This window comes from Urtica dioica, chromosome 8 (genome assembly GCF_054948205.1).
Source record: "Urtica dioica subsp. dioica isolate 48M chromosome 8, U.dioica_male_clone48M_v1_H2, whole genome shotgun sequence".
Classification (NCBI taxonomy): Eukaryota; Viridiplantae; Streptophyta; class Magnoliopsida; order Rosales; family Urticaceae; genus Urtica; species Urtica dioica.
Window position 1 is genome coordinate 29,477,539 of NC_142763.1, and position 144,179 is coordinate 29,621,717.

General features: G+C 36.2%; 6 protein-coding genes, 1 long non-coding RNA gene and 1 pseudogene across 10 annotated transcripts; 4 read left to right on the forward strand and 4 right to left on the reverse strand.

Annotated features, from left to right (window-relative positions):
* Nucleotides 1–6,965: 6,965 nt before the first annotated feature.
* On the reverse strand, nucleotides 6,966–11,677 carry LOC149389021 (8-amino-7-oxononanoate synthase-like). Of its 3 annotated transcripts, XM_089624580.1 has the most exons (12): nucleotides 11,449–11,677; nucleotides 11,198–11,310; nucleotides 11,106–11,117; nucleotides 10,956–11,063; nucleotides 10,619–10,860; nucleotides 9,791–9,832; nucleotides 8,905–8,992; nucleotides 8,642–8,775; nucleotides 8,402–8,490; nucleotides 7,689–7,839; nucleotides 7,467–7,535; nucleotides 6,966–7,362 (listed from the first exon to the last, which is right to left on the reverse strand). In XM_089624580.1, the coding sequence occupies exons 1-12, from the start codon at nucleotides 11,675–11,677 to the stop codon at nucleotides 7,230–7,232; spliced, it is 1,410 nt and encodes a 469-aa protein (XP_089480706.1). In that variant the 3' UTR covers nucleotides 6,966–7,229. The 3 variants fall into 3 exon arrangements, with proteins under 3 accessions (XP_089480706.1, XP_089480705.1, XP_089480704.1); XM_089624579.1 differs by lacking the exon at nucleotides 11,106–11,117 and having other exon boundaries at nucleotides 11,198–11,304; XM_089624578.1 differs by lacking the exon at nucleotides 11,106–11,117.
* A 10,238-nt stretch (nucleotides 11,678–21,915) lies between these two features.
* LOC149389022 (uncharacterized) lies at nucleotides 21,916–24,726 on the reverse strand (annotated as a pseudogene). Its single transcript, XR_016300654.1, has 5 exons — nucleotides 24,543–24,726; nucleotides 23,900–23,928; nucleotides 23,184–23,701; nucleotides 22,634–22,729; nucleotides 21,916–22,504 (listed from the first exon to the last, which is right to left on the reverse strand). The product of XR_016300654.1 is annotated as an uncharacterized LOC149389022 (transcript).
* Nucleotides 24,727–47,569: 22,843 nt separating this feature from the next.
* Nucleotides 47,570–50,206, forward strand: GH9B13 (glycosyl hydrolase 9B13). Its single transcript, XM_089621889.1, has 7 exons — nucleotides 47,570–47,963; nucleotides 48,075–48,482; nucleotides 48,563–48,655; nucleotides 48,732–48,893; nucleotides 48,979–49,090; nucleotides 49,201–49,364; nucleotides 49,456–50,206. Exons 1-7 carry the CDS (start codon nucleotides 47,706–47,708, stop codon nucleotides 49,786–49,788), a joined length of 1,530 nt encoding a protein of 509 aa, XP_089478015.1. The 5' UTR covers nucleotides 47,570–47,705; the 3' UTR covers nucleotides 49,789–50,206.
* A 1,164-nt stretch (nucleotides 50,207–51,370) lies between these two features.
* On the reverse strand, nucleotides 51,371–57,270 carry SUS3 (sucrose synthase 3). Its single transcript, XM_089623141.1, has 15 exons — nucleotides 56,988–57,270; nucleotides 56,745–56,877; nucleotides 56,376–56,530; nucleotides 56,086–56,278; nucleotides 55,863–55,981; nucleotides 55,549–55,765; nucleotides 55,328–55,423; nucleotides 55,043–55,216; nucleotides 54,793–54,909; nucleotides 54,520–54,686; nucleotides 54,115–54,339; nucleotides 53,601–53,922; nucleotides 52,806–53,050; nucleotides 51,823–51,961; nucleotides 51,371–51,742 (listed from the first exon to the last, which is right to left on the reverse strand). Exons 1-15 carry the CDS (start codon nucleotides 57,083–57,085, stop codon nucleotides 51,701–51,703), a joined length of 2,442 nt encoding a protein of 813 aa, XP_089479267.1. The 5' UTR covers nucleotides 57,086–57,270; the 3' UTR covers nucleotides 51,371–51,700.
* Nucleotides 57,271–61,453: 4,183 nt separating this feature from the next.
* On the reverse strand, nucleotides 61,454–64,101 carry LOC149389025 (uncharacterized). Its single transcript, XM_089622545.1, has 4 exons — nucleotides 64,030–64,101; nucleotides 62,281–62,439; nucleotides 62,034–62,182; nucleotides 61,454–61,625 (listed from the first exon to the last, which is right to left on the reverse strand). The coding sequence occupies exons 1-4, from the start codon at nucleotides 64,099–64,101 to the stop codon at nucleotides 61,484–61,486; spliced, it is 522 nt and encodes a 173-aa protein (XP_089478671.1). The 3' UTR covers nucleotides 61,454–61,483.
* A 9,118-nt stretch (nucleotides 64,102–73,219) lies between these two features.
* LOC149389026 (uncharacterized) lies at nucleotides 73,220–74,161 on the forward strand. Its single transcript, XR_016300597.1, has 3 exons — nucleotides 73,220–73,450; nucleotides 73,551–73,775; nucleotides 74,075–74,161. It is a non-coding gene; the product is annotated as an uncharacterized LOC149389026 (long non-coding RNA).
* Nucleotides 74,162–83,556: 9,395 nt separating this feature from the next.
* On the forward strand, nucleotides 83,557–86,149 carry LOC149389027 (exopolygalacturonase-like). Its single transcript, XM_089622546.1, has 4 exons — nucleotides 83,557–83,874; nucleotides 84,229–84,518; nucleotides 85,299–85,512; nucleotides 85,874–86,149. The coding sequence occupies exons 1-4, from the start codon at nucleotides 83,563–83,565 to the stop codon at nucleotides 86,147–86,149; spliced, it is 1,092 nt and encodes a 363-aa protein (XP_089478672.1). The 5' UTR covers nucleotides 83,557–83,562.
* Nucleotides 86,150–128,880: 42,731 nt separating this feature from the next.
* Nucleotides 128,881–134,679, forward strand: LOC149389028 (terpene synthase 10-like). Its single transcript, XM_089622115.1, has 7 exons — nucleotides 128,881–129,189; nucleotides 130,133–130,397; nucleotides 131,308–131,704; nucleotides 132,133–132,351; nucleotides 132,434–132,572; nucleotides 132,651–132,899; nucleotides 134,086–134,679. Exons 1-7 carry the CDS (start codon nucleotides 128,929–128,931, stop codon nucleotides 134,401–134,403), a joined length of 1,848 nt encoding a protein of 615 aa, XP_089478241.1. The 5' UTR covers nucleotides 128,881–128,928; the 3' UTR covers nucleotides 134,404–134,679.
* Nucleotides 134,680–144,179: the final 9,500 nt, after the last annotated feature.

A 144,179-nucleotide genomic window follows, 5' to 3' on the forward strand; every position in this document is an offset into this window, starting at 1 on the left:
AAAAGTATGAATATGCCCAGAGAAATGTGGGGAAAGGTTGTACGGCACGCGGTGTACATACTTAACCGTGTGTTAACCAAATCACTCGCCAACACCACCCCGTTCGAGGCATGGAGCGGAAAGAAGCCACGCTTGGAACACTTGATAGTGTTCGATTGTGTAGGGAATATGAAGGTGCTAAGCATGCAAACCAAGAAGCTCGACGATCGCAGTAAAGATGTGGTGTATCTCAGGGCGGAGGAAGGATGTAAAGCTCACCGTCTCTACAACTACCATGAAGGTAAAATATTCATGAAGCTCACCATCCTAAACCCATAAGAGGTGGCACGATGGACTCGAATGGTATGGCGAGTGCTGTGACGAATGTGCCACAACACGTAGCAATTCCATCAACACCAACGTCATGGCAGGCAGCCGTTGCGTCCTCGTCACCAACCCAATCGGCCATACCAAGGAGTATCTCGCTCGCGACCGATGAGAGTTCAAGGAAATATCGTCCCCTCATTGACATATATGCCGAGACAGAAGAAGTGCAATGTCCAAATGAGCTGTACCCACTTACAGCATATGAGCCAACATCATTCCATGAGGCGGGCAAAGAGAAATAGTGGCAGGCAACAATGGAACATGAGCTTGTTACGATTGAGAAGAACAAGACTTGGGTGCTCACCGGTCTGCCGCGTGGCCACAAATCCATCGGGTTGAAGTGGGTCTACAAACTGAAAAAGGGATCCAGAAGGGAGAGTGATCAAGCACAAAGCTAGACTCATCACGAAGGGCTATGTGCAGTAGCAGGGCATCAATTACGAAGAAGTATTTGCACCCATAACGAGACTTGAAATGGTCAGGTTGCTCTTATCTCTCGCAGCTCATCGCGGTTGGCTTGTCACCATCTCGACGTCAAGTCGGCTTTTCTGAACGGCGATCTCGAAGAAGAGGTGTATGTCACACAACCGGAGGGCTTCGCCATAAAGAATCAGGAGAGAAAAGTGTACAAGTTATATAAGGCATTATACGGGCTGCGCCGAGAGCTTGGAATATTCGATTAGATAAAAGTCTGGTGAGTCTCGGGTTTGAGAAGTGCCCTTATGAACATGCAGTGTACAAGAGGTCCAGCGGGTCGAGAAATTATTGGTCGGTGTCTATGTCGACGATATGATCGTGACTGGCACAAGTAAAAATGAGGTGAACGACTTCAAGCAGCAGATGATGAAAAAGTTTGAAATGAGCGACCTCGGACTTCTCTCCTACTACCTTGGAGTTGAGGTAGAGCAAAAAGAAGGCACAATCACCTTGAAGCAAGCATCGTATGCCTAAAGAATTTTGCTACAGTTTGGAATGGAAGGTGGCAATCCCACTAAGTTTCCAATGGATTCGAAGCTTAAACTTGGAAAAGATGGAGATGGCGAGCCTGTAGATGCAACAGAGTATAGGAAAATAATTGGCAGCCTGAGGTACTTAACTCACACCCGATCTGATTTTCCGTTCTCAGTGGGCATGGCTAGCAGGTACATGGAGAAACCGATGAGCTCGCATTTCCAAACTGTCAAACAAATCCTAAGGTATGTGAAAAGGATCTCCTAAGGTACGTGAAAAGATCTATAGAGTTTGGCCTTCACAACACCGGAGGGAGAGAAGAGATCTTAACCGGGTACAACGATAGTAACCTAGCTGAAGATGTGGACAACATAAGAAGTACAAGTGGGTTAGCTTTCTACTTTGCTGGAAATCTGATCACATGGTCGTCGCAGAGAAAAGCATGGCACTCTCCTCCTGCGAAGTTGAGTTTATGGCAGCAACTTGCCAAGCAATATGGCTCAGAGGTCTGTTGAGCGATATCACGAGCAGCGAGCCGAAGCAACTCGTTCTCTACGTCGACAAAAAATCAGCCATAGTGTTCCGCGGGAGAAGCAAGCATATCGACTTTGTGAGTGTGTGGAGAAGAATCAGATTGTCATTAAACACGTCCGCACTAAAGAACAGAGAGCTGATATTCTAATCAAGGCATTAGCAAGAGTAAAGTTCAGTGAAATGCGTGCACTGTTAGGCGTCAAAGAGCTCAATAATAATCAAGTCTAGATTAGGGGGAATTTGTTGCATTTAATCAAGATTTTGAATGTTGCTTTGTTTACTTATTGTGTTTTGACCGATTATTATTATGTTGTGGGTAGTCAAATAACGTGGGAGTGTTAATAGGATCGTGGACTTGGTGATCAGTAGATGAGTAATTATAGGATCTGAACTTGTTACGTTTTGTTATAAAAGGCACACCAAGTGTTTGTGTTATTGTCGAACTGAATGAAAAAAAAGGAAACCTTCCCAGACTTGTTCTTTATTCAGTATATCTTCGTTCCTTTCTTCTTCTCTATTCCTGTTTTGGTGTTTTGATTCAGGGATTAAAACCAACAGAAGCTATTAAACGAAAAAGGTAGGAGATCAGGTTCTCGACTTCTTTCATTGAGATATGTCTCATCTATCTCCTTGCTTTTTGAGAACTTCGACTGATTTCTTTTGTATAACGACGGTAATGATGCCTTCAAGCTAGTTATTGGTTTTTGTGCTCATGAATTCATTTGAACTCATGAACCACTGTTAAATGATCTTATTTCATAAAATAAAAAAGTCGCTCGAGACTTCTTTATTGGTAATCATCATGCTACATGTGAAAGAATGAATACGCATGCAAACAAAAATATATAATCAATAGTTTAAAGAACGATAATCACTATAGATGTTAATGAAAACTTACTCGTTTTTTTTTATTTCCCACGTTGATGACTAAATCGGATGTAAATTTTTTCTTCGACTCCGAAACACTATCCTGAATTTTGAATTTCAGGGTACGCGAACTACTTCTTGTTTCCGAATCTCAATTATGAATTTTCGGATATAATGTCTCCTTATTTTGAAACTCTGATTTATGAATCTTCGGATATCAACACTAAGTCTCCCTAGGCATTTTCCAAATTAGTTGAGACCAAAGTGTGGGGCTGGCTGTATCTATGTTTTAATTGAACCAACGAGAGATTTTTTGAAACAAAAAAAACACAAATTTTTGGAGAGAGGGAGATAGAGAATGATTTCTGCTACACCAGTAGTGTTGGTCGAATTTTATCTCTTACCAATGTCTCTATTTATAGTTTTTCTAGGTCACTAGGAGTGGGGAAAATCTCAACCACTTTATTTTGTTTTATTATGATTCCTATAATCAAATAGAATATCGTAACTTCTATATTCCATTATTTGAAATAAAATATAAACTAGCCATATTTAAATTAGTTGGTTAATATATAATTATATTTATTATCTACCTAATCAAAATTTCAAACTCCACATTCTTGGTCTTGAACGCCCATCAGAGACCCAATGAGCTTGATGGAAAAAATTTATGTGTTCTCGCAAGCGTACTTAAATTTAAGTGATTTATTTGTTACTTAACAATTAATTACTTTTTTGTTAAAACTCATTTTATGAATTTGAAACATGTTGTGATCTTGTTGTGAGAATGTGATTATAGCTAATCTCATATTATTACATAGTATCCCAATTCATTTTGTCAGAGTCAACTCAGGGACTATGTACCTAATAACCAAAGCTAAAATAAACATAAATAATAGGCGGACAATCAATTTCCTTTATCTTTTCTTTTATTAAAGCCTATGGATATTCCACTAAAATCTTGAAATCACACTCTGGTGTTATTATAATTATATTTACTCGATATATATCGAGTGTTAGGTATCAATCATTCAGGTTCAACTATAATAAGTATATTAGTATTATACTCTTCAAGCTACATATTAGCCCCCGTACCACTCACTCCCTAGCAAAAAATTATTTCGTCAATCTTATTACGAAAGTGTGCACAATCAATCGGTTGTGGATTAAAGTATTAGGTGAGTGAACATTAATTATCTTTCGAGAACGTTGGTTTCCGTATTTGTATATCCCTTTTCCTTGCCGATCATATCCTAGAGTACTCTCGATGCATAAGTATTTAAACCTCGTTGTAGCTATGAACAAATGAATCAAAGAGTCAGTGTATATGACTTCAAAGTCTAGAAGCACCTCATGATTTAGACCATTCCCCACTTTCACCATCATTTTGTGATCCTAACGTGTTTTTCGTTACGATTACTTAAGCGACATCTAGTTAAAGTCTGTCTAGACTGTGTACACACAACATGCACATAATGTTTCTAAAAGCTGGCGTCACTTGTAAAAGTTATTTTGTAGTAGTGACTCCCAAAACATAAGTACTTAAGCCTTAGTCAACAATGCAATAAGTGTAAAAAAAATATGACTTAAAAGCAAGGTTCGACTTCCTGGGGGAACCGGCGAACCGGAGAGGACCGGGAGGATACACACATACACCATTTTTCTTCCTAAAACTCGGTCGAAACCCGATCGAACCGGACCGGATTTCTTCGGACTGGTTTCCGGATTATAAAAGAGTAATTTGCAACATTTTTTTTGGGAAAACCCCTCTTCCCCGTCTTCATTTTGACGAGGCGCTCAGATTTCTTTTCTTCGAGACCAGAGTTGCTCAATTTCCGCTCTATTTTCCCGGTTTCCTTTCCCCGTGGTCGTGCTACCCGGTGGATTTCATTCGTCACAAGCAAATTTTGTCAGAATTCTGAGGTAACCACAAACGGAAATCTCGGATTTAAGGGTTTTTTTCCATATTTTTTGTGTTTTAATCCATGAATATGATGATGAATTGATGGTTATGATGATGAATATGTTGATTTTAGACGAGTATGATGATGAATATGTTGATTTTAGATTATTATGATGATGAATTGATGATTATGATGATGCATATGTTGATTTAAAATGAATTTGATGATGAATTGATGATTATGATTATGAATATGTCGATTTGAGATGAAGATGAAGATGATGATGAATTGATGATTATGATTATGAATATGTCGATTTGAGATGAAGATGAAGATGATGATGAATTGATGATTATGATTATGAATATGTTGATGAATTGATGATTATGATTATGAATATGTCGATTTGAGATGAAGATGAAGATGATGATGAATTGATGATTATGATTATGAATATGTTGATGAATTGATGATTATGATGATGAATTGATGATCATGATGATGAAGTATGGCGTCTGACCCGGAACGGAAGTATTGTGAGCCCGTCGAATGATGACCGAATGCAAGCAAATGCAAATTTTGCGGGTACATCATAGGCGGTGGTGGAATCACTCGTGTGAAAAACCACTTGGCAAACATGGACAAGACAAATAGTGTTAAGATGTGCGACAATGTTCCTCATGAAGTACATGAGGAAATGAGAGAGTTACTCTACGTACGCTCTCAAAAGAAGAAGCAACATGAGAGTTTGGGTGAGTCAATGCGAGCCGACCTCCGAAAAAGTCTAGGGGGCTCTGACGAAGAAATAGACGAAGGTCCCGGTGGATCTTCGGGGTTCTCTGATCCAATAATATCACACCCCGGGGTCAAGAGGTTACCCAAAGCCGTCGACCGATTCTTCATTCACGAGTGACGAGACACTCAAGACACTCCACCTATAATTAATTACTAATTAGTGTGTTTTATATTTTGTCGTACGTATTATAATCAATGTTTGACTTTCCGCAAAAACCGACCGGAAACTTTGAACGTTATGGTACTTTATGTTGAATTTTATCTTGGTTTGAACTTTGCGTTTAATCTTGGTTGGACTCTTAAAGTATGATGAACTATGAAAAATATGTTTAGTTTTGCAAAATATGAAAAGTATGTTTATTTTTGCAAAATATTTATCTGAATACCCCTCGGTTTTCTACATTTTTTGCCGGTTTCCTGCCGATACCGATTTCTTTTTTTTCTGAATACATTTCGGTTTCCCCGCTGGTAAACGATTTACTCTCAAAATTGAAGTTCGGGTCGGTAACGGTAACGGTAAGACAAACTTTGCTTAAAAATCCAAGAGTACATCAAGATTAATATCAAATCTCAAATGACTACCATATATAGTGACTTCGATATGTGTGTCATGTGGTTCATAACAGAGCACATCCTATTAAAGTCTTTCCAAGTTGTGAGCAGACTATCTGCACATAATGTTTTCACTTAATGAACCTACACCTTATGTTCCATAGATGTGATATTGAATCTAACTACTCATAAATATATATTAATTACCGACTAAGTCTAAGCGTTCTACTCAGACTAAATGTCTAAATGTTTCATACTCATATATAAAGATCTAATAAGAATGTTATTATAATATCCTTTGAAATAAGACTTGTAATAATTTAAAATTAAGAATGTAAACTTGTTTTTATTAATTAATTAGCAATAGAAAGATAATTATAATGATTTGAAGGTGAAATGGGACACTATCTTATTTCCCATATTGGTTCTGGTGGTGTGCCGTTTCCCTATGAACCATCTTCATCTGGAATTTCTAGCCATGAGCTAGCGAGCTTGCCACGCACCAAATTTTCTCCCTACATTTATAGTATGCTTACCTACACCCATCTAGCCAACTTCAATTTTGACCTATATATATTTGTGGATCTCCTTTATATGGACAAGTTTTGCTACACCCTATTGGAGACTTCTCTTGCTCAGCCACATAGTTGAGAACCTTCTAGTTTCGACCCGACAAAGTACTCATTCGAAGCGTCGCTGGTGAGATTTTAATAGACGTGGATCGGGGAAACTAGAGAATGCTTTTTTGGGTTATTAGAAGGTAAGTAAATTATTACAAAATTAGAGTTAATAAAATATCTAGTATGATTTTAATGAATGTAGGTCAATTTGGCTAATTGCCTAACCTATCGTTACAAATTAGTATGTGTTCAAAATGTGCAATTTGTCATTGAGAATAGATATGAATGGAAACTTTTAGAAGGATAAAGATGGCCGATATCAAAAGTTTAAGGAGCTAAAAAAAACGAGAGAGAACAAAATGCAACTACTGACAAATTCGGGGCCAGAACCCGAAATCGTTTGAAAAAAGAAATTAACAATCAAACCAAACGTACAATAAATTTTCCATTGAGGTAAATGGAAATCGGAATTCACTCGTACAAGTTTCAGTCCGTTGCATATTAAAACATAAATTCAAATAACAAATCGGAGATGCTAGCAAAAAAAAAAAAAATGGAGAAAGTATCCATCAGAGCGGTTGACTGTGTTGACTTGAAATCAATGCAATGCAACCGGACAATTCCCTTAAATAAAGAGAATCTACAACCGCGAATTGAATCCGTTTGATCCATTGACTTTCTTAAAGTCATTAAAATCAATGCAACCGGACAATGCAGCCACGAGCTTTTCCATATCTTTCCGCGTGTGCGCGGCACTTAAACTCACTCTTAGTCTGCGAATGATATATAGCTAAATAAATAAATAAACAACGGCAACACTGATAGCCCTTATTTAATATATTCATTTATGTATTACACAGTACTTGAATAAATTAACCTGCATAAGTGTGCTGGAACCACTGGTGGTTTCATTGCAACGACATGGAAGCCACATTTCAGCAAATGCCTGATTGATGGCAAAATCAACAAGGAATATATATATATATATATATATATATATATATATATATATATATATGCATGGCCATTATTATCAAACGAAGTAATTGATTTTTATTTTTATATTTATGATAACAAGGAATAATATAAGAGTACTCACTTGCTAGCTTCGACAGCCTTTTCTGGGGTACCAATAACAAGAGATATGATGTGGCTTGAGACGGGAATTCCGGTGAGATCGCGAAAGTCTCGAATGCGGTCCCAAACCGCTCTCCTCCGCCACGTCTCCTTTCTTCCCACACTCACAGCCGCTGATCAAAGTGTTGGCATCATCAGTTTGTAGATTCTTAAGGTCATATATATTAGATTAATGATGATGTGTGGGAGGTAAAATTTTCCGCTTTTCAAATCAGTGCTCTACTATCTTATTTACACACTGCCGTCAGTTAAGAACTGGTTTTAGCGCAAACAAAAAACTCCATTAAACAAAAAATTCTTTAATTATTTGTTTATATTCAGTGTATAATTAAGGCAACCAAAATAAATCTATATACCTAGTGTATTATTGTTTCTTCGCCCTACAAAAAGTAGATTCCATAACCAATAGGGTTCTGTAGGGAACTAGTCACAAACAAATTTAAAATTTTGATAAATAAAAATATTTTTTTTTTATTTTGCAAAATAACTATTAACATAAATTAACGATATACAAGTATCCAAAATATAACATAAATTAACTTTGTGACGTGAATTATATTTTATCATCCCTTTCCTTTTATGTGCATAAATATATATATATATATATAACCTCAGGAAAATACAAATAGATATTATTATATGATCAGTCAAGTAAGATCATTATATTATTATTACCGCGCGCTGCTGCAGCAATAGGCACCGGTATGGCAGTTGAGAATATAAAATTGCGACCTTTTGCTTGGATCAGTTGCTTCCACGTTTTGCTGTTAATAAATAGTGACAACAAACAATAATAATGTGCTTTAACAAAAGATCTACTCATAGAAAAGCGTAGAAGATTAAATATATATATATATATATATATATATATTAATATATATATATATATATATATATACACACAAAGAAATATGCCTGCATGTAATGAATCCGCCAATGCAACCAGCAGCCTTGCTGAGAGTGGCAGTAGTAATATCGACATCATTCTCACAATTGAATTTCTCACTCACTCCTCCTCCATTTTTTCCGTACACAAATGTTCCATGAGCCTGCACGTACGTAGGTACGTACGGTCGAATATTAATCGACGAGATAATATAAAAAAATTAATGCGCGTGAAAATTCCTCAAAATACTATACTCTCCCTAATCTTAAAAAGAGCTTAAAAGAGGACTTACATCATCGAGTACTAACAAAAAGCCATGCTTTTTCCGAAGCTTGACAAGCTCACTCATAGGGGCAAAGTCTCCATCCATACTGAACAAGCTGTAACAACATTATCAAAAGGTTCTCTTAGACGTGTCTTTGTGGTGCGGGATCATTTTCTATATAGCTTAAGGCTTTTGAGATATATATATATATATATATATATATATATATATATATATATATATGTGTGTGTGTGTGTGTGTGTGTGTGTGTGTGGAAGTTTGTATGTTTTTTTTTATCGTATCTCAAAAACAAATATCAGATCACTGTTAGAAAAAGTGATGTTCCAAATATTGTGGCGCTTGTTTGAAAGATGGTCCTCAATTTTGTTTAATTTTTAATGGAAATTGTATAAAAGCTCTCTATAAAACACTGATTCTTAAAAATAAAAATAAAAAATAAAAAACACTAGGATATTAAAAAATGGCAGTACTCAATCAAGCGCTTAATAATCTTAAAATAGAAAGCGGTCACTACAAGAATTGATTTTATTTATTATTATCTGATATTATTCATTTAAAGTAAAGTTTTTTTAAGTTATTGACACGTTAAATGAAATATATAAATATATATTTGTAAATGTAACACAGCAATTTTCTCATAAAAAAATGTAATACAACAGCCACAATTCAAAACAGCCAGAATAAAACAAAATTACAAATATTCGCTCGTATCCTGCCTTTCTATTCGTTCATATTATATTTTTAGTTTGTAACTATTGCAATGCTGCCTTAAAAAAAAAAAAAAAAAAAAAAACAAAAAAACAAAAAAAAACTATTGCAATGCACACGTGATAAAAATACTAGGAAGAAAACATAACTTAAATAATCATTAAATATAGGATACATGACTTACCTATCTGTCACAACAACTTTTTTGCTCAGCGTGCAACTTGATCTGAAATAGAAACATATATACAAGTCACAATCACGTGGAATGATCGATTCTCCCAAGTCATTACAAGTGTAATGTATCCCTTAACAGTTTCAAACTATCCAAGCGCTATCTCTAAATTCATAAACATTTTATTTTTAGTGATTAGAACATAAGATAATAAAATATTAATTTGAGTTTTGGTATGCAGCTTGTGGATGAACTTTTCATTAATAGTCCTTTATCCAAAGTTTTAATAGAAATGACACGTTTGATCATAATAAATATATGCTAATATACTCATTTAGCGTGAACTTTTTTTAGCCAAACTTTTTTGTTTTTCACACATTTGTTTTTTCGTGACAAGCCAAACAGATATGCACAATATAGTTTCAATAAAAATGTTTCAACTTTCAAGTGAATGTTTACCTCAGAATTCAGGCGCGGTATTAATGACTAAAGAAAAGAGAGAATGGCTGTAATGTTTGAAAATTTAATACTTTTGAGGCAAGTTTGTGTTAAAACAACTATAATATACAACACAAGCACGTCATAATTTCATCTAAGCTTAACTGCACTCTCTCACAAATTAAAATTTGAATTTATAATTTCTTATTCTACCGTACATAGTAATTATTATTCGTAGTTTTTTTTTTCTTTCTTTCTCTGAATGTATTTTTTCGACAAACAAAAGAAAGAACGAAAAACGTAGATCTTTCATGATCTCTCTCACACACACACAAACACACACATGTGCCATGACATCTAGTAAAAAAAAAACTTATGAGAAGATAGAAATTAAAACCGTACAATAGTGCATCGAGGTGAGACATGTCGGAATGTCGATATACGAAAACCTGCACGCCACGTTGCCGCTGAGCGAGACTAATTCCATCGACTATCGAGGCATGGTTTAGTGCATCGGAGAAAATTGCAATTCTCTCATTTTCCGACGGTTTGGTACCAGAAGCAGCAAGGAGAGATGCTATGTTTCCCAGTGTCACCATCACCGCCGTGTTCGCCGCAAAGCCCGACGGACAAACAAGGCATGCCTTGCAACACATAAACCATATATGTTTGTAATATCATGCACAGGAATATATATATATATATATATATATATATATATATATATATATATATATACCTCAGTCTTCCTAAAGTCTGCCAAGCATGACTCGAGAAGGCTGTGGTGATTGGTATATGCCGCAACAATTGCTGAACCTTTGGGACCCATTCCATGTTCCACCATTGCCTATGTCCATCAATCAATCATACTCAAATCTAAATTAAAGACTCTATTTTGAAGCTCGAAACCCTAGTATTAATTTTACCATTGCTAATAATCAATACAAATCGAATATATATGTGTATGTGTATGTATGTTACCGTTGCAGCTATGTTTTTTACTGAAGGATGGGAGCTCAGTCCCAGGTAGTCATTTCCTGAGAATAATATCAGATTTCTGAATTCCCTAGGGTTTTTGTCCTCATCCCCTAAATCTCACATCAACGCGTTCAGATTTATCAACACAGAGTGGAGAAGAACAATAGTAAAAAAAAAAATTCATAAAAGCAGCAGATGATGTATTATTTATTATCATTAATGATAATTAACTGTTTTATGCCCTAGTTACCCACCCGGATAGCTAGAGATGCCCATCAGCCAATTGTTGAAAGTGAGGTCGGATATCTTGACCTCGACGGTGGAACGGTCCCATGGATGAATCTCTTCGAACACCTGTGGTTCATCGTTGTCAGACAAGTCATGTAGCGGATTATCGAGCCAAATTGGTCTCAGAGGATTGAGGAGATTCGATGACTCGAGCTTAGAATAAGCCTCCTGGGCCCACTTGTCCCACAAGCTCATAGTTATGTTGTACTTGGATGAGATAAGTATTGACACTGTTTATTGATTTCAAAAACTAGCAAGGGCTTTGATTTGGTGCTGAATATAGTAGGGCTAGCTTGGGTTTCTTTATATAAACACATGCACGTATAATTGTCTTTCTACAATTATACAACTTGTATTAGTATATTCATTAAAAACATGTAGTTAACTTATTCATTTTTATTGGTATATTCATTAAGAAAACGTAGTTGCTGTATTATTTAACGTATTCATTTGAATTCAGGTGAGTTTTTGGATATCTTATCCATAACTAGTTGTTGATTTATGATCAGCTGTGATTAGATTATTGCAACTTGCAACACAGGTGACAAGAGATCATAAATTTGCATACTAATAATGTAGGTAATCGATCGTACTTAACAAAAAATTTATAGTATTTCTTCTAATATAATAGTATATATACATATATAATCTGTTTAACTCGTGCCTACTTTTTAAATTAATTCGAATTATTCAAATATCAAAGAAATAGTTTAGCTCGTGCCTACTTTTTCATAATGTGCGTTTTGGAGGAGTTTGAGCTACTTTCTTAATTTTTAGAAATTTTGACTAAAATTTTAACGAAGAGGATTTAAATAAAGTGTATGTCTAATTCCTCCATAAGTAAATATAAAATATTGAATCAATGATTTTTTACGCTCAATATAAAATTTTGGTGTAACTACCGATAAAGTAACTACTACAGACCAAATATGGAGTGTTGTTGCTAACCATTCGAGATGGTAAGACAATGTTTCAACAACTTTTTGTCGTGTTGTTGTTAACCATTCGAGATGGTAAGACAATGTTTCAACTACTTTTTGTCGTGTTGTTTCTAATCTGATATATATGTCTAATAGCAACATCATTAAATTTGTGTCCGTTCAAAAAAAATGTTTATATAATTTGGTACATATATCTTATCATTCAAGCTTCATTAATAAATAATTAATAAAAAAAAATTATGCACATAATTTCTTATAAATTAAAACTATAAACATATTTAAAACTGAATATTAAGCATCACCAAACAAAATCTATTTTTTTTAAAAAAATTCAATGAAGTACAAATATAAGAATTTATTATTATAATAAATCATGATATAACGGTTTCAACCGCGACATTTATAGCGGCTGAAGCCTAAAAAATCGCGACTAAATCAATTTTAGTCCAAACAAGAGTCGTGTGGCTGAAGCTCTGTCGCTATATCTTAAATTGTCGCGACCAGGCACGAAGTCAGGTGTAACTCAAGGGGAGCTATAGTCCCCCCTAAAAAAAATTGCACTTTTTATCCATTTTTCATTTTATTTTTACAATTTTTTACCATTAAAATTTATAAATTAACCCTTCTTGATTTTTTTTTTTACAAATTAGCTTTCCTTAAAGTGAAATACTGGCTTTGTCCCTGGTCGCGACTATATAATAGTCGCGAAATATCATAGTGATATTAGCGCCGCCCGCCATTTAGAGGGAGATTTTCCTTATATCTCTTTTTTCAATCTGGATATATATATATATATATATATATATATATATATAATATGATAAAATGCTAATAATATATTATTATAAGTTCACTAATAATATAAAGCATACAAATAAAATGAATATTATAAGTTCATATTATAACTCTACTGAAAGTGAGTTCTGTTCCCTGATCAGTCGGAGGTCATCTTTCTGCTCTTTGTTGATGTGGGTGAAACTCCCGGAATTCCCCTGCGGGTGAAGTCACGTGAATTTGTTGGTCAGTTGTTTGAAGTCATTCCTATCTGGATTGGCCTTTTGTTGGTTTGGATGAAGTACATAAATATTAAATGTGAATTATAAATTATGATAATTTCCGCATTAATAATTGCAGTTAATAATTCATCAAAAAAATAAATAAATAAATAATTACTTTTAATAATGCCCTCGGTAGTGTATAATTATTGCCGCAGTAGTACTCAAACATGACATCATTTCTGTTAGAGCCTCATTTTTACAAGATAAAATGACACTCCGAGAGCAAAAACGACAAGGCAGGCCCATACTTAAACCTCAAGTTCACAAGCGAAGTCTTTTGGTCAAACCTCGAGTCAACCTTGACTCTTTGACGCCAACTCATTTTGGGCACAAAACAAACCCTAACGCCAACTTATTGTGGCACAAAACAAGTCTTGCGCCAACTAATTTTGGCCACAAAGCAGGCTTCGCCTTCAACCTGTTTTGACCATCATATAAGCCTTGCCGCTAACTTAATGGTGGCACCAACTTTGCGATGACGACAACCTAATAGCGTCGCCAACCTAATGGTGTCGCCAACTTGATGATGACGCCAATCTACTCATGGCACCAACCTGATGGTGTCGTCAACTTGATAACGCCATCAACCTGATGACGTCGCCAAGCTGATGGTGCCGCCAACCTTTCACACAGTCAACCTGATGGTGGCACCAACTTGAGGTGACGCCAACTTGATGACGTTAACCTGATGGTGACGCAAACCTGAGGTGATGCCAACCTGATGGAGCTAACATGATGACGTCGCCAACCTAATGGCGCTGCCAACCCAAAATGCCGCCCACTCCATGTTGCTTCCAACCACAAAAATTCACCTAGAGGTAGTTATCGCCAACTCCTCTAACCATGATGCCGCCAACCTGATGGCGTTGCCAACCCAAAATGCCGCCCATTCCATGTTGCCGCCAAGCCCAAAAATCCACCTAGAGGTAGTTGTCGCCAACTCCTCTAACCATGATGCCGCCAACCTGTCAAAGGCTCTTTGCCGCCAACCTGCCAAGGGCTTTTTGCAGCCAACCTGCCCAAAGCTTCTTACCGCCAACCTGCCCAAAACTCGCTGCCCTCAACCCCACTTGCCACAAGGCAAAACTCGCCTCCAACCTCTATTTCTTTCAACTTATAACCAAGAAAAGTCTCAAGCCTCTATAAATACTCCTCTCAACTATCTCTCAATGTAAGTTTCTCTTGACTTGAAAAATCTCTGCCTCTTTATCACTAGAGAAATATTTCCTCTCTCTGCCCTCTAGAGACGAGATGAAACCTCCCACCTCTACTAATGTTGAGCGTCGGAACGAGTGTCGGGGGAACACGAAGAACACGACGAACACAAAGAAAGCGAAGAACATGAATGCCGACTATTGGCGAAGTGACGAGGAGCCGAAAATAACTTTCCGGTGAGCCAAGGACAATGAGAATAGAAGAACTTCACCACACTTAACCTACGTGCAGTCAAAGGGTCCAACCCTAGATCGAACCACGAACGGTTCTGAATGCTAATCCAAAAACGCGATTAATATTTTGGCGCTAGAAAGAGGGGATCTCGAGAACAACCACGAGCTCTTGACCAGCAAACTCACGTCCTCATCCGTAGACCACAATATTCACCAATAACAAATAACTAGCCACCTAGCCATCTTCGAGGGAGGCGCCCCTCCAGCGGAAGCGCAACATTCAACACTTGGGCCCAAGCCCGCGAAGCCCAAGAGAATGACGCCCCTCGAGAGGAGGCTTTCCCCATACCCGTTCAAGGCGACCGAGATGCACGAATGAAGCAAATCGAGATGAGTATCTTCCTTCTCGTCGGCGTTGTCGCGAGACTCAGAGGACAAGGCGCCGTCGTCAATGACGTCTTCGACAAGCAAGGCGCACCGGAGTACATCCCATTGGGACTAGAGATTGAAGACTCGGAGGAAGGCCCCGACGACAACTCCAAAGACGAAGCACCCGAGCCCCTTCAAGAAGAGAGTGATGACGTCCCCGATCCGAGCATTCGAGACATCGGCCACAACCACCTCGAAGGGGCACGAGGAGTTTGTGAGCATTACCGACATCGTGATGCTCACCGAACGATTTCTGAGCCAAGGCCACGAAACCACCCGGTCGCCTCGTGAATTTCTTGCTCTTTTTTTTTTAGGATAGAACGGATCGGTCGTGTCTGTCCGCCTTTGATCGCCGAGGCCACGAAGATGACATGACGGATAACGGAGACACTCGAAGGTTTGCGCCACCGAGACGCGTCCATGACCCGAGACCCGCGACCCGCAACCCGTCATGGCGAGGATCGAATGCAACAACTCAACCCACGATGGGAGATTCCACGGGATTCCTACCCCCTAGAACCAGTAAACCCCTGAGTGGGAGCTGACCCGACTCTACCTCACATCGTGCTTCTCGACCAAGGGTTGAAATCTCGCGCGAGATGGAGGTATCTCGCGCGAGATCTCGTTTCTCGCAGGGACGCGAGAGCGAGATGTTTATCTCTCGCGAATTGTATAAATCTCGCAATATCTCGCTCAAATCTCGCACTTCTCGCGAGTAAAAAAATTTGAACTGTTTTTTGGGCCCGTCACAGGCCCAAATGACAATAAATGTAGCCAAATTTATGAAGTAAGAATGCCCAACACACTCAAGCTATATATAGCTGTTTCATTATTAAAATGTACATTTTACTTCCGATGTGGGATTCTTTTACAATGTGATAGACTGCCACCTTGCACACATATGCGTTGTCACACACAAGTTACTTGCTTTGTTTTTTCTTTGACTTGTCAAACACTGAGTAAAAAACAAACTGAGTAAAAAAACAAAAACAATACAAACATGGGTTGCAATGTGCCACACAATTCCTCGTAGACATATATGTGTTGCTATTTTTTTTTTTTTTTGCTAAAATATGTGTTGCTATTTCTAATACACGTTTTTTAACAAGAGAATATACTTGCTTTTTTTTTTCTTTGTCAAACACATAGTCACATACTATCTAAATATAATAATATGAGTAAAAAAAATACATTATGTACAAAAAAATATATGTTTTTCCTTATACAATTAAACTTTAAAAACATATATATATATATATATATATATTTATCTGGCATATTTTTTTTCCTACAATTGTCATTTAATTTTTTTTATCAATTATTAAGAAAATAAAAAAAGGCAAATGTATGTTTTATTTTATGTAATTAATTTAGTTTTGGATTTGTATTATAATAGTACATAGTGTAAATGGAAACACTTTTATTTACTTGTAATTTCGTGACTGAATTGTGTTTTATGCGTTCGATACTCTAAGATTTTAAATTTATATTTAAGAAATATGTCTATGTATAAAAATTCTATGTTAAAATTTTCTTTGTATACATGAAAATTGAAAAGTATTTTTTTAAAATTTATTTATTGTTCAAATACCCCGCGGAATACCCTTTTTTTTGCGGTATACCCCGCGAAATGCGATTTACCACGCGGTACGAGATACCCCGAACGTTCATCAAATACCGCGGAATACCACGGTACGGGACGAGATACCCCCAAAATTCGAAGTGCGGTACGACCGCGAGATGCGAGATTTCAATCCTTGTTCTCGACCAAAACGTCTAATGAAAGAGGACACACGACAAGACTTGCCCCGGGGACCCCCACTGACAACACAAACGTGATGACACTCTTCCAACAGCTGGGGGACGAAGTGCGAGGCATAAGAGCAGCCCAAACATTGACGCCAGACGTCCGCAACAAGATGGAAGACGTTGCATCTCCATTCACTGCGAATATCCTCACAGAGGATTTCACGTGCGACTTCATTTTGCCAACGCATCCCCGCTTACGATGGGAAAGCCGACCCACTTTGTCACATCCAACAGTACCAGATGTGGATGAGAGTGGAGAGACACTCACCGGTGATCATATGTCAAGCGCTTTGCCTCACTCTGAGTGGCCCTATCTACTAATGGTTCCTCAAGCTAAGTACAGGGACCATTCGATCCTTCGAGGAGTTACAACAGAAATTTCTTGCCCGCTTCAGCGGTTCTAGAGAGAGAAAGCTGGGAAAGAGTCACCTCTGGACAATACGGCAAAGGGAAAGCGAACCTCTGCGCGAATACTTGTCGCGTTTCACTGAGGAATCTAATAGAGTTGACAAGTTTGAAGACGGTGACGCCATCTCGGCCATTCTCGATGGACTTTTACTCGGTGACTTCCTCAACTCCTTGATCAAGAAAGAGCCAAAGACAATGATCGAGCTCACGGCCCGGGCTGGGAAATACATCACTCTGGAAGACTTTGTCCAGGTCCGAAGGACAAGCGACAATGAAAATCGTCCAAGGGAGGACGACGAGGCCGACGATTGAAAAAGAAAAAAAGCGCGTGCCGAAGCCTCTGGACGATCTCATGCCGACTCGAAGCGTCTGTTGGTGGAAAAGTTTCAAGACCACTCGAACTTCATCCCACTGAATCACAAATGGAGAATCAAATAGTTTCGAGGCATAATATTCCGAGATCCATATCGCGCCGCTCCGCAGAATAAAAAATGGAGAACCAAATAGTCCTAGTACATCGACTACAAAGCTCTCGGGAAAATAAAATAAAAATTCTCGCACGACAAGTCGCACAAGAAAATGCGGGGTTAATGTTAGGGCGTCGTTTTCATAAGGTAGAAATGAAACCCCGAGAGCAAAAATGACAAGGCAAGGCTATATGTAAATCCCAAGTTCACAAGCAAAGTCTTTTGGTCAAACCTCAAGCCAACCTTCACTCTTGGCGCCAACTCATTTTGGGCACAAAACAAGCTTTGGCGCCAACTTATTGTGGCATAAAACAAGCTTTAGCGCAAACTCATTTTGGTCACAAAACAAGCTTCGCTTTCAACCTATTTTGGCCATCATATAAGCCTTGCCGCTAACTTGATGATGCTGCCAACTTGATGATGACGCCAACCTGATAGCGTCGCCAACTTGATGGTGCCGCTAACTTGATGATGACGCCAACCTGATAGCGTCACCAACTTGATGGCGTCGCCAGTATGATGATGTCACCAACCTGATGATGAAGCCAACCTCCTGATGGGTCCAACCTGATGACATCGTCAACCTGATGGTGCCACTAACCTGATGACGTCACCTACCTAATGGTGCCCCTAACCTGATGGCCCGTCAACCTGATGGTGCCACTAACCCGATGACGTCGACAACCTGATGATGCCACTAACCTGATGACGTACCAACATGACATCATTTTTGTTAGGACGTCATTTTCACAATGTAGAAATGACACTCCAAGAGCAAAAACGACAAGACAAGCTCATACGTAAATCTCAAGTTCACAAGCAAAGTCTTCTGGTCAAACCTCGAGTCAACCTTGATGATGCCGCCAACTTGGTAATGACGCCAACTTGTTGATGTTGCCAACTTGTTGATGTTGCCAACTTGATGATGACGCCAACCTGATGGTGCCGCCAACCTGATGATGACGCCAACCTGATGGTGCCGTCAACCTGATGGTGGCACTAACCTAATGACGTCACCAAGCTGATGGTGTCGCCAACCTACCACGCAATCAACATGATGGTGGCACCAACTTGAGGTGACACCAACCTGATGACGTTAACCTGATGATGCCGCAAACCTGATGGTGGCACCAACCTGAGGTGACCCCAACCTGACGGCGCTAACTTGATGACGCCGTCAACCTGATGGCGCTGCCAACCCAAAATGCCGGCCAACCCATGTTGCCGTCAAGCCCAAAAATCCACCTAGAGGTAGTTTTCGCCAACTCCTCTAACCATGATGCCGCCAACCTGCCCAATGCTCCTTGCCGCCAACCTACCAAGGGCTTTTTGCCGCCAACCCCACTTGCCACAAGGCAAAATTCGCCTCCAAGGTCTATTTCCTTCAACTCATAACCAAGACAAGTCTAAAGCCTCTATAAATACCTCTTTCAACTCTCTCTCAAGGTAAGTTCCTCTTGACTTGAAAAACCTCTGCCTCTCTATTACTAAAGAAATATTTCTTCTCTCTACCCTTTAGAGACGAGATGAGACCTCTCACCTCTACTAATGTTGAGCGTCGGAGTGCGCGTCGGGAGAAAACCCTTCGCGCTCCCTATTTCATGTTTATTGATTCTCAGGTTGAAGAACACGACGAACACGAAGAACAAGAATGCTGATTATTGGCGAAGTGACGAGGAGCCGAAAGCAATTTTCCGGTGAGACAAAGACGACGAGAATAGAAGAACTTCACCACACCTAACCTACATGCGGTCATAGGGTTCGATCCTAAATCGAACCACGGACAGTTCTGAATGCTAATCTAAGCGATTAACAATTTCTTCTAACGTCATGCATGGAAAAGGGGATGCTCTTGGACATCGAAAATTTTAAATAATGGGAACTACTTTAATTAGTTTACAATTTGTGTTTTAATGGGAAAACTGATTGCATTAAAAAAAGATATCTTCCAAAATGGCGGTTGCAACAGTAAGAGGAACCTCAAAAATCAAGTAAGTGATGAACTACAATTTAAGGCAAATGAGCACCACATTTAAGTTTCTAATTCGTTTTAAGAAAATATAGTGCAGCTCCCATTCACGAGGGGCCTAAAATAATTGGGAGGTTAGCCATGACGTGCTGTTTGCCATAAGAAAATATTGTTGTTGCTAAGTACAACTACTTGGACATAGCCAAAAAAAAATATTCGTATAAAAAAAGAAAAATGGTAAACTTGTCTTTTTAGTTTAGTTTATCCAACATTTTACCATATACAATTTTTTTCGCTCTATTAAATAATTAATGTTATATCAAACAGTGTTTATCTCCAACTTAAAACTCTATTTTCAACACCAAAAAATTTATTATTTATATATCTATTATTTTAATAATTTTAACAACATACTATATGTCACATTTTAATCCACATATACGTAGTTTGTATTTTTTTATAACCAATCATATTTTTTTTATTTCTTATTCATTTTACATTAGTTTAAAATAATTTTGTAGACTCTCAACTAAATGTACTCACATAACATATATTTTTAAGATTATGCATGACAATGTATATATCATTTATTTATATAATTATGTCATGTAATTAATATTAAAATTTATTTTTAATGGTGATTTATTTTTTAATTAATTTTTTGTTATTATTATCTATCATATTAAAGTTTATTTTTATACCACATAATCTAATTAAAATAATTTAAAATGAGTATGATATTTATTTTTATAATAAAACAAGATAATTATCGTTAGAATGTATGTATGGATTGTAGTAATTTTAAGATTGTTTTGATATTAATGAAAGTAATTTAATGTTATTATATTTTTACTCTATTATAGAGCTGGTGCAGGCGTACCTGGCTCAGCCTCGAACAGGTCCGGTACGCCTCGTACGGTATTATTATTATTATTATTATTGTTGTTGTTGTTGTTGTTGTTGTTGTTGTTTTACCTGGAACATAATACCAAGAAAAGCCCAAGACTTGAATAGGTGACAAGGAACAGCAATGGACAACTGAAAAGGAATATAATTCGTATATAAAATCACATGTCAGAATTTGGAAACCAAATTTGCGTTAAGAAATTGAATAATTCTCACCAATTTTGGTATATTGATATAGTTTACAGAGAATTATAGCTTTTGCATAAATCTAACAGTACGCTTGGAATGAAGACCTAGAAAGAAACGGTCATCATAACATAGAACACAGTGAAAAGGGAAGCATATTCTGATTTTTTTTAATCTTTTTGAAGAAGAAATAGACGTATCTTCGTTGGATAATATTTTTTATTTTTATTTTTATTTTTATTTTTTTCTTAGTCAATTTTTTATTTTAACTCTGAATTTGCAAAGTAATGTTCGAAGAGAAGTTGGATTAATCACTCTTGTTCACTTACTCGCTCTGTTTCTGATTTTAACCATTGCTGAGAGGTTATTTTTTTACATTATTTAATTAAGAGTATTGCAGGCTTTTCACATTCATTTAGTAATAGATTTATCAAAATTTGCTTTTTGATCAATTTTTGGTAAGTGCCAACCAAATGGTAATATTAATATCAATATCAAGTTTCACTATTCAATTTCTCTATAATAGAATGAGAGTTAGAGTTGGAGTAGAGACAATCCAACTCTATTTTATTTAATCGGTGTAATATAAAGTGAATTGGAGATGGTCGTAGTAGTATTTGATATAAACTATAAAATGATTGTATTAATACAAATATATCTCATATAACTATTTTTGTAAACTTTATAATGAAATACTCGAGACTAAATCACAGAATTTTGTTATTGTCATTAAGCCTAAAAAAAGTCATAAGATTTTGTAAAATAAATAGTTAACTTTTCCACGATTGATGGGAGGAATTTTTTCCAAAGATAGATATATAGAGATAGAGACGTGCTAGGAGATAACAATTGAATTCATGAAATTTCCCGACTTAATGCCACAAGATGCATATTCATATACATAAGGAATATCGTAGTTTTTTCTAACATTTTTAGGCACCATAAAAAAAGTTTTGAAAAAAGCAATGAAAATCACATTCTTTGCATATGCACTTGACTGACTTGAGAGCTGTTGAGAATAATTTTTCTGAAATTCACTCACCGCAAAAGCGCCTGTGTGAGCATCTCCAATTACATCTCCTGTGCGCGGCGCTCAAAGTAACTCGTAGCATAAATTGAATGGAAACAAAAAACAAACAAACATCAAAGACAACTTTAAATCCTTTTGCTAATGTTCCCACAAAAATCTACACGAGTTCGGCATCTGATAGCAGTCACATGAAATCCCAGCTCAACAAATGTCTGTATCGATAATATGAACAACCAAAGTAGTTGAGATTCCATTTCCAAAACTGAACTTCACTGTTCTAGAGAGAAAGAGAGGAAAGCTTCGGGAGCCTTGTCTTCCTTTTCCAAGATTATGGGCTCGTGATGGGAATTCCAGTGAGAGCACAGAAGTCCTTGACCCGGTCCCACTGAAGCGGTTGAATATATGAAAGAGCGTCCTCTCGACTATATTAGCTGCTTGAAAGTCAGTCACAAGAAGTCCGTCAAAACTAGATTTGCATAAAGTTGCTATCTTTTGAGTGTTAACAATGATGTTCATACAAAAATATCCAAACAGAATGTCGAAGATGATCGAGTCTTTACCTGCAGGCTACGTATCTACCGTGGCAACCCGCAGCTTTGCAGAGCACCGTCGCATATATAACCGCCGTTTTTTTCACAAACTAATGTTTCATAAGCCTGCATCGAAAAAGCACCGGAAATTATTGACATGACTAAGTATATTAAAGGAAAGAAGTGTTAAACGTGAAGAAAAAAATTCTTTATAAGATGAGAAACTCACGTGCTAGTGATTTTACATTTGTAATTATGTTGTCAAGTTTTTTAGGTGTTTTCATTCTAAAGAAAAAAGAAAGAAACTCACGTGCCTTTTTTTCATTCTACTCTGGTACTATCATTACTCTATTTTATTAAACCACAAAACATTTTACTAAAGAAAATTCCTAGATGAGATTCATAAAACGGAATATAGCAAGAAAATCGGGAACTGACATCATTCGTCATCATCAAGAAACCATATTTCTTCCGAAGCATGGCAAGCTCAACAAGGCTAAACAAGCAGCACCAATCAAGCTTGTGTTCTTACATGTGTGCATTACGAATCAAAAACATGATAAACGACATCATGATTTACCTATTAGTTACCACGATTTTCTTTTCAGTCAGACTGCAATTCGATCTGTGAACGAAAAGTCACCATTACTGAAAAAGTGGGCAAAAAATGACCATTGAAAAAAAAAATTCAAAGAACACGCAACAACATATTTATATATTTTTGGGAACTAATTGCAAGAAAATTATAAGATCTACAACAGAGCATCAAGGTGAGTTGACTATCAACGATCGAGGCGTAATTTAGCGTGTCAAAAAAAAAAATGGCCACTTTTTGTGTTCCAAAGGTTTTGGCATGGAAGCCAAAAGTGAGCGTTACCGCGGTCATATCAGCCACGAGCCATGTAGGCTAAACAAAACAAATCCTGGCCCCAAAAGAAGTTTCTATAAAGTACTAAATTTATACAAACCAGTTATTTTTTTATGAGTATGAAGTGTGAACCTCTTTCCTCTTTAGTTCTACTTAGGATGACTCTAGTAGCCTATGGTAATAGGTATACCCATAGATTAAAGCCGAGCTTCTCGGTCCCTTTCCGTGTTACTTAATTATAATAAGGTGAGAGCTCGTGAAACATATTATTACAAGCAACGCTGTAAAATCTGATGGCTTAGTTGGGACTCTTGAAAACAGTATTTATTCCGGCCTCCAAGCTTACCCTCGATGAAGTCATGATCAAATATTCAAATACCGCTATCAATCAAATCTCGGTTGTCTGATTATACTGAGATACTGGTTACCGATGGAGATTTTATAGATATTTGAAGTACTGATTAGAAATTTACAGAGAGAAAGTTATACACATCAAAGGTTTCTTAAAGCGAAAGTACCAAAGGCCTTTCGGTACAATTGTCTGTCTTCGCTTAATCTAATCAAAGAAGAATAAGATGATGATGATAATAACGGGGAGAGAGAGTAAGATCATGGCCAATTTCATAGAAGCGAGGAATCTAAACTTAAATAATGATCTAAAAGTTAGGGTCACTTCAGGAATCGCCAATGTATACCAAGATTAAGGTAGCTACCAATAAATGCTGGAGTGAAATGCAAGGAAACAACTAAATGTACTCATGTATACAAGAAAACTATAACTAAACTTCACCGCAGCGTTCGAAATCGTGGGGGTGAGAACTCAAGCCCAGATAATCATTCCCAGAGAGCAAAAGAATCTTCTTGGAATGACTCTTGAAACTTCTCAGCCAGAGCGCTCTTATTACAGTTAGCCCAGTATCCTGAAAGGTTCCAAATCTCAATAACTTACCTTGACTAGAGATGTCGTGAAGCCATTTCTGTTAAGTGGCGTCCGAAATCTCGTTCTCTATGTCCCACTGGCGCATTTCGTCGAGCACTTGGAGTTCGTTGTCTTCGATGGGTTTGCAGGGCTAGCTGCTGAGGTAAATGGAGCGAAGAGAACGAAGGAGGTGAGAAGATTCGAGCTTTGAAAGAGACTCTTGAACCTCCCAAGAGCTCGTCGTCATTGCCTCCATTTTTTGGGGGGAGAGCTATACAAACGAAAATCTCTGTCTTGTGTGAGGTTCCCAATAAACAAGAAAAACGACATTCTTTTTCACATTGCCGGGCTTTCAAAGATATGTCGTTGCATCCAAGGCTGGGCCGGCTTTTTTTAAGCACAAGCAAACCCATGGCCTTAATTGTGACGCCTCTTTGAGTAAAAACCATTTGTATTTTTTTTTTTTTTTATCTTACTTATATCGTTTATTACGTACCTTCGTATTTACGTGTCCTGCCAAATATGAGATTAGTTTTGCTTATTATCTCTGCATGAAGGTTTGTGTCGTCTCATATGAGCTTATACATGAAGATTTTATGACGTCTATAAATCAATTTGATACAAAATTATTTGTAAATTTGTTTACCTTATTCATCTCTTTTATTACATGTTTCGTATTAATGTGTACTGCCAAATACAAAATTAGATTTGTTTATTATTAATGCATATTTGTTATTTTTTTTAAATATCTAGTTTGTATTTTTTTTAACTGATAAAAATTAAAGTGTGTATTGATTTAAAGGGTAAACTAGCAACGTAGCCATTTTGAAACATGGTTTTTGGAATCTAGCCAACGTTTGGTAAATTTTGCAATCTAGCCATTTACTGAAATTTACGGATATAAAATACCTAATTTATCCATTTTCTTATACTTACTTGATCAAAACATTAGCCCACGTTTGACTGGTTTGAATTGTATACAGCCAATTAATTTCAGATTCTTTCGCAATTTAATTGGATATTTAGCTAATTTAATAGGAGATTTGGTGATGTGATTAAAAGAGAAAATTTAATGCAATAAATGCACAAAAAATTTACCATAATTAACAGAAATTAACAAATCAGCGGAGATTAACAAAAATTTACAAACATTTACACTGTATTTGCTTACACGGCTATAATTTCAGCTTTTTGAATTCATAATATGAGATTCGGTGATGTAATTAAAAGGGAAATGAAATATTTATTTGATTGAATAAGTCAAACAAGATAATGAATACACGTAATTATGATAAAATCTCGTTCAAAATTAGAAAATAAATTTGGAAAACAAAAATACCGTATTAAATGCGTATTAAAGGAAAGGAAAGAAATCGGCTCTACCTGCACATATGTAAATTTACCATAATTAACAGAAATTAACAAAGCAACGGAGATTAACAAAAATTTACGAAAATTTACACTGTATTTGCTTACACGGCTATAATGTTCGTTAAAGAAAAAAACGCTCAATAACCAACTTTGCCAAGTATAGAATTTTTTTTTTAATTCAAAATATAAACCGAATCTAACAAATTCGGTTACAAAACCAAGTTTCAAAACGTGGGCTAGTATTTTTGAAACCAAACCAAGGCTAATATAGTAAATACCATCTTACATAAATATGACACGTCATCAAATTTGACTAGATTCAAAAATTAAATGAAACGTTGGCTAGATTACAATTGCAACGTTTGATGTGGCTTAGATCGACTAATTTTTCTGATTTAAATTTGTTGAACTTGGTTGTAGGAAGTTCTGTAGGGTTTCTATCAGGGCAGTAACTGGAAATTGAAGTCTATGAATACTACACATGGTAGATATAGTATTATTGGTGAAAAAATGTATATAATAGTGTTTTTTTTAACTATCACAAGAAAATATCTATGAAGTTTTTATTATAAAAGTAGTGTTTTTCAAGTTGTAAATAATCACGTTTACAGATTTTTTCTTAAAAAAATTGTTCACTATTTGTAACTTATTTATAGTTTAAATTTTAATTTTAAAAATAAGTAATTTCAAATATTTGTTTACAATTTTAAAAGTACAATATTTAAAAAAATTCAAAACATCCGCTTTATCTTTTTTAAATGCTACACTTTAAAAATACCATCCATCTAATTTTTCTTTCGAAATTAGGAGAACAAAGCACAAAAAAGTTGGCCTACATAAAAACAAAAGGGAAATGGCATCAACTAGTAGTCATTTAGAAAGTTTGGACCAAAATGTTGTGGTACATGTTTTTGGACAATTATACTACCAATATGAGGAGAGATAAATCTTTGTTACCCTCTTTGCCCTTTAATTTTTAATTTTGTTCATTTTAATCCAAAACTTGCTCATAAAGCCAAAAAAGCTCTCACCACTCTCTCTCTCTCTCTCTCTCTCTCTCTCTCTCTCTCTCTCTTTCCCCTCTGTTTTTCTCTCTCGTTCATTTTGACATACAAAAAAAAAAGCTTACCTTTTTATGTTGGTCGTCCTCGCTCACCACCGACGAGCTCGAGCGCGTGAGCACATGAGGATGAACCTTGTTGAGATTCAGCACATGGCTTTGTTTCTAAATCACGACGGTTGTTCATGGCCGCGATCCGGTGGTGAGGCAAAAAAAATCATGGCCGGAGATCTAGTTCAGATATGTGTCGTTCTGGGTTTGTTGGTGCCATTACCCGTCGTCTCTGTGTTGTTTGTTGCTGGGTTTGTTTGTGTGTTGTTCTTCGTGTTTTTGAACATTTGAGTTTTTTTCGCGTTCTTGAATTGTAGATATACATGTCTACAATCTCTGAAATTGTAGACTGTCCCCGTCATACGTTGTTATTGTAATTGTAGATATACATGTCTACAATTCTTGTAATTGTAGACATATAGGTCTACACCTTAAGCTGTTGTAGATTTATTAGTCTACAACTGCTGAAAGTGTAGACCTATATGTCTACAATTGAAAGAATTGTAGACATGTATATCTACAATTGGTGTAATTGTAGATATACATATATACAAATAGTCTCATTGTAGATATTATAAATCTACAGTTACTACAACTCTAGACGTCGATATCTACAATTGTTGTTAACTGTAGACTTATAAGTCTACAATTTATGACAGTTTTATTACAATTATACATACCAATCTAAAGTTATTCTGATTTTTGAATTTTCTTATTTAGGTATGAGAGTGAACATATTTGTTGTATAAATGAGAGACAAGCCTCCGACATACAGATCACGTGCCGTCGGTAGACCGAAGAAGAGACTATCACATTCTCAAGGGGAATAGCCTATTCTTAGGAAGTGTTCGCGATGTGGAGAAGTTGGTCACAACCGGACTACATGCAACAGTCCAGTTCCTTTGTCCGAGAGGAATGGATGAATTATTATAGTTGTATGTGTTTTTGGAACTAATTTCAGTTATTATAGTTTAATGACTAATTATATGTCTTTTTGAAACTTGGGAGTGTATTCCAATAATGGATGAATGACTAATTATATGTTACAATTTCAGTAATTTATGTCTTTTTGACATCTATAATTCCTAAACATAAATGACAATAGTTGTTCAAATTGTTGAAATCTCATTAGTCAATGATTCGGGAGAAGCTGACGAGCTTAAGGTTCATTATCGGGATTCACTGCGAGTCGGTTCAGGGGTTCGTGAATTTAACGAGTCTTAAATAAATTAAATGAATAATCCGAAAAATCATACAAACCGAGAATTCTGAATTAATTAACCAGAATTTAAATTCTCGAACATTCTTAAATAAATAATTAATAATCCCTGAATACAATCTCAAATCCAAAAATTAAAACTCGAGTCTAACGCTATAAAGCGATAAACGACTCACGAGTGAGATCGAGATTTAAAATCTTTTTCTGAATTCACTACTATTCGGCTTCGACGCACTCAGTTTACGCCGATTTTCGCTCGCTTTGACTTGATCTGCGACTGAGCTGTGAAATTCAGAAATGAACATTGAGTCAATTTCTAAATTACTTAACTCGCCATAAAAACCACATTTCAATCTCAGAATTAACTAACAGAAACCCGAGCCCGAACGAAATATCAAATCTCAAATTTCAGAATTCCCGAGGCTCAGATTTTCTATCACAAGACACTAAACAACAACAACACATTTCAGAATTCCCACCCAAAAGAACCACACGGACAAAACGTAAAACACGACCAAAAACAAGCAAACCAAGCTCACGGCCAACCTTAGCTCATGGCCAAAAACACACAAGCAAACCAAGCTCACGGCCAAGACCCAATCCAAAACAACACTCGTCCAAAACCAAGAACAAACCCATAACCAGAAGAATCATCACCGAAAGCAATTCAAATCTTCAACTAAAATCATCAAAACACGTTCACAACCAAAACCCCCAAATCAAAATCTAACCCTAATCAACATGGATTCCAATATGAAGAAATCTCCTCACCTCTCTATGTTCCTGAAATCCGGCCTCCTCCACAAGCTCTCTCTCCCTCCCGACGTTTCCTAGCTCGCGGCGGCGCACACTTCACGGCGGTCGAGCGCTCGAGGAGACTCGGCAGCGGCGTTCTCCCGTCTCTCGGTTGGCGCGCAATGGAGGAGACTCGGTGGTGGCGCGCGGGAATAGGAAAGGAAGAAGGAAGACGAGGAAAGGTGGCAGTGATGATTTTGGGTGACCGGCCGGGAAGAGAGCTTGGATGATGTGGTTTGGAATTTTTTTTCCTTGCTCTGTTTGCTCTCCAATGTCGCACGGGTGAGGAGAGAAGAAGAAGAAGATAACGTGAAGAATGAAGAAGAAGGGCAAATATGTATTTGCTCACTTAAGCAACTACTAAAAGTGTCCAAAACAAAAAAAACTCTATATTTTGGTCCAAATCATTAAAAAGACCACTACATCTGGCCATTTCCCAAAACAAAATTATTTTGCTGTTCTTCTCTCTCTCTCTCTCTCTCTCTCTCTCTCTCTATATATATATATATATATATATATATATATATATATATTTACACACACACACACAATGACGGAGCCAGTATAGGCCCAGCAGGGGCTTAAGCCCCCCCTCAAAAAAAGTTTTTTGCACTTTTTTAAAAAAAATTACATTTTTTTCCCTTGAAAATTTATACTTTTGGCCAATTTTTATAAATTTTTTACAATCAAGCCCCCCCTAAATTATTTTTTTCAAATTAACCCCCCTAATGGGCTTTTTTGGCTACGTCACTGCACACACACATATATATATATATATATATATATATATATATATATATATATATATATAGAATACAACAAAGGACAACAAAATAATATTTTTTTATAAAATAAGCATTACTGCTTTGCAAATATATGAAGACACGAGTAAATCGATCGGACACGATCTTGGTTAACTTTATAAATTAGGATATCATAGCAGTGAAATCTGTCGATATAAAGTACAAAGAATCACAAATGTCGCATAATAATATAGTCGATTGAAGTGATGCCTAGAGTCGATCACAACTTTCAGTTTTGTGATATGTGAGTATTAAAACTATATCCGGTGTATTTCAAAAATTATACTAAATTTAGACTATTTTCCATGTTATGAACAAATGGTTCTAATAGGGATGAAATTCAATCGATTTGGTTCGGTTATAGCTATTTTTTATATCTGGATACGAATTTTTTAATTTTAAAAAATTGTTCTAATAACCAGTTTAATTTAATCCAAAATCGAAATTTAGCTAACTAAAAATTCGGTTATCCGATTTCTTAAATCCAATATCCAATAAAAAAACCGAGTCATACAATTCAAAAAGGCCAAAACTAATAATACAATCATTTAAAATGCATAAGAAGATAATAATCCATGCTCTAAAAATGAATAAAAGAAAAAATCTAAAACAGACAACGCGGGTATTTCTTAAGAATAAAAATCGATTAACTATTCAATTATCGAATTTTCCAAAACTAAAAATCGATATCCGGTAGAGTTTATGATGACCGAAGCAAAATTTTGATTTTATGACGTGTCATTGATTTTGGTTTCGGGATTATTCGATTATCGATTTTATCAAAAAATTGGTTCATTCTAGTATAGTCCTAGATTTTAATAGTGCTTAATTTATTTGATGTTTTAATTTCAAAACATAAACTTGCTTTTGGTGAAACAAACTAAAATATTATATCAAATTTAACATTCAACATATTGTCAATCTATTTGTTTTACTTTCGTGGGATTTACTTCTAAAAAGATATGCATAAAAAACAAAACATATTTGTTCATTAGAGCATAAAAAAGAAGAATATATATACTCTAAAATATAGCAATAAAGAGACAAGATTGCAAAGTTAAAGCAAATTACGCAACTAGAGGCATTCATCAACAATGGCGTATTATTTTTGCTAATTTAAACAGAAAATACACTCTTTAGGCAGTTATTATAAATTATATCGAAAAGACATATATTATTATTAAGAAAAATCAAAAGTGTAATAATTTTGGAGATGTTGACACCAATATTATATCTTGTCACTTACCAAAAATCAATCTAGAAGTCGAAATTGACAGATCTATTACTAAAACGAGGTGAGAGGAATTTTTTTTACCATACTACCCTTATTTTTTTTTACCACTCTGATTCGTTCTCTTTCGCAACCTTGTCCTTCTGCAATTCAAGAATAAAATATTTTTCTCACGAAATCGTCATCGCCAATTTCCTTCTACAAGCTAGGGTTTCCTTGAAGCCTCGCGACTATGGAGGCCAATGATGGTTTACTCGGCAAAATTCGGAGGTTAATGCTTCGGATCTTTCGATTCAACTCCAGTGGTGGCTCTTAACTACACATCGAAGCAAAACCTAACTTCATCGCCAGTATTCTCAGTGCTTCGCTCGTTCGGTTCTTCATCGGCGGCTTTGAGCCCTAATAGCAGCCTCGTGCATCGAGATCCGTTGGAGAGAAAGGTCCAATGACATTTTCTCGGCGTTCCCGACATCGGAAAAGGAACCTATGCAAGTCGGCTCTGAAATTTTCTCGGAATCCCTCACATCACCACTGGCGATCTCATCCGCCACGAGCTCGCTTCGTTTGGTCCTCTCTCCTACCAGGTTCGAGTCGATCTGATCGAACTCCAATCTCTATTTCGTCTTAATCCATGAAAAATTTGAGTTATGAATTAAAAAAATCATTTGATTTAAGATTAATGATTAATGCTTTCCAATTATGAAAATTACAAACAGATGTTTAATGATTTTAAAAATTGAACTGCATTATGTAGCACAATGTTATGGAGTGGCATGCTGGTTGGGCGGGTTTAAAAGATGTACGCGCATCTTGGGGAAGTAACATGACCGGAAGTTGATGTGTGCTCAATCATGGGAATCACCTACTCCGCATGAGCCTGAAGATGAATGTTGACGCATCGTGGAGGGCTCCAACGACTTCGGTGGTGGTGGGCTCCGATCTACCATAAAATCGAAGAAGTTCGTGATATATATTTCACGAAATGTGTCAGAAATTAAATGTATCACAAAATTCTTCAATTTTTTGACAAATTCCATTAAAGGTATTATCGTATTATTTACCTTGATTTAGCATTAGATTTATCAAATTTTCATTTTTATTTAATTTTAGGTAATTGACTGCCAAATATAATATTGGTTCCTATAATTTTGATAATTATTAACGATGTACCGCTATATTATTTGAAAGTTATTAAAATTTTGTCTTTAGAGAAAGGTGATATTCAATCACCTATTAATTCGGTTAAGTAAACAATATGAAATTATATTTAATGATGAATGATGAATCTATAACAATATCTAATATATTTCAATTAATTATTTATGATATGATGTAAGAGTAGTGGCATGGCAGTGTTATGATCTTACTGTAGATCAGCATTTTCTTCTTCAATTTTCCTTTTCTATTTTTAAAAAAATTTACCTTTTCTCTTTTTGACTTGTGCAATTTACATGCGTAATCCAAGGGATTTGATCAAGGAAAATTCTAAATAAAGGTGACTCCCAATCATCCAATCTATTTTTGTTCACCAAACAAATCATCCAATCTATGTATATTGTATTATATGAAGAGAATGGCAAACATACTGGTGTATGTGAGAGTGATAATCTCTTTCCTTCTTTTCCTGAGAAAAGATCCACCGACTACTAAAAGCAACTTCAACCCATGCATCAAATTTGGTGTTGAAATCACACAATTTTTATGTTAATTTAACACCAAATTTTTTTCCAACTTCAACCATAACACCAAATTTTACATAAAAAATACTATTCACCATTATTAATTAATTAAAACTATACAATCTCTTTATATTTCAAAAAATAATTATAATGTGTATATTTTTTAATCAAGTGATTAAAATTATTTATTACTTGCCAATATTCAACAAAAATCAAAATTGTAATAAGTTTAAAAATCATTTTTACCATTATTATATTGTAATTTAAGATTTTACTTCTTTTTTAAAATTATGTTATTTTTTTAATTTTAATTTTATTTTATGTGTTTAATTTGAACTTTATAATCTATGTTTAATTTTTTTTAATTGAACTTTGTTTTAGTGTGTTTTTGTAGTCAATTAATGAGTTTGGTGTTTTATAAATATTAATAAGGTTAAATATATATATATATATATATATATATTTATATATTAGTTTATTGTGCTAATAAAATAATTTAACAAAAAAAAAATATTGGGTATATACAGTGCCACGTCAAATATATCGTGACAATGTATATCACACTATATTTAGCGTGAGAATGGCGTGTGGTTGGAGGCATTTATACGATATATTTGGTGTTATACAGTTGCGTTGGAGTCGACCTCACAAACAATATGTCAAAATCTTTTTTTAAGGGGAGAAAATAAAAATCCTAATTAAAGTATTTGCACTCAATCTCTATCTTAGAGATAGAGATGGAGATACCCCTACACTTCATATTAATATAAAAATGTAATCTTTAAAATTAAAATAAGCGGATGAGAATAGTAGATTTTCATATTTGAAAATGCATGATTTAATCTTTATAACTATTTTTTAATACTAAAAAAATTTAGAAATTATAAATTAGCCCAAAATGTAATTAATAACTATAATATTTGATACTTTATATGTATTATGTATTTATTTATAAATTAGTGCATCCTAAAAAAAATTAATTCAAATACAGCTAAAAAAAATTAAAAATTATTACAATAAAAATCACAACATTTTACATAGGTAATTAAAAAAACATCAGGAAATTAAAAAAATACATAATTAAAAAATTTAAGTCACAATATTACATAAACAACAAATGGGTTAATATATAGTCACATTAATTTTGTTGGCAATATAGATATAATATGGGTTAAAATTAAATTGTAAAAAATTATAGTGGGATAAGATATACTTAGAATATTCATTGAAGAAGATGTAAAATAGAGATGTAGTGGAGATAAAAAAAAACACTGCCTATTCATATAAAGATGTAAAATAAAAGTGAAAAATAAATATTGAGTAGAGATGTCTTACATCTTCGTCATAATGAAGTGATATTTATTTTTTGAACTATGGGCTACAATATTAGAAGTTTAAATACAACAATGAAGGGTGAAACACTTAAAATAAAATAAAAATAAAAAAAACTCAAGACTAATTAAATAGGAGTACGCCGGAGACAATCAAGCCTACTTCATTCGTTGATGTAATTATAGTTTTAACAAGATTCACTACCTCCTCATAATATGATTGAACGAAAATATTCATATACCCGGATGGTGATGAAGATGATGCAAAAATGCATCCGGATCGTTTATCTCATATTTGTACCTTGTCTGCATAAAAAGGAAATAATAATTATTGGTAGTGTAGTTAAGCTTTGTTGATGTTGGATTCTCTCTGGCATGGTTAGTTTGGTAAAACAATTTTGTTTGTTCGAGCGAAATTGTAAGAAGTTGTTCAAAATCCGGGTTATTTATGCTACACTGTCCTAGTTTTCTATTTTGAATATATTAGGTATATATTATTGGATATTTGATTTCTGATTATGTGTGATTGCGAGAGATTTGTGGGCTAATCTAATAAAGCTCATTGTGAGTCGAATTAGGTAATTCACTTTTAGGCAAATTCACACCGCTTTAAACTTTAAGCCAGCCTCTCTGTATTTGAGATTTTCATCGACAACTAGCTCTTGTTACTTGCAATTTATGGGTCACTGCCTTGATCAGAGTTTCTGAATGCGTGTGTTTGAATTGACGTGTTTGATAATCTTCAACAGAAAATTAGGTGAAACAAAGAGAGAGTCTTTATTATGAGTGAGTTCGGATTCATATTCATTGGAAAAGTCAAAGACGGATGTATTTGTAAGAAAATCACCAAACTTAATATTTCTATTCTTTTGACCGATTGATATAGTGAAGTGTTTTCACTCGGACGTATTAATCCTCATGAGTATGTGGTTTATCGTCGATTAAAGTTACCGATTCTGTTGTGTTTTAAACTGATTTCCGTTTGATTGTTTATTGTTTGATTATCATTTTAATTAAAACTGCTTAAAAATAATCAGTTGAACAACTAGTGTCTCACTCATTAATTAACAACAATCTAAATCACTCATTTCAGTTTAAACTTTAAAATCAAAATAAATAGTAGACACGTCACGTAGATGATTTCCAAGCTATGGGCCAATAGATAATTAAGGTGTCAGCTTTTGGGTGTATCAAGTATTTATTTATTTATTTAATTATTAATTTTTTTTTTTACAGAGTAGCAAAGCAAATAGTGTGACGAACATGAATGCAATGCAAATATGCTTTTGCATGTGCTTAGTATCAGAGAAGCACATGAAAGCTTACTAATAGGCCATTTTCAAGAAACATGCTCTCTGGGTCCAATCTGGACCTATATTATTGCTTCAATTTCTTCTCCACAATTAAATACTTCTCTTTGAAATTCCCTCCAATTATCTCTCTCTCCAATGTTAAGCGTATTTATACTTTCTTGTCATCTGATTCTCATCTATATGATGCACCAATGTCTCATACTCTCACTGAACATAGTTGTCTTGGTGCTTCTAGTGTCTCTGGGTTTTTTTTTTTTTGGAAAATGACACATATATACCTTTTGTTTTAGTGAAATGTCGAATTTAACCTTTGGTTTTCAAAAATGTCGAGATCATACCCTATGTTTAACTAAAATGACGAAATTATACTCTGAAATAAACAACAGTGCCACAAATCTTCTTTTTATTGACTTTTCAATGACGTTGACTATAATATTTAAATGTAAACACCATTTATCTTTATTCATTCGCGTCATATATGTAATTTATTTAAAACTAAAAAATAAACAATAGTATCTTAATCGTGAAGAACACAAAAAGAGGCAAAAAGGTAAAATAGACAGTTGATAGTCATCAAAATTACAGATTCGAACAGAGAATCCATGATTCAGAGTTGCAATTCGAACACAGAATGAAGTCATCTCTTGGGAGACATGAATTTTATTATTTAATTTCAATTTAAAGCTATTTTTATTTCAAAATTGGAAATTTGAAAGTTAGGATACTGTTTTGGATTTGATTATGTTTTTCTTATATAAGAGTTAATATCAATGAAAGGGAGATTTGTGACACTATTATCCGCTTCAGGATATAATTTCGTCATTTTAGTCAAACAGAAGGTATGATCTCGATATTTTTGAAAACCAAATGTTAAAATCGACATTTCACTGAAACACATGGTATAAATGTGTTATTTTTCCATTTTTTTTTCCTGCTTCAATAGTCAATAGTCCTACAGACTAGTGGTTTTCTAGATTGGCCACTATACATGTCAGAATAAAACTGACCAATCATTGGAAAGTATTCAGAAATAATAATAATAATAATAATAATAATAATAATAATTGAATGTATATTTAGAATTATAGATTTAGGCCAGGAGCAGATTTTTTTTATTTATTTTTATTTAATAAAAGCAGAAAAAGGTTTTCAAAGACGCATTATTCATGTAAAAGTTCCACATGCCATTGTTTGTTATTTTGTTTATTAGGATTTTTCCTTGCCTAGGAGGAGATAATGCAAATAAAACTTATTGTAGATAAACGTCCAGAACATCGTCATGAAAGTCATTTGCATAATTCAAAAACATGACATCCTTGGCCAAATATTTATATATTTTATCTGTTTATTTTATACATATGTATCTTGAACTTTAACCGCGCAAAAGAAGACAACAACCTTTCAGGATCACGCCTACGAATTCTGATGATGTTTCCGATATTTTTACCTTTTTTACGTTTAACTTCAAGCTTTGCATTCGATCCGGAAGTTACCAGAAAGAAGGCTGTCATTTGTCTTTTTGTGTCTCACAGATGTATCGCTTCCGTAGCTACCATTATCAGAAGAAACTATTTTAATAGTGTTTTGAAAGTAGAAGAAGGCTATCGAAAGACATTCATTCCGCTAATTTCCATTAGTCATTTGTATTTTTATTTTTTAATTAAAAAAATTCAGAACCGTTGATAATCACCATCTAACGACTGATATAATTTATCCCTTATTAATTATTTTTTTTATTTATCAAATACCAGAAACTACCGCTTCCGTTAAGTCAAAAAAATTTCTAACGGAAATACCGCTTCCGTTAATCTCCGGAAGACAAAAACTTGCCTAACGGAATTGCCACTTCCACTAAGCAATGGAAGACACACTAACGGAAGTGGTATTTCAACTTGAAACCCGATTGCAATAGGCTTCAAAAACAGAAAACACGTCAGATTTCTCATGAATAAAATCAACCCAAGTGTACCTTGGAGTAGTCATCAACACAGACAAAGACATATCTCTTCCCACCAAGACTTTCCACTTGCAGTGGACCCATGAGATCCATGTGGAGAAGCTCCAGAACACGAGACGTAGTAAAATGTTGCACTATCTTGTGAGACATCTTGACTTGTTTTCCGACTTGACAGTCACCACAGATTTTTCCTTCCTCAATCTTGAGCTCAGGTATGCCAAAAATAGCCTTCTCATTTATGATCTTCTTCATGCCTCTCAGATTAAGATGTCAAAGTTTCTTATACCACAACTTAGATTATTTAACCTTAGAGATGAAACAAGGTTGACTTTGAGAATCTTTGTTGGGAGTCTACATGTAGCAATATTAGTGAATCAGATTCATTTCATTAGCTCAACATGTTGCTCATCAGACACAATATACTACCCTCGAGTAAAGTTAACAAGCAATTCTTGATCACAAAGTTGACATTTACCGATAATTTTATCTTTACCACCATCGCCAAAGGTAACATGAAATTTCGAGTATGGCTTCAAATTCGTCAAGTAGCTTTTAACATTGATCATGTGACGAGAGCACCCACTATCAAAGTACCAATCTTCAGTGGATGAAGCACGAAGAGAGGTGTATGCAATGTAAGCTCGATGATCAGCTTTAACTCTCCAGACTTTATGGTTCTCTAGAGTCTGAACAGACTGATGTCTACGGGAGAATTACGGTCGGTGAATATTTATCCCATAGAGACGATTGTAAAAATGACGTATATGACAATGTCCACTGCAGTAGTGACAGATCAAATTAGGTCTGTTGTCAGGAGACCTTGTTGATCTGTTAACAGACTGATGGTGAAATTTACGTCGATGTATATCAGTGCCAAATGTCTGAGGCATCTGTCAAGTTCCCTTCTGAGTGGGAGGAACATAGGTGGTCTTGGAGCTGGAGCCACCATGAGTGTATCCAAGCTCTTTCATGTACTTCGTAGGCTTACTAGTAGTGAGAATTTTATCAAGATTATTAGTGTATGAATTAGCATTCTCACATACTTAGTTCTATTCTCAAGCTCCGAGTTGAGACGACCTACTTCATTCTTTAACTCAACAATTGTTTCCAGCAACCTAGTCTTGTCCCATGTGAGAGACTCAATCATCTCTTTTGATTCTCCAGAACCTGTGATTCTTTAATCCACTTATAGTAAAGACCTTTGTAGGCATATGCAAGTACTTTATCAGGGATTTCATCATCATCAGCAGGAATAGGTGGAAGAAAAAAATTAGTGGAACTAGCAACAACAGTGGAGTTATCAGACAGTAAATGCAACAAAATTGCTTATCTTATAAGATTCATTTTCGTCAGACTCATCATCGGAGAAGGTAGCATTGTTGCCTCTATTTTGCTTCCTAAAAAATTTGGACATTCTCTTTGTATATGCGTATAACCTTCACATTCGTGGCATTGAATTCCCTTATATCTGTTTGAATTTTTGGAGTTGAATTTATCACCATCACGAACATTTCTCTCAGAATGTCATCCTTTCTGATATTGTTGTTGAGGCTGATTGTCTCTGACAACAGATGAGACATTCTTCCCAGAAATTTTGTCAAGTCTCTTCATCACCTTATTATAGTTCTTGGAAAACATAGCAATAGTATCATTAACATCATCATCAATTTTAGAATACATGCTCCTTCTAATCAGAGGCAGAGTTCTTGAGAGTCAAACCCTTGTTCTTCTTCTCAGGTTTTGGAAGAGACAACTCATAGGTCATGAGAGACCAAATAGTAGTTATCTTAATCTTGAATATTTCAGGGAGAGCTCTCAGAATCATTCGAACAAGTTTCTCATAACTCATGAGAACTGAAAGTGAGAATGACTCATTAGCAATGTCTCGGATGCGCATATTGAACTCGGCAATAGTATCTTCTTTAAGCATATTCATGGCCTCAAACTTAGTGATAAGAAGCTGGAGTCTCAAACTACGCACTTTGGAAGTCCCATCATGCGACACTTCAAGAATTTTCCAAGCTTCATTGGTCCTCTTACATGTGTTTATGAGTTTGAAAATATTTTTTTCAACATCATTGTAGATTGCATTTAGGATACGAGTTACCGAGAGTAGCCTCATCTTTTGCAGGATCACAGTCCTTCTCGGCTTTGGTGGACACGACCACATCCTTATCATCTTTAACAATGGGATCAATCTAACTATTAATAATAGTTTTCCATGTATTGTTGTCAACTGACTTAAGAAAGAAGCACATCCTTGTTTTCCAGTGCCAATAATTCGTCCCGTCAAGAACAGGTGGACGATTGACAGATCCGTCTTCCCTGGTATTATCCATCAGAAACAGAAACAATACAAGGATCACACCTAAGATCTGGGTGCCCGCTCTGATACCAATTGAAATTCTGCTTAGTCAGAGACAAGATATAGTCAATGTACGTACGCGACAATCTGTCCTGATGCAATAGATGGACAAATATAAAAACAATGCGTAAAAGTATACAGAGAATGGTAACACAGTTTGGTGCAACGTCACCTACTCTGGAGGGAAGTGTGCCCAGTGGAAAGGAAATTCACTAACGAAAAGCAGTTAATAGTACAACAATGGACTTATATAAATGATCCCCGCTTCAAGGTCATTTTCCTATTACTACCATTGAATTCCGCATCAGCCCCCCACCCCCCCCCCCCCCCCCCCCCCCCCCCCTCCCCCCCCTTTTTGAATTTGAGATCCCTTCAATTCAACTCTAAAAAACTCTCATTAAGTTTGGTATTCTTCGATGTCAGATGTGAATGTTGCCCATAGAAGGGCATTATAGTAATTATCCTCAGGGGGTATTATAGAATAACCTAAAGAATACTATTAAACGAAAATATAATGTCATCATCAATGATAGAAAAGATTAGTTGCTAACCTTTATAAGCAACAACATTCGACTTATCCATAGCCCTCTGCTGAATTCTTTCTGTTCTCGGTGGTATGAGCATGTGCTCGGACTGTGCTAATTATATGAGTACCTATATATATATATTATATATATATATATTGGTACAAAAATAAAGTATAAATAATATAAAATATGCTTAAAGTGGATGGTTTTATTTTAAGTATTTGAAGATTATGATTACATATATTTATGCGTAAATAAAACATCGATTCTGATATAACATTAAGATAGTTTCCATACATCTGTAAAATAATAAGAGAATTGTCACCAAATAAACCACTTAATGGAAACATGTAAATTCCATTTTAGCCAAGGTTTCAATTTTTTTTTTTTTTTTTTTTTTTGTAAAAAATAGGCCATCACGTTGACGTAATTTTTAAAATTAAAAATAACCAATTTATTAGTTAAATCTCCATCACTAATAGGAGCTAACACTCTCTATCTTATCTCTCTCAATTTTTTCGAATTTCTCTCTCTCTCTCTCATGCTGGAACACGATTTATAATTTCGCAAATATGTATAGATTCTTTAGTGGAAACATGTCAACAAAATCAACCTTGGCCATGTCATAAGCAATCGATGATTTTAGCCAAAGTCCGCTGTTTCGACCTCCAAAATGGTATTTTTTTAATCAGATTTAGGGTTCGAAAAATTAGGACTTAATTTATTTGTTGTTCTTTGTGGATTATTTGATGAAGAACTCACAACCGAAGAACGGGGCTAGGGTTAGGATTTGAAGATCCGCGCAAAGATTATCAACAACGATTTAAAAAAAATTCTTCGGAATCTTGTTCAGTTAATATTTGGTAACAAATGTTAAAAGGTAACTGGATTTATGATTTTCTGCCTTTGTTTTCCAAATAATGCAGTTAATATCTGTTAATGGATTTATGTTTTATCGAAATGTAATAAAAAAATGTGCAGCTAATATTCGTTAATAACCATTAATAGTTTGACGTGTTTATTCATCCTCTTATGCGGTAATTTTTTTTATTTCTTCTCGATTTGTTTTTTTTTTTTTTTGTTGTTAATGAGCCTTGATGAGTTTTTTGTTTTATTTTTTAAATTTTTTTTTTGTTAATTATGATGACTTTTAATGAAACATTTTCTAAATTTGTGGGATTCTAAGTATTATGTTTTTTAAAAAAAATTTATGAAAATAGATAATTAAGGATATTTAGGTAAAATACTAACATATTTTTCGCTAATTATCATAAATTAATCAAATTAGGACTACATTGCAAATTTTATGTTTCAATTTAGCTAAATTTCTATAGTGCCCAAGTAATAAATAGTGAAATTTGGGGTTATGAAAAAATAAATTAAAATAAAAAACATGGAGGGAACCACCGAACTTCAAGATATGGTTCATTTCTATGCTACCTGAAAATAGGAATTAGAAGAATAATTTGTCCTTTCCTTTATATCCAATGGCTCTATCCAAACAGTTAGTTGACCAGGTCAAGGCATGGGTTTTTATTGACCCTTTTGCGACTCACTCACTGAACTCAAAGATTCGTCTGGGTATAACCACGTCTAATATTAGTGTACTTAGAATATTTCTCCGACAAAAATTGGGAGTTCCAAGTATAGAGCCCATAAAATTCCAATCTTTATCTTGCTGCCACGGTAAAATTATGGGCAGAGCGTCAAAGGTTACCCTTCCGAAGTAATTGGAGCTAACTACTTTACCTAATATATATGAATTTAAAATTCTATCACGAAGGATATTAATTTGATCACTTAAAGTTTAGAGTTTAAGGTCAAAGTCAAACTATATGAATCGCCTTAATCGAGAACAAGGACCTCTGAGCATGTACTCGAGAAAGCGACCCCAACCATAAGCTATGTAGAGGACCAACTCGGGCTTTTCTTCAATCTCAACAGGGTTAGAGCCGTGCCCAATGTCATGCCATGTAAATATATATTGTTAGGTTAGGTCGACCTCTTGCGCAACAAGGGTCGACCAGAGCTGCTTTACGCAAATTTGACATCTCTGAAATAAAGATATATGTGTTGGGAATCTCACGTTGAAAGAGAATTAGAATAAATAAAATGGATTTAGACAATAAATTATCAACTTGTCCTAATTTATATAAGACCATGGTCACGTACGTGATTTAGACAAAATAGTGTCAAGTCCTAGTGAAAAAACTTCACTTGCTCACCAATAGTCTTAAAAACGTGCTTATTTTTCATTAAACATTTCTGTAAAAGCACTTGATTGATGAGCTTAACTTATCTAGGTTTTTTCGAGCACCGTTATCCATATATAACTTGAGTAAAGTCATCCTGTAACCATTTTGTATTGATACGACCAACAACAACAATGACGACAACAACAACAGCCAACAGGAAACACCAACAACAATGCTAAAAATATATTTTAAGGCTATATTAATTACTCACGAGCTCCAATAATATCTCAGCACAATTTTGGTACTTTCTGACCTAATAATAATAATAATACCTTCAGTATTTCAGCAACCTATAGTCCAGGCACGCAAAATGTAAGTGGTTTTGAAGAATAAAGGTTATCCTATTTTTCTTCATCAATGGTGGATGTATAATTCTTGAGACAAAATTGAATATAGACGTAGACTTTCATTAATTGATCGCATCAGAAAAATCATGCAAGCAGTACACGTACGGTGTATATATATTCATGGAATGTGCGTGTGATCGAAATATAAATCATTTACCCATGAGGCCATGTGATTGTAGGAGCTAAATTGTATAAATAGACTCAATAACGCATAAATATATATAGATCATATACTATCTTTTGTAATATAGATATTGAACATTTTTTTTTAAATACCTTTAGCCTCAAATAACGCAAAAGAAAACATCATTATCTCTTTTTCAATTTGATCTCCATCTTATTTATCTCTCTCATTTTGTCTATCTTCACTTTCAAACGTTTAATGATCACATTCAAAATCTATTTTAAGTTAAAAATGAAGTTTGTATAGTTTAAACTCAAATTTCATAGTAGTTTGGGTGTTTTCATATGATTTTCAGTGAGTGTTGAATATATATATATATATATATATATATATATATATATATTTTTTTTTTTTTTTAATTATGGTGAATTTTTTCATATTTTATCATATCTTCGTATTAAAAAAAAATCGAAAAACATCAAAAATTTCTTGAAAGATGCCAAACAAAACATGATAGAGAGAGAGAACATCGTTTTATATAAAATAATTGAAACATTTAATACTATGACAAAAATCGTCATCTGGTGCGACGGATGTCGCACCAAATATGTCAAAAGTCGCACTTAAAAGCTCATCGCTAAAGGCATTAGGTGCGACATGTCGCACCTAATAATCATACCTTTAGGTGCGACATTTTCGGGTGCGACATGTCGCAGCTAATGCCCAAGCTATTTTCCTGCCAAATTTATTAAAATTGACGGGTATATTCATATCAGGTGCGACATTGTCGCACCTAATACCCTTCCCGCCATAATATTCGGTGTTTTTTTAATTAAAAAAATTACAAAATCAGAAATTAGAAAATTAAATCAAAATTCAGTTAAAATTAATTAACAAAGTTCTAAATTAGAAATAATATTATGAAACCGACTTAAAATTTAATAACGTCCTAATGTGCTTACTCGGAACAATACTTAACAAAAACCTTAAACGTCATGAGTACAAGGTAATAATAATTAAATAACTCGTTAAATTTTTTAAACGGACGCTCCGCGAGTCTCCGAGCCAAAAACTGAAACGTTGGCCTTCGCTTGGTCTCGGCCTCGCCTCGTCGACGCTCGCGCGACTGCTCCATCATATCTCGGGCCGCGTCCTCGTCGTCTCGAACCGCCGCTGTGGGCTCTGCGTAGCCCGTCCTAAGACGACCCTAGACCCTCGGTAACAAAACTCGTAAACGAAGACAAACATGTTAACCGATATATCACCAAGTCACAAAAGAAATCCGAAACATCATGAACCGCATAATTTATGTTCCTAAAATCCATAACAACCTTTCTCAAACATTACAACTCATATATCAGGATTTCAAAACTGAATCACACGGCCAGCTCATATCCTTCCGCACCCAATATGTTAATTTGTTGTAGTGTAATGGCGATCTATGACAAAACATGAGCGAGAGACTTCACTTTATTAGATTTATTTTTTTTAAGGAAAAATAAGATAATGTACGACATTATATGAAATAATTCAATATACTCTGAAAAAATATTCAAAACTTATCGAAAATCATTCGAAAACACGAATTTTTTAGCGTATATAAACTTGAACTAGAAAAGGGATTTTGAATGATATCATATAACTTTTGCAGGAGATATAGAGATACAAAATGTGAGACGTGAATCAATAGAGAGATAAAATATAGTTGATAATCAAGAGAAAAAAATGAAGTATCTTGAAGTCAAGTTTACTTTGTCTAAATGGGAAACATATAATAGTTTAGTTTTGGTATTACGAATGACAGCATATGATTTTTTTTTAATGTGTTATGTGTTGTTACGATGAGTTAAATGGCTATTTTTGTTATGGCAAAATTGTTGTTTTTTGTTATGTTAGAAATATCCTCATAAAACATGACGTGTCTGATTTACACGTTAGTACAGTAATGTGGATTTCTGCTGACATATTTTTTTGTCTGATCCGCTTTCGTACGTTTTTCGGCCATCCAATGAGCGTTCTTTAAGGCATTGAAAAACCTTATCGAAGAACACTACGCTGGTTTGTGTCTTATATAAAGGTCGATTTCCCTCTTTGGTAGGGTTACACATGTAGCTATTTTGTTGCAGTCGTCATCGCCGAAATACCCTACCTTAGTGCTTTATACTTTATTTATTTTTACAACCGTTCCTAGAACTTTGTCACAGAGTTAGTTATATGTTTATTCAGGTTATTGTAAAACACATACTATTATAAACGCCGTTAAAACACTGAGAGAGTGTGAGTGAAAAGTGAAGGGAGCTCAAACACAGTGGGAGCTTGGGCCAGAAATTGATAGGGTAGTTTGAAGTTGTAGAAAACCTGAAAGGTGATCATTCATGGTTGTTCGACGTTGTACTTATTCTGTCATCTAGTGAAATTCTCTTTCCACCTGGAGTATCATCCCTCCAGAAGTAGACACGATTGGAGGAACTGTGTTACCAACTCTTGTCTTTCTTTACTTTCAGTTTATATGTTTGCGTTATTTTGCTAAACTGATAAAGTTATTTCTTAACCTGGTACAACATCTTTAAAAACATCACAATAAAAAGTAGATTTACTTTTTCATTATGGATTCTAATTTATCAAATTTCTCAAGTTTAACCTGCTTGGTTTAGTAAAAGTTGAACAAATATAATAATATATATGTTTATACAGTTGTGATCCGTTTATATAGGTAACGTGTCAAAATCAAGTGTCATATACTACAAATCAAATCTCCTGAATATCCACAACACTATTTCAAAATAATTAAAAGGAATGTTACGCTTTGAAAATAAACCTATGATTGCTTATCATCAATCATCTCATTTATTATATCTAAATTATAAGACAAAATATAGAATAAAATTGACATATTAAAGGTTTGATCTTATCTCTCATTAGAGCATCTGCTCCGGGTGGTAATTTGAGTTGAATAGAGATGACATGGATGACATTCAATGTAGCATACCCATTAAAGTTGACTTAAAAATAGATAAAATTGGGCATCAATGCTTTTTTTTAGCACCGATACCAACTAAAAACATTATTTTTTTAATAAAAAAAATAATAAATATTGATTTTATCATTTTAATAAACATTAATTTTATCATTTTAATAAAATTATAATTGACACTTTTAAAAGTTGTTACCACTAAAATGTTATTTTATAAATTATTAAATAAATAATATGAAAAATATTATAATTAAATATCATTATTATAAGGATGTGGCAAAAAATTGGCTAGTCTTAACATAGAGATTAGAGATGCTCTTATATCATAGATTTTGCACACTTCGACGCGACTGTTTATAAGGAATCTTAAAACTCATAATCAACCACGATTGTCGTTAATCCTGTTAGCCAATTTTAATGTATATAAGAAGAGATCAGAGATGTGGGTGATCTGTTTGCAGGTGTACGTGTCATATCCAGTTCTAATCAAACAATCTTAACACAAATTTATTTTCGTCAACAATTATATGATATGGTGAGAGCATTTTTTGCATGTGATGCCAGGGTTTTTAAACGGCATATGCATTTGGTGATAAAGTCAAGGGAAAAACCTGTCACCATGCAGAGCCATTTTCTTCGCTAAAAAATGTGGTGTATATATATATATATATATATATATATATTGGTATTTATCTTTAATGAACAAGAGAGATTCCATGTGAACGTAGAAATTATTAATATGAAGTTTTAGTTTAGGTCATAAATGTCCTCGTCTGCCTTCATTTATGCCAACCTGGGGGGACCTTGAATTGACATTTCACAAGTTTGGTAGCCTAAACATAATACAAAATAATAGGAATGATAAGTGACACAAACGAAAACCAATGAGCCAGTCTCTGCTCACGAGTCAAATATATATAATTATAAATAGCTAGCAAAATCTCGGCGAACCATTTTTTTCTAAAGCAAATTATTTATTTATTTTTTGGCTCGGATATAATTATTATTTATTTTATGCAAAATCTTATGTTTAGTTCTTCACTCTTGGTATCTGCGAGACCAGTTAGATTTTGACACGTTGCAGCGTAATAAAAGTCTCACTACCAGAACAGAATGTATGTCCCCTTCGTTCAGAAAAACTCTTCTTTCTAAACAACATTAATATATTTTTTTGAGGCTGTCAAGTTGAAAATGCGTTAAAAAAGACTATCGACTTCAAAAGAGTTTTTATTTTTTATTTTTTATGTATTTATTTATAAGTTAAATGGTATTATAGTAAATAAAATGAAAAGTCGACTGTAGAAGTATGGTGATGACAATGATAAATAGTAAATACAACGTTAGTATAATAATTAGATCACCTTGTATACTTGACTTGAGCAAATGATTTGTGTTTATGACCGAAAAATAAAAATGTATGACTAAAAATAAAAATAAAAACATGAATAGTTTTTTTTGAACGGAATACATAATTTTTATTTATTTATTTGCATGTAGTTAATTTTTTTTTTATTCTTATTTGCAAGTAGTTAAACTGACCAAACTATCTAATGGTGGTAAGTTTGTGCATTCACTGTAAAGGTCTTAACTAGACAACTTAAGGATGATTGTATGCTTATATGTGTTTATAGATGCAAATTTATCAAACATAACCCTTTTTATCAGCTAATTTAAGACTCAGAAGTCCGTATAAACTATTTTGTCAACTATTTTAAGTATTAGTAGAAGACGTTACCAAACATAAACCCTTTTATTTTCAGTATAAATAGAAAGCCCAGTTGGGTAGTTTCTTTCGTGTCTCTGCTCAACTTCCCACACCACTCTCTTTCTCTCTCTCTCTCTCTCCTTCTCTTCCCTCAAAAAGGAAAAGGAAAGCAAAAGATAGACAGAGAAGAGAAAAGAAAGAAACCACAATGATGGCTCTTCTTCGCTCTTCTTCCCTTCTCACACTCACACTGATAGCCCTAACTCTAACCTCCCTCGTCTGTGACTCCGATGCCAATCCCGGTCACAGCCACCGCCGCCGCCGCCACGTGGCGAGCCAGAACTACAAAGACGCCCTGACGAAGTCCCTCATCTTCTTCGAGGGCCAGAGATCCGGAAAGCTCCCCAACGGCCAGAGGGCCACGTGGCGCCGCGACTCCGGCCTTTCCGACGGCTCTGCCGCCAATGTACGTGCACGAAGCCAATATTAGCCCCTAGTTCAGACACACATTGATTCAAGTTCAGCTGATATATATATATATATATATATATATATATATGTGTTTGTATATGCATAGGTTGATTTGGTGGGAGGGTATTACGACGCGGGGGACAACGTGAAGTTCGGGTTTCCGATGGCGTTCACGACGACGATGCTGTCGTGGAGCGTGATCGAGTTCGGGGGTTTGATGAAAGGAGAGCTCGGAAACGCGAGAAACGCCGTTCGGTGGGCCACCGATTATCTGCTGAAAGCCACCGCTCACCCAAACACCATCTACGTCCAGGTCGGCGACGCCAACAAGGACCACTCTTGCTGGGAGAGACCCGAGGACATGGACACTCCCCGGAGCGTCTTCAAGATTGACCCAAATACCCCTGGCTCCGACGTCGCCGGAGAGACCGCCGCCGCGCTCGCCGCCGCCTCCCTCGTCTTCCGGAGGACCGACCCGGCTTACTCCAAGCTCCTCGTCCGGAGGGCCATTAAGGTAAATCAGATACATTCTCTTATATTTTACCACTTTTGTTGGAATACGATGGCTAAGGGTATATTCGTCTTTTCGGGTAGGTGTTTGCGTTTGCCGATAAGTACAGGGGAGACTACAGCAGCAGGTTGAAGCCGTATGTGTGCCCATTCTACTGCTCTTACTCTGGCTATCAGGTAAGTAACTAAATTAATATTAATCCCAAATATAATTAATTTATATGAATTAATATGGGTATATATATATATATAGGATGAGCTGTTATGGGGAGCGGCTTGGCTTCACAAGGCTACAAAGAACCAGACATACCTGAACTACATTCAGCTCAACGGCCAAGTCCTTGGAGCCGCCGAGTACGACAACACTTTCGGCTGGGACAACAAGCATGTCGGAGCAAGAATTCTTCTCTCCAAGGTTCCCATTTTTTTTTTCATTATTCATCTCATATAATTCATGGATATTAGAGTTAATTAATTTAATGTTTTTTTTTGTTGGGCAGGCGTTTCTGGTCCAGAAGGTACAATCACTGCACGAGTACAAAAGCCACGCGGACAACTTCATATGCTCTATAGTCCCGGGAGTTTCTTCCTCATCCGTTCAATACACTCCGGGTACGTAAATAAAATGAATCAGACATCAAAACAAAAAAATTAATGTGGTCCCCAGATCTGTAACGGCTAGTTTTCTCCTCGCGTGTCGTTTTTCTACTTGCTATTGGCAGGTGGTCTATTGTTCAAGATGAGCGACGACAACATGCAGTACGTGACGTCCACGTCATTCCTCCTCTTAACCTACGCCAAGTACTTAACCTCCTCCCACACGACCGTCGTCTGCGGCGGAACCACAATCACCGCCAAACGCCTCCGATCCATCGCCAAAAAGCAGGTGATGATCTTAAATCAAAATAAAAATTAAAACGATGAAATTCGTCCCAAGTAGTATTAATATGGTGTGTTATGCCGTGTACACGTGGCAGGTGGACTATTTGCTGGGGGAGAATCCGCTGAGGATGTCGTACATGGTTGGGTACGGCGCACGGTACCCGCTGAGGATCCACCACAGGGGAGCGTCGCTCCCGTCGAAGGCGTCTCACCCGGGAAAGATCCAGTGCCACGATGGCTTCACTTTCCTCAACACCCATTCGCCGAACCCCAATGTCCACGTCGGCGCTATAGTCGGTGGGCCCGACGCGCGTGACAGGTTTCCTGACCTGAGGACCGATTACGAGCAATCAGAGCCCGCCACGTACGTCAACGCCCCGCTCGTTGGGTCCCTCGCCTACCTCGCCCATTCCTTCGGCCAGCTCTGATGATTATAGTCTAGTAGTGATATGCTATTTAATTAGCGTTTATATTATGTGTTTTTTTGGGTTGTGTCGAGTGGGAAACAAGTGTTGGCACGTGTGTCACGTGGTGATAGGGTCGAGTCACGAAACCCCAAAGGTAAATGGGTGGATCTACACCCGAGGCACGGCTTTTGTTGGTGAAAGGTCTAAAATGACCTTGGTCAGGTTGGTGTTTTTTTTTTTTTTTTTTTGTGCTGCTAGTACTAAAGCAAAAAGCTAAAGAGATAAGTGTTATAGATCTTCAGTATGTCACATGTTGTTAATTATTAAAGTGCTTCCATAATATGGTTTATGTCCTGTGTAATGGTCATTAAAGAAGTGTGGTACGTTCTTTTGGGAAATGGCAATGCGTCTTCTTGCGTTGATGTGGATTTTGGTTGTATTTGTTTTTGTCTCTGTTATATATATTTAGTAATGCAAGTGACAAAAACATTCATTTATTACACTAACCAGTTCATAAATTAATGACTCCGTCTGCAGTAATTAAAAGTGTAATTAATTAATAAATAATCCAATACATACAAAAGAAAATTATCTAAATTATAATAATCTATCATTCAAAATAGACTTTACTCCAAAACATTTAATCAAGAAAGCATATAAGATTAGTGAGAGCGAGTGACAGTAGATAAATAATGTCATGAAAACTTAAAACATGATATTTCTTTTAACCGTTAGTTGTTCTCCCGAGATAGTATTTGACCGTTGAAAAGAGTAGAGATTTTTTTTAGCAGCTTTTTATTTTATTTTTTATTGGGAAAATATCAAGAGTATCTCTCGTCCTCGTGTTTAATCAAAATGCGAGATTTATCCCATCTATTTCTATAAATATCAGACATATCCCTTCAGTTTAATATAAATGACATATTCATCCCCTAAAAAAAATTATATTACAAATATCACTCTTTTCGTTTATTTTTTACAAAAAAAATAATTTGAACTCCCCAAAATATCCTTAATGAAATAATTTTTTATTTTTTATTCTACATACAAAAAAATTAAATTAAAAAATTTCTTTATAAAAAGTTAAGGATTTTTTTTATAAAGAGAGATTTTGATTTTTTTTAATAAAATAGTAAATAAATATTTATTCTATTAAGGGTATTTTGGGGAGTTCAAATTATTTTTTTGTAAAAAATAAACGAAAAGGGTAATATTTGTAATATAACATTTTGTTAGGGGAGGTATATGTCATTTATATTAAACTGAATGAATATGTATGATATTTCTAAAAATAGAGGAGATAAATCTCGCATTTCGATTAAACATGAGGGATAGTCTTGATATTTTCCCTTTTTTATTTTCCTGCACGGCGAGTAGCTTTCTTTTCATGTGAACGGGGTGAGATTATTGGAGGCTGTGGCACCAATGGTCAAAAATATGATGGAATAGGTCTGAGGTTTGTCAGAAACCATCTATGTGTCAGGGCTTTGCTTGGACGACTTTGGAGTCTCATTCCCATCTCTTCTCAACTCCACAAGTCTTTGTTACAGCGAAAGATAATTTACCAGGACGAAAATGAATGAAACAAAAGAGAGAATACTGGTGTGGAAATGAGAGCACATGCGTATATAAATATTAAAATCCACGAGACAGTTTACGGGTCGCCAATTTCTCACAGGGTGGGCTAATAAGGGCATCAAAGAAACCGGAAGACATTCCCACTCTGGAATCATGCGGTCCCACAAGTACTATACAACTCTGTCCTGTGTAAGTTGTAGTTAATGTTGATCTCCTGGATTAGATATAATGTTTTACTTAACTATAAAATTAGGGGAACTACTAGAGTCACAGCTCTTCATTACATTTCACATCTCAAAGGAAATGAGTTTCTTATTTGGTACATAAATAATAAGCTTGTTTATTTACGTAGAAATTAATTCGCCTCATCATCACTAGCCAGAGGAACAGTTTTTGCCTGAAATAAAATAGTTGAAACTCATTAACTTTTTTTTTTTTTTCTTGTAATAAAAAATCACAATCAAGTTCAATACTCACCAGATCACGGAACTTGAGAATGTAGAACATTTCAAGATAGCGGCGAGTCTCGAGCCTCTCCAGCTTCGAGACATACTTCCAGAAGCCGTAAACACCGGCCAAAGTCATTAGCCTCTCTGAATAAATCTTCCATGTGTACCTATAAACAATGTGACCGTCATCCTGGTAAGTTGATCAATACTTGGTTGACAAGAGCTAGCTAATATATTTAACAAAAATTTAGCGATATAAGCCGCATAAACATAAGAATTTGAGTTTTAATCAACGTTTTGTAACTTTTTCGTAAATAACCAAAAACTTTTGTAAATATTTCGTAAATAACCAGTTACTAGAAATTTACTCTGCGTTTTGAGTTATTTTGTTGGCATAAATAGATTTACGTGGCTCTTTACAAAAAGTTAACAAAACGTTGGCTATTTCAAAATTTATAACATTTCATATAGTAGATAGCCACTGAACCCTAAATTTAATGATGTCACATCATCAAAACAGTGGGCTAATTGTTTAAATAATAATAAATAAATAAAGAAAAAATTATTTTCAGGGGTAATACTATGATACTTAACATGGTATTCACAGCCCAATATATATCCAATGAACACTCGGTCCAAAAATAATCGAATCCGACCTAAGATGAGTTGATGCAAGGAGTCACCATCTTAAAGAAGGGGACATGATAATGATCTCACATCATCCTAGAAGTAAGAACAGAAATGAGATCTAACAAGTTTTTTATAAGATCATGAGTTACTGGTCTTATTAGTAATTGGTTTGAGATGTTCAGTGGTGGACCCAGGATATGCAGCCATAAGAAGTTTTTATCATTATTTAGGAGAGCATTTATGAAAAAAAATCATATGATTTTGGGTTAAAATTTTGATTTATAAAAGTTCAGGGGCCCTGATCCTTGGCCAGCTCCGCTCTTCGAGACGTTACCTCATGATAGTTGGCTAATTCCATATTAGAGACAATATGTACAATACCTTTCATAGATTCTTTTAAGACCTGCGTCCGAAATATTATCCCATGTACTTGGGTCCTCCTTCAACTTCTGATAGAAATCGAGGACAAGATCCGCCATTTGATCAGGGTGATAGGGATCGATGTGGAAACCAGATACACCGTTCTCGATAATCTCTGCGGGACCCCCGTGACACGTGGCAAATGTCGGAAGGCCACAAGTCATTGCCTCCACAACAGTCAGCCCGAAGGCTTCGTAGAAAGCAGGCTGTAGTAAAAGAAAAGAAAAAATTGAATGGTAATAAGATCATTTTATTTTTGCTCAAGAATGGTAATAAGATTTTACTCCATGAGATGAGTTTGTATACCGTGCTATAGGTTTATGACTTGGCTATGAAGTCATATCTTTCCTAACCTTGGGAATGGTAAATAATAGAAAGTGATGAAATCTACGGCCCTTGTACTATTTGGGCGGTTCGGTAGCATTTTTTATATTTTTTTTATTACATTGTCTTACAAATTCAAAATAAGAAAAACTACATGAAAATTTCTTTCTAAACTTGAGACGCGACTAGTTTTTGTTCAAAATTGGAACTTGCAAGGAATTGATAGAAAACACAAGTTCATGGAGAAAACGGCGAAAAGACAAGAAGAATCGAGGCCATGTGCCCCGTATAATACAAGGGATATGGGTGCCAAGTTTCTTTAACTTGACACTTGAATTTCATAATATTTTACTGAAACATTAGAAATCTGTCTTGTATCTTTTTAAATATTTTGGTTTGTGTATGGATATATGAATCACTTGCTATGTGTACCTGAACAAAAGCACCCCTTGTGTCAGCTATGTAGCGGTACAGCTCACCGTTACGAGCCCGGTTAGTCTGTGATGAGATCCAACGAAACTGACCGTGCAAGGAGTATTTCTTCATGAGTTCATGCATCTTCTCAATCTCATCGATTTCTTCTCTGTCCTGCGATTTCTTCACGTCGATGTATCCCGCTACTACAACAAGGTTCACCAGTTCCCTCAGCTTGTCATTCTTAGCGAATGATTCCACTAATCCTGATATGTTCTTCACCTTATCCAGCCTAGCCATTGAGAAAATAATGGGTTTTGATCGATCGCTTATCATGCCTCTGCAATACAATAGAAGATACACACAGTTTCAATCGAAGATTTGCGATAAGCAAAGCTAGATTTATGATACAGGGGAGTGATTGGTAAAATGCTGATATATCGTGAATTCATATCGGGGAATCGCTTCATGTGATTCCTGGTATTCAAGAAAAAGAACAGTATATGGTGACTCAAGACATATATGCACTTACACGTGTTCGTCGCTTTGCTCAGGATCATACAACAACTTTTCTATGGAACCATGGAACGCTGTAAGTCTTTTCTCCTTATCGGTGTAAGGAAAATAGATAGTCATATCTGCTCCAGGTGAAACTATGTTGAACTTTGGATCAAAAACATCAATTCCATGAACGACTCGGTAGAGCTCTGGAAGAGTGAATGCAGTGTGGCTCTCATACTGACCAACGGTATTCTTCCTGATAGAGGTAGCATGATAAATGATGAGTAATGCTAAACTAAGATCCCTCTTAAAGATGCTTTGGAAGAGGCAAAATTCGATTAAACCCCATTTGTCAAAAAGTAGAAATACAAGAAAATTATAGATATATATATATATATATTATGTCACGAGTGAAATGAGAAAGGAAGATACATACGTTCCTGCAATTTCCTGGTATGTGCTAGTGATGATAAAATCTGCATTGTTCATGGCAATAAGGTCAGCGGTGAATTGGCACGAGAAGTGGTACTTCTCCTCAAAATTTTTCCAGTAAATATCTGAATCTGGGTATTTAGTTTTCTCCAGGGCATGTGCGATCGTGCACTGCAAAATTAAAAGCGAAATTAAAATAAAATTGTCAAACCACATCTTCTGTATTATAAATATCGAAGAGCTTAAAACATCTCCAATAAGCAAAAATATTGCTAACCTGTGTAACCCCCATTTTATATGCCAACAAGGATGCTACAAGATTCCCATCACTGTAGTTGCCAATTATGAAATCTGGAACAGCCTGTAACTCGGCAGAAATTTCACCCGCCACATCCTGGTGATGAAATCACAAAGTATGAAAAGACCAATATAAATGAACAAAAATAAATAAAACATGGTAATAAGTAATCAGTGAGTCGTAAACTAGAAAGCAACACTACTAGTGGAGCAGGAAAAACCAAGTTTACCTGAGCAAAAGTCTCAAGGTAAGGCCATACATCAAATCGTGAAATCCATTTACGAAGGATTCCATGTTCTGATCGGAAAGGAACTCGCAATATATGCGAATATTCTGTTCCACTGACTCTCTCTAACCGCTGGTTGCAAGTGGTTCCTTTTGCATCAGGTATCAATCTAGTTACCTTCAGATTGCAGTAAAAATGGAATTACAGTTATAGACGTAAAAGCCAAAGGCACAAAATCCAGTGCTACGTTATTAATTTGTGCAAGAACCAAAGCTTAAGAACACTTACAATAAGAATTCTAGGAGTGAAATCTAATCCTTGCTTCTGAATTTTGACAATCATCTCTTTCTCTAGCGCACGCACTTGATCGAGTATATAAACAACCTGGTTGATTGTAACATTAATTTGAAGTCATTATTTACCCAAATTAGGGACTTATGTACGTTCTGCAACCCAATACACATGGATATCATATAGCCAAAAAAAAAAAAAATTAAAAATTAAATTACCTGGCCACCAGTGTCGGGCAAACCTAACACATTTGCTTGTCCAAAATATCCATGGGGTGACAGAATGACGACATTGAACACCATAGGTAATCTTCCAAGGAATGTCTCTAAAACAGACGGATCTGGAGCTTGAAGAATATCCAATAGGAGATGCATCATCTCTAATACCAGTTCAGCATTATTTCCCCAACCTCTTTCAAAACCCATTCCTTGCAGGCTAGAGTAAAAGTAGCATAGAATTACATTTTGGGGTCTCAAAATGAGTAGTTTCTGATTCTACCGATTTTATGAAAAGATAAATAAATAAGACTTACACGTATTCAAATTCAGAGTATGGCGTCTCAGATGGAAGCTTGGTGAGGTATTCCTCGGCCTTACCCAATGCAGATTGGAGTCGAGATACGTTCCGTATCCGATCATTCAACATCAATTGCTAAACAGCACAGCAACTTAGTCAAAGATTGCAAAAAGCGAAAACAGTCCAGTGTACATGATGTCGTCAAAGTTTGGGATAACAGCACGGGTTCGGAAACTTACATGCCCCTTGTACTTGTGCTCTCGAAGGAAATCGAGAAGCGGCTCCAACGAATCTTTGTTGCGAAACATGTTTGAGGATAGGTGACGGTTGAGGAACTGAACACCATTGCCAATGGACGAAGAACGGTTAGGTCTTGGGAATGTGGCGTTGAATGGTTCAAAGTCAAGCTCAAGAGTAAAAAAATCATTTTTCCTACAGAGAAAATAAATCATCAAGGATATTTTAAGAGATACACCTGCTTAGTCCCGATCGCAAAACAAATTAGAAATGTTGAACGCAATTCACTCACTGTTCATTCATCACGAGATCTTCTTTGAAACGTAGATATTCTGAAATATTCAGCTGGTCCACACTGAGCTCATGAACATTGACACGAACGTATTCCCAAACACCCGGCCTTGGACGAACAGCTATAGCCACAAACGGTGGCAGAATTATGGCTTCCTATCACCAAACATAAAAATAGAAAATAAAATAAAATTCCTACTTAATATCATCAAAAAATATCAATTTACAAAATACCCTACTAAGTTCTGGTATATATCACAAGGTGAAGAGCTCCACGTTTAATTTAAACTTTCTTCACGAAACCGAGCAATCCTCTAAATTTAGTATGTCCGTACGAAAACGATAGTTAGATTTAGTTCAAAGAACCGACCTGTGCAGATTTGATTACTTCTCCGAAAGGACCAGAGACGAGCTTCTCTCTGGCTTCGTGGTCCGGAAAGACTTTAGCGATCTCGTCCAACAATGTGTGAGGTTGCAAGATTCCTTTTCCCTGAGCCACATACCTTCAACCAGAAAGTCATGAAAACAATTTCTCAGTAACCAAACAGAGAGTTTATTAAAATATATATATAGGGGAAAAAAAGATCGGTGCGAAGTGGAACTGGAAGCGAACCTGGAGAGGAGAGAGACGAGCTCGTTACGATGATCGGAGAGAGTGTTTTCGACTGTGTCTCTGATGCTCGGCAATCGACCTAGCTTACGACCTGTCATGACGATCGGCGATGAGGATTATTTTCTCAGGAAAATTGAAGTATGTGTACACATACACGCTCTCGCATATAACTGGTCAAGGTTCCGAAAGAGTCTCGGATAGGATCAGACGTTGAGCGAGTTTAAAGTACTTCGAGAAAGAGAAGAGTCCAGAAGAGAAGAGTGGTGAGAATTGAGTTAGTTTAATGGTTTATTTAAAGGGACACTTGGCATCACAGCAGATTTGGCGGGACTGCCCTTTGGGAATAGAACAACCGTGGACCAAGTTTTATCGGTTTTATATTTATTTATTTTTGTTATTTCTATTTTAACCTCTTACTTTTGGATCAGATTTTTTTTTTTCTTGAGGGATAAGATATTTTTTTTCTTCTTGAATCTTGACTCTTGAGGGATAAGATATTTTTGTTTGTTCTTTCTTTGTCACTATTGTTATCGACAAGAACAGTTGATACTGATTACTGACACGATTTCTGTGGGCTTTACTAGTTTTCTACGACGCGTGATCTAAAAATTAAAATCATAAGGTCAAATTAAATTTTTTTTTTTTTTTTTTTTTTTTTTTTTTAACAAAACAGCTGACTATTAAAACCGCGGCCGAAAAAACCAGAACAAGAATTACAAAATAATACAAAGTAGATCCAAAGGCAAAACAAAAGAGAAATTTCATTAAGTGGGCTTAATAAGCTATTAAATATCAAGATTAGACCCTAATATTTAAAAATATCTAAATATGAACTTTTGACTCAAAATCGGACAAAAATACCCCTCTGAACCCTATACATCTCTCACACTTCATTTTTATCATTTCAATCACACTCAAATCCTCTCTACTTAAGCGGGTTTCAAAAGAATCATTGGTAAGATTACTAACTTAATCATTTTTACAAAGTTTATGATTGTATATGATAGAATGTAGCAAAAAAAATCGATCAGATCTGAAAACAAAGTCCAAAATCTGGGTTTAACTTGTTTGTACGATGGTATACGATGATGTACGATGAAATTTAAATTTTTGTACGATGAAATTTAGAATAAAAATTGCGTTCTGTACGATGTTGTACGATGCTGTACGATGCTGTACGATGCCGTACGATGTCTGTCTGTAAGATGATGTACGATTCTGTACGATGGTGTACGATGGTATACGATGATGTACGATGATGTACGATATAGAAGCTTATTTTGCATAGTTTGACTGTTTTTTGCAGTTTTTGTCATGATTAACGACACTTGGGAGAAGGAAGGACACCAATGGGTTTTCACCAATGCAGAATTTCGTGCATTCGTAATTCCGAAAGAGGTAACGTACACGGAGTTAGTAGATTTCTTATACGAGAAGTTCGAGTTAGACAGATTCGTGTTCGACTTAAAACTCGAAGTCCCATACGCAGTCGGTACAATTCCAGTAGGTCCTGCCGTATTGAAGGACAATGGTGATGTTTCGCATTTTATGAAGCACAAATATCGTAATAGATTTCCACTCTGTGTAAGTTTGGTACCGAAACAGATCGAGGTCATTGCACCTATTGCGTATCGAGGAGTATGTAAAGGGAAAGATGTGGAAGTTGGAATGGTGTCTCGCAATGAACCGAAGAAGAGACGGAATACTCTTGTTATCGAGGATCGACAAAATGATCCTATAATTGAAAACAAAGACGGTGGCTGTGACGATGACTTGTTTAACGAGTACAAGGGTGCCGGAAACGGTGACGAAGTATACAGGCGTGATAGAGATTGTAATCACAACAGTGACGAATATGATGGACACAATGGTGATGAATACGAAGATGGCGAAGGTGGCGAAGGTGATGAAAACGAAGGTAGTGATGGTGATGAAGAGAATAGTGATGGATATGACGGAGATAACAATGGTAGAGGTGAAGAATTTGAAGAATTCGTCAATCCCGAAGAATATGAAGAATTTGTGGAAACGTTTACGGTACCAACAGGTCATTGTGAACCATCGGGTCAATGTCAGCGTGAGCCTCCGATGATCGGATCACCTATCGTTCCTTATTCATGGAAAGCACCCGAGTTCAGCGCCGATGATGTTGTGAAGGAAAACCCGAGTCATTATCCAAGTCATTCTTCTACAGGTAATTTAAGTGGATTCAAATGAGATTCAAGTATAATATGAAACCACATATTGTTTAACTAACCTTTGAAAGTAACAGGTAGCTCAGAAGAAATATATATTGGGCAGCAATTTGAAAACAAGCATGAACTGAAGAAACATATCCACTTGTACGCGTTGAAACATAATTTCGAATTTAGAGTGAAATCTTCTTCGAAAAAGAGATGGTATGTTCTATGCAAAAACGAGAGATGCACATGGAGGTTGAGGGGTGTCGTGCAGTGGTCTGAGATGTGGGAGATTACGTCGTACGAGGGTAAACACTCATGTGGGCGTGTTGTTCGAACAAAGGGCCATCGAGGAGCGGCACCATGGGTCATCGGTCACGTATTTAAAGACAAGTACTCAATTAACTCTATGGCGGAGTATTCGGCGCATAACGTCAGGGAAGAAGTGAAGACAAGATGGGGTGTGAACATATCGTATTTGAAAGCTTGGAGATCCAGGGAGAAAGCTATTGGGTACGTGCGGGGTACGCCGGAACAATCGTACCAGAAGTTACCGTCTTGGCTGTACATGTTAAAGCAAAAGAATCCTGGGACGTTAACAGACTTTGTGCAAGATGGTGACAAATTCAAGTATGCTTTCTTTTCCATTGGGGCGTGTCGTAGAGGCTTCAAAGCATGTCGGCCGGTCATAGCATTGGACGGTGCATTTCTGAAGACAAAATACGGGGGACAGTTGCTTTGCGCAATTGCAATGGATGCGAATTCACAATTATATCCACTTGCATTCGGAGTTGTAGATCGCGAGTGTCATGCTTCTTGGATTTGGTTTTTGAGAAGATTGCGAGAAGCTATCGGTGAAGACGTACCTAATTTGGCGTTCATATCCGATCGCCACGTTAGCATCATACATGGTGTCGAGGTTGTGTTTCCTGGTATCCCTCACGGAGCATGTTACCATCATTTACAACTGAATGTCCAACACAAGTTCAAGACAGACCATTGTCGCTTTGAACTTTACGATGCGGCTTACGCCTTCAGTAAAACAGCATTCGAAGCTAATTTTAGACAGTTGAGACGTAAGGATGTCGAGATAGCAAAGTATCTCGAAGAAGTTGGTGTCGATCGGTGGGCCAGAGCTTTCTTTCCTGGAAAACGGTAAGAGTCTAGAACTTCTTTTGTACTGAATTTTTTATGTCGTTGATTATATAAATCAAGTATGTTTTATATAGGTACGACCTAATGACGAGCAACAACGCAGAAAGCTTCAACAACAAAACAAGGAATGCGAGGACGTTTCCCATTACGACGTTGCTCGAGTTTATTCGATTCACACTCCAAACTTGGTTTTTTGAACGAGAAGAGATAGCGAACAAGTTGAACACAAAATTGACACCAACGTGGCAAAATGATCTCGCACAGCTAAATAATAAGGCACAGTTCGTCAATGCGTACGGACTTGGTCTATATGAATGTCATGTCAAAGACGTAAGAGGTGATTTCGATGTAGACCTTATGGCGAAGACATGCACTTGCGGACTACCACAACAATTGAATATCCCGTGCGAGCATTCTATCGCAGCAGCCCAACATCGAAGCGTGGACGTGTACTCGTTATGCAGTGACTTTTATTTGAAGGAGACGTGGATTGAGATGTACAAGGAAGCCATATATCCGGTTGGCAATGAAGATCAATGAGATGTCCCGGATGAGATAAAAAACATGAAAGTTTTGGAACCCGTTGAAAAGAAGCAAGCCGGTCGACTGAAGAAAAGTAAACAAGGAAGAAGAAGAATTAATCGATACCCATCTCAAGGCGAAAAGATTGTCGTCCAGCGAAAATGCGGGAAATGTGGTGGTAGGGGACATAACAGAAAAACATGCACTTGGAGGGATTAAAACTTTAGACTTTGTGTTATTTTTATTTTTAAGTTTAAAACTTTAACGTTTATTTGAGTGACCGTTTACTTTGTGTCATGTCAAAGACGTTTACTTTAACTTTAGACTTTTATTTAATGGAGTGTCATCCGTCTCATAGACCTTTTCGCAATTCAACTCTGTGAGAACGACGAAGATCTCATCTCGCTTTTGTCCCAAGACTCGTTTTCGTCCACAAATGTGTCGAGTTCTAAACCCTTTGTGAATGTGTGAATTTTTTATGTTTTTTTTGTGAATCTCTTTCATTGAATTACATGTTTATAAGGTACAATAAAAAACATATTCAATCAATAGTCAACAAATCATCTCGATAATATGTTTATAAGGTACTATTACATAGAAAACCAAAAACATAAAAAATAAACATCCGAAAATACAAAATCACGGGATAAGGTGGTTGTAGAATAAGTCCACGCACCATTTCTTCCTGAACGTTCTCATATTGACACTTTGAAGAGTGTCAAATGATTCGTTCAGTACTAGGTGCTCGACATACTTCAGTGCGAACATCCCGCAATCACCGCTACAACACAAGAATAAGTAAAAGAAATTGTCAAAAAAAGTTGAAACATAACTTGAAAAAAAAGTTCAATTAACTAATTGTTTAAAAACATAAATTGTCAATATAAACATAATTGTTTAAAACTTGTCAATAAAAACATAATTGTCAAAAAAAAGTTCAATAAACTTGTCAAAAAACTTGTAAAAAAAAAACCAAACTTCTAAAATAACTTGTCAATAAAAACATAATTGTTTAAAACTTGTAAAAAAAAAAATTCAATTAACTAGTAAAAAAAACTTTTTTAAATGAACTTGTAAAAATAAACAAACTTGTAAAATAACTTGTCAATAAAAAGATAATTGTTTAAAAGTTGTCAAAAAAAGTTCAATTAAGTAGTCAAAAAAAACTTTTTTAAAAGAACATGTTTACCTGTATGCACATTGTGGGACCTTGTCATCGACGATCCACGTCAGGTTAGTGAACTTAATTTCACCATGCTCAGTCTCCCGGTAAGAGTTGGGATGGTTCTTGAAGAAACCACCTATGGCCACAATCCTCGCAAATGCTCGACTCCAAGTCTAAATAATAAACATTTTAACAATGTTAAGTAACCCTGATAATTTAATTAATTGTTGCTCTAAGGTAATAATTGTGAATAACATAACATTTTACGTACCTCCATCAGCTCAGTGAAGTCCTTTTGATGGTTCGACGACTGCATGAGATCCTTTTGGCAGTCGAGGACGGTAATGGTCCAGGCCTCGATGTCGATCCGAAATGTGAACCAATGAATGTTCTGGAAGTTCACGACGAACAGGATCTCGCGAGCACCATCCTAAGGCAAAATATCGGCGTCCCTATACCCAGTCATCGGGCTAATAGTTGCCATCATGTCCCAGTCCACGGGTTCGGGCTCTGCTCCCAGCTCGATGGCCTTGTTGATGTTCGCTTCTTCCGTTCTGAATCGGCCGTACACGTGCTGGACCCACCGACAATCCATGATTCGGACGTCTTGCCAATATCCGTCGAGAGCTCGTTGGCGAGCCCGAACCATGTGAATCATAGCATCAATATGCTGAGACATTAGAAACATATAGCGTTATTTTAAATTGATAGGGAAAGTGAAATTATATAATAACGTACCGAATCATGTAGCCATCTGGTTTCTGTCAATATCGTGTCGAAGAAAATCGTGTCTCCGTCGCACGTCTTCAGTCGAACAGACTCCATGAACTTGCCGTCCCACTTTTTAATCCGCACCCACTTAACGAAATTATCAAACTCTTTTTGCTTCGCGTCCTTCAATGGCTTGAACTTGGGGATCGGCTTTTCCAAATACTTGGGCCTCGTCGGATCAGTGAATTCGGCCCAACGCGACGTCTTCTGTCGCACTTGCCGATCTGGACGTGCCGGAGTAAGCTGTGCCTTCTGTCTTTTCCTTAGAGGAGTTGTGAGCGGGCGTAGCTTATCCGAAATGTCTTCTCTACGAGGACTCGACGAAGACGTCGACAACCTGGGAGAAGTCACCGGCCTGATCTCCGATCGCTTCGACGACTCGTGATGCGTTGAAGACGGCTTCTTCGACTTCTTCGATGACTCGCGATGCGTAGAAGACGACTCTGGCTTCTTCGATGACTCGCGATGCGTAGAAGACGGCTCTGCCTCATGCGATGGAGACGCCGACTTTTGACTAGCCGCCGGAGGAGGAGGAGGAGGAGGAAGAGGGGTCCGGCGTTTACGACCATCAGCTTGGGTCGTGGGAATTTCACCCCCAGGCAAGCCCGTTGCGTCCTCGAACAAAATGTTCAGCCTCTTCCACATAGAAAGCTGAGAGTCAAAGTAATAAAATATGTCACAAAATTTAAACTTGTCACAAAAATTTAAACTTAACTCTAAAACGTTAAAATAAAATTTAAACTCAACTCTAAATTTTAAACTTAACTCTAAAACGTTAAATTATATTTAAACTTAACTCTAAAACGTTAAATTATATTTAAACTTAACTCTAAAACGTTAAATTAAATTTAAACTCAACTTTAAAACGTTAAATTAAATTTAAACTCAACTCTAAAACGTTAAATTGATTTAAACACGGGGACAATGTTCCAACACGAGAATTGCCCACGTGATGGCTCGAGCGTCGCCCACACTCGACTCAGCCAAATACCTACACAATGTACAGCGGAATAAAAGCACACGGTAACAATAATCCGACAAGCAAATAGAACCCAACAACACTCACGGGACAAGTACACAAGCACACAATCTAGAGAACACACGCTTTACGGGAACCACCCCAACCTTGGCAAGCAAGTGAGAACGTGGGAAAGACGGTTAGAAGATGCAGCGTGGCACCCGGGAAGAGAAAGGGCTAAGGCATGGATTGACGCGTGGCGGGCAAAGAGTCTAGGGCGGGAACGGTTACCCGGCGGTTACCAAGATGTCTTTGGCGAACGTGGGCAGTTATGGGCATGCACGGCCACGATCCTTCACGCATGGATGAGGCCAAGACATGGGCACTTTGATCATGGGCAAATAACCGCTCGTGCCATGTGGGCAGCGACGGTTATAGGCAGTTTTCCTAGGCGGTTTGGGAGGTAAACCGTATGTTCTCTATTTATGCTTGTATATTCGAGATAGAAGGCACGGGGTGATAGAGAGAGAATCACATTGTCGTGTCCTATCCTCACTTTGAGTGTATTTCCTTTGTTTATGGTAATAAAGGTTGGGGTGGTTCCCGTAAAGCGTGTGTTCTCTAGATTGTGTGCTTGTGTACTTGTCCCGTGAGTGTTGTTGGGTTCTATTTGCTTGTCGGATTATTGTTACCGTGTGCTTTTATTCCGCTGTGCATTGTGTAGGTATTTGGCTGAGTCGAGTGTAGGCGACGCTCGAGCCATCACGTGGGCAATTCTCGTGTTGGAACATTGTCCTCGTGTGGGCAATTGGTATCAGAGCCTAGGGTGGCTCAAATGGTAACAACGGCGCAGACGCAAACGATGAACGAACTGAGGGACAGGCTGACCAAGTTGGAAGAGATCGTCGGAGTGGACGATCCAAGAGATGATGATGCTGGAAGCCTCTCACTTCAGACGATGGTCCATGGCGAATCACTGGAATCCCTCAACCGGGCTCATCTTGACTGGATGAAGACGGTGGAGAACCAGTTCTTTTCGCTAAGCGATCAGTTGAGGACTTCGACCGGGTCGTTGAAGAAGTTGGAGGAGGAGATGGCTGTGATGAAGAGGGCGTTGGCAAGTCCAGGTCCAGCGAGTGTTGATGGGGGCACGTCGAAGGCACGAGTCCCGGAGCCAAAAGCGTTTGAGGGTGCACGCAACGCCAAAGAGTTGGAGAACTTCTTGTGGGATATGGAGCAGTATTTCAAAGCTGTTCGTGTGCCGGAGGCGGAGCGAGTAACCATCACGAGCATGTATCTTATGGGGGATGCAAAGCTTTGGTGGCGCACCCGGATGGAAGGCGATGCTGCTTCGGGAAGACCTGCCATCGAGACTTGGGAAGTGCTAAAGAAAGAATTGAAGGATCAATTCTTGCCCTGCAACACGGCATGGATTGCTAGAGAGTCCCTTCGAAGACTGAAGCATCGAGGCACAGTAAGAGAATACGTGAAGGAATATAGTTCTTTGATGTTGGATATCAAGAACATGTCGGACGAGGATAAGTTGTTCAACTTCCTTTCGGGTTTACAACCATGGGCGCAGACCGAGTTACGAAGGCAGTCAGTGCGAGATCTTCCTTCGGCCATGGCGGCAGCGGATGGTTTGATAGACTTCGATTCGTCGCAGGGTGCTTCGAAGGAGAAGAAGAAATCCAAGGATAAGGAAGTGGAGCCATCTCGAGAGGGGAATGGCGAGAACAAGTGGAAGGATCGACAAGGAAAGAAGGATGGTGCGGGTCCTTCGAATAAGAAGAAATGGGGCTGCTTCATTTGTGATGGAGCACATTTGGCGAGAGATTGTCCGGATAGAGAGAAACTCAATGCCATGACTAAGGAAGGGGATGATTCTGAGCCGGCGCTTCGATGCAACCCGATGCAATTGCTAAATGTGGTGATAGCCGATGCTAGAAGCCCATGGACGGACTTGATGTATGTGGCTGTGCGCATTAATGACCGGAGGATCAAGGCTTTGGTGGATTCGGGAGCGACTCACAACTTCATGTCGAAGAAGGAAGCAATGAGGCTAGAGTCAACAGTGGAGACTTGCACGGCCAAATTCAAGATGGCCAACTCTGTGGCACAACCAACGGTCGGGAAGACAAGGCTGGTCATGGAAGTTGGAAAATGGTTTGGCGAATGTGAAGTAACCGTGGTAGATCTGGAGGATTTCGATCTAATCCTTGGTATGGATTTCTTTATTCAGGCAAAGGTGGCAGCGGTGCCATACTTGAGGGGGATTTTCATCCACGATGAAGAGCGACCATGCTTTGTTAAGGCTATGGAGGGAGACTTGGACAAAGATGGCGAAAAGGGGACACTTGAGAAGAAGTCGTCCAAAGATGGGAGTCGGAAAGGAAAGGAAGCAAGGCTAACCACGATCCGAGAGATCAAAATGGATGACGCAGGAAGAGGCAGCGACACAGCGGGGCATGTGCCGAGCCACAGCGATCATACTGGTCTCACTGAGGAAGACAGTGACACGGCAGGGAGCCTATCCAGTCAGAACCTCGGAGGGTGGGAAGACCCTTTGCTATCTCGGCAAATGGATGCCAAGTTTGGACCGGGAGCGATAACAAGGCGGGTTGGACGAGCAGGGCCCTGGCTGAAGGCAATGTTCGGCGGAACGGGAAAGCGCAGGGCACGTCCAGCACCGGGTCGGAGGACTAGAGCAAAGGTCCAAACAATTTGGCGAGAGAAGACTACGGTCAGGATAGAGCTTGACCAAGCCGGTGAAGTGGAGTCTTTGCCGCAGTACTCTTACCGTAATTTAAACTTAACTCTAAAGCGTTAAAATAAAATTTAAACTTAACTCTAAAACGTTAAATTATATTTAAACTTAACTCTAAAACGTTAAATTAAATTTAAACTCAACTTTATAATGTTAAATTAAATTTAAACTCTACTTTAAAACGTTAAATTGATTTAAACTTGTCACAAAATCTAACCTGTCTAACACTCATGCGCTCAACTCTACGGCCGGTCGTGCAAAGAGAACGTAAGACTATCCCTTGTGACTGAATCATTCGTTTTTGGGATGCTAGCAGTTGTTCTTGAGATGCTCGCAGTTGTTCTTGGGAAGCTCGCATTTCTTCCCACATTTCCCGTGTTATGACAAAGGCCTCGGGAATGTCGGCGCGAGAGGTCGCTGTGGGCCTCGATCCCATTGCGGGAGTGGTCGGACTAGCAAGACGAACACGTGGAGTGTCTGACACGTGTTCATCGTCGGAGTCTCCGACGATGGCATCTTCTGCAACAGTCGCGACTCGATCTATTTCTTCTTCGATGTCTCGCGGCTCTGTCGCATCTTCTCCCTCGACGTCTATGGGATACGGACATTTGCTCGTCTGTGTCTCGAGGAGAGTGAACATTTCTTTCTCTGGTGCCCTTGGTCTCAGCATTTGAAGAACACTCACCTACAATACATTAATAAACGTTACCAATATTCAAAAATAATGTAAAATACATTAATAAACGATAAATAATAAAAAGTTACCGTTTTTTTTATTCAAGACCGCCTCGATGTCTTTGCCCATTATGAGCACATTACTAGACCACGAGTGCATCCGGGGCACACGAATCCCCTGGTTCGACCCGAACCTCATCCCGATCTCTGGGATAGCCTCGTACGCCCAGTAATGAAGGGTATGGAGATTACCCGTCAATGTGTACTTGGCCTCTTTCTGTGCCACATCCGGCTTGTCCTTCAACTTCTTTTGCAGCGTTTCGTGATAACGCCGTAGGTTCACCGACAGGCTGGAATACGTCTTTGCCCAACTCAAATTTCCCCAAGGCATCTTGAAGAAGAAGGGGAGGTCTTGAACGATGTATAGAAATTTCTGCCACCTTTCTTCGATGGCTTTGTTGGCCGGCTGCCCCAGAAGATACCCGTAGACGAATACGAGCAGCCCGAGCTTGAACGCAGCGTCAGGGCTTCGACATATGGTGAACGCGTTGATCAACGCGCTCAACTTGCTTCCGGCAACGCCGTTCAAGTGATCCGTGATCAGTCCATCGTTCTTTCGCTCGTCTTGTTCGGCTTTGGTCGGACCGTCTTCATAAGTCATCCCCGAGACGAGTGCGTACTCGAGGCGTCCAAATCGTACTCGTTTGCCTCCGATACCAAAATGTATCTCCCCCCGTACCGTCGCCTCGATCTTCTTCTGAAGGAGAGTATGTACGAGCACCGGTGAGAAACCAAGCTCGCTCTCCGTAAAAAATTGCTCGAACGGAGTCCTGAGGATTCGTTCTTTTATCCCGAGCTCATCGAATCTACCCCGTACAAGCTTCAAGATCCCCGTCCCACCGTACGTGATACGCCCCGGGAATGAGACGTTGTATATGTAGTTTAAATTGTCCTAAAAAAAACAACAAAATTAAATCAGAATCACAATTCAATTTCCCGAGACCGCGCGCCGCGCAGAGACAGTCGCGCGCTGCGCATACGGGGATCTCTTTCATTTTTAAAAAAATCATCGTATAGCATCGTACAGCATCGTATATCATCGTAAAACAAGAAATTAATTTTTTTTAAAAAATCATCGTATAGCATCGTACAGCATCGTATATCATCGTAAAACAAGAAATTAAATTTTTTAAAAACATCATCGTATAGCATCGTACAACATCGTAAATCATCTTAAAACAAGAAATTAAATTTTTTTAAAATATCATCGTATAGCATCGTACAGAATCGTATATCATCGTAAAACAAGAAATTAAATTTTTTAAAAATATCATCGTATAGCATCGTACAGAATCGTATAGCATCGTACGACAATTTTTGAGAAAACATAAACCCATCGTACACCATCGTATCGAATCGTAGAGCTCTATGAATTTCATCGTACGACATCGTACGACATCGTACGATGCATGATTCTCATCGTATTTCAGCCCCAATTTTTAACCCTAACTTTCTAGATCCGATCCAAAACAGCTCAAATAACCACAAATCAGATTAATCCTAAGTCCTATCACCTATTCTGACTATTTTCGATGAGATTTAACAAAAAAATTAGTTGAAAAACTAACATTTTTCGACGTTTTGAGAGGTCGGGATTTCTGGGCATCACCGCCGCCGGAGATTGAAGCTTGTTTATCGTACGCCATCGTAGTATATCGTATTGAATCGTACAAGGTCGTAATATATGAGATCTCTAATATATCGTATGGAATCGTATGAGATCGTATGGGTTTGATTTCGTTTTAGCTTTGTTCGACTGAGTAGAGAGAGAGAGAGAGATAGCGAGATTTTTTATTTGAAATGGTCTAAGGGTATTTTTGTCCGGTTTTAACCCAAAAGTCCATTTTCGGATATTTAATTAAGTTAAGGTCCAAATTTGATATTTAATCAATTATTAAGCCCAATTAATGAAATTTCTCAAACAAAAGCCCTAGAAGAAAAATATAACAGCGAACTAGACCAATCTCTAGCCAAGTCCGTTAAAAAAAAAGGACTTGAACTCGTTACAACAAGAAAAAATCCACAAAGCGATACAATGATTAACACTATCAGTCAACGTGTTCAGATTCCACGCCTCGTCATTGAAAATGGATTTATTCCGGGTGTTCCAGATACACCACAAACCTGCCAGAACCCCGGTCTTAGCAGTTGCGACCCTTTTGGAGCTAAACCCCGGAGAGCCATATAACAGAAGCAGTACCTCAACAGAGTTAGGACATGAGACGAGACCCAACTTTGTGCAAAGCCATCTCCATAAAGCAGTAGCCACTCTACACCGGATGAAGAGATGGTCGGCATCTTCGCTTGCGTTGAGACACATATCGGACAAATATTTGGCGACAAAAAAAGGTGGGGGTTCAACTTTTGAAGACGATCCGCGGTGTTCGTTCTCTTAATAGCCACCAGCCACGCAAATATTTGGACTTTGTTCGGAACCGGAGCTTTCCATATCCCTTCAAAAAAAGGAAACGGGGGCATAGAGGAAGAGGGGGGAAATATCGACAGCCATTGACTTCACCGAGAACGCCTCTTCATCACCCAACCACATGCGTCGATCTTCTAAACCTTCCCATAACTTAAAAGAATCCAGCACCCCCATCAATTCAGTGGCTTCTTCCAGCTCCCTAACCGACAAGTTCCTTGGAAAACCAAAATTCTAGTCCACATGGCTGAGAATAGAGGGGGGTAGAGGACACGAACCTGTTAATAGTAGCGTTCTGAAGAGGGCAGAGTCTGGCCAAACCCGGGAAACGATCTTTCAAGCTTAAATCACCACACCAAACGTCCTCCAAAAAACGCACAATGGACCCATCGAAAACCTTCCAAGAGCAACGTGTCAAGAACATATCTCGGACGACCGAAACTGAACGCTACGGACTTCGAAACGTATGATCCTGAGAATCCCCCGGATCCCACCCGTTGGGTAGAGTACCATAGATGACCCTTATGACCTTATGCCACAAAGCATCTTCTTCGATCGGGAAGCGCCATAACCATTTTGTCAGAAGAGCATTATTTTTATCCTCGAGCCTATCAAAGCCTAATCCCCCTTTGTTCTTCGGCCATCAACACTTATTCCAAGCCACCACCGCACGAGACCTACTGCTCCCGAAACCTTCCCAAAAGAACCGATGCATAATCTTCTCAATGTCGGCAGCGACACCCACCGGCATTTTAAACACCGACATGAAGTAAGTCGGGAGCGCCGAGAGGACAACGTTAATAAGCGTCATCTTCCCACCCTTAGAGAGGAAACCTTTCTTCCATCCGTCAAGCCTCTTCACCACTTTAGCCAAAACCGGGTCCCAAAACGCTTTCCTTCTCAGGCTGTCTCCCAGGGGCATCCCCAAGTAGCTAATCGGCCAATTAGTTTCTTGAAGCCTAAACACCAAGCAAGAACGGCGACCTCTTCCTCGGAGCAGTTAATGCCCACTAAATTACTCTTCTCGAAGTTGATCGTGAGGCCGGAGGCTGCACAGAACTCGTTAACAATAGAGATCAAATTCTCCCAACTCGTCAAATCATCATCACCGAAAATCAGTGTGTCGTCAGCAAACTGAAGGTGAGAAATTTCGATACCTGGCAACCCGACCACCATCGGTTTGAGAAGTCCTCTACTCACTCCGCGGGAGATACGACGCGATAGAGCGTCCGCGACGAGGATAAACAGAAAAGGGGAGAGAGGGTCTCCTTGACGAATACCTCTCGACCCACCGAATCTTTCACGCGATTTGTCGTCGCGGACTGAGAAGGAAATGGACACGAGACAGCCCCTGATCATCTTCCTACAGCGAGTATCGAAACTTTTTTTGCTCAAAACAAAATCAAGGAAGTTCCAATCCACTTTGTCGTAAGCCTTCTCGAAATCCAGCTTAAGAACCCCGCCTTTCTTACCCGCACGTCTGTACTCCTCCACAATTTTGTTTGCTATAAGAACCAAGTCCGTGATTTGTCGCCCTTTTCACGAAAGCGCCTTGAAACTCGCTGATTGTATCTTCCATAACCAACTTAATTCTTTCTGTCAACACCTTCGCGACAATCTTGTAGAAACTGGTGACAAGACTAATAGGCCGGAAATCCCTCACTTTGCTAGAGTTCAATATACAGGTGAAAGTTTTCTATTATAAATTTATAATATTTATAGAATTCATATTTTTGAATTTTAATTCATTTACATGTATGGAATTTACAAATCTAATATTTTCATATATAATTCATTTAACATAAAATTAAGAAAATAGCCAATTTAAAAGTTTGACATTGCTAAATAGCCAACGTTAGTAAATCTTAGGTAAATAGCCACGTTCAGACATCAGTATTTCATCACTATTAGTCTACATGAGGAGTCACCAGATCTCAGACTCAAGGTTCTTCGATGGCCACCAACAACATTCCAACATCAAATTTCGAAAAGGGATTGTCAAACTCGAGGACAACCACAACGAAGGGGAAACAACAATAGAGCCAACGACAAGACCGGTTCGGAACGATTCTCCGATCGTCGGACTGAAGACAGAGAGCATCGTGACTCCGTTGTCTTCGGCGGTTGAAGAAAAGAGCGGCGTCGCTACCACGAGCCCACCATGCTCCAGAGACGCGCTGCTGAGGGACAAGTCAAGTCCCTCCTTCAAAAGCCGAGCTCTCGAAGCGCTCCCTTGAGGCTTCTTGCTCCAACTCCGGCGAACACACACGAGACGAGAAGAGATGGCAACATTTGATTACGTATTTGTGGCTTCTTCGATTTATAAATCATTTATGTATTCTGATTTTATTGGATTACTTAATGGTTGTGATTTAGGTTTGGCAAACAAGAAAACAGTCACTAATCAGGACCAAGAAGCAAAAATAGCCTGTTTCCAAGACAATCAATTTTTTTTTCTTTCGCTGTATGCTTTTTTTTTTTTTTTTTTTTTTTTTTTATATATTTATTAAAATTCTATTTACAATTTTTGCAAAAGAATTTGTTCTTGATAGATAGAATTGAGTGAAGTTACAGTGGTATTTGAGAGTCATGAAATCATTTGATTAACTAAATTTAGAATTTTTTCTTTCAATTTTTGGTCATTAATCTGTCTAGTTTATTGATATTGTTATCAATAATCTGTCTAATTTATTGATATTACTGTCAATAAATTGTTTAGTTTATTTACATGGTCGTCAATAATCTATATGATTTATTGATATTATCGATATTACGATTTTTTTTTTGAAATTTGGAAAAAATTCGGAAAAATAAAAATGTGAGAATTCGTTTGAAGATTTATTGACATCAATGTCAATAAAAAGATAATGACGTCATTAAATCCTCAAAGATTTCTTAAAAAAAAAAAAATTACGAATCATTCTTGAGCATGAAGCTATTGAAAGACGTAAAATCCTTCTTAGTTAAGAGAGAGAGAGAGAGAGAGAGAGAGAGAGAGAGAGAGAGAGAGAAATTTTATTGAGGGTATTTTTTTTAATAAAAAGTACAAGGCAATCAGAATTTTGGATTAAATTAGACTTATTAAATTTTGGTTTTAAAGTAACGTGGATGTCATAGTTTAAAAATAATATCTAAAAAAATAGACAATAAATAATAGTGAGCTTGATATATGAAGATTAACTGGATTTGTGGAAAGTATGAGCCTCTATTTATATTTATAGCATTTGATGAATGAATGTCTGGGTTCTCGTGTATCGCGGAAGACTCATCATCATCAAATGAGTCTTCTATAGCCAATGTTAAGATGCATCTCCTCTATTTGATAAATCAAAGTGGTTTGCCAAGTTTGAACAATTCAAGATGTTTGGGCCGAGTTTGTCCTTCATATCAATTTGGGCCTAAGTGGCCTTTTATATTTGGGCTATAATTGGGTCAAATTTGGCTTGTTTGGGCCAATTATTTCTTTTAACGAGGCTAAACCTTTGGGAAATGGCCGATTCTAGTAGTCATTTCAATAGTTTGGACCAAAATATAGAGTTTCTTGTTTTGGACACTTTTAGTAGTTGCTTAAGTGAGCAAGTACATATTTGCCCTTGACTTTATTTTTTGTTTTAAAAATACCTCATTAAACAATAGCGTCAGTTAATATTTCAAAACTCAAATGAAACCCATTTTCATCTTCTTGGTTCACGTTCTCTCATCTCTCCTCCGACTCTTTCTCTCTCTAAAACCCTCACCCACTTCGCCGAAATCGCGGAAATCCTCATCCACGTCGTCGAAATCTCCGGGTTCGTTGCTAATCTCTCCTAAATATCTCAGGTTCGTTGCTAATCTTCATTATTCTTTCAAATCTCTACGAATCACCTTTTTTCAAACGCTAAATTGCAGAAAATGACGACCAAAAAATACGCGCCGGTTCGGAAGAATCAAGGACGACGAAGAAAGGTCCGACGCCGCTGAAGAAAAGTCTCTCCAGCGAAAAAGTCTCCCGCCAAGAAGCCAACAACGTCTCGTCGAGTGAAGAAACCAAAACTAGTCACTGAATTGCCGGCGTCAAATTAAGATGAGACATCGCCATTTGAGCTCCGAAAACGAAAAGCAACTGTAAATGAGGTACATTTCTTCACTTTGAGCATTTTGGGTAACTTTTTGATGGCATGCAAAGCTGAATTTGGGTTATTATTTATGTGATTGTAGAATTCTTTGATTTGCATTTTCTGTGTGTTGAAGATTTCATAGGTTATAATTTATGTAATTGTAGACATTTATAGCTATAGTCACTAGAATTGTAGATGTTTATGTCTAGTGACTATAGCTATAAATGTCTACAATTACATGTTTGTGTAGATATAGTTCTGGTGATATGAGGACTGTTTGTGTAGAGTTTCATATTTTTTTCTTGACATATGCAGGGATTTGTAAGATTTGTCCCCGAAGAAGAGATTGTGGACCACAACTTCATCTTCTTCGGCGCATTGGACAAGTTTGAGGAGACCATGTGGCGCGCCACAAGAAATACCACATTTAGCGACGAACCTATTAGCGACGATAAAATCGTCGCTAAATATCATTCACACAACGTTTTAGCGACGATTTTGTCGTCGCTAATTACCGCGGGAAAAATTCCCGCGTGAATTAGCGACGACAAAGTCGTCGCTAAAACTCTGTTTCACAACGAAAAAAACTTCTCGTCACAACATTTAGCGACGACTTTGTCGTCGCTAATTGACGCGGGATTTTTTCCCGCGGTAATTAGCGACGACAAATTCGTCGCTAATTGTCTGTTTCAAATTGAAAATAAACTTCTGGTCACAACATTTACGGACGATTTTATCGTCGCTAATATCGTCGTTAAATATTTACCGACGATTAAATCGTCGCTAAATATATTTAGGCACGGCGAATTAGCGACGATTTTTATCGTCGCTAATATCGTCGCTAAATACATTTAGCGACGATTTTAGGGTTATCACCGACGAATAAAATCGTCGGTAAATGTTGTAAATGTTGTAGTGGCGGTGAAACTTGCGACCGGCTACGAATCTGACAACGAGTTTCCGACATCTTTGGGCTGAGATTTTTATGTTTACATGAACTCAAATCTCAAACTATGAAGTTACTTTTAAAACTATGTTTTATATTTTTGTATGGTTTTGTATGACAATTTGAAGTTTGAATGCCTAAACATTGCTATATATTTTCGTATGCTTTTGTTTTGTTTTATTATGACTGTATGGCTTCGGTATGCTTTTGATTTGTTATGGCTGTGTCTACAGATGTGTACAGTGATGTCTACAATTGTGATGATTGTAGACATATATATCTACAATTTGAACTGATTGTAGACATTAAATGTCTACAATCACCACAATTGTAGACATAAATGTCTACAATCAGTTTAATTGTAGACAATGATGTCTACAATTTGAACAACTTCTATCATGTAATGCATTCAAGACGTAAAAAAGACATACAACTATAATAATTCAATTCTATCATTAACCATGTCTCACTGAAATATAACATTGTAAATTCATCACCACCATAACACTGCAAAAGCATCAGTTCAAACCAAAAATTGTCATTGCATTGCATTGTAATCATCTTCATTACATCATTACAAAACCCTTAAAACAGATACCTTAAAATCTGATTCGAGCAGCTATTATCTGACTAACCAAACATATTCAGAGCATGTAAAAAACTACAACAATGACAATGACAACGAACAGAGCCATCTTCAGCTTGAAAATTTGACTTCGAAGTCCCGCATTCTCGGATTCTAACATGTTTTTCCTCCTCAGCAAACCGGGAATGATTTGCTTCGATCTATAGCACATTTCTGGGTCTATCCATTTGAAATACCCGCACCCACCATCTTCCTGAGAAAACAAACACAAAGAGGTGACTTTTCGGCGAAAACAAAGACGCGATTCACAATCGTGATTCGATGGCTTACCTTTTTTGTGATGCAACCGTGGAACCTCCTTCCAGGATTCAAAATTGTCCACGAAGCGCACTCGCGAACAGGAATGCCACAGTAGCAAAGCTCTCCCATGACTGCAAGATCGTGACTTGAAGTTAAGAAGACGAGAAAAATAAGAAGCAATTTGGGGTCCTTTTCTTATTTAAGGATTTCGAATTGTTTTTCTCATTGAGTCCAGAGAAAGAGTTTGATGATTTATGCCGCCAATTCCTCTTGATATGTATAATTGTAATATAAACTGTAATAAACGGTAGACTTATAAGTCTACAGTTAACAACAATTGTAGATATCGACGTCTACAGTTGTAGTAACTGTAGACCTATAATATCTACAATTGTTACAACTGACATTCCTGCATAGCAAAAACGCATATCTGATTGTTATTATCGTGTATGAAAAAAATTAAATGTATACAATGAGACTATTTGTATACATGTATATCTACAATTACACCAATTGTACATATACATGTCTACAATTCTTGTAATTGTAGACATATAGGTCTGCAACTTCAGTTGTAATAGACGTATTAGTCTACAACAGCTGAAGGTGTACACCGATATGTCCACATTTACAAGAATTGTAGACATGTATATCTACAATTACAATAACGACGTATAACGGGGACAGTCTACAATTTCAGAGACTGTAGACATGTATGTCTACAATTCAAGAACGCGAAAAAAAAACTCAAACGTCCAAAAACACGAAGAACAACACACAAAAAAACCCAGCAACAAACAACACAGAGACGGCGGGTAATGGCACCAACAAACCCAGAACGACAAAGACCTAAAACCCAGACAACAAGCACACGAAAACAAAGATGACCGACGAAAAAAAGGCTTTCTTTTAAGATGCACGAGGATGACGTTGAACAAACATGTTCTCCGAAACCCAGAAACTCAGAAACCCGATGAGGATGAACGAAAACCCAGAAACAAAAAGAGAGGAGAGAAGACGACGACGGAGATGAACGAAAGAAGCTTACTTTTAGACGATGACGAAGTGACCGAGAGCTGAGCTTCACTTCAAAGACACACACATCTCATGGAGGAAGTTCAAACGTCCTTCACACGCAGAGAAAAAAGAGATGAGAGAGAGAGAGAGCTGTGATGACACAATAAACAAGACGTACATGAATTCTTATTGAGCAAGTTTGGTTTAGGGCTTGAATGAACAAAATTAAATTTTAAAGGGCAAACCGGGTATCATTTTATTATCTCTCCTCAAAACACTACTAAAAGTGTCCAAAATTATACTACTCTATATTTTGGTCCAAACTACTGAAATGAGTAGTAGAATCGGCCATTTCCCTAAACCTTTTGAAAAAGAGGGACGAAGTGTCTCTCCTAACTACATGCAGTAAGTATGATCAAATTACCAGTTATAATATGTTATCACTATTAGTGGAAGAAGCTTTTAACCTTCGACTATACATAAGTGTTTTTGCTAATTTTTCAACGCCTATTAACGAGCTCATAAAGATAAATGAGCTTCAATCCGAATATGAGAGCTCAAATTACGCTTGTTTATGATACCACCATTAAACTTAAGTTCAAATACACGATGATCATAATTTGGTAGTTGAGGAGATACAAATGAGTGTTTGTTTTAGCCGAGTCTATGATAGTTGAGGAGCGACTCAACTCAATAACACCTCTAGCTAAGATTACTGCTTGAAAACCATAGATCTTACCTAATCATAATTCGGTAACCACAACGTTTTAATTATTAATTTGTTGGTAGTCTGAATGAAATTACTTGAGTCACTTTATAGCAAATTCTAACCATGGAAATACTAGACTCTTTTTGGGAAACATGAAGTCTTTTTATAAATTGCATTAGATACGCTTTTATGATGGATGACATGATAGGTACGACTTTGTTTGGCAAAACCATATCGTTAATATATATATATATATATATATATATATATATATACACACACACACACATGCATATATAAAGATTTGTGACGACGGGAATTTATCAGACCAATCATAACACCGAACAATCGTAAAACATTAAATCACATTGTTCAAGGTGTAAATATGTGAGAAACGATCAGGATCATAAGTTAAGATCTGAATACCGATAGACAGTTTCGAAAGTATCGGAGAACTGCTCGGTATAAATAAAGACTAGTCAGATAACACTTCCAACTTCTCATATGTTTTCACCTTCATGTTGAATTTTCTTGTAATTTTATACTTTTTCTATTGAGATTCGTCTAATATAAGAACAATCCGTTCTTCGCATTCGCTATAATACCGAGTCTGTTCAGCATATACGTATGATCACCGTCAAATTGAACGATTAAAATACGAATTGACATTCATTAACTAAAACCCTGAGTGCATCGTCACTCTCTAATAATGACTTATTCAAATAGATTGATACCTCAGCAAAAACCTACACGTGGACAAATCTTCCAATAAAGAATTTGTAAGCAAGCTATTTCACTCGAACAACACAAACTTTCTTAGGAGAATACTCTGGACCAACATCTCGTATGATCAGTGTAGTACTCAAAAACATCGAATACATACAAAGTTTCTCACTACAAAAAAATACTAAGAAACTTGAGAACAGTGTTACGATGAGAATTTATCAAACCAATAATCGCCAAACAACCGTGAAACACCGAACAACATCGTTCGCTATAATCACGAGTATGTTCAGCATATACGTGTGATTACTGAGACAATTATTATATCTAATTTTGACATCAACAATATTTGAAGTCCTGTTAAAATTTAATTTAGAAGCAACACATTCAAAATGGTAAGATGGGAAAGTCGTAGTTCCATTGTTCGAATTTCAATAAGTTATTAATAGCCTACTAATTAAGAAATTGATTTTTTTTTTAATTTAAAAAATAAATATCAATACTTAATTAATAGGGGTAACTCAAGTATAAAATAATTTATTTTATTTGCCACATCAGTCTGAATTCTATTTTTTTTAGAAAGATAGTAACGTGGGCTAACATGAATTTCCAATGTTTAAAGTGGTTTAGTTGAAAAGAAAACTCTTTTTTTTTTTAATAAAATGAAACGGGTGCTACTTTTTAAAAGGAAAAATGGTATGAAGTAGTCAATTCAAACTATGACTTTTGCAAAATAGCCATAGTTTCATTAGGTATAGCAAAATAGCCAATTGAGAATATAGGTTTTCATTAAATTTAATCATGCCTTGATTAATTTTAATTCAGCCTTCATAAAACTTACATTCTGTCTTTATAGTTCGTTGGGATTAAATTTAATCCAACCTAGATGGATTAAATTTAATCCAACCTAGATTAATTTTACTTGAGCTAGTTTACTTATAGTTGACAAACTATGACTATTTTGCAAAAAACTTAAGTTCTATTGGGTTATATAACCGCTGGACCCTTTTTAAAAAGATGATGAGCAATTGACCTATAATTGTCCCATAGATCATATCTTAAATAGTGGTGACATTCTTAATGAGTTTAATTCACCTACCTAGTAGAATAAAAATAATGGTCAAAATGTCACTTAAATAAGTTGAATATTTTCTAAAAGAAATACATAAAACTATTTAATTTATTAATTTTAATAATAATGGGGCATTAATAGTATGTCAAACAGGTTTAAAGTATCATTATCTCATCTTTCGATAAAAAATGTTAATATATTGTATCATCTTACCTTTGAATTTGAGTGAGTCACCATCATCCAAGACCATCACGGGTCATGCTGGCTTGTTGGTAAGGAAGCACACGGAAGGACGGGTTCCGTGGCGCCCAAAATGACTCACGGTCCTTCCATCTGCCATGTGGTTGAAGGATGGAAGTCTTCCTTCCGACAGGTGGCGGAAGCTGGAAGGAGCACATGGAAATCAAGCTACCCAATAACAACCGTTTGATTCAAGCTGACGTTTTTAAGTGGGCTTTTAATTTGTGCCTTATTTATATATTGGACCCCAAAATTTACCAAAATCTTTAAATTTTAACCCACTATTTATTTCTCTTATAAATACATCTCAATTCTAACATTTTTAATCACAACTCAAACATTTTTTTTAAATTTTTTTGTATATGCTTAAGTTTCCATTCTACTTAATTTCATATACTTAAGTTTGTAATTTAATTTTTTTTAGATAATTAAGTTTCACTACTACAAAAATAGGATTCTACAACGCTTAAAAACAGTTGTAGAATGATTCTACAACGCTTCTTAAGCGTTGTAGAATCCTGCGTTGTAGAAGCTTCTACAACGCTTAAAAATCCGTTGTAGAATCCAACAGCTTTCTACAACGCTTAATTATCTGTTGTAGAAACTAAGCTTCTACAACGGATTCTTAAGCGTTGTAGAAGCTTCTACAACGGTTAGAATCCATTGTGTAATTTTTAAATATTTTCAAACATCTCGCCGCGGCGAAGTATATTTCTCGCCGCGGCGACATATTCTACAACGGATCTTCAATCCGTTGTAGAAGCACGTCGCCGCGGCGAGAAATATACGTCGCCGCGGCGAGGTACGTTCTGAGCCGCGGCGAGGTCCATCCTTCTACAACGCTTTGAACTTGCGTTGTAGAAAGTTTTTGCCGCGGCGAAAATCACATGGTGCCGCGGCGACGGTTCTACAACGGATAGTGTAACGTTGTGGGAAATCTGAAATTTAAGTTCTTCTACAACGCTTTACAAAAGCGTTGTAGAATCACCTAGATTCTACAACGCTTATCCAAAAGCGTTGTAGAAACACCTGGATTCTACAACGCTTAGTCATAAGCGTTGTAGAAACACTAAGTTTCTACAACGCTTATGTTAAGCGTTGTAGAATCCCTAGTTTCTACAACGCTTATGTTAAGCGTTGTAGAAAGTGGGTTGTATAATCCAACATTTGTAGTAGTGTTTATAACTTTATTATATACTTAAATTTGTATTCTAATTTTATTTATATAGTTAGGTTTATAAAACATGACTATTAATGAAATTTTTTGCTTATTGTAATGTTTTACTAATACTTTTATTATAATGATTTTTATTTTTTTTAAGTTATTACTAAATATAAAATTCATTTGACATATTAGTACATTCTTTTTAAATTTTAACAGTTTAGTATCTTTCATTTACCATTTAAATTTGATTTTTTTTTCATTTCTTATTGGAAGTTAATGGAAATATGGATTTCCATTAAACTTAATGGAAATTTCATTTCCAATAAGCAATGGAAGGCACCTAAATGTCTAATGGAAATTCCATTTCCAATAAGAAATGGAAGGTGACTTATTGGAAATGGAATTTCCGTTTCCTTCTGTTGCCTAGGATGAATCACTAGGATGAATCACGGGTGGCTTACCTCATATTAGCACATCATTTTTAATTACTATTTAACCCATCCGGATCCGGTCGACTTTTGTTTGGATTTAAAAAAAATGTGCGATAATGATTGGAAATTGGAATTGTGCAATTGTGTTGTAGTTTCATTAATAATATAGTTATGTGTATGTTTAGATGAGATGAGACGACAGAAGCAATCGCTTGAAATGACGATATTATTGCTACGAATCCATCAACTCGATAAATTGGGATTAGTTCCGATGATCGGAGAATCAAACTAACAATGAAATTATCAACAATTGCGATGTGAGAACTGTATAAAAAGTTAGTGGGGCAAATTAAAAAAAAATAGAGAATAAATTTTAAAAAAACTCATATACATTTAGGCTAAAAGTATAAAAATGATGAAAAAAATTAAGGTAAAATTTAGAATTTTCAAAAGTTCAAGGATGGTAAATATATATATATATAGATATATATATATATATATATATTATTTATTAATTTTAATTGCCTATGTAGCTAGAAATTCTATTTAGAAATTCGATATGCTTTTTTATTTATAATTTTATTGTTGTACATCATTGTATACATGTTCTGTGATTTAGTTTTTATTTAACAAAATTACTGTATTAATTTAAAAATGAGAAACTTTAAATAATATTTTGAGACCTAGAAACTAATTTACCACCAAAGCCCTCGAAGCTAGTTGAGCCTCCACTCATACGACATAGTTAATAACGACCAAAACTTACATCTAAAACGTTTAGAGATTGTGGGTGGATTTTAAAGTTAAGTATATGGGATGAAATTAATTCCAATGGTAGTAATAAATTTTAAACCTCTCAGTTTCTGTGTAGTAGCAAGAAACAGAGGTGTACAAACTATAATTTGATATGTCGCATTAACTATTAATGTATATGTCATCTTTGCACAAATTTTGTTAAATATAGGGAGCCAAAAAGCTAAACATAGATTCAGTTTCAGGTTAAAAAATGTTACAATCTTGTTATTTCAGTTGGAATCCTGCTATATATAGAGCAATAACGTAGCAAGTTTGCTGAGGATATAAGGTTAAATATCGATCTCACACTAATATATAAATATAGAAAGAATCTCAAACGATAGCTGAATCAATCAGAATAACTAATTATTATTTTGGTTGATCGAACAAAATAACTCTATTTTTTAAATCTTAACTTACAAGGAAGGTATGGCAAGGAGAAAATCAATTGAGTTTGAGGCTGTTGTCCTCCTGGGCTGCGCTTTGTTGATTTCCTCGGCGGCCGGTATTGGCCATCGTTACGACGAAAATTTACGCCGCGGTTTATCAGAAGTCGGTCGTCAAATATTCGACGTGACAAAATACGGAGCCGTGCCCAACAATGATAAGAAAGACAATACTCAGGTCTGTTAATTAAGTTAGTGATTCATAATTATTAGGAACATGCCCGGCTCTATCTTAAGGGTCCTAAAACATTTGCTTTAGGCCCATAAGGGAAGAGAAGGCATACAAGGTAAAAAAAAAACCAAAAAATCTGAAATGCTTCAAACACCAAATAAAGCTGACTTTTAGTCTTTTGTATTCATTAGGTTATTTTAACGTCTTGTCTTCCTTCTCATTAATAAAATAAAAGTTACATACGTCATGGTTGTAATTGTTTAAGTTATAGCTATAAATATAAAAACAATAAAATAGAACGGTTTCACCCTCTTGAAGAGTTAAAATACTTTCAGTATAATATTTACTCTGCCACAAGTTTGGGCCTAATTTTAAAATTTTGCTTTAGGCCTATATATATGTTTAGCCGGGCCTGATTAGGAAAAGGTTAAATTGGTTAAGATATATAATTGATTGGTGTTTGGGCTCATGTGCTTGGTTGATTATTAGATACCGTCTAGCTTATTCAGACTTATATTGAGGTTTTGTCTAGTGGTGGAAATTGAAGTTAATATATCCGGCTGCAGTGAATAATCTATGATCTATTATTCAAACATGCAAGCATGAATATCACCTCGTTTTCTCATTATATGTATGTATATAGAAGTCCAAGAAGTTTTCAATTGCTCACCTGGACAATAATTATGTGGATACTGAAATTACAAATAGTTATTAAACTTTTTTTGCCAAAGCAAGAGCTGTTTTCGGGATTTTGCTTGGATGTGTCATTTATTTAGAAATCCCCATGATATCATAAGTTCCTTTTGTTAAGGGTACGTAATAATTGATGTGGTTTGGGGTTTCTATTTTAATTATTTTGTGTGTATTATTCTAAATTTAAATGGATATGTATATCATATAGGCCGTTTCAGTACTTTTGAAAACTTTAAATTTATGGATCATGAAAAGCCTCATAATGATTAAAACATAATATGTACATAGGTCTTATCTCAGATAGGTTAAATCTTTTACAATTTAATTTATTTTAATATTGATAAAATTTTATATTTTTATTAAAAAAATTATCTGAATTTTAATAAAAAATTTCAATTTTTCAGAATAAATCATTATATGATGCTTTAAGCCGTCGTCATAATTACAAGAGCATAGTTGAGATTAATCAAATCAAATTTGTGTACGGATGAATGAATTATAGGCGTTCATGAAGACGTGGGTGGCAGCGTGCAAAACTTCAACCGCCCCCGCGAAAATGTTGGTCCCGGAAGGGAGTTTTTTGGTAGGACCGGTAGTGTTCCAAGGGCCGTGCAAGAGCTCGCACCCGATAATCATCGAAGTCTTGGGAACCATTAAAGGTACCACCGATGTCAGTGAATACTCTTCGCCGGAGTGGTTCTCAATCGAGCAGATCGACGGCCTTTTGCTCACCGGAAATGGGACATTCGACGGACAAGGCCCCAAGGTTTGGAAATACAACGATTGCAAAACCAATCCCGATTGTCAGCATCTCGCCGCGGTAAGACAAGAACCAACTTTGCCTAATCTAGCTAGGCCAAAGTTAACTCTCTTTTTTTTTCCTTCCTCTTTATTCTTTTTTATTTAATTTTACATTTTAGCTTTAACATAAATGCAAAAATAAAACCATGGAATTTCTGCATAAAAATACAAATTTCGTTGTTAGTGATTTATTGAAATTTAGAATTTTGGGGTCCACCTTTCTTGTAACTATATTTAAAATTTTGAGGGCCTAGACCGACGCCTTACTTGCTTATAGGGTCGTCACTATAACTAATCTATACCTAAGTGTTTTTGTGACACAAACCCAGATGATTCTAATTACTAAATAACTAATCTATGTGTTGTTGCACAGACACTGAAGATCAGCCACGTGAACAACGCGATCATTGAAGGAATCACTTCTTTGGACAGCAAGTGGTTTCATTTTTTCGCGTACGGATGCAAGAACATCACTTTCAACAACGTGAAAGTGATCGCTCCCGATGAAAGCCCCAACACCGACGGAATCCACCTTAGTGCCACGTCATCCGCTACGGTCAACGGCGTCACCATCCAAACTGGCGACGATTGCCTCGCCATTGGTCAAGACACCCACGACATCTTGGTCCAAAATGTCACTTGCGGCCCAGGTCACGGCCTTAGGTATTATATATGATCCACAAAATTATAATAAATTATTTACTATCACCTAGGATTAATAAAGTAATGAATTTAGCTAAATAGTCAAGTTAAAGTAATGAATTTAGCTAAATAGTCAAGTTAAAATAATGAATTTGCAAAATAACCAAAATTTGTCTAAAATTATAAAATAGTCAAAATATAAAAATCAAGTTTCAAAAGCTTTTATGACCCTAGGATTAATTTTTTGAAAGTAATAAATTATTTATAAATAATCTTCAAAATATTTAATTATGGTGTTAACAAAAATTTGTCAACGTAATTTTGACTATTTTGCTGAAAATTTGAAATTTTGACTATTTTACTAATCAATTAGTTTCAAATGATGATTTTGTATAGTTTATTCCTTGAAACATTCACGTGTAGCACACGATGGGAAAAAGTTATAGTGAAATAAGTAAATGGATATAGTGAATTTATTAAGTACGTATAATAATCTTATGATTTCCATAAAGATCATGAATATAATTTAAATGCTGAATAAAAAATTAAAATCGTGTGCAACCGGGAAGGAAAATAAAACTTAGGAGGACTTAATTTAAAAGGGCGAAATATTAGAATTAGGGGATTATTTTATTCTTTTTTTTATCACTAATTGTAATTAATTATGAAGAGATTAATGGAACTACTTATAATACATGTACACAAGTTAATATATATTTTTAAAAGGTAGACCAATTACGAAAACCGGATGTAATACTATAGTCATAATTCATTTAAATAGTCGTATCATGTTTGTGGCAGTATTGGAAGTCTTGGAAAGTGGGCATGGGACAAAAGTGTTAGCCAAATTCATGTGAAGAATTGCACATTGACAAACTCAACTAACGGCGCGAGAATCAAAACTTGGGCCGGTAAAACCTCCGGCACAGCCTCTGGCATCATCTTCGAAGACCTCATAATGAACGGCGTTAAGAATCCCATCATCATTGACCAAAGCTACGGAGGCAAAAACTCAGTAAGTGGATCTTCTCTACAACGATGTCGTTAAAATCCTACTTTATTTCGATTGCAGTGAAACCGGCTGGCTAGAATAATCGGACTTAGTAGAATTTCAGTTCTTTTCATTAAAAAAAAAAAATTGTTTTGTGAAACACAGCACACATTTAGTTTATAATGTTTATTTATTTTATAATTTTAAAAGGTTATCATTGAATCAAAATCTTACTCTAAATATCTATAAAAAAAATTCTAGTTTTATATTTAGTATTTTTAGGGTTAAAAATATGATAAAATATAGTTTCTATTCAAGTTTCTTAAAGTGTTACATTTAGTATCTGAAATGCTAGAAGACCTAACTCGTTTATAAATGGGAATAGGCATCGAAATGGAAGATCTCGGACGTACATTTCAAGAACATAAAGGGCACATCAATTTCCAAGGTTTCGGTGTCGCTTGGGTGTAGCCAGTTGTTCCCATGCGACGTTGAGCTTTCGGGTATCAATTTGAAGTACGTGGGACAAAAGTTCAAAACCCCACAGACCGATTCCGTGTGTTCCAACACCAAACTCCTACGCTTCGGCTCTGAGAATCCCCGGCCATGTAACAGCAAACTCAAACCCACGACTTCCTTTGTGAACAACCAAGATGTATAATTATATTTATATATATATATATATATATATATATATATATATACGTAATACGTGGATGTATATGTATACTGCCACATGGGGCGATAGAAAAAAAACATTACTAAACTATATGTGTATAATTCTCATACTGTTAACAAGTCTGTACGGATATCGAAATGTACACTTTTTTTTAACGCACGTACGTAACGTGTGTCAATTATTATTTTTAGTTTTAGAATCTTCAACTCTTTCAGTGTTCGTTTAAGATGTTTTTCAACTGCACGTACGTTTATTGTGTTTATTACGCCGGGTTAACTTGTGTTCGTGCACGGTTATTATATAGCAGGGTTTTTAGATCATTGACATGTATAGTATAGTATACTCTTTCGGCTTATTTTTTATATGAGATCTTATTCAAGAAAAAAATATTATCATGTTCTATGAAGCTAATAGTAGTAGCTATTATTTATAATCAATATTTAATTTGAATAGATTTTATGATGAAGAAACTGTTGAACAAATTCAAATAACATTCGGACTATGTGTTTAGCTTTGATAATATTCATAGAGTCAAGTAGAGAGAAGAAAAATAAGATAGTATTAAAAAAATCTAAGTTTGAATAGAAATGTATTTAAGTTTAAACCTATACCTAATGTGATTGTGTTAGTTTAACTTATCACTTAGTTATCTAGTCTAGCCAATTAGTAAACTAAGTATGTCGTGGCTTCAACTCTACCTAATATAATTTAAGCTAAAACTGACTAAATGCACTCGGCCTAAACTCCGGTGACAACTGAGATTAGTTTGGAGCACAAATCTTGAAACCCCGGAATAGACAATGCTTTGGTAAAGACATTACGAATTTATCCAATGCCTTGGGAATAACTTTTTTTTTTTTTTTTTTTTTTTTTTTTTTTTTTTTTTTTTCAATGTGCTTTGTCCTTTCGCGATAGACTGGATTTGTAGCTAACGATGTTGCTCCTATGTTCTCACCACATCACTACATTCCTAGTGTTCTTCAATTCCATTTCTGTCAAGAAACTCTTCAGCCACACAACCTCTACAGTTGCTTCACACAGTGCACAGTACTCAGCTTCACCGCGCTTGAACGAGCTCCACCTTCTGCTTTTCCTGGAACACCAGCTTATAATACATTCATTGAGCTGCAAAACAATAGTTTCGTCTTTCTTGAGTCTAGCTTCAACCATGTGTTAGCCTTCATAGTCTATCTTACAACTTTTAGCAATATTAATAGGAATCAAGGTATTGAAAACTCTTGCCATGCTCTCATCCATTTTTTGTGCGCTCAACGTTGTCAAAAGCTTTTTAAACATTCTTAAGAGTCTCCCCGAGAGACCCATGTTATCAAGTGTTAATTGATTGCGGCATGGTTTGGTTTTTGGCAAATATATTACGTTCAAGATATTATGCAACTATTTGTTCAAGGCTTCAGGGTTATTTCAATAACATAATATGAAATTACATAACGTGTAGTTAGATGGTTGTTCAACTAAGTTGGTAGCATTACTTGTTAAAAAAACTTATTGATATTAACATGATTAATTAAATCAACAGATAAAAATTCAATCAAATAGAAAGCAGTAAAGGACACACGGAATTGATAATCATGTTCGGTGATAAAGCATCTACTCAGGAGAACTAATACGTCCAATAGTGAAAAGAAATTCACTCTCTCAAATGGTCAAAAGTACATGAATATTAAGTTTAACGACTCCCTCTGCAAACGCATCACGTCTTTGACTTCTCCAATGGATCAGCAACTTAAGCTCCCATTAGACTTGACACTCCCTTTCACTTTCACCCAATCCACTCTCGAAGATTGACAAGCACGTCAATGCAAAAAATACTCTCTCACACACTTAGTACGACGGTACAAAAGTTGCAAAGTTTCTTTGAACTCGTTGTCAATGAAGTTCTCCAGAATAGAGAGACGAGCACACTACTACAAATAAGCCTTTCTGGTGCGGAAGGGCATTAGGTGCGACTTGTCGCACCTAAAAGTCGCACCTAATTAGGCATCAGATGCGACTAGTCGCACCCAAAGGGCTCCAAAAATGAAAAAAATTTCGCTGATTTTAAGTGGTATTGGGTGCGACTAGTCGCACCCAATAGTTTTGAAAACTTTCAGGTTCGACTAGTCACACCTGAAAGTCTAAAAAAAAATTCGGCGCTTAACTTCTCCCCCTCATTTTTTCCATTTGTCTGACGTGGAATTAATTTTTAGATTTTTTTTTTTACTTTCAGGTGCGACTAGTCGCACCTATTAACTTGTTTTAGGTGCGACTAGTCGCACCTATTTGAGTATCAGGTGCGACTTGTCGCACATGATTACTAGGGTTAGTTAATAAACTCAGCTTCGTCTTCTTCACTTCTTCACAGCCTCTCTCTCTCAAACTCCGACTCTCCCTCCCTCTGCGACTCTCCCTCCCTTTCTCCCTATCTCTTCTCCGAGCCTTCTCCGACGTCCAAGTCCGCGCGCCGCTCTTCTCAGACCGGTCTTCTCCTCCTCCGTCGGTCCTTTCCGCGCCGGTCCTCTCCTCCGTGCCGATCCTCCGCAGCCGCTCCTCCGCGCCGGTCCCCTCCTCCGTGCCGGTCCTCTCCTCCGCCTTCGCTCCTCCGCGCCGGTCCGATCTCCTCCGCCTAAGGTATAATATTTTTTGTGTATATATATATATATATATATATATATTAATAATTAGTATTATATATATATATATATATATATATATATATATATATATATATGAAGAAAAAAAAATTAAATGGTTTAGTATGTTTTAATTAGTAATTTAGTATGTTTTAATTAGCATATATAATTAGTGTTAATAATTATTAATTAGTTTTAATTAGTAATTTAGTATGTTTAGTTTCAAATTCTATATATGTGTTTAGTATGTTAAGTAGTTTAGTATTTACGTTTCAAATCAAATAAATTGTTAGTATGTTTAGTTTGATTTTGATTGTTAACATGTATTAATTAATGTAATTATAGTTGTTAATATATATATATATATATATATATATAGTATTTATAATTAGTTTAGTAACATGTATTAATTAATGTAATTATAATTGTTAATATATATAGTGTTTATAATTAGTTTAGTAATACGCTTAGGTTAATGTTTAGTTGAAATTAATTGTAATTGTAAAAGTTTAGATTAAATATTATTTTGAAATTGAAATTGTAATGGAAATCAAATTGGTTAATAAGTTGTTAGTTTTGTTAACTAATTAATTTATAGTTTAATTTTTAACACTTTGTACTTAATAATGAAATTGGTTATGTAACTAATTTTAAATTTTAAATTTTAAATGTTAGTTTAATTAAGATTTTTTTTGAAGAAATAGTTTAATTAAGATTGAAATTGGTTAATTGTTTAAACTATTTTATTAGATTAATTGTTTATGATATTGTAATTAATTAATTATTGAGTGATTGTTTTATAGTTTTCATTGATAAAATGTTGTGACCGAGCCACGGAGGCTCGGTTTAGGACTTAGTTAATTAATATGATAGTTTCTGGATGGATTTTAAATGTTTTTAAAGTACTTTGCAGGTTTTTGGTTTAACAATATTATAAGGAAAACTCTGCCAAAAATTTCGGTAGAGTTTTGAACCAATTAGAATCGAAATCCACTAGAAACAGTCCATTTTCAAAAACAATCCATTTTCCAGGATTTTGAGGCGCATCTTTCCCATAATTTCTACAATCCATTTTAAAAAAATAAGATACCTTTCACAGTCTCTCTCTCATTCCTTCTGAATTCGCTCTCGGTCCTTTAGTAAGATACCTTTCAATGCTAATTAATAATTCTCGTTGTCTTTCTCGTTCAGCGAAATCAATGTCTAATCCAAGAGGAGATTGGGTTACCGAGAACACGAGGTTGAGCTTGCAGTATAAAACAGGGGTTAACGAGTTTATCCGCCTTGCAAGCAGACAACTGAACGAAAATGGCCAATATCGTTGTCCTTGCAAGTCTTGCAACAACATGAGATGGCACGCCATCGGGGTCGTATCACCTCCTGGACAGTGGGTTTACCCCAGGCTACACAGAATGGTATCATCACGGCGAGCGCCTTGTCCTTACTCATGGTGAAGACCCCATTGGAACTGATCAGAGAGGAGTATGAGGATTGCACGACGCTCTGCATGATATCATGGACCACGAGGATTTCGACGACTTTGCGGATCCGACTCCGAGCGAGGTGCGTGCGGAGGAGCAAGTGGAAGACTTATTTGCCGAGTTGGAAGCGGAATTGTACCCTGGATGCAAAGAGTTTTCGTCTTTGTCGTTCTTGGTTTCGTTGATGCACATCAAAGTCACGAACCATTGGACGAACAAGTCGTTCACAGAACTCTTGCAGCTCTTGAGGAAGTCTCATCCAACTGGTAACCGAATTCCGGAAAAGCACTACGAGACAAAGGCTAAATTGAAGCGCTTCGGCAAGGCGGGAATGGTATTGGGTGCGACTAGCCGCACCCAATACTATGGCGGGAAGAGTATTGGGTGCGACTAGTCGCACCCAATAAGATGGCAGGAAGAGCATTGGGTGCGACATGTCGCACCCAAAAGTCAAATTCCCGCCTTATTCTTAAGTTCCCACGGAAAAATAGGTCCGACTTCATGTGCGATAAGTCGCACCCAATAGTGTCGCACCTAATAGTATATTCTATTGGGTGCGACATGTCGCACCCAATAGTATTAGCTGCGGACTTTTAAGTGCGACTAAGTCGCACCTAAAGTCGCACCCGATAGTACTATTAGGTGCGACTTTGTGGGAAGTCGCATCTGATGCCCATATTTGTAGTAGTGGCACAAAGAATATGGTTTGCATGAATTTACTAAACAGAAAGTGGAGTGATCGAATCAAACCCTAGGTGGGTTTTATAAACACTTCATAATCTCTCGTGAAATCTAATAAGTCGGATTCACCAAGAAATCCGATCTTATTTGTCCATGAAAAGCGGAACTAAAAAAAATATTTAGTTTCTTTTTCGCGTGGGAGGAAAATGACTTAAGTATCCCGGGTCTTGAACACGCTTGAACAACTTCTTGAAGTTTTGACTCGAATAACTTTTACAATTCCATACTTAAAACTATGCCACAGAGGATCTAACAATCTCCCACTTGGAATTTTTGGCAAAACAAACAAAAGACACTACACAGATTGTTCAAGCAAATAGGTCTAGCAGTTCTACAAAGTTTAAATAACAAAAGTGAAGCATTGTTTAACTAGCTATTACGACCCAAAAAATATAAAACACTCAATTAAATATACTCTCATTTTTTTTCCACAAAAGGACAAGCCAAGGGAACATATAAGTCTATGTTGAGAGTAAAACATACTAAAGATACTGAAAATAAAAGGAAAAAAAATTACATTTTTCTTAACGTAGCGGCCTGATCTTGATATTCTTCTTTGTCTTCATCTGAAACTTCTTCAACCGGGTACTTAATGTCAAGTAGGAGGTTGCTGAGGTGCATTTTGTAGATGGTAATCATTTTGATCTCTGTTTTCTTGAAGTTGATCTCAGCTTCAAGTTGCCTGATGATCTTATCTCTCACGGATGAAGAATATACCTGCAAGAGATGAAGATATGTTGGAACATCTTCTTGAACTTTCGGAAGAGCTTGCTCCCCTTCAATGTCATTCTTGTACTTCCTCGTGAACAACTTAAGGTTTGCATTGATGAACTTAGGTTCTCCTGAAAGGTCATTATGACCAGCCTCCAACCATGGACTCTGCTTCACCATCAACTCATAGATGAGATAAGGGAACCGAATGGGATGGTCCACATTCTCCGATGTGCCATGTGCAACTATCTAATTGAAGATGATGAGACCCGTGTCAACTAAGACTTTGTTTCCATGTAATACAAGATTTGAGCCAAGACTTTGTTGAATGAGCCTCTTTGAAGAGTAAAAAACCAATTCCCAAATAATTATCCCATACAACAACGAGTATTTAGTGATCAGATCAGTGGAAGACATATACTAATCGATCCACCAAGTTCTCTCATTCAATGTGAGGCATCTAGCAATTTTGTCCTGATCTTGTTCTGTTGCAACAACATCTTGTACAACAAAACCATATGACACATCTAACATGTCAGGGGTGATTGGCATCTCATTTCCCTTGATTATGAACACTTCAAATTTTGGGCTTGATGAGTTCCCAAAATTCTCATTCAAGTTTGCAATTACTTCTATAACAATCCGAACATCAAATCTTTTAGACGAGGTAAAAGGGGAGAACAACTTTACCTCTTTTAGCATGAACACAATATGAGTGACTGTGTACTTCTCTTTATCTATTTTCTTCTCATCGATTATTGAGCGTTTCACCACCAAGTCCCATTTGTTAGAAATGAGCCTGGGACATAAACCACGCACACCTACTTCCAGACACCAGGTGCTGTAGAGGCTTTGCTTTTCTTCTTAGTTGGACTCTTCTTCCTCTGAGCACAAGTTGAAAGCATTTCTTTCACGCCTGCCACGTGTAAAGTGAACTGCAATTAGAAAAATATTATAGAATGATGAGTATACATACCATTACGTCATGTAATCAAATTTATGTGTACATACCATTTTTGCAAACTAGACTCTGAATCATTGATCATCCAAAGGAGTGCGGCCCGCAATTGAAATATTTCGTTGTTATCGGCCCCATCTCGAAATCGGACTCTCGTTGTCCACAACTCTTTCAGTTCCTCAACAAGTGGCAGCATAAACACATCAATGTCTTTTTCAGACGACTTTGGACCCGGAATTAGAAGCGTCAACATCAAGTACTTGGACTTCATGAAAAGCCATGGTGGAAAATTGTACGCGGTCAACACCACCGGTCACACGCTATATGACAAACTCATTCCCCGAAAAGGTTGAAGCCATCAGCAGCAAGTCCAAGTTGAATGTTCCTCGCCTCCGCAACAATGTTCGGATACGTCTCGTCCAGGTTTTTCCATGCATTCGCATCGGCATGATGCTGTAGAACGCCTTCCTTAGTCACTCGTTCCTTCTCGTGCCACTATATTTTGAGAGACGTGTGTCGAGATGCATACAGTCGCTTAAGCCGATCTTTCACCGGGAAGTACCTCGAAACTTTACAAGGTACTTTCTTCCCAACTACCTATCTAATTTCGTTGCTGATGGGGCAAACACCAACGTCTTTCAATCCCTTCCAAGACAAGACGCAATCATTCACGCACACATCGATCATCACGTAGCCTATGCAGAACCGCTTCAGCTTCGCCTTCGCCTCATAATGATTCTCTGGAATTTTGTTTCCAGCAGGATGCCATTTCCCCAGAAGCTTCAACAATTCAGTGAACAACTTCGTCCAATGGTTCGTGACTTTTATGTGCATCAATGAAACCAAGAACGACAAAGATGAAAACTCCTTGCAACCAGGGTACAACTCTGCTTTCAACTCGGCAAAGAGGTCCTCAATCTGCTTTTCTTCGAGCACTTCATTCGGGGTCAGATCGACGAAATCATCATAATCGTCGTGATTCATGATATCGTGAATGGCTTTGTGTAATCCGCCAACGTCTCGCTCATTCTCAACACCTGCTTCTTCTACAGGAACGATATTGGCATGTCGTGGCTCGCCATGGTGATACCAATGAGTGTTGAGAAATTGCGTTTTTGCAACTACGAAAGAGACCCTTGACTTCACCATCACTATTAAGTTGGAAATGTGTCGTACGGATAAACTCATTCACGCCACAATGATACTGAAGACTCATTCGGTCATTCTCAGTAATCCAATCTCTACTTGAATTTGACATAACGCTGAACATTAGGAATCAAATATTATTATAAAGAATTTGGATGATATATGAAAATGAGATTGAGAATTGACATTATTTTTGAAGTTTGATGTGAGATGATTGCGATGATCGGAAAAATGAGATATCTTAGACTATTTGATTAAAATGTCTATCGAAATTTCGGCAGAGTTTCCTCTAAACTATTAACAAATCCAAAACTTGCAATTTCATATAAAAACATATATATACCAGCAAGAACTATTCTATTGAACAACTAAATCCTAAACCGAGCCTCAGTGGCTCGGTTACATCAATATAACAATTCAAATCAATAGATTTGAACAAGTTAATTAATTTTGCAATTATAATTACAATATTAACTTAATTTCTAAATTACCTAATTAATTTATAACAATTTCAATATCTTTAAGTTATCAAAATTAATTATCTACAAATTAATCAATTTTCTAATTAGTTAATTAAACCTAGGATAAATTACAAGAAATCCCCCTCAACTATGGACTCGGTAACAAATTGCCTCCTCAACTCGAAAATACCATAAAAATTACTCTGAACTTTAGTTTTTCTCGACTTTTACCCTTTCCGTCAAATTTTTTCTAACTCTGTTAACAATTTTCTGACGTGAATGTCATATAGGTAATGTTGAAAATTTGGTTAACTTCAATTAACCATTAATCGAATTTTTTTTCACGGTTATTGTTAACCGAAACAGAAAAGTGGACAATTAATTGTTTTAACCGAAAAGTGGGCAATTAATTGTTTTCGCTACTGACGCACTATATGATCGCTTCTGCAGCTCTGCTATCAAGCAAACATTCTACTAAAATAAGCCACGTGTCCTCCTCTTGAACGTGCAAATTGAACTTTACAATAAACTATTATTATTTTTTTCAATTAACCTAGGTTAATTGTTTTTTATTCGGTTAAAATTAACCGTACAATTAATTTTAACTGAAAATTCAATTAAAATTAATCGTACGGTTAATTTTAACCGAATAATTTCGATTAAAATTTAAATCAAAATTTTTTCTTTAACCGAATTTTTTTCTTTACATATAGGCCATAAATTATGTGAAATTATCAAAATACCCTCGATTATTATTTCACTTTATTATTATTATTATCATTAACATTAATCCAAATAATAATTTAATCTTTAAATATATAAACTTGCTAAATCAAATCTCTGTATTTTACTTAAGAAGTAAATTATAAAAAGTGGATCTGAATAATCTCCCTCATGCACAAAATTGTCAAATTTCCTATTTCTTCTACTTCTTCACCAACGTCTCACCCTGGGGTGGCGATCATGACTTCGTACCCTTGTCTGATCTTGAAGCCCTGCTATTCGATCGACTGACCACCCATAATCGACACCACTCTGATGCCGAGATAGTGCACAAACTTGATGGTCTCGTCTTCGATCAGCTATGCGAGCTCGCGGGTCGGCGCCATCACCACCGCGTACGGCCCATCCGCCTCGTTCTCCTCGCTGATCAGCGGAAGCCGAGATATGTAGGTCAGCATGGGAAGAACGCACGCGGCCGTCTTTCCCGACCCGGTCTCGGCGATTCCGATCACGTCTCGCTGCTGCAATCCCAGCGGGGATCTTTTTTAAGTCGATTACCCTTGTTAAAGCACCCCACCTTCTTCCCATTAATTTAATTTGTTCATTTGTTAATTTTTACTTTTTCATATAACCCTAAACTATTATACATCTCCTTTCGAAACTCTCTCTTAGTTAAAAACTCCACCAAAAAAACACATTTCTATTTTAATTACTTTGATCAACTTTATATATATATATATATATATATATATATATATATATATATATATATATATATATGACATTCACGTCAGAAAATTGTTAACAGAGTTAGTAAAAATTTGACAGAAGGGGCAAAAGTCGAGAAAAACTAAAGTTCAGAGTAATTTTTGTAGTTTTTTTCGAGTTGAGGGGGCAATTTGTTACCGAGTCCATATTTAACTACTTAATTAACCGAAAATTTAAAAATTAAACATAAAATCTAACTAGCTAAAGTTACTAATTAATTACCATATCAATTAACCTAACATATCAAAGTAACTAATTACATATTCAACTAATTAACATATTAGTAAATTAATTAGTTCATTAACCTAGCATATTAAATTATCTGAAAATTTTGGCGCATAAAACTAGAAAATTAAAATTTTGAGTGATTATAAGCGACTGCCGTTTCTAATCGGCGGGAAAATATTAGAGTCGCTTCTAAAGGTTAAATGTCGCTTCTAAAATTCATTTTTGTAGTAGTGTTGGGCTTTCTCCTCCCAATCATGACACACGAGTGTGGCTTGCCAAAGACTTGACACCTTCGCAGGTGCACATCTCACTATGGTACTTGTCGCATAATTGACTAATACTCAACAAGTTAGCCGAGAGACCATCAACATGGTGAATATCTTCGATCTGGGGTACTCCTTACAGATGAATGATTCACTTACCAATAGCATCACCTTTTCACCACTATCAAATCTCACATAAAGAGTTTTGGCTTTCTTCACGTAGATCAGAGATGCTTCATCACCAGTCATGTGCCCAAAACATCCACTGTCCAAGTACCAGCTTCCCTTTTCATTATCGCACATAGAATCACATGGCATAAGAAAAACATCCTTCTCCTTGATTATCCATTCCTGACGAATAGGAACACGAGGTTTTGAAGATGGAAACCTCTGAGCTCTGTTTACCCTGAGATCAGCTAGATGCCTAAAGCAACGCGGTTTAATGCGACCTTGTTTGTTGCAATAATGACAGATCCACTTTTTCTTTCGTCTGGAGTTGGAGTGACCCTTCGAAGCAAGAGCTTGATTGAACATTTTCTTTGACTCATGATTAGGCCGTCTTCCACTAGCTTTAATGAACTTGTTACTAGACTGTGAAGTTTTTCCATGGAACCCTATACCTCTACTATTCTCACTCTTTTTCAGAGAAGCCATAATGGAATCTAGAGTACACATTCCAGAGTTCTTCATTTTCACATTCTTCTTTAGTTAGTTCAGCTCTGATGTGCCATTTACTTGTCTTTCGCATGTTCCTTCAAAACTTCAACTGTGCTGACGAGCTTGGCATTCTCTGACGTGAGCTCACTGATCTTCTTTTGCATATCATATTTTTCGAGCTTTAAACTAGTGATCCTCTAATTCAGCATCTTGTTGTGGTCTATCATATCCATCCACTTATCATTCAGGAGACAGTAGTTCTCCACAATCTCTAATCTTGAGATTTCTGCATCATCATCGCTGCTCTAATCTTCAGAGTCATCGTCAGCAGACTCCATTTTAAATTTGTGCTCCTACTTGTCTTTTGTCACAACATTAAATGCTAAGAGATTTACTTCATCTTTTGCTTTACTAAATTCTGAATCACTATTGCTCCAGCTGGCCACCAGGGACTTGTTATTCTTCTTCAGAGTGTTTGCTCATTCAGCAGCAATATGACAAAACCCTTCACATTCGTAGCACTGAACTCTCTTGGGCTTATCTCGCTTGCTGTTGTTGCTGTCTTCACCTGAGCGATTCTTCTTCTAGAGTTCCATTCCCTTCTATTCTAGAAACTAGGAGAGTACTGTTGCCGTTGATCACCTTTTCTACGGTTTACCTTTCTCATGAAGCTTCCGAAATTCTTTGCAAGAAGAGAAAATTGTTCGTTGTAGTCTAGTTCCTCTCCTAAACCAGTTTCAGGCTTCAACGCAATTTCTTTAGTCTTATTATCTGACTTTTGTTCTTTCTCCTTGAGGTTCATCTAATAAATTATGAGAGATTCTAATAGCTAATCAAACTTCATTATTGTTGTTAGATCATGAGTTTCTTCTATTGCAAGAACCTTCATAGAAAACCTTTCAGGAAGGGTTCTGAGCACCTTGCTTACAAATCTTGCATTATCAATTGTCTCTCCAAGAGAATAAGATTCACTGGAGATATCATAAATTCTAGCACTGTATTCTGCAATAGTCTCCTTATCTTTTATAGTGATATTCTCAAATAGAGTAGTAAGTTGACGAATGCATTCTTCTCTAACCTTTTTGGTTCCTTGGTGAGCAAAAGTAAGGATAACCTATGCCTCCTTAACAATCTCACAGTTAGAGATCAGTTTGAAGGTGTTTTCATCAACAACAGAGAAAATAGCATTCATTGCCTTAGAGTTCCCGTTGGCATCTCTGCGGTGCACATTTGTCCACTTGTCAAGAGGCAGAGCAACAATTTCTTTTTCGGTAATGATGGTACGGGGCATCCATCCATGTTCAACAGCCTGTCAGGCGCTCTCGTCGATGGCCTTCAAAAACGCCTTCATCCTCGCTTTCCAATAGGCATGGTTGAATCCATCCAACAGAAGAGGATGTCATATATTGTGTCATCCTTTCGTGTCATCTTAACATGCAGCACACGTTAGTCAAATCTAGGAAAAGACTCAATATGCTAGAGTGATCCGCTTTGATACCAATTGAAATTAACTAACGCTGTTAAGATGGTTGTTCAAGTTTTAGGTTAAACAACTTGTAGAACAACTGATTGTTTTTAGCAGATTAGATGCAATGCTACGGAGACAAAACAATCAAACATAAAACAATAAAGGACACAGACAAATTGGTAACCCTGCTCAGTATAACAACTACTCATGGAGACTGCGACGTCCGGGTAAAAGCAATCAACTATCTCAATCAACCACGATTATAGGAATATTAAGGTAGACAAAAATTCTATTCGCTAACACCTTTCTTCAATGGTTATCTCCAGTGGGTATGGATTCAAGCTCACCTTGAACCAGAGACTCATCTCCCTGTTTTATCCCGATCTTGCACCGAAGATCAATAGCATACATATGCGACACACGATCTCAAACTTAGTATGATGATACAAAAGTTCTGAGTTAATCTATGCATGTTGTCGATGAATTTCTCTGGAATGAGATGACATGCAAAGAAAATACGGCTTCGTGAATAGCCAAGCAATCGAAGAACCTCGTTGACCAAAGATACAAACCCTATGTGGATTTATGTATGGTCAGATTTCGAAATCCTACGCGAAAACAATATCAATTGAATCCCTAAAGATCCGAGATTACATCTCCAAGTAAATTGGGTAACTAACCAACGTGGTAGCTACATGATTTCCGCATAAGGAAAAAGACCCAACTGTCCAGACTACATGTTGCATAAGTTGCTTGAACAACTTGTAAACGCTTAAGCTTGAACAACTTTGTTACAATTTGTTTTTCCAAATAAATTATGCCATAAAAATAACAACAATTTCCCATACAAATCAAACTAACAACAGTAATGATAATCGTCAGTGTCCATGCACTTGGTCCCTTTTTTTTCAAAGCCAATGAAAAAGTTCCATGTCAGCGCTGACGTTATTGGTTTCGTTGACATATATCAGTATTCAATTGAAAAATATAATTGTATTTTAGTTACGAGACTATACGATCGGACTTGATTATCCGATCTACAAATTCCCGAAAGAATTGTTTCTAAATTCTAACTAAATTTACCTAGGAGTTGATTTTATTATCATATGACGATTGTTTTGTTAAACACACCGTCTTTGCTCTAACTAATCGTTTCATTGTTTTGGTTCTTTAACGTCAAGTAAGTAGGAGCATTTTTCAATCATTGGGTGCACAATACTAACCAACATGTAAGTGTAGTGTATATTCATATTTGATCACTGAACTATCATTATGGTTTGTATTGAATTGTGCGAACCATCAAATTTCTCAATTTTAACTTTAGAAATCTGTGCATCATAAAACAACCAAGAACTTATTAATTCATCAAATACATCATCAAATACTTGGTGTTAACGTAAAATCACAACACAACACCTATATATGTTGAAATCATTCTCTTCCCAGATACCATTATTTGGACATACGAAGTTCCGTGAAAGTAAATTTGGGTTGGTTTGGTTTCTCTAGTTTTCAATACCAAAATCTTTATTTTGATTTTCTAAATTTTGGATCAATAACCGGATTGATTTAGTCCAAATCTTACCGATTTGGTTGTCCCAAATTTCATTATCGAGTTTTGTAAAACAAATTAATATCTTGTATTTGAAATCCATTATATAAATTTTGACTATCTGATTCTTTGAAATCTGAGTCCGCATTTAAAACAAGGGTCCCAGGGTCCATTAGGAAAATAGTCAATTTAAACGTTTTGACATTGCTAAATAGCCAACGTTTAGTAAATTTTAGGTAAATAGTCATTTTCATGTATTTACAGACGTAAATATTAGATAAATAACCACTTCCATATATTAGGTCACGTCATTATTTACGGCTATTTATCTAAGATTTACCAAACGTTGGCTATTTAGGAATGTCAAACGTTTAAATTGGTTATTTTTCTAATTCTTTTTTGTTAAAACAATATATGTTAAACGTTATCTTTTAGTATAATTAATCATCAACTTTGTGGTTTTACTTTGTAGAAGCAAAAGTGTCGGAATGGAACAAAAGACGTTGATGTGCAGCATTCAATACTGACGGATTTCTCAAACCCATTTTATTATTAACCGATTACGGACTTCTCAAAATCGATAACCGAGCTAATTTCAAAAAATAATTTGGTTAACAGAAGCGAATTGTTTGTTTGCTACCGAATTTCAATTTTGAACCGGTTCAATTATTGTTTAATTTTATTAGGTAAGTAATATGTAATCAACATGTCTTTTGAAGATAGTTTGTTTAATTTCCCATTCATAAATTCCTCGGTATCGTGATACTTTTAATATAAATGAAGTGTCATATGCTCGACAGTGGATCTGATTTCAGTATTAAGTATTAACGATGGTGGTGAACCGTGAAACCCGTGATTATATAGGATGCCGATATTATTGAATTTCCAATACTTCTGTACTCTTGACAATGTAGTGGTCAATAAGATCTAGTAGACAATGACATTAATTTCACACAAATCGAATAGATAGATAAAACTAATATTATTTTTGAAGCCAATAATTGTTCATTCGAGGAAGCAATTATTGATTCGGCAAATCAAAATAATACCACATGGATAAATAATAAAAGTAAGATACTTGGGGGTCCATCAAATCTTCAGAAGATCGAGATTCAAAAGGAATATAATTCCGACGCAACGAGAGGCAAAAGACTAGAGTCGGTCCTATAGAAAAGAAAAAAAAAATCAATCAATTTGCTGAATCCTACAATGTAATGCAGAAACCTAATTAAAGCACAAACCTCCACTGTTTGCAACTTGTGTAAAATTTTGCGCTGGCTGATGCAAGAGATGACGTAGAAGACAATCAAACTATATTAAATTAAAAGCACAAAGATCCACTTGATCAGGCAATGACGTAGGAGAAAATTATCTATATGGAAAATTTTATCATCTCCTCTATATTATATGTAATAGTGACACATTAATTCACAGTTTGTGAATCTGTGATCTGATGGTGTGTAACATCTATACATGAGAAATTTTATCCTCTGAATCTGTGATCTGATGTGTAACATGCTTGAACCCAAAAAAGAAATATTATTTCTAATATAATGGTCCATATATATAAAGTTGATCAATTAATTAATTACAAAATTATGTTCAAATTAATGACCGAAATCAAGTAATTACCTATAATAATAGGATTGTGATTTTCCTCATTGATGACTATGAGGCTGTGAATACACACGTTTTGGGGTCTCTAAGCTCACTCACACATTCAGAAAACTAACACCATCTAGATGTGAGAGCAAGAGCTTAGAAGAACCTTGAAATAGCTCGCCGGAGTCGGAGTCCGAAACTCGCCCAAAAACACAACAATGGCCGGAGGTAAACCGATCCCTTTCGCTTCCGCTTTAACGTGTTATTGTTGTTAGAACACCTTTAGTATGTGTAATAAGTTCTTACATTTGGTATCAGAGTTTCACATAACCTCTGCATTGTTTTTGAATATTTCCATGTTCTTGGGTGTTTATGAGTTTTTGTTTTTGACGTTAAAACGTGAAAATAATTATGGGAATCCTTTGGAAAATTGTTTTATGATTCTTTTCGCTTTTGAAACACTTAATTCGGTGCCATAACGAGAGAGAACGAGCCAGTTCACTCTATGAGTTTCAACCGGGTTATTACGATCCATCTGAAGGTTGAAAACGACCAAAAATGACGTGTAATTCAGTCTTCATGTCGTTTGGAATGTTCTGGCATAATTGGCCGTGTTATGCCTTTTAATTGGGATCTCGTGTAATATTGCTACACTGTTTTGCTATGAATTGAATCAATTTTATCGTATTCTTTTATTTAAGGTTGAGACATTGTTAGGACATATATTATTTATGTGTTGCTATTCATATTGAACATATTCATTCAATATAGCAATTAGATGAAGGATAAATAATATTAGTGCATATTTGCATCATTATGGATTATATGCAAATGTTTAATTTTAAATTATATTAATTGTGTTAATGTCATTTATTTAGAAGTTATATGCTTTATTATTATTTTTGAAATATGCATATAACATTTAGAAAATTAATGACTAGCACAATATTATTCATTATATTGTTTAGTGATTTATATGGTCTTAATTAATTAGAGAGTAGCCACAACATCTTTAATTAATTTAGATTGTATATTTATAGTTAATATCACATAAAATAATAGTTGTGGTTAATCATATTATATATTATGGAATCTACCCACATGAATTTTGTAATATTTGTATGATTAATTAGGATAAAATTCAAATTATTTTTCGTAATTAACCCACAGGTATTAGGAAAAGCAATATAGTTTGATAGTTTTATCATGATCGTGTGAATCCAATGGAATTAAAACTTTAGCCCACATGCAAGTTTTATGTCTCTAGATTCATTGAGTAAACACATGATTTTACATTGGTAAAACATGATATAGCCATTTTCTTCAAAAACAAATTTTAATAAGCATGTTTAATCTCTGTAAAATGCAGCTAGTCAACCTGTTAGTTACTATGATGTTAAATGCGATGTTCCCGAACTCAAAGGGGACAATTTTAAGGTATGGAAAGAGAGAGTTCTCCTTTAGTTGGGATGGATGGATATTAACTATGCCATAAGAAATCCTGAACCACCAGAAATCACTGAGATGAGTACCCCAGATCAGGTTGATCTTTATAAAAAGTGGGAGCGATCTAATCGACTTTGCGTTATGTTCATAAAGACCAAAGTATTTGCTGGGATTAGGGGTTCTATTGAGCAATATGACAATGTTCGTCTCTTAATAAAAGCAATAGATGAACAATTTGTCACTTCAGGTAAGGCTTTGGCAAGTACTCTTACCATGCAATTCTCATCCATGAAGCTTATTGGGAATAGAGGTGTGCGTAATCATATCATGCGCATGATGGATATTGCGGCTCAATTAAAGACTTTGGAAGTTTATATGTCAGAAACCTTTCTGGTTCATTTCGTTCTGTGCACTCTGCCCCAGCAATATGGCCCTTTCAATATTCTTATAACACACATAAGTATAAATGGTCAATTAATGAACTTATGACCATGTGTGTTCAAGAAGAGCATCGGCTGGCTATGGAACATGGTGAGAAAATGAATCTGACCTTCTTTGAATGGAAGAAGAAAGATCATGCCAAAGACAAAGGCAAGCTCCCTGTCAAACCGGATATTAAGAAATAGTCAAAGTGTTTCTTTTGCAAGAAGAAAAGAAACATGAAGAAAGATTGCTCTAAGTTCAAAAATTGACCTGACAAGAAAGGTATTCAACTTTCGTTTGTGTGTTATGAATCAAATCTAACAAATGTTGGTCATAATACTTGGTGAATTGACTCTGGTTCTACAATCGATGTCTCAAATACCTTGCAGGGTATGCAAAACCTATGGAAGCCAGTGGAAAGTGAGCAATACATCCATTCAGGAAGCAGGATGAGCTCACATGTGGAGGCTATCGGTTCCTAGTTTTTCAATGAATTTAATTTCAGTTTCAAGACTTGTGTCCTTTGGTTTTGACTTTAACTTTTCAAATACTAGTTTTACATTATTAAATAAATCCGAAATTGTTGGTTATGGTACGTTGTCTGATGGTCTTTATTCAATTACATTGCAAAATGACGCTGCTTATAACTCCTTGATTGTACTACTGGGTTGAAGCGTTGTATTATGAATGAAAATTTTTCTATTGTGGCACCGGAGATTGAGACATATCTCCATTTTGAGAATTAAAAGGTTGGTGGATGAAGGAGTACTTAGTGCTCTTGATTTTACTGACTTTGAGACTTGTGTGTATTGCATTAAGGGAAAACAAACCAATAAGTTTAAAAATGGTGCAAAGAGAAGTATTGAGGTGTTAGAAATCATACATACATATATTTAGTGTCCTGACATGGATGCAAGTAGTCCAAAATATTTTACCACCTTCGTAGATGATTTCTCACGATTTAAGTATCTCTATTTACTTCGTTCTAAAGACGAAGCTTTAGATGCCTTTAAAGTTTTCAAGGCTGAAGTAGAGAAACAATGTGGTAAATAAATCAAGATAGTGAGATCAGATAGAGGTGGAGCATATTGTAGATACACTGAGAATGGACAAGTACCTAGGCCATTTGTGAAGTTTCTTCAAGGACATGAGATTGATACCCAATACACTATGCCTGGTACTCCGGACCAGAATGGTGTATTAGAAAGAAGAAACCAAACTTTAATGGACATGGTGAGAAGTATGAGGAGTAAGACAAAATTTTCTCAATTCTTGTGGACTGAAGCACTAAAGACGGATGTGTATTTATTAAACATAGTTCCAACCAATGCTTTAAAGACCTTTTGAGTTATTCAAATGTTGGAAACCCAGTTTGCGACATATATACATTTGGGGATGCCCGTCTGAAGTAAGAATTTATAATCCACAAGAAAAGAAATTAGACCCTAGGACTATTAGTGGGTATTTCATTGGATATGCCAAAAATTCTAAAGGTTATAGATTCTATTGTCCATCTCACAGTACTAGGATTGTGGAATCAAGAAATGCTAAATTTTTTGAGAATGATTTAATTAGTAGGAGTGACCAACTGCGCGACTCAGTCTATGCATTAGATCACAATGAAGTTCAACCTTCTGGTTTAAGTGATACACTAATTATCATACATAGCCCTCAAGCTCAATTGTGTGTAAGACAACTAGCTGTTGAAATTCCACAAGCTAATAATGCTGATCTTTTAGATCAAGTTGCTGATCAAGATCATGTTGAACTACTAATCGAACAACCGATTGAAAAACAAGATCCTCAAGAGAATGATGAAGCAACATTGAGAAGATCTACTAGATTTAAAAGATCAGCAATCCCTAGTGATTATGAAGTGTATCTGTAAGAAATGGACTGCAACATTGGATCCGAGAATGATCCCGTCACGTTTTCATAAGTTGTAAGTTGTAAAGAATCTAACTTCTAGCATAAAGCCATTGATTGAGGAGATGAACTCTATGGTAACTAATCAAGTTTAGGATCTTGTCAAGTTGCCTGATGGTGTAAAAGCCATTGGATGCAAATGGGTCTTTAAAACAAAGAAAGACTCACAATACAACATCGAGAGACATAAGACAAGACTTGTAGCCAAAGGGTTTACTAAAAGAGAATGAATCGATTACACAGATACATTTTCTCCCGTATCAAAGAAAGATTCTCTTCGCATGATTATGGCATTACTAGCTCACTTCGACTTTGAACTACATCATGTTGGAATAGATCTAGGATTAAGAAAAGTTTAACGCTTCTTCAAACGGTGGAATTTAAAAATTTCTTTAAACAAGTAAAAACGATTTTTACTAACCTAGACAAAGAGCAAGCACATGTTATTTTAAATTAAAACTATTGAAGAGCAATTACTCGTTTACTAACCTTTATGTAGCTTGATCGTTGAGAAGCTTGTGGAGGTTGAATCGCTCGTCTCCCCACCTAGCTCACCTTTCTTCGTTCTTCGGGAATTCGAGTAACCACGAAAGTTTCTATCACATGAATCACTCGAGGTAAGAAGGATTTAGTGTGTAGGCACTTTTAAAGACGACGACTCAAGAACAAGTCGTAGAGTCGAAGAGCTTTGCTAGGTCAAATGTGGACCTAGGTGCCAAAAGTAAAAACGAAAAAGGGAATCTAGAGAGAGAGAGGGGGCGGCCACAATGAAGAGAGAGAAGCTCTCAATCTCAAAATTGTATGTTGTGAGATGTGAATGACGTGTGGTATTTATAGGAGGAAGATTACATTCAAAAGGTAGTTTCCTCTTTTCTATAGAATATCACATATTCACGAGCAAATATTTGCTCCCTTTTTCCTCATTTCACACGTCCAAGATGGCTTCTAGAAGCCCTTGGATTTGTTTCCTCTTTTGTTCTCCCTTGGTTGGCCGCCCATGTCACTTTCCTCATAGAGAAAATTTGTTTTCTCATTTTCTTTTGGCAAGTATATTCATACATTAATGCACAAAATAAACTCTTCTCTCTCTCTCTCTCTCTCTCTCTCTCTCTCTCTCTCTTTAGTTGGACGGTTTGCATGCTTCTAGAAGGAGCTTCTAGATGTTTCTTCATTTGTTCATGACAACATAAGAAAAGCCCTTTAAGAATTTTCAAGTAAAATTCCATGAAATGAAATTAATCCAAGGCCCAATAACATCATTATGGCCGAGTGATCCAATTCCATTTGCATCGTATGACAATATCAAAAAACTTATTTATTGACATTCATACCATCCCATGTCCAAAAAGACAAAAATATTCTTTAGACAATTTTCGTAAAACTTGCCTAGTTCTTGTTTTGACTTAGCTTCTCGTTTAACTAATCTTACTCGAAATGACTTGTGACAGTGACCTCATGGATCCAAATGAACAAAGCTTGAGCTAACATACTTGGACTCAAAAGTTCACAAACTTTTTCCAAGTTTAGCTTAATGTCAACTGACTCCACTAAAGAGTTGACACTGAGAATCTCTCGGTTCAAATGAATTTATTTTCTACTCAAGAATTCAACTTAATTGTGATGAGTGGATCCACTGAATGTTATTTATGTTTACCCTTCATGAATATCATCAGCTAGATAGGATTTACAAAATTACCTTTTTACCCTTCTAGCTGTTATTTTCTCAACTCATTTGTCGCTTGTGAATAAGTTAGAAACAATGCATTGACGATGAGCTAACAAGTCACATTGATTCATCCAAAAATTCATGACTCAATTTGGACACTGACCAGTTCATTTATTCACATTCCAAGGAACAAAGCATGAGGTGATATATATTGCATTTCAGCAATCTTGTACATGAATTCCATATCTATGAGATCTTCATAAAGTTACTCATGACATCTTCATAACTTAGTACTTCACCAATAGGTCCTGTCTATATCACAATCACATAGTGAATCTAGAACTCTGATTTTCTCAAATGAGAATACGTAAGCTATGAAATGACATGTCTCATTTCAGGATTGAGGTAAGTACGATGCAATTCATACGTAGTGACTTCGAGACATAAGAGATTAAATGGTTTGTTCTTATTCTGTCTCTAGAAGTGCACTGGTCAATTCAGTACCTTCAGAAGATACCTAGAAGAACTATAGAGTCTCCAACTCTCTATGCCCCATAACCAGACATCATAGATTCTCCTAACAATCGTACTGAGATCAATAGTCCTTTGATCCTTAGATTGCGATTATATTGTTTTAAGCAAACCATGAAGAGTTCGTTCATTCAAATCTACATTTGTCTCTTCATGTGTTATTAGGTTTGTTTAAGGACTAAAGACTATAGTTTATCATAAAGCTTCAAATAGACAAGGAAGAATGAATGAACGTTTCAACTTTTATTAATGATTCAGCAGTTACAAGCAAGAGTCTTCGTGAGACTTTATTACATCAAATGTACATAAGTAAAGACTACTACTCTTCTTGTGGGAACCATTGGCAACACATCAAATGGATGTGAAAATGGTTTTCCCTAATGGAGATCTAGAGGAAGAGGTTTACATGAAACAACTTGAAGGATTCTCCTCTAGTGATGATGAGCATTTAGTCTGCAAGCTTAATAAATCCATTTACGGTTTGAAACAAGCCTCCCACCAATGGTATTTTAAGTTCCATGATGTTATCACTTCATTCGGTTTTGAAGAGAACGTCATGGATCAATGTATATACCAAAAAGTTAGTGGTAATAAGATATGCTTCCTTGTTTTATATGTGGATGATATTTTGCTTGTGACTAATGGAATGCTGTATGAGGTGAAACAAGCTCTTTCAAAGAACTTTGATAAGAAAGATATGGGTGAGGCATCTCATTGGCATTAAGATTCATAGAGAAAGATCACGAGGCATTTTGGGTTTGTCTCAAGAGACCTATATCAACAAATTTATAGAGAGATTTCGGATGAAAGATTGTTCACCAAGTATAGCACCTATCGTGAAAGGCGACAAATTCAGCTTGGATCAATGTCCAAGGAATGACCTTGAACGGGAACAAATGAAGGATATTCCATATTCTTTCCCTGTAGGAAGTCTTATGTATGCTCAGGTTTGTACCAGACCTGATACTGCACATGTTGTTGGAGTATTGGGTAGATATCAGAGTAACCCAGGTCTTAACCACTGGAAAGCTACACAGAAGGTTATGAGATACCTTAAAGGGACAAATTACTAAATACTTATGTTCAGATGGATTGATGAATTCGAGGTGGTTGGCTACTCTGACGCTGACTTCGCTGGCTGCATGGATTAAAAAATCCACTTCTGGATATGTTTTTATACTGGCTGGCGGAGCCGTGTCATGGAGAAGCACCAAGCAGACATTGACTGCTATTTCCACTATGGAAGCTGAGTTCGTATATTGTTTTGAAGCTACATCACATGAGTGTTTGGCTGAAGTGTTTCATAACTGGGCTTAGAGTTGTCGACTCTATTTTTTGGCCGCTAAAGTTGTACTGTGACAATTCAGCTGTTGTTTTTATGGCTAAGAATAACAAAAGTGGAAGTCGAAGCAAGCACATCAACATCAAGTATCTAGCCATAAGAGAACGTCTCAAAGATGATAAAGTGATCATCCAACACATTAGCACTGATTTGATGATTGTCGGCCCTTTAACTAAAGGTATGCCACCAAAGAAATTTAAGGATCATGTAGAAAGTATGGTGAATTGGTTCCATAATGTAATCTTTCGTTGTACGATACTTTTATTTTGATAAACTCTTATTTCAGTTTGATCTTTATTTCGTATAGTTGTGCATATTCATTTTAATTTATCGAGAAAAATCGTTTCAGTGGACCCAGAATAAACATATGGTTTATTCTCTAAAGAATAAAAGGGCTATTGAATTGAGAGACTTGATATATTGTAATACATGGAATATAATACTCGCTTCTAGAGAACTAGTCATCGTGATTCATATATTTTGTTTCTTTGTAAGTTTTGAGCTATTTGGACCAAGTGGGAGAATGTAAGAATATTTTCATTAATGAAGAAATATTCTCTCCAATATAATGTTCCATATATATAAAGTTGACCAACTAATTAACACTACAACAAATAGAACAATTACCGACGATTTTTTTCGTCGGTAATAACCCCTTAATCGTCGCTAAATCTATTTAGCGACGATTTTAGTGATGATTATTATCGTCGCTAAATGTCCGTGCCTAAATATATTTACCGACGAAAAGTCGTCGCTAAATATTTACAGACGAGATTAGCGACGATAATGTCGTCCCTAAATGTTTAAACGAACAGTTTTTTTTTTTAATTTTGTGAAATATAATTAGGGACGATTTTATCGTCGTTAATTCACACGGAAAATTTTCGCGGGCGAATTAGCGACGAAAAAGTCGTCGCTAATAACTCCAGTTTTTTAAGAATTAGCGACGACGCTAATTAATATTTTTCTTATATTTTTGAAATTATTAATTTTTTTTGTCGTTAATTATTAATTTTTTTTTTTCGTTTATGAAATCATAAAATGAAAAATCAAATAAAAACCAAATTATATTATCCAAATCAAATTATATATAAAATCCGGTTACGATTTCTATTATCGAGAAATATGTAAATAATAATCTACTATACATAAAATATCTAATAAAACACTAGGCGCGACATTTGCTTTGTCGTCCTGCCGCTCGTTTTCCCCCTCCTCGACGTGAAACGCTCTTCTGCTGGCGCTGAAACTCTGCAAGCTGCGGCGGAACAATGTGCTCATCAGTAGACTGACTTGGATCGCCGGGCGTCGTTTGCTGGCTAACGTCGGGAGTCCTCTGCTGGCCGCCCGTCGGAGTGTGGACGCCGGGCGTCGGAGTCTGCTGGCTGTGGGATGACGGAGCCTGCTGCGAACTCTGCGGAAATTAGGGCATAAACGAGCTAAGGTTGAGGCCGGGCACCTGACTCTATATTGTCTCGGCGAACGAGGCGATGGTCGACATGAACACCTCCTTCGAGATATATCCTGGTTGCGACGTCCCAACCTCTGAACCATAGACTTCTGCGACTGCAGCCGCCATCCGTGCTCCCTGTGGCACCAAACGTCCGACACCGGTCAAGTGATCAGTCCGTGAATCCATATTATCGTGGATCGCCTGCTCAAATAATGGCCGAAATCAAGTAATTACCCACAATAGTAGGATTGTGATTTTCTTCATTGATGGCTATGAGACTATAAATGCACACGGTTTGGGGTCCTTAAGCTCACTTACACATTCAGAAAACCAACACCATCTAGGGATGAGAGCGAGAGCTTTGAAGAACATCGAAATAGCTCGCCGGACTTGGAGTTCGAAACACACTAGAAAACACAATAATGGCCGGAGTTAAACCACTATTACAAATTTGATTTTCTGATGAGCATGACTATCAGATGCGACTAGTCGCATCTAAATGATTTTCGGGTGCGACTTTTCGCACCAGATAGTTTAAAAAACTTTTAGGTGCGACAAAGTCGCACCTGATTGTTTAAAAGTTTTTCTATTCCTTTCCTTCTTTCTTTCTTTATCTTCCTCGTTTTTCTTCTATTCTTTCTTCCTCTTCATTTCGCTCGGTCACCTGCAGAGAACAAGAAAAAAAAATCCAGCAATGAGAACCACCCCTGATCACCATCCCGACCACCATCATCCTTTCCTCACCTTCTTCTTCTTCCTATTCGCTCAGCCCTCGCGTGCCATCATAGTTCCACCGCACGCGCGTCCCAGCCGAGCAGAGCGCCACCGCCGCGAGCTCGCCGTGGCCGCCGCCCGAGAAAGAGACGCCGGGAAAAAGAGAGAGCACGCCGAGGAGTCCAAATTCACGGAAATTTTGGTAAGAAAATCAAACCCGAATGGATTTGTGAGAACTAGGGTTCGAAATGGGAAAAAAATTGGGGGTTTTGATTTTTCTTGTTTGATTCCGTGAATTGATGTGTCTTGGTTGTTGTTTGAGATTGATATGAGATGATTATCACATTAACTTGTGGATTCAAGCACGTTCTTTGGAATTTTCTCATGAATTTTGGACGAATTTCAAACAATTAGGGTTTATGAATGTTTGAAATTGGGGGGTTTTTTATTTTGAACGTGGTATGGAGATTTTGAGGTTATTTTCATGATTATTGGTTTGATTTGAGGTTGAGTTTGTGTTTGTTTTGGATTTTTGGACGAGGTTGGTTTGAATTTTGTTATGTTGGCCGTGAGTTGTGCTTGGCCGTGAGTTGTTATTTTTGGACAAGGTTGGTTTGATTTTTGGACGAGGGTCTAGGCTCGGTTTAGGACGGGTTACGCCGTGCGCTCACAGCCTCGTCCCGAGCCCCTCCGAACCTCGCCGTGCGCTCAGCCCTTGCTCCCTCTCCGCCGTGCGCTCGCCTCGTCCTGAGTCTCTGCAGCGCCGCTGTCCCTGTCTCCGCCGTGGCATGCTCCCTCTCCGACGCAGGCAGGTTAGTTTTCATTTTTCATTTTTTTAGGTTAAAATGTGATTGGTTTAGGTTAAAATTAAGTTTAGGTTAAAATTAGTTTAGGTTAAAATTAAGTTTAGGTTAAAATTAGTTTAGGTTAAAATTAAGTTTAGGTTATAATAATGTGATTAGTTTATGTTAAAATTAAGTTTTCATTTTTTTTACATGTTTTGATATAGTTTGTGATATAGTAATATGTTTAGGTTAGTGTTTAGTTTAAATTTATTTTTGTTTTAATTAGTTTTGATTTATTGTAATTTATCAATTAGGAATTGTAATTGGTGTGGATTTGGCTATGTGATTCATTTTGGCTATGTGATTCATTTCGGCTATGTGATTCATTTTGACTCTTTGTAACCGAAAAAGTTGTGAAATAATTATTATATAATTAAATTTAGAATAAAAATTAATAAAATCAGCATACTAATTTTTTTTTAAAGATAAAGAGCATCAGATGCGACTTTTCGCACCTGATAATCAAGACTTTCAAGTGCGATTTTTCGCACCTGATAATCAAGATTTTTAGGTGCGGATTTTCGCACCTAAAAGCATCAGGTGCGGACTTTAAAATCGCACTCTAAAATCGCACCTGAAAGTACTTTCAGGTGCGACTTTTGCACTTTCAGGTGCGAAAAAAGTCGCACCTGATGCTATATTTTGTACTAGTGAACCGATCCATTTCGCTTCCGCTTTAACATGTTCTTCTCGTTAGAACACTTATAGTATGTGTAATAAATTCTTACAGAACCCACTACATATTTTACTCCAAGCAAAGTGTATAAACACAATAAAAATATAAAATCATAAATATATTTGTCATGCAAGAAATATATATATATATATATATATATATATATATATATATATATATATATTATACATATATAATATAATATAATATATAAAAAAAAAATAGAAGAATGACTTCTACTCACCAAACACAAGTAATTTTTTAAGATGACTTCTATATTTTTTTAGAAAACGTTTTTTTAGAATAAAAATAAGAAATTGACCTTAAACACAAGTAGTGTTCATTTGTACCGATTTTTTTATGAGATAAAAATATCTCTAAAAACTTTAAATACATTTTTTTCAAATCTAAATATTTTTAGACATGTTTATATATTTCTTCCTTTATACTAAAATATATTAATTATTCCGCAACAACGCGCAATACATACTGTTTATATATATATATATATATATATATATATATATATATATATATATATATATATATATTGTCTTTACTTACGAAATCTCAAGTGTGCGACCTGATCTATATAGCTGTATCCTCAATTAGTTTTATGATAAAAATAATTAATTAGGTCATATGAAAAATTATTACCATATTACAGTTTCAACAATAAAATTCACCACTCGCGCAATCAAAATTTAGTTTGAAAACGATAATCTTTGCATATGAACTAATGATTTTATTATGAAATAAAGTCACGCAGGTCGCACGCTTGAAATTAAGTAAAATAATTGATTGAATTTGATAACATTGCCACATGTATGAAATTCTCAAAATTAGGAGCCAATGTACCAAAAAAACGACCACAAATACAAATAAACCTATAATGTAATAGTCAATATAATGGTATAAAGTGTAACTCCCTAAACCCAGTCGATGATAATTCCTAATTAAATAAATAGCTATTAATATTTATAACTTTTGTTTGTATATAAAATAAAAATGCTTGCGAAAGCTGATAATATGGCTAAATATTATAATACAAAAACTTTATAAATAAACGTGATGACTTGTATTATAATTGAAAAATATAGTGTACATAGGTATTGTATTGTAATGTATGGTTAGCGTATTATGAGTGTGTTTTGTTGTGGGTAATATTAATCATATTTTTTGAGTATTTTAAGATTATATTGTTTTGTGTCAGTTAATATTAAAAAAGATTATCGATAATGCGATTACCTAGTTAATGAGATTATCTTAAAATGTGATAATCCTAATACCATCAAATAAGTGTAGTTCAGATTATCATCCGAGAGTCCTTATCTTATTTTATTATACCTGCACTTTTTATTTTATTTTACGTACATGTTGTTTTTAAAGCCTTATATATACGCAAGTACAGGCTATATATATATAGAAAAAAATGTATGAAATAGCCAATTCAAACTATAATTTTTGCAAAATAGACATAGCACTACTACGAAACAAGGATTCTACAACGTTTAAAATCCGTTGTGGAATGATTCTACAACGCTTGTCAAGCGTTGTAGAAGCTTCTACAACGCTTAAATATCCGTTGTAGAATCCAAAAGGTTTCTACAACGCTTCCACATCCGTTGTAGAATCCAAGAGGTTTCTACAACGCTTCAACATCCGTTGTAGAATCCAACTTTCTACAACGGATATCTAAGCGTTGTGGAACCTCCTACAACGGTATACATCCATTGTGAAATTTCTAAATAATTAAAAAATCCCCGCCGCGGCGACATATAATTTTCGCCGCGGCGAGATTTTTATACAACGGATATAATATCCGTTGTAGGAAAGCGATGAATTTTTTTTTAAAAACTCGCCGCGGCGAAGAAAAAATCTCGCCGCGGCGAGACTAAGATTTCTAATCTGCCTGCTCTCGGTATCTTTTCTCGCCGCGGCTCGAATTACTTGCCGCGGCGAGAAGTATAGTTCGCCGCGGCGAGAATCATTTTTTTTCAATCCAAAATCTGTTTTTACACGATACTAGCACCTGAAAATAATCTTCAATACAAAAAATAATATATACATCTACAACCAATCCATAATTCAATAAAAAAAACTAGCTAATCATCACAGTTAATAAATGTTTGTACATAACTTACCCATTCTTCCCTAACTCTCTCTAAATACTCCTTTGTATAGGATTTCTTATTTTCTAATTTTCCTACACCTCCTACGACTATATCACGCATATAAGAAATCACAAAATACCCGCATTCCGTGTTTCCCGTTTGTCTCGGAGCGTCCCAAGCCTTGATGTACGTTGATTGCCCGTTACTATGGGCGTTTTGATGCTCGAGCTTGAAATCAACAAGAACCCTATGTAACACGGAGATTATAAGAGAAAAAACCACTAGAACGATTTATAATAAAAATTATTTAATAAATCAAAATATTACCTTTTTATCAATCGATTTAAATCGATTGGGATTTTATTTCTCAACGGGTCAAAGAACATAGCGCTATTTCTCCAAAGGTCGAGGACAACGAGCATCCAATGCGCACCTTTGTTATACGGCATCAAAACTAGTTCACCAAATTTGCAATATCGTACCACGTTTCCAACGTCATTGACTCGTTTTGACAAATAAGCCTCCTCGTCGTCATTTTCGATGTACGAACTTAAGCTCGAATTTATAAAACAATAATTTCGAGTCTTCTTCGCCTTTTGTAGCCTCGAGCGTAGATAGCTGTGACAAACAAATATTTAGTTGATCAAAACACTAAATATTTAACATTGATATTAAAAAAACGTATATAAAGAAAACTCTTACTCCATATAAACCATTATGCTCCCCGCGCCAATTTCCAAGTATTGCAAAAAATCGGAAACGTCTTCAAATGACACCGGAATCGGGATAGCCGCGAGACTTGGACTAACATTGACCATAATCACATCTCCTTCCGGTAACATTACTTTGTTGGCATGTTGAGCGAGCAATCGATACTTGGGATTAATCACCTTGTACGAAATCTTCTTAGCATCGTCGATGCTAGCTTCACTCTCAAAACCGAGCTTTGAGAGTTGTTTGACAACCGGACCACGACTCTCTATTCCCGTGTCCATTTCTATGAGTCTCTTCGGTCACGAGACAAACCCTCCTATAGCATCTTCAATGGTTTGAGCTTCTTCGGTGGGAATTGGCAATTTTTCTTTTTTAATCAAAACCCCCGAAACGGCCACGCGTAAATTTCCTTCCTCCAAAGGTGAGAAATGAACTACGCGTCCATTCATGTATGCTCGCCCATTTGCAACATGAATTGTGCCTCCTTTCACAACATCATCAATGAAAAGAAGACACTCGACGCTTTCATCCGAACTCGGTGTCACCGGCGTGGTTGGATTCAATGAGCAACTAGCACGAACACTATTGGGTTTTTCCACAACGACATGATCGATCTTCGGACGATCATCAACGATGTTAGGATCGATCTTCGGACGATCGCCAACATCGTCGTGTTCTAAGAAAATCACGAATATATATATCAATATCTTAATACCAAAATATTTAGCTTTATAGATAAAAAAAAATAATGAACATACCTAAAGAGACCGCGTCATTAACGTGTTCTTCAACGTTTGCCATCTCTTCATCATCAACAACCTTGTCCTTGAGATTCTCTTCCACACGCTCGACACTAGGCGACTCGATATTAGCATCTCCGACATTAATGCTACCATTTCCAACGAAGGCTTTCATCACCAAAGATTTCAACTCGCTCATCTCCCGACGCATCCTAATTAATTCTTCGTTCGGCGTTGGAGGAACAAAGTACTTGAAACGCGAAGTGTGGATTGACCGCAAACTCGCGACGTTCCCAAAGATTCTTGCAAAATGCTCTTTCCCGATTCCGGCTCCCATGTCCCTTGCGTTGCTTGTTGTGATAACGCTTTCTACACAAAATTATTTTCAAATAAAATTACAAGATTAATTGTTATAACAAATGTAAAGTACTTACGATTTTTTCTACCATTAGTTTGTCTTTCTCATCCTTGTAGTTATCTACGTCTTTCATGCGCGAGTCAATCCAAAGTTCCTCTTTCGTAGGCCATTCCCCCGTTTCTTCGTGCTAGTAAGAAGTAATTATACAATAATTAATAAACAATGGCAAATTTGGAATAACTAAAAAAATAAATGAACCTAACCTTTTCTTGATCAAGCTTTCGATATCCATTTCGGCCCGTTCGAGATTTGTACACACTCTTTCTGGTATTTGCTTTCCCATGTTCCGATGTTTGTTTGAACACTTCGGATCGTCTATACTCAACAAATGCTATCCAATCTTCTTCGGTGACACTTGTGTAGAATTTCAAAACACAAGCCGGTCTCTTTAAGGCGATTGGATCGTTGATGATATCTTTGAGTAGATCGTTGTATAGCTCATGACGAAATAACCTTGCCGCTTCTCCAACTCTCATAAGGCAGTCGTGCTTTTTTTCAATAGGAATCGTAAATCCTTCTAACATTTCGTTCCAAATCCGTTCTTTAATTTGATTATTCTCTTTAGATCTCCAATCGCGCATCGAAAGTGGAACGTATTCTCTAGCTAGCACGCCAAAGTAACTCGACAACTCATCACCCTCCTTACCAATTGGTTGTCCCTTTTCATCAAATTGTACCCAAATTTTTTTACCTAGAGTTTTGGCCCTATTAACCCGACTCATAAGAGTGTTTCTTCTTTTTCCTTTTTCATCGGAATTTAGTGTTAGTTGTCTTCTAATTTTTCTTTTACTACTATCGCTAGAAGTAGTAGTAGTGGACGACATTGAATCTAATAAACAAAGTTCAAAACATAATTCAATTTTCAACTCAAATGTAATCAAAATTTCAACTCAAATGTAATAAAAATCCAATATAAACTCAACTCAAATCACAATATAAACTCAAATCCAATCCGATTCTAAACAAAAACACAATTTCAATCTCAATTCACTCTAATATCAAATATATTTCTCAAATCAAATCAATATCAAACTTAAATTCAATAAACTCAAATCCAATACAATATCTTCCTAATTTCAAATCAATATCGAATTCACACTAAATAAGTCCATGTAAAAATGTTCAAAAACATTACCTGGAGTTGGACGAGCACAAGGGCGGCGAAGGGGAGGGCGCGCGGCGAGGTGAGGGTGGGCGCGGCGAGGTGAGGGAGGGGGCGGGGCTGGGCGAGGGCGCGGGGGCTTAGCGAGGTGAGTGAGGTGAGGGTCGGAGAGAGGGAGAGAGTGTCGAGAGAGATGAGTGAAGTGAGGGTTGGAGAGAGGGAGCGAGCGCGCGGGGCGAGGACGCGGGGGCTCAGCGAGGTGAGGGACGGGGGCGTCGAGAGAGATGAGTGATGTGAGGGTCGGAGAGAGGGAGAGAGAGAGGGGCCGAGAGAGAGAGAGAGTGGTGGCGAGAGAGGGGAGAGGCGGCAAGAGAGTGGCGGAGAGAGAGAGAGGGACGAGAGAGATGAGTAGTGGAGAGAGAGATGATAAGAAATGAAGTAGAATAAGGAATGAGAATGAGGGAAAATTGAAAAAAAAACGCTAAGTATAGAATATGAAATGGGCGGGTAGTTAAAAAAATTTGAAATTTTCAGATTTTAAAACGCTCCTACAACGCTTATTCTAAGCGTTGTAGGAGCTCGCCGCGGCGATGTATATTTCTCGCCGCGGCGAGATGCTTCTACAACGCTTATAATAAGCGTTGAAGGATCCTCACCGCGGCGAAAACAAATTCTCGCTGCAGCGAGAGTTACCATGAAAATTCTCGCCGCGGCGAAAATGTGCCATCGCCGCAGCGAGGTAACCCTAGATGTCCTCGCCGCGGCAGTACACAATTTTCGCCGCAGCGACACCTTTCTACAACGCTTAAAAAAGCGTTGTAGAATCCTCGCCGCGGCGAAAGAGAATTTTCGCCGCGGCGAGGAATACATTCGCCGTGGCGTAAAATGTATTATGCCGCGGCGAGACTATATGTATGGAATATGGTGCTCTCGGTAAGATTTTCGCCGCGGCGACGACGTGTTCCCGCCGCGGCGCAGGACTCCTGCCGCGGTGAGATTTGTACCTCGCTGCGGCGTGATGGTGTCGCCGCGGCGACTACATATTTTTGCCGCGGCGAGGACATTCTACAACGTTTTTCGAACCGTTGTAGAATGTCTCGCCGCGGCGAAGTAGAAATGTCACCCCGGCGAGTGACACGAGACTGGTGATATAAATTCTCATTTCTGGTCTTTTTCACTTTGAACTCTCTCATAACATCACTCGAAAAAATATTTCCAGTACCTTTCCTACTCATTCTAGAGCATCCTCGTTTACTTCTCATGTACACATTCAAATCTTGTAAGTTCTTCTTTAATTTGTTCTAATTGTTGTTCTCCTGATAGTTTACTAATTAGAATGGGCAATTTTTTGTATAATTAGGGTTTTTCTATGAAGATAAGAAAGTGGATGTGGGAGAATAGATTGAATGAGATATATCGGAAATGTGTAGATGAGTTTTGTGATTTTGCTAGAGAGAACATGGTAGATGTGAAATCTATTCGTTGTCCTTGTATTAAATGTGGAAATCATAGACATTTTTCGATTGATGTCGTTCGGACCCATTTGTTTGCATATGGAATAATGACCTCCTATCAAAGATGGTTCTACCATGGTGAGGTTTTTCGTTCTACGGCAAATGAGGATGATGTTGAAGATGATATTGATGATATGTGCGGAATGATGAATTATTTGGAGGACGATTTTGTTGAGCGACCGGAATTGTTTGAGTCCATGATGAATGATGCGGAGACACCATTATATGAAGGGTGTACAAGCTATTCGAAGTTGTCATTTTTAGTTACATTATTTCATTTGAAGGTGTCGGGGGGTTAGACAAACACTAGTTTTACTCTATTGTTGGAAACACTGAAAGAAGCATTTCCGAAAGACAATAAAGTACCTTTAAGTATGTATGAAGCAAAGAAGACTTTGGGTATATTAGGCATGAAGTACGAGAAATTCCATGAGTGCTCAAATGATTGTGTTTTATATAGACACGAGTATGAAGATCTAGATGAATGTCCGACGTGCAAAGAGTCACGGTGGAAGAAGGGTAAAATTCCATGTAACGGGGTTAAATGAGTTCCAGTTAAGGTACGTACATTTTCATCACTTGATTAGGAAATACATGTAGCTCATATTCATTATTTATTACTGATTTTCGTTAAATATATTTCAATCGTTATGGTACATTCCTCCAATGCCGCGCTTTCGTCGAATGTTTAATAGTGTCAAACACGCGAAGAACATGGTTTGGCACTCCGAAAAGCGTATCGATGATGGTATGTTGAGACATCCTGCTGATGCTGCACAGTGGAAATCATTCGATTTAGAGTATAAGGATTTCAGTGTTGATACTCGAAATTTGAGCCTTGGTCTAGCTTATGATGGAATGAACCCGTTCAGCATGATGAGCAGTAAATACAGTGTTTGGCCGGTTATACTTGTGAACTACAATCTCCCTCCAAAGCTATGTATGAAGAGAAAGTTCTTGATGTTAACGCTTTTGATTTCAGGACCGAATCAACCAGGAAATGATATTGATGTCTATTTGGCACCGTTGGTCGATGATTTGAAGATGTTATGGGAGAAAGGGATGGAAGTTAAAGACGCTTACCGTGGAGATTCGTTCAACTTAAGAGCAATGTTAATGTGGACTATTAACGATTTTTCGGCCTATGGAAACTTGTCAGGATACTCTGTGAAATGCTCGATTGGTTGTCCGATTTGCATGAAAGACACATCTTCCATCCGTTTGAAGCATGGTAAGAAAACTGGTTTTCTGGGTCATAGAAGATTCTTACCAAGAGATCACTCGTTGAGAAGATTGAAACAAGCATTTGATGGAAATTCAGAAGAACGACCCCCTCCTAGAATTTTGGCTGGTGAAGATGTCTATGAGATGGTTAAAAACGTCAATGAAGTGCTTGGGAAAAGAAAGCGGAGTGCTAGTACTAAAGAATCGTTCAAAGAGAATCCTTGGAATAAGAAATCGATTTTCTACGACCTTCCTTATTGGAAGACACACTACGTCCGGCATTGTCTGGATGTTATGCACATCGAGAAAAATGTTTGCGAATCGCTTATTGGTACACTTCTTGATGATCCAAATAAATCGAAAGACGGAATAAAATCTCGATTGGATCTCAAAGAGATGAATATTAGAAGCATTTTGCATCCCGAGGAAGGGGGTGGGAAAAAAAAAATGACCACCGGCAAAGTACACTCTAGATCGAAAGGAGAAAAAGAAATTGTGCAACTGGTTTGCTTCTATTAAAGTCCCCGAAGGTCATTCGTCAAACTATAAGAGGTTCGTGTCTTTGAAAGATTTGAGACTTATTGGAATGAAGACGCACGACTGTCATGTGCTGCTACAACAAATGTTGCCTCTTGCTTTGCGAGGAATTGTGCCAAAAGATGTGAGGTTTGCAAAGATATGTGTATTCTTTAACTCGATTTGCTCGAAGGTCATCGATCCAACTCGATTGGATTTAATGCAGTCAGAATTGGTGAAAACTCTGTGCTTGCTTGAAAAGATCTTTCCACCTTCGTTTTTCGACATAATGATCCACTTAACCGTCCACTTGGTACGTGAAGTGAAATTAGGAGGGCCCGTGTTTTTACGGTGGATGTATCCAATCGAACGTTATATGAAAGTGTTGAAAAGCTACGTGAAGAACTACAATAGGCCGGAAGGAAGCATAGTTGAAAATTACATAGCAGAAGAGTCGGTTGAGTTTTGTTCTGAGTATTTAGCTAAAACAGACGAAATTGGGTTACCCAAGAATACCAATTTTGATTCAAAAGCTCTATCTACAGGTATTTTTTTTAACACTTTATTTGTTTATTTAAATTATATATGAACATTATTTTTAAGTATTTGTTTCATTATAGGTACTTATTCGATCGTCAACCGAAAAGAATGAGAGCAAGCAAGTCTCCATGTGCTGCACAACGTTTTCGAGGTCACGCCATTTGTGGATATTCATTTGAATGAGTTGAGAGTGAATAATCCAAAGAAGGGTAGAAATGAAAAATGGTTGCAAGAAGAGCACAACCGTTTGTTTCAAAACTGGCTTGGAAAACGCTTATTTAAAGAGGCAGGACATTCATCTACGTTGAGTAAACTATCTGGCGGGCCTTCCTCAATGGTTACAAGGTACACTGCTTGGTCTGTTAATGGTTTTACATTTTACACAAGAGAACGAGACAACAAGCATCCCGTACAAAATAGTGGTGTTACATTGTTTGCCGAAGCTTTACATGTTTCGTCGGCAAAAGATAAGAATCCAAAACATGCTTTTTATGAAGTATTACAGATACATTGAAGATATTTGGGAACTTGATTATTGCGAGTTGCGAGTTGCATTATTCAAGTGCAAATGGGCAGACAATAATCACGTTAAAGTTGATAATGAAGGAGTTACAATTGTCGACTTTAGACGGATTGGCTACGAGAATGATTCATTTATTTTGGCTTCGCAAGCAAGTCAAGTGTTTTATGTTTCGGATCCAGCAAATCCTGAGTTATCGTTAGTGGTTCATATGAAAGCGAGAAACGGTAACGAAGAAGAAGACGAAGACATGTCTAGCATTCCTCCGTTCACATCAGGATTACCGCCAATTGATCAAGAGATGGATGATTTTGATGATGACGATGTTTCACATCTACTTCGTAAGGATATAGATCCTATTTTTGTTTGATATTGAACATTTAGATAATGTATTTTCATTTTGGATTTTATGTTATTCTCCTGTGGACAACGTTATTTTTCATTCAAAATTTCTCTATACAATGTCATTTACATTAAAATTACATTTCTCCGACATCGCCGCGGCTGAGTATAACTCTCGCCGCGGCAGTATACAAATCCTGCCGCGGCGAGAAGCTTTCTACAACGCTTAAACAAGCGTTGTAGAAATCTCGCCGCGGCATCGTAGAGTCCATGCCGCGGCGAGGATAGTTCGCCGCGGCGGGAATATCACCTCGCCGCGGCGAGAAAACTTCTTAAAAACCCCAGACTCTCGGTATAAAAAAACAAATTCTCGCCGCGGTAGTATACAAATCCTGCCGCGGCGAGAAGCTTTCTACAACGCTTAAACAAGCGTTGTAGAAACCTCGCCGCGGCATCGTATAGTCCATGCCGCGGCGAGGTTAGTTCGCCGCGGCGGGGATATCACCTCGCCGCGGCGAGACAACTTCTTAAAAACCCCAGAGTCTCGGTATAAAAAAACAAATTCTCGTCGCGGCAGTATACAAATCCTGCCGCGGCGAGAAGCTTTCTACAACGCTTAAACAAGCGTTGTAGAATCCTCGCCGCGGCAACGTATAGTTCATGCCGTGGCGAGGTTAGTTCGCCGTGGCGGGAATATCACCTCGCCGCGGCGAGACAACTTCTTAAAAACCCCAGAGTCTCGATATAAAAAAACAAATTCTCGCCGCGGCAGTATACAAATCCTGCCGCGGCGAGAAGCTTTCTACAACGCTTGTTAACCTCGCCGCGGCAACATATAGTCCATGCCGCGGCGAGGTTAGTTCGCCGCGGCGGGAATATCACCTCGCCGCGGCGAGACAAGTTCTTAAAAAACACAGACTCTCGGTATTAAAAAAATCAAAACCTCGCCGCGGCGAAGTAATATTTTAGCCGCGGCGTAGAGCATTCGCCGCGGCGGGGACTATACGGTGCCGCGGCGAGAATAGTCACGCCGCGGCGAGAAATGTACCTAGCCGCGGCGAAGAAGCACTCTACCACCTAATCATTCACTTTTTTTCCAATATTTTACATGTTCTCCAACTACAAATGATCATTCAATTAAAATTTCTACAATCAATAAAACAAACCAAACTAGTCTTAAACATATAACATCAAGTTTCAAACATATATGAAATAAAACACGCCAAACGAGTCTCAAACAATGACTTAAGTCTAAAAACACACAAATAAAACACAGTAATCTAGTCATAAACAAACCAAACGAGTCTTAAACTGAAACTTAAATTTAAAAAGAGTTTGAAATATATATGGAAGAGTCGCTGTTGTTGGTTCTTGAAATTTACTCGTCATTCGGTGGTGGTGGTGGTGGGTTCGCCGGATATTGAGGAGGTGCCATATGCGGTGGCCACTGTGGTGGTGGGTACGGATAGTCGGAGTACTGAGGATATGGAGGAAATAACACCTGATTCTCTTGGTTGATGTCCCACCGAGAGTAAAGATCGTTCAATTGGTTGATGTGAGAGGCGTCATACTCTGCTTGTTGGTGCATGTACTGTTGCGTGTGTTGGAACCCGCCGACGAGATAGTTGGAGCAATGAGCAATGTAGTCGATGGTGGCGGGGTCGATTACCGGAGGTGCTGGTAAGCGCAATAGTGGCTCCGCTTCCCCCTCTTCCTCCGCTTCCTCCGCTTGTGCATCCTCCCTAATCTTGTACCGCTCGATAATGGAATCCGTAATAGGCCCCATTGGACTGTTGACCGTATCCCTTTTCGAGCGTGGTACCCCCGCATTTGTACAAAGGCCGATAATGATCGACGGATATGGCAAACTGTGTCGTTCATGGAAAGGCCTTTAACAATGCAGAACAACACCTGGATACGATCCTCGTCGAGAGTGGTGAAGTGCTTGATCGGATAGAGACGAGCGCAAACAAAGTAAATCCACGCTTTAGCGATCCTGGTGAGTTGGTCACGCTTGAGTACCCTTTTTCCTTTTTCAGTGACCCAATCCTCTCCCGGAATGCACAATACCCGCGACATCTCCTGATGGCTGCAACTTCTTAGCCATTCTCGATAGCCCTCGTTCTCGAAAGGCACATCTGGGGTCCCAAGAAGATCGTTGATAGCTTGGATACTCATATCGACCGGTTTCCCACGGACCGTCACAACATCACCTTGGGAGTCCGGCAAGTTTGCGTAGAATTCGTACACGAAGTTGACGTTCGAATCGAACTCGGGTACAGCACAGTACCTCTACCAATCATGACCAACTATGCTGTTGCGGATTTGCTTTCCTATATCCGACGTATTGCTTACATTGAATCCTCTCTCATGGATAATGTTACGCGGCAAGATTTTGTCGTAGCGTTCCTCCGCGACCTTGCTAGTAAAGATACTCGAGTTGTATTCCTCTTCGGGAGACTGTTGACGAGGTCGCTTGCCTTTTCCTTTACTCTGACCTCTGGAAGAGCTCGGAGCCTTGGGGACCGCCGTGTTTTTAGTTCGACGCATTTTCAAGCTCCTACAAAACATAATCATAAACAATTCTACAATTAACATATAACAAATTATATAATAATTCCAAGAATATATATTTAAACATGACAAATTAAAACAATTCCAACAATCACAAATAATTCATAAACAATTCGACCAATCACAAATTCATGAACAATTTGATCAATCACAAATTCATAAACAATTCAATCTCAACATTAATATACATAACCATTTTAACCACTAACCTATGTAACAATATGTCAAACACAATCCGGACAAACTAACCTAAACCCTAATTTCTTGTTCTAAAAAGAGAAAATCAAACAAAACCCTAAATTTGTGAATTAAAAAAATCAAACAATATGCAATTCGGGTAAACAACAAGAAATCCATATCAACAACACGAAATTAAATCAATAAACCACCTTAATAAACTTTTAAAATCATACCTTACAATGACGCGGCAAGAGAGAGAGAGAGAGGCGCGAGAGGAAGCACGGCGAGGAGTCGGCGAGAGAAAAATTGCGGCGAGGACAAGGCGAGAGAGAGTTGGCGGCGAGGACAAGGCGACGGCGAGATTTTTGGGCGGCGAGGACGTGGCGAGGGATTTTGGAAGAGAAAAACTGGAAAGATGCGGCCGAAAATGGTTGTCTCGTGTGTGGGTATTGGAAAAAATAAAAAAAAAAACTGAAAACCTAAAAAACCTCGCCGCGGCGAAATTATGTCTTCGCCGCGGCGAGACGTTCCTACAACGGTTATAATAACCGTTGTAGGAACGTCTCGCCGCGGCGAGATTCATCACTCGCCGCGGCGAGACAGTTTCTTAAAAAACTGCTTGGCCACGGTTTTCAACTCGCCGCGGCGGATAATATTTCTAGCCGCGGCGAGATATCTTCGCCGCGGCGAGGTATATACCTCGCCGCGGCGGGTAGTTTCTACAACGCCTTTATTTAGTGTTGTAGAAACCACCCGCCGCGGCGAGAGAGGAATTTCGCCGCGGCGGATTACATTTTTTAACAACGCTTTTACTGTGCGTTGTAGTAAGTTCTCGCCGCAGCATAAAATACATGGCGCTGCGGCGGGGATTCTACAACGGATTGTTGAAGCGTTGTGGGAAATCTGAAAAACCAGGTTTCTACAACGCTTAACTATATGCGTTGTAGAATCTCCAAGTTTCTACAACGCTTAACCATATGCGTTGTAGAAACTTGGTGTTTCTACAACGCTTATCCATAAGCGTTGTAGAAACACCAAGTTTCTACAACGCTTGTCATAAGCGTTGTAGAAAGTATGTTGTATAATCCAACATTTGTAGTAGTGTAGTTTCATTGGGTAAGCAAAATAGCCAATTAAGAGTACTACGACTTTTAATCCTGCCTCGATTAATTTTAATCCAGCCTTCATAAAGCTTACATTCTGTCTTTATAGTTCGTTGGGATTAAATTTAATCCAACCTAGATTAATCTTATTTTGGCTAATTTGCTTATAGTTGACAAACTATGGTTATTTTGCAAAAGCTTAAGTTGTATTTGGCTATATAGCCGCTTGACCCATATATATATTATAATATTATTTATATAATTATATATTCATACCTATATATATATATATATATATATATCAAATTTACTAAATATATCTGATAATTTTTTTTACTGAATATATATTATTTTATATTTATATTTATTTTATATACGCGTATTTTTTTCGTACATATTTGTTTCTATAAAGCCATACTTTATAGATATGGTTTTATAGAAACAAATATGTACGTAAGAAAAAGATACCCGTATATAAAATAAACATAAATACAAAATAATATATATTCAGTAAAAAAATTGATATTATTTATATGTTATATATGCATGCGTATATTTATGACAGTTGCCAGCAAAATATATATATATATATATATATATATATATATTATACATATATATCTTTATATTGTCAGTTAAGTTTTATATGTCAATAAATAAATTGAAAATAGAAATTTTATATTAAAATTATAAATTTAATTTATAAATAATTGCGCTTCTTTTCTCACATTTAAGCTATGTGTTTCAAGTTATCATATGATAAAGTAGAAAAATATGATGTGGTTTCCTTAAAACTATGTGTTTTTCACATGTTTTATATTCTGTTTAAATTCCATTTATTTAATTATCATTCAATCGAAATGATTTTTTTTAATTTTATTTTTGTAGTTATGTTTGTATTTATTTTTTTTATCTAATTAATCAAATATCAAATAAATGTAAAATTCCCATGAATTTATGTAAAACTTTTTACTTTACAACCAAACAATGTAATCTTACATTAGAATGTGATTACTTTAATGAGATTCTCAAGGATGTGATTATATTCGATTACCTTCGACAAAACACAACCTATAAATTTGGCATGTTTGTAAAGATCTTTGCAGAATAATCAACTGCTCAAGTAGGTACTAGAGTTTCAGGGGCTGAAAAATCTGCGGCAACCAAATCCAGTTGGTTTTCAGTCTATCGCTGACGGCTTCCATTCGCACTATGTGTTATTGTACATGGATAAATTTTAGAAAATATGACTAAAATATCAGGGAATTCTATTTTCATCTCGAAAGTGTAAAATAAAAAAAAATAAAAAAAAGTTTAGACCAAAATTTTCTAGAACACTAAAGTTGTGTTTGGTAGTTAACTCAAAAAATTTTTTGTTTTCTGTTTTCTAATTTTTGTAGTTGTACTGAAAAACTGTTTTATAGTTGTTTTCAAAAAACTGTTTGGTACAGTTTTCATTTTTGTTTTTGAGAAAGTGTAAAAACTGAAAAAAAGTGTTTGGTATAGTTTTCATTTTTGTTTTTGAAAGAATGAAAAGAGAAGATGAGGAGAAAGAGGAGAGAAGAGAATAATTTTTTTTTTCAAAAACACATTTTATTTGTTTTCAGTTTTCTTTACTTTTTTCCAAAACAACTTCAAAATTTTTTGAAATTTTTTTCCAAAAAGTTAAACCAAACATGTTTTCAATTTTTGTTTTCAATTTTTTCAACTCAAAAACTAAAAAATTGTTTTTGAGAGGAATACCAAACATGGCCTAAAAATCAATGCGTCAGGCTGCATACGGCTTTTTTTTTCCCCTTTTCGCTGCATTAGTTTTCTAAAATTAATTTTGTTTTCAACACTTTTTAGGTATAAGCTGTATTTAGTTTATTTTTGTCGCAGTTTCTAAAATTTCTCAATTCAAATAATGAACTATGGTGAGAGACGACCCTGGCTATAGGCGAGAAATATTAAATTCAAATAATAAATTATGACTTATATTTAAATTTTTACTATTATCGAAGGCCCCAAAATATTAATTCGCCTAGGGACCTTAATGAATTCGGGCGAGTTTGGGCCGGCCATATTTATGGTTTCTGTATGCGAGAATTATTGAGAAAAAAAAAAATTAGGAAATATGTATATGAATTATGAAAGTATTGTAAAATTCAAATAATAAATTACGTACTCTATGTATGCTAGAATAATTAAGAAAATATATATGTTTTTTTTTATAACAAATTACTTTCGCGGTGACTTGAACCCCTTTTTTTCATTCGGGGAGCGGGGGTGCTTAACAACTGAGCTAGCCTTTCAGAAAAGATATATGTTTAACTAAGAAAATATATATGTTTAATTATGAGATCTAGCTGTGGATTATTTATGAAAGAAACGCTAAAATTCAAATTATGAATTATACTTTATGCGATAATTATTGAGAAAAAAAATAGATATAATATTCCAAGTGGCAGTATCAGTGGTTGGGGAATAAAAAATAGCAAGTATGGGTAGCGGAAGATAATCCTTTCCTTATCTGTTGTTTTTCGTCTTTTTATCAGACAGAAATACGTGCAACAGAACTTTATATCGCCTTGTACAATTACGTAATTTTAGTAAGGGTATAAAGGGGAAAAAAAAAAGAAGAACGTGAAACTCGCCGGACTGGGGGTGTATAAATAATGGTCCTAAAATCTAGCATTGGTCTATCCCACACAATAACATTAAAGAAAACAAATCAGGAAACATAAAAGAAAAGCCAGTGTTCAACAATATGAAACTTATTCATGAGTTGTCTTCGCTAGCATCGCAATCAAGTGTCGCTAGTTATATTAATCTTCAAAGGCCTCCTTGCTTATCTCAAAACTCATTGCCAATATTCAAAAACAAAAATAGTACGTACTGTCCAGTTCGGTGCATAGCAAGCCCTACCAAAATAATTTCTGATGAAAAAAATGTTGTCCGACGAAATGCAAATTACCAAGCGCCATTTTGGCCTGCTGAGTACATGCACTCACTTAGAAGTGACTATTCGGTATGCTTTTTTTTATTTTGTATTTTTTTATTTTTAATATCTTTTCGTTTTGGACGTTTATGTTACAGCACCGTAAGAACATATACGCAGATACAAAAATTTTGCGTACTCCATTGTAGTATACATTGTAAGACCCTGAATAACGTACATAAGTACCAGTTTTATTGTTAAAAAAAAAAAAAATTCTGTTGCATAATATCCTAACAATCCCTAGATAGTTTGGAAATTTTCACATTGGCTATAACAACTGTCATTTTCAATATGAATATTATTTTAGTGTGTGTACGTAAAATGAACAAACTCGATCGTCATTCAACTATTATATATATATATATATATATATATATATATATATATATAACGGACAGGATCAGAATCCTATATAAGGGGGTTAAAGTAAAAAAAAATTCCAGGGGGCCAACGTGAAATTATTTATAAAACAAGTTACAGTTAAAAATATTTTCATTTTTTTAAAAATAGCCACTAGTTAAAAAAATATTAAAAAATAACTATTCTTATAATTTTTTCTAATATAAAAGATAGGCACTCTAGATCTTTTGGTTTTTATCATCTATCTACTTGTGCAACGGAATCTGAATCGTGTGATCTTGAAATTATTATCATATCGAAATCATCGTCATCGACTATAATCAAAATTTAACTTCCAAAGGTAATTTATCGATAATTTTTCACATGCACTGAGAATTTTTAGCTTTTACGCATATCATATCAATTTTATAAAAAACGATAGAAGTTAAAAAAATAATAAAAAAAGAAGATAAAAAGAGAGAATGTACCGAATTTTTAGAACTCTAAAATTATCCAAGAAAAAGTTATCACAGATTCACAGTCAATCAATTAAATTCATGAAACTTAGGAGGCTTGAGTACAATTAATTAAACATGATCAAAAACTCATTCCTAGTATGGTGTTCAAATTTCAGGTAGACAAACATTCGGGTAAAATCGAAGATCTGAAACAAGAGGTTAGAGCGATGCTTAGGCAGCTGGAAGCTGATCCTTTAGCTCATCTGGAGCATATTGATGTACTTCAAAGACTTGGAGTATCTTATCACTTTGAAAATGAAATAAATAGTGCATTGCAAGCGATCCAAAGAAGTGATAATGACACGTGGAAGAGAAACAATTTGCATGCCACAGCTCTTGAGTTTAGACTTTTACGACAACACGGGTTTTCAATGCCCCAAGGTATACACTGAGTACTTATCTTCATATCTATATTTTATTATATATTAAGAGATAATGTCATATTATTATATACTATAAAAAATTTGACGTTTAGTCACAGCCTCTTAATTAGTTATAATGTTTTTGTGTAATATATATTCTTTTTAGCCATATTTCACAACTAAAAATGCCATAAGCATTTACAGTAGTAGTAATATTTTACAAAACAAAACAGCAATTAGTGTACTAAATAAAGCACAAATTTAAATATTTGTTGAAATATTATGTTAAATTATTAACTGAAAAAAACATGAATTATGTTGTATATATACATATATAATTGAAAAAAAATCATACAAAACAATAATTTGAAACTCATTTTTCATAAATAAAATAAAATCCAAGGATGATGTTTAAGGAAATACTAAATTTTACCAAAATAACCAACGTTTGACATTGGGAAAAAAAATTTGACGTTCTCTATAAATTTTTTGACGCCAGGATATCCCCCTCTATATTAAAAATATTGACATGGTAAAAAACATTTATTGACACCTAGTAATTGCTATTTTTGTAAAGTTAAATTGTTTCACTAACATCACATAAACGTTAACTATTTTATAAATTAATTCATTTTAATATTAAAGCTAGGAGGTTCAATAGAAATTGTGACTAGAATGATTTCAAGAGAAGATGCCCGTTAATCCACTTTAGTAAATAGAATGGAATATATTCATGAACTGAGATAGTTAGCAAATTAACTGTACATAGTGTTTGGTTATGAATATCACATATTTCTGGATAATTTTAAATATTACTATACACTAAATAACAAAATCATTTTGATTCAAAAGAACGTGATTAACATTGTAAGACTAACAGAATTACAACTGTCACCATTAATTATAACTTATGGTTTTGATTTCATCAGATGTCTTCAATGAGTTCAAGGACCACGAGGCGGGTGTGTTTAGGGCTAGCCTGAGTGAAGACATTCCAGGGCTGTTGTCTTTATACGAAGCTTCATTCCTTTTGGTAGAAGGAGAGAACGTTTTGGAGGAAGGGAGAGATTTCTCGAAGAGAGCTCTTGAAGAGTACATAAAAATCCAAAAGGGTGATAAGAATAAGAATAATGACGAACTTGGTGTTCTTGTAGCTCATTCTTTGGAGGTTCCATTACACTGGAGAATGCTGAGATTTGAGGCGAGATGGTTTATTGATGTGTATGAGAGACAAGAAGGCAATAAAAAGTTTTTGTTAGACCTTGCTAAACTGGATTTCAACGTTCTCCAATCCACATACCATGATGACCTTAAAGATGCTGCGAGGTAATAATTTTTGGCAAGATCTCATAAATTAATGACTCTATAATTAATGAATAGTTCTTTATTTTACATCACTGAAAAAGTCTTATAACAAAATAATAGTCACATCAGTATTTTTATCAAAGCTTTTTTTAACATAATTTATTCATATTTCAAAAATAGTCAGCATTAACATCAGCTAGCCCCTACACTACATATGGAAAAGATCATCACCAACCACTAATTTTCCGGTTCGGGAAGTGTACAAGAAACATAATAATAGCCAACCACTCAACTTTTCGGCTCCCCACTATAGTTATAAAATATTATATGTGTCATATCAGCAATTAATAAAGCAAGACAGTAAGCAATAATATGATATCATCATAAATTATTAATCAATGTACGGTCACGTGACTTTGGTGCTCCGTGTGATGTGAGAAAAAAAAAAGATGGTGGAAAAGCACCGGGCTTGGGCCGAACTTGGAGTTCGCGAGAGACAGGCTTATGGTGAACTTCTTGTGGGCGGTCGGAATCACCTACGAACCGGAGTACGCGTATTGCCGTAGAATCGTCACCAGAGTTCTCTCTCTCATTACCACCATCGACGACGTCTATGACGTGTACGCCACGCTGGATGAATTGGAGCGCTTCACAGACGCCGTTGAAAGGTTCCATAATCATATATCTCTAAAGAGCGAGAGCAGAGATTCAAAATGACTGATATACCCTTTTTTTTAATGGAAACCCTAGATGGGACACGAAAGCGATGGACGATCTACCGGAATACATGAAGATCTGCTTTTTCGCTCTGCACAACTCCGTCAACGAAATCGCCTTCAACTCGCTCTTGGAACAACGAGTCAACATCATTAAGTACCTTAAAAAAGGGGTAATTAATTAATTAATATACTTATTTCGATTTATCTATTTGTCTATTTACTGATTATTATTATTACGCGTATTTTAGTGGGCCGATCTGTGTAAAGCGTATCTGACGGAGGCGAGGTGGTATTACGGTGGATACTCGCCGACGTTGCACGAGTACATAGAGAACGCGTGGTTTTCGATATCGGCGCCGATTGTGCTGATTCACACCTATTTTCTTGTTACCAATCAAGTCACACAAGACGCTTTGGATTTCTTGGAAACCTATCCCAGCATTGTCCGACAGTCTTCGCTTCTTCTGCGACTCTCTGACGATCTTGGAACTTCCACGGTTAGCTTTACTGACAGTTTCTTTAGCATACCTATGTTTGGTATATTCTTACTCGATTAACATTATATTAAAAATTTAGTTTAAGTATTCATTAATAAAAAAAATATATTCTAGCGTACGCAACTCTCTTTACACCATACGCATATATCTTGTCTTAAGCAATTATTTTTTTTAAGTACTAAATACTTAAACAAGAATTTTAACGGAAATGGTGTAAATAAAATTACAAATAATGAGGTAATTAGTTGTATTTTTACTTACATTGATATATAGTCACATTTTCGTAAATACTAATAAATTGTCACAAACATGACGTGACATTTATAGTATACCATTTTATTGAAACAAAAAAGAGCGGGTTATTTACGCTAATTTATACGTGTAAATATATGAACTGGACATTTACTTAATATTTATGAAAAGTTGGTTATTTAGCAATTTGAAAATATAAATATAGTTATATACCTAATGATAAGATTAAGATTTAGTCAATTTAACAGTCACTAATAAAATAGGTTATTATGTATCTTTTTCGTCATTAGTTACTAACTTCTAAATAAAATACTCCAACATGTAATACTCATAAAATTTCCCACTACATTAATATTTTAATATATATATATATATATATAAATATCTTTTAATTTTTTAATTTACTTTAATATAAAGTTCACTTATTTATAAATTAAAGTTTTAGTGGGACCTAATAATATGAGCAGCTCGATTTGAGCACTAAAGGGATACTAATGCGTATACATACAAGTTGCCCATTTCTGTCATGATAATTAACCTTTCCTATTATGTATAAATTTTGAGATAAAACTTCGTCATATTTAACATTTAATTTGCATTTGCATTTGCATGTATAGCATAACCCCATTCGATTTTTGGATTTTAAGAGTAGGATTTGTTTGAATGATTTTTTCTAAAAAAAAGTATAAAGAAATTGTTTAAAATTTCTAAATATATGTTTGCATTTGTTTAGTCCTTGAATTACATAAACAAAATGTTTAAATTCATCATATGAAAATGATTAACGATAGAATCACTAATTATTAACTTGATAGTTTGGAGATTATTTGTACGTAAAATAATTAAATTACTTGTTGGATTTCATCTTGATTCATGACATCAAATTGCAAAAGGCTGTTTACTTGCTCTGATCTATTTTTTATTGAACACACAGGATGAGAAAGAAAGAGGCGATGTGCCTAAATCAATCCACTGCTACATGAACGAAAACCCCGGCGCTTCCGAAGAGGAAGCCCGCGAATACGTGAGGCACTTGATCAACGAAGCTTGGAAGCAACTGAGCGCTGACAGAGTCGATGAAAACTCGCCATTTTCGAAGCCGTTCATCGAAGCCGCGACGAACCTCGGCCGAACCGCTCAGTTCATGTACCAGTACGGCGATGGCTACGGCTATCAACACCGCGAAACCACGGACCGTGTTGTGTCCTTGTTCATCAACCCTATCGACTCGCCTCTTCAAGATATGAATTGATGATAGCCGATCTCTTGTTTCTGGTGGTATGATTATTGTTTTCTAATAATGGGACGTTAATTATGGTGTGGTTTGCTTTCTTTTTTATCTGTATGTTTTTTTCCGAATCATCATTGAAGTTATTGATTGTACGTCTAAGATTTAGTTTAAGCAAGTTATTGATCGTACGTCTAAGATTTAATTTAAGCATGTTGTATGTTTAAGATGTGTGTTTGTGTCGGCCGGATTGGATTGGATTGATTTTCAATTGGATAAATTACATCAATGCCCCCTCAACTGTATCACCCCGTAACGTTTCACCCCCTCAACTCTGAAATCGTGCACCAGAGACCCTAAAATCCTACAGCGTAACGAACACTTCTTCCTGTCAAATTCTACTTAAGAGTGTGAAATCATCAAGGGTAAAAAAGTATTTTTGTTCTACATTTTTTTTTTTTAGTTTTAATTATTCTATTTAAAAAATCATATATATTTTTGTAAATTTTTTAAAAATGAATTTATTACTCTCTCTCTCTCTCTCTCTCTCTCCCGTGTATATATAATTCTTTCCCTAATATTGTACCTGTATTAACGCCGAAGAGGGAGCCGATGATTATGTGGCGGCGGTGATGATTGTGATGATGATGTGGTTGTGATGGCGGAGGGGATGATCGGGTGTCGGCGGTGTGATTTGATTTCGATTCTCACGTTGGTACTCTGTTCCAGTGTTCCACGGCTGGTACTCACGGTCCAGTGTTCCAGTGTTTCGATTCTCAGTCGGCGAGTTTTCTACGTTGTATGTAACTAATTATTCAAGCCTCAGTTATAGATGTGATTTTGTGTCATAGCTTCATTCATTTCATTTGGGGAGAAGGAGTTTTTCCAAAAAAAAAAATTGAATTATTTTGTTTGGTTCCTTTTTCTTAATGGTAATCATCTACTGAATCTACACTACTTCACTTTCATTCCTAGATAGAATGGAATGGACCATACCATTTTGTAATAATTTATTTTTCCAAAATTATCCCTGAAATATTTAAGCATTAAATAATTTTTTATTTTTTTTAAAACAATTAAAACTAAAAACAAAACCATGGCAGATCCACCCCGCCGCCGTGGATGAGCCGCATCATTCTCTATTGGAGTCGCTTGGCCGACGAGCACCACGTCCGAGAGAGCTTCTTGTAAATCACCACCGGAGCCTCCGCCGCGCAGGACCACCTCCTTCGATTGCCGACCCTCACTCTGAACCTCCACATCATCGACGTCACTTCAGAGCCTCTCTCTACCTCCAGACCCTACCCATCCGCTGTCGATGCTACTCAACCACCGATGAAGTGAAAAAAATTGTAATTTCCATCAAAATTGTTGTCTAGTAAAAGAAAAATGAATAATGGAGCAGGGCTGTAGAAGAAAGAAGAAGACGATATAAAAGGGTAAACTTGTAAAATGGTTGGTGATTCCATTCATTTTATTTTGGGACATAAAAAAACAAACCGAACAAATTAAAGTCTTTTTACATTGCATTATATTATCATTCTCATTCCAATTATCATTACGGCATTACCATTCCATTTTTGTTATCTAACCAAACATATGCCCTTACAAGTTTATGTTTTCTTTGATGAATTTGTTTATCTTATGCCGTTTTGACATGTCTAATGAATTTTCTTTCTACCAAGCATCAACCATGCATTCATAGTCGAGACTAGACCGAATTGAGTTATATTTTTGCATGTTAATTATTTTATGCTTAGTTTAAAGAGTCATATTATTGTCCGATAACCGTTCTATTTGAGTTTCAAATACTTAGGAGAGAGTTTGACTAAATGTGTTGATTTCTTATTCAGGGAAAGCTCGAGTTTAACTTCAAGGGTACGTAGGTATAAGAGAAAAGGTTTTGAACAGTGTTACTTTTAGTTAAGACTGATTTGTCCTATTTTCTACTATTGATTATTGAATATTTACATCGAGCATTAACCATCCGTTCATTGGCTAGACTATACCAAATAAAGTTAATTTGTTTGCATGTTAATTATTTAACGCATTATTTAAAGAATCATATTATTGCTTGAGAATATTGTTCATAACCGTTATATTCGAGTTTCAAATATGTAGGAGAGTGTTTAACTATAAATGTTGTAATTTCATATTTTTTACAGGGAGCACATGAATTGAAATTCACAAGTAGAAATATGAAAAAAGTTTTGAACAATGTTACTTTTAGTTGAAACAAATTTTTTTTTTTTTTTTTTTTTTATCACTGATTAGTGAATTTCTTTTTCACCGAGCATCAACCATCCATTCATAGGTGAGACTAGATCGATTTGGGTTAAATTTTTTGCATGTTAATTATTGATGCTTTATTTAGAGTCCTATTATTCGTGAGATTATTGTTTATAACCGTTTTATTCGAGAGTTTCATATACAGAAGAGAGTTTTTCACTATAAATGTGATTATTTCATATTTTCAAGGGGAGTCTGAGCTGAAATTCACAGGTATAAATATGAAAAGATTTTGAACAATGTTACTTTTTTTTTGAAGTAACATTGTTAGTTTTAATTGAGACGGATGTGTCTTACTTCTTACCATGATTAGTGAATTTTCTTTTCATCAAACATCAATTCTAAATTCGATCAAATTGGATTAGATTTTTTTGTATGTTAATTATTTTACACTTAATTTTAACAAAAAATTAGGTAAATAGTCAACTAAAATGTTTGAAATTAGTATCTAGTCAACGTTTCGTAAATTTTAAGTAAATAGCCATAAAGATGACATGGCTTAGTAAATGGAAGTGGTTATTTACCTAAGATTTACCTCTGTAAATATATGAAAATGACTATTTACGTAAAATTAAGGAAACGTTAGCGCTATTTAGTATTGTCAAATCATAAATTGGTTATTTATCTAATGGACCTTATTTTAAATCATATTACTGCTTAAGAATATTGTCACACAACTTGTTCCATAGTTAGACGTGACATATTTTAAGCATATTATTCCATTTTGATTGGTATAAGAAAAGTCACCCAACGTTACTCAATGTGATATGGTTTTAATCAGTTTTTCTTTAGACATACGCTTTCAAGGAAGGAAATGCCACTCAGTCGATCATCTCTCCTTGATGGAACAAACTAATATCTAACTAACTAGAAAGCCAGAATGATTGTATTTTTACGTCTAAATAGACAAGACTTGTAAATCTATTTTTCCATAAATATAACGACTATGTTTATTTGTCTTTATTTAGAAGGAAAATATATTTGCAGATATATTTATGCAAGATAATTTTGCATGGCTGAACCATTCTTGGAATAAAACCATAGTTATCAGTATTGGATCAATGAAATGCTAATGATAATAAATAAAAATTTTAAGACATATTGTGATTAAATTATTTTAATTTTTACAGTAATTTTGTAGCATGAAGTTAAAAGGTATTAGATTTTTGTACAGTATAACCGCCGTAATTTATATTTTAATTCTTAATTTTAAGAAATAATTTTTTAATACTTTTACAATATTTTTTATTTTAGAAAAAAAAAATCATATGAGCATACACAGCTCAGCTATATTAGAAAGTACGTAAATGAATTGTTTATCATAAATTATTGTTCCTAAAATCTGTTTTTTACCCGCACCATCTCGACGGTCGATCTGAATTCTGAACAAACGCTTATCCCCTTCGCAACAGTTTTAGTCGTATTAAAGACGACAACTTTAATAATTATACAACATAAGTTTTTGGCAGATCGGGAAAAAATCATTCATTAATTAACTTTATATCACATCTATAATAATCTCGTGCTAGTAGTATTCTCTATAATTGTAAAGTGCTCAACGATATTGATCTTTGCATGGAGAGCACTTATTTTAGAAAAAAATCATATGAGCATACACAGCTCAGCTATATTAGAAAGTACGTAAATTAATTATTTATTATAATTTCTTGTTCCTAAAATCTATTTTTTACCCGCACCATCTCGACGGTCGATCTAAATTCTGAACAAACGCGTATCCCCTTCGCAACCGCTTTAATCGTATTAAAGACCACACCTTTAATAATTATACGACATAAGTTTTTGGCAGATCGGAAAAAAAATCATTCATTAATTAACTTTAAATCACATCTATAATAATCCCGTGCTAGTAGTATTCTCTATGATTGTAAAGTGCTCAGCGATATTGATCTATGCGTGGAGGGCACTGGCAGTAAAGGACAATGGGTAGATTTTGAAAATTGTAATATATATATATATATATATATATATATATATATATATATTGTTGCAAATTTGCCATCTGTGAAAGTAACTTATGGCTCCGCCACTAATGGAGTTATTTTTCCCTTTTTATAATTTTCCAACATTAATTATTGAAACTAAGAGTATCTCAAATGGTAACACCATTTTTTTGTGATTTTTATTTTTGTGTAATATGTACATCAAGTTTTAAATTTTCCAATATTGTTACACCAAATAGAATATTTTAAGAATATATAAATTTTAGTTTAATTAATTTAAATTAATTATGTACTAATTATATGTCTAATGTAAAACATATACAATTTAATAATTAATATGAATTGATTAGATATTATAATAATACTTCAACATTTTTTTTATTTTTACATCAAATTAATAGTGTTATAAAAACTTTGTTATAATATTATTTATTTTGCACAAAAATTACACCAATCATGAAAATTTGGTAATATTATTTGGCAATTTTATTTTCCACCGAAGATAGTCTAATAGAAAAAATATGTACTACCAAACCACTTTAGGCTCGATAGGTTTGGAGCCTTTGATAAAAGTAACAAATATGGTGACCTATTTTGAAGAACCGCCCTAGGAAGCAAACTTATAAATGACGCATAAGAATGCCATAAAAAACGATACAGAAGATTGGACTGAGCTAAGAAGCAGTTGTTACGTGTGTTGTTAACTTTTTTTTAGTGTAAATTTATTTGATAAGATTTCGTGCAAGCTCAAGAATATGTTGAGACATCATATGATCAGTGTGTCCAAAATTGTATTTCTGGCAAGTTCCTATTTCGCCAAAATGCTTCATGGAAGACCTTCTACATTTATCTTCTCCGCGTGAATGGGTAAGGAAACCCTAATTCGACTTCCAGAGGTTTGACGACTATAAAAGCCGAAGATTTCATCCTCAGTAGTTTTTGACGCATTTATCATACATTTAGGCTTTTTAGACATGCACGATTGGTGCCCTGAGAAAATAGTTGTGTGATGTGTGTGTTATAATTCTTTAAACAATATTATAAATTTATTAACCGTTAGAGAGTTATGTGGGTTATGTGATTAAAATTTTCACGAATGTTGACACTGGGAAAGTGTTAGAGAGTAGACTTGATGGGATGTCAGATTCAGGGGGATAGCCTAATTTTGAATTCACAGGTACTAATAGGAAAATGCCCTTGAAACGGGGATCGTTTATATAAGTCCATTGTTGTACTATTGACTATTTTTTTGTAAAGTGAATTTCCTTTCAACTTGGCACACTGCCCTCTAGAGTTGGTGATGTGTCACCGAACTGGATTACCATTATTTCTGTCATCTACTTTTTCGTACTATTTTACATTTTTCTATCTATTGCATCAGAATAGATTGCCGTATACATTGATTTTACATTGTGTGTGACATCTTGTCTTTGACTAAACATAATTTCAATAGGTATCAGAGCAAGCACCAGATCTTAGGATGTGCTCCTTGTGTTGTTGACCATTTTAGTTTCTGATGGATAATACCAGGGAAGGCGGATCTATTAATCGTCCACCGGTTCTTGACAGAAGATTTATGGAGACTGAAAAAGCGAAGATGTGTGCCTTTTTTAAGTCAGTTGATAGAAAGACATGGAAAGTTGTTATTAATGGCTGGATTGCTCCCACTGTCAAAGATGATAAAGATGTGATCGTGTCCGCCAAAGCTGAGAAGGACTAGGCAGTTGCAGAAGATGATGCTATTCTCGGTAACTCTCATGCCCTAAATTCTATCTACAATGGTGTTGACAAAAGTATTTCCAAACTCATAAACACATGTAAGAGTGTCAATGAGGCATGAGAGATCCTTGAAGTTGCCCATAAGAGGACTTCCAAGTGCGTAATTCAAGACTCCATCTTTTTACAACTAAGTTTGAGGCCATGAATATGCATGAAGAAGAAATTTTTGTTGAGTTCAATGTGTGCATCTGTGACATTGCTAATGAGCCTTTCTCACTTGGACTTCCCATGAGTGACAAGAAACTTGTTCAAAAGATTCTGAGAGCTGTCCTTGAAAGATTTGGGATGAAGATAACTGCTATTGAAGAAGTGCATAATCTCTCTCAGATGAAAGTTAATGAGCTAATTGGGTCTCTCATGACTTATGACTTGTCTATTCCAAAACCCGAGAAGAGGAACAAGGGGGTTGGCTCTCAAGAACAATGTCTCTGTTTAGAAAGATGAGGTATATTCTGAAACTGATGATGATGTTAATGACATTATTGCTATGCCTGCCAAGATCTATAAAAGGGTGATTACGAGACTTGACAAAATGTCTGGGAAGAATGTCTCACCTGTTGTCAGAGACAATCAGCCTCAACAACAATATCAGAAGGAGGAACTTTTTAGAGAAATGTTTGTGATGGTGATAAATTCAACTCCAACAGTTCAAATAGATCTAAAGGAATTCAGTTGGTCTATAGATTAAAAATTCTTACTTGACGTTTTGGTTTGGTCTGAAATAAATCGATTTCAGAAACTCTAAAGAAAAATTAGAAAAATAACTTTGTAAGTGTAAGATCTCTAAAATAGAGTTCATGAAAAAAAAATCTTTACCATAGTGGCTATTTTTATTTTGCTCCAAAAACAGCATTTTTCAAGTGGTAAACATGAAATTACAAACAGTAAATAAAATTAAATATCACCTGTTATGAAGGATTTTCTTTTATCCAAAAAACACGAAAGCTCAACTCAAAAACAAAAAAGCATGGCAAGCCCAACCCAAGAAACAAAGCGGAAAGCCCAAAGACTTGACCAAAGGGCAATAGGTGACCCATGTTCCATCTCACCTTTACCCCAGTGAAATGCAACCCCGCTTCAATCTCAATAAGTGAGGCTCGCCTTTACTCAGCAAAAGATTACCCTGTTTTTATCTCAACAAGTGAGGTTTGCCTTTACCATAGCAAAAGGCAACTCCACTTCAATCTCAACAAGTGAGGCTCGCCTTTATGTCGGCCAAAAGATAAACAAGGCGACATACACTTTTTGACAAAAGATAAAACGACAATATATTGAACAACAAGTAAAAATAACTCTATGCCTATGTGATTTATACTTATAGATGTCGATATACATTTTAATTATTTTTTCTTTTCTTTTTTAATAGTTTTCTCTGAAATTTTAAAAATTTTACATTGTAACCTTTTTCACATTTCATCTTTCAATTTTTGACAGATTCTCTACTTAACGACTCCTACGATCTTATTTTTTAGGGTATAAAGGATAGAGCTACGTGGGGGCCAGGGGGTCAAATGCCCCTCTAACTTTTAAAAATTATAATTTTTACCTTAAAAGTTTTATAATTTTAAATTTATATGACTTTTCTAAATTTATCTCTCGTGATTTTTTTTTGTTCAAATTCGTCCCGCTGATTAAAATTCCTAACTCCACCATGCTGATGATTAAAATGCGTTTGTGCCGGATGAAATTTGCAGTCTAACTAAAAAATTAGTCTACTCGATGATGAATTTTTCAAATAAACTTTTATGCATAAAAATGAAATGATATGGGTACATGCACACCATATAAAACCGTAATATATACATATAGAGACTCTCTCTAGGATAAAACCCAAACTTCTAAAGTTCTAACCGCCACTCCCTTCCTGGTGCCGAACACCGACAACGGTGACTCCGTCCCGGGCAGGGAGCCAAGCTTTCTTTTCCTCCCTTAACACCATTTGTGTTTCTCATTCCTTTCAGCCCCTGTTTTTTCTTGCAACTACGCCGTGATGCCGACCTCCGATAGCTCTCTTCCTCAATTGTGGATGATGACACATCCCTACAGGTGCGATACAAATACCATTTGGCGGTCAGACTCGGGTGGTTCTCGGTGGTGTTGCTAGGCTCCAGTGGTGGAAGCCTTAGCCTATTCATTTGTCTCGCCGACTCGATCTCGTGCTTCACTCCAAACAGTCTCTCTTCTCAAATGCAGTTGTGAGCCAAACGACCCACATAGTTTATTGGCTTTGTCGGCTGGATCAGACTAGTGAAGAGGTTATGTCATGGCCGGTACATATCGGTGGGAGGTTAGGGATATTGAGTTTGTGTCTCAGATGAAATTATTTGGAGGTTCATGTCTTTTTTTATTTTTACAAGAAGTTTTTTGATTTCTTATCTCTTTGGTTGTGTTTTATGTTGGTTTTGAATTTTGATTTTGTGCTCCCACATTTTAATGGTGGGTTTTTGTCCAGAAGAGATAGTTTAACTTTCTTTCGGGTTTTTCTACTCGAGATTTGGTCGTGCAGGTATTTGAACATCCTTTCTCGTGGTGGGTTGACCCTCAAGTATTTGGATTCATCCATTAACTTTTGAGGGTTTTTTAAACGAGCTATGAAATTGCTCTAAATACAATATGTACAATTCTATTCGTTTGTTAGGAAGGTTACACACGATGTGCCATTAATCGATTCTTAGGCTTGAATCATTTACGACTTGGGGTCTCAACTCTTCTTTGTAGAAAGATGTTTGATGTCTGTATTTGTAGATGTTCTACTTGTTATCTAATGAAAACCTCGTGTCTATTTTGAAAAAACATGTAGTATCTCGGGGGTTCTCCCTTTTTTTATGAGAAGTGACACAATTGTCCAAGATTAAATGATATATTAGAAGTACAAGCGCAAGTTACACTATTGGCCAGGATTACATGATTTAGTACATGGACATTAAGCTAAAAAATGATAAATCATTCACCGGTAAAAGGGCATGTATTTCCTTTTCCTCCCTTCACACCATTTGTGTTTCTCATTCCTTTCAGCCCTTTTTTTCTCTTGCCGCTACGCCTTGATGCCGACCTCCTATAGTTCTCTTCCTCACTTGTGGATAAGATTCTCGTTTTTGTTTTGTTTTTAGATTGCCGTTCTTGGACGACGATGATGACAACGTCCCTATAGGTGCGAAATAAATTCCCTTTGGCCGTCAGACTCGGGTGGTTCACAGTGGTGCTGTTAGACGTCTCCTACGGTGGAAGCCTTAGGCAATTCAGCGGTCTCGTTGATCTCGATCTCGTGCTTCACTCCAATGAGTCTCTCTTCAACTACGATTGTGAGCCAAACGACCCACCTAGTTCGTTGGCTTTGTCGGCTGGATCAGATTGGGGAAGAGAAAATGTCGTGGCCGGTACATGTCGATGGGAGGTTGGGGATATTGGGTTTTGTTCTCGAATGGAATTTTTTTGGAGGTTTATGTCTTTTTTTTTAGAATAAGTTGTTTGATTTATTATCTCTTTGGTTGTGTTTTATGTTGGGTTTGAATTTTGATTTTGTGCTCCCACAACGTAATGGTGGGTTTTTGTCCCAGAGATAGTTTAGCTTTCTTTTGGGGTTTTTTACTCGAGATTTGGTCGTGCAGGTATTCGAACGACCGTTATCGTGGCGGGCTAACACTCAAGTGTTTGTATTGATCCATTATCTTTGAGGGTTTTTTTTTAAATGAGCCATGAAATTGCTCTAAATACAATGTGTACGATTCTCTTCCTTGAGGTCTCAGCTTGAATCATTTATGACTTGAGGTC

Excerpts from the sequence above, each read along its gene's own strand:
- LOC149389021 (XM_089624580.1), bottom strand. The coding sequence starts at position 11,677 with ATGAGCTTGTGGGACAAGTGGGCCCAGGAGGCTTATTCTAAGCTCGAG. Across the intron at positions 8,993-9,790 it reads AAAGTTGTTGTGACAGATAG|CTTGTTCAGTATGGATGGAG; the intron begins GTAAGTCATGTA and ends ATGTTGTTACAG. Across the intron at positions 8,776-8,904 it reads TTTTGTTAGTACTCGATGAT|GCTCATGGAACATTTGTGTA; the intron begins GTAAGTCCTCTT and ends ACGTACGTGCAG.
- LOC149389027 (XM_089622546.1), top strand. The coding sequence starts at position 83,563 with ATGAAGACGTGGGTGGCAGCGTGCAAAACTTCAACCGCCCCCGCGAAA. Across the intron at positions 83,875-84,228 it reads ATTGTCAGCATCTCGCCGCG|ACACTGAAGATCAGCCACGT; the intron begins GTAAGACAAGAA and ends GTTGTTGCACAG. Across the intron at positions 85,513-85,873 it reads GCTACGGAGGCAAAAACTCA|GCATCGAAATGGAAGATCTC; the intron begins GTAAGTGGATCT and ends AAATGGGAATAG.
- LOC149389028 (XM_089622115.1), top strand. The coding sequence starts at position 128,929 with ATGAAACTTATTCATGAGTTGTCTTCGCTAGCATCGCAATCAAGTGTC. Across the intron at positions 132,352-132,433 it reads TTCACAGACGCCGTTGAAAG|ATGGGACACGAAAGCGATGG; the intron begins GTTCCATAATCA and ends TGGAAACCCTAG. Across the intron at positions 132,900-134,085 it reads ACGATCTTGGAACTTCCACG|GATGAGAAAGAAAGAGGCGA; the intron begins GTTAGCTTTACT and ends TTGAACACACAG.
- SUS3 (XM_089623141.1), bottom strand. The coding sequence starts at position 57,085 with ATGACAGGTCGTAAGCTAGGTCGATTGCCGAGCATCAGAGACACAGTC. Across the intron at positions 55,217-55,327 it reads TCACTCCTAGAATTCTTATT|GTAACTAGATTGATACCTGA; the intron begins GTAAGTGTTCTT and ends TGCAATCTGAAG. Across the intron at positions 51,743-51,822 it reads TTCTCAAGTTCCGTGATCTG|GCAAAAACTGTTCCTCTGGC; the intron begins GTGAGTATTGAA and ends ATTTTATTTCAG.
- GH9B13 (XM_089621889.1), top strand. The coding sequence starts at position 47,706 with ATGATGGCTCTTCTTCGCTCTTCTTCCCTTCTCACACTCACACTGATA. Across the intron at positions 48,656-48,731 it reads GCTCTTACTCTGGCTATCAG|GATGAGCTGTTATGGGGAGC; the intron begins GTAAGTAACTAA and ends ATATATATATAG. Across the intron at positions 49,365-49,455 it reads GATCCATCGCCAAAAAGCAG|GTGGACTATTTGCTGGGGGA; the intron begins GTGATGATCTTA and ends TACACGTGGCAG.
- LOC149389025 (XM_089622545.1), bottom strand. The coding sequence starts at position 64,101 with ATGCGTGAAGGATCGTGGCCGTGCATGCCCATAACTGCCCACGTTCGC. Across the intron at positions 62,183-62,280 it reads ACTTCACTGAGCTGATGGAG|ACTTGGAGTCGAGCATTTGC; the intron begins GTACGTAAAATG and ends TTTATTATTTAG. Across the intron at positions 61,626-62,033 it reads GTCCCACAATGTGCATACAG|CGGTGATTGCGGGATGTTCG; the intron begins GTAAACATGTTC and ends CTTGTGTTGTAG.